This window comes from Aulonocara sp. 'chitande type north' Nkhata Bay, linkage group LG9, assembly GCF_057382095.1.
Source record: "Aulonocara sp. 'chitande type north' Nkhata Bay isolate Kocher_YH1m ecotype deep benthic linkage group LG9, A_spYH_male_GT1.1, whole genome shotgun sequence".
Lineage (NCBI taxonomy): Eukaryota > Metazoa > Chordata > Actinopteri > Cichliformes > Cichlidae > Aulonocara > Aulonocara sp. 'chitande type north' Nkhata Bay.
Genome location: NC_141352.1, coordinates 10,248,876 through 10,371,166, shown reverse-complemented (window position 1 = coordinate 10,371,166; position 122,291 = coordinate 10,248,876). Strand labels below are relative to the sequence as shown.

At 44.3% G+C, this 122,291-nt stretch overlaps 5 protein-coding genes and 5 non-coding genes across 18 annotated transcripts; 1 reads left to right on the top strand and 9 right to left on the bottom strand.

Moving 5' to 3' along the window:
• Window positions 1-1,099: 1,099 nt before the first annotated feature.
• cldn11b (claudin 11b) lies at window positions 1,100-8,557 on the top strand. The gene is made up of 3 exons (XM_086305739.1): window positions 1,100-1,752; window positions 3,611-3,775; window positions 6,604-8,557. The coding sequence occupies exons 1-3, from the start codon at window positions 1,527-1,529 to the stop codon at window positions 6,861-6,863; spliced, it is 651 nt and encodes a 216-aa protein (XP_086161865.1). The 5' UTR covers window positions 1,100-1,526; the 3' UTR covers window positions 6,864-8,557.
• A 100-nt stretch (window positions 8,558-8,657) lies between these two features.
• On the bottom strand, window positions 8,658-16,891 carry slc7a14b (solute carrier family 7 member 14b). Its single transcript, XM_086305663.1, has 7 exons — window positions 16,591-16,891; window positions 16,271-16,507; window positions 15,872-16,089; window positions 14,937-15,083; window positions 11,654-11,862; window positions 10,817-11,580; window positions 8,658-10,394 (listed from the first exon to the last, which is right to left on the bottom strand). Exons 1-7 carry the CDS (start codon window positions 16,889-16,891, stop codon window positions 10,003-10,005), a joined length of 2,268 nt encoding a protein of 755 aa, XP_086161789.1. The 3' UTR covers window positions 8,658-10,002.
• Window positions 13,432-13,503, bottom strand: trnaa-ugc (transfer RNA alanine (anticodon UGC)). The gene has a single exon. It is a non-coding gene; the product is annotated as a tRNA-Ala (tRNA).
• Window positions 14,383-14,454, bottom strand: trnaa-cgc (transfer RNA alanine (anticodon CGC)). Its single transcript has one exon. It is a non-coding gene; the product is annotated as a tRNA-Ala (tRNA).
• On the bottom strand, window positions 14,702-14,773 carry trnaa-cgc (transfer RNA alanine (anticodon CGC)). Its single transcript has one exon. It is a non-coding gene; the product is annotated as a tRNA-Ala (tRNA).
• A 1,482-nt stretch (window positions 16,892-18,373) lies between the features above and the next one.
• trnaa-cgc (transfer RNA alanine (anticodon CGC)) lies at window positions 18,374-18,445 on the bottom strand. Its single transcript has one exon. It is a non-coding gene; the product is annotated as a tRNA-Ala (tRNA).
• Window positions 18,446-21,698: 3,253 nt separating this feature from the next.
• trnaa-ugc (transfer RNA alanine (anticodon UGC)) lies at window positions 21,699-21,770 on the bottom strand. The gene has a single exon. It is a non-coding gene; the product is annotated as a tRNA-Ala (tRNA).
• A 3,547-nt stretch (window positions 21,771-25,317) lies between these two features.
• Window positions 25,318-27,367, bottom strand: rpl22l1 (ribosomal protein L22-like 1). Its single transcript, XM_086305745.1, has 4 exons — window positions 27,230-27,367; window positions 25,917-26,027; window positions 25,592-25,713; window positions 25,318-25,518 (listed from the first exon to the last, which is right to left on the bottom strand). Exons 1-4 carry the CDS (start codon window positions 27,236-27,238, stop codon window positions 25,374-25,376), a joined length of 387 nt encoding a protein of 128 aa, XP_086161871.1. The 5' UTR covers window positions 27,239-27,367; the 3' UTR covers window positions 25,318-25,373.
• Window positions 27,368-35,509: 8,142 nt separating this feature from the next.
• On the bottom strand, window positions 35,510-43,292 carry eif5a (eukaryotic translation initiation factor 5A). The gene is made up of 5 exons (XM_086305742.1): window positions 43,272-43,292; window positions 41,113-41,300; window positions 39,061-39,165; window positions 37,165-37,296; window positions 35,510-36,695 (listed from the first exon to the last, which is right to left on the bottom strand). Exons 2-5 carry the CDS (start codon window positions 41,278-41,280, stop codon window positions 36,630-36,632), a joined length of 471 nt encoding a protein of 156 aa, XP_086161868.1. The 5' UTR covers window positions 41,281-41,300; window positions 43,272-43,292; the 3' UTR covers window positions 35,510-36,629.
• A 3,242-nt stretch (window positions 43,293-46,534) lies between these two features.
• tnikb (TRAF2 and NCK interacting kinase b) lies at window positions 46,535-114,772 on the bottom strand. Of its 9 annotated transcripts, XM_086305640.1 has the most exons (34): window positions 114,307-114,769; window positions 110,007-110,072; window positions 83,968-84,024; window positions 83,740-83,865; window positions 83,450-83,560; window positions 82,924-83,014; window positions 82,630-82,760; window positions 80,998-81,052; window positions 80,442-80,520; window positions 80,104-80,279; window positions 79,937-80,003; window positions 79,037-79,235; window positions 78,645-78,761; window positions 76,578-76,664; window positions 72,248-72,442; window positions 70,800-71,099; window positions 67,529-67,645; window positions 65,436-65,675; window positions 64,615-64,721; window positions 64,405-64,520; window positions 63,306-63,382; window positions 63,109-63,132; window positions 60,039-60,220; window positions 58,793-58,907; window positions 58,049-58,189; window positions 57,093-57,201; window positions 56,365-56,541; window positions 56,127-56,270; window positions 55,842-55,976; window positions 55,596-55,696; window positions 55,264-55,413; window positions 53,566-53,725; window positions 49,903-50,042; window positions 46,535-49,818 (listed from the first exon to the last, which is right to left on the bottom strand). In XM_086305640.1, exons 1-34 carry the CDS (start codon window positions 114,412-114,414, stop codon window positions 49,735-49,737), a joined length of 4,284 nt encoding a protein of 1,427 aa, XP_086161766.1. In that variant the 5' UTR covers window positions 114,415-114,769; the 3' UTR covers window positions 46,535-49,734. The 9 variants fall into 9 exon arrangements, with proteins under 9 accessions (XP_086161766.1, XP_086161771.1, XP_086161768.1 ...); XM_086305645.1 differs by lacking the exon at window positions 53,566-53,725 and having other exon boundaries at window positions 114,307-114,772; XM_086305642.1 differs by lacking the exon at window positions 76,578-76,664.
• Window positions 114,773-122,291: the final 7,519 nt, after the last annotated feature.

Below are 122,291 nucleotides of genomic sequence, written 5' to 3'. Positions count from 1 at the left end.
GCTATGGCTCCCCACAGCCTCCAGCAGATCGTTACATGGAGAAACCTTTTGAACTCAGGCGCGTTCACGCACACGGATGATCACAGACAAACTATATCTTCCTCGGCTTCTACCTTGAAGCATATCGTGCGCTGTCGGTCTTGTGTGCTGCTCAATAGCATTCAGTATTCAGTAGTTACTGTTACTTACACGTATCTAGGTCGTTGCTTTGATCTCTGTATTCTGTTCTATTGTTTGTTTTCTTTCTTCTTTTAACAGCTGATTCAACAGATTCTCTCAGAGTCTTTCTTTCTGTTCAATTTGTAATAACTTAAAGTAAAATAAAATAAATAACAATAGTAATAGAGATCAATCAAGTGCTGTATTATATTGGACAGAAAAACACACAGTGGAACCATCAGTCATGGATTGGCCTCCCCAGAGTCCAGACCTCAACATTACTGAAGGATGGTGGCGCCGCGTTGGCTGAGAACAGAACAAACACAGAAATCGTTTTCAGTCAGATGTTAAGGTTTTAAATGATTTTGAGGTTTGGAAACTTTAATATTTTATATATTTTATATATTTCATTCTTTACTGGGAAACCGTCCTGTCATCCAGGAAATGCAAACCCAGGCTGAAAATCACCTTCATCAAATGATTGGTTTAAAATGATAATAAAAAAGTTTTTTTTTCTAATATTTAGTTGTGAATCCTTATTTTTAATCAACTGGTGTGAATAACGACAACTTTTTTGTTTAGATTTGAAATATTAATATTAATATTTTTAATGTTTTTAATAAAGCACCTGAGAACTTCCATATACTTTAAGCTGTACTTTAAGACGTCTTATTCACTGAACATTTCTGCTGATGTCCCAAACTGAGTGGACCTGAGCAGATTTCGGCAGAAGTGCTGCTGATGGGATGGCGGGACCACCAGCAGAGGGCAACAGAGGTGCAGGTGAGTGACACATGAGGACAACTCTGGACTTTATGAGCTAAACTGATTTAGCTTCATCAGGAAGGCTTTAGGTGATGCTTGTTTTTCTGCCTGAGCCTGCCTTTCTCCCCGTATCTGGTTTAGGTTAGGATCTCACATGTGCTCCCATTGGCTTTGGAGAGGAGTACGGTTTCCACCACACCCTGTGATAAATCTTATTCTGGGCATTTTTCTCGTGGATCAGCTTCAGGCGCACTGACGGAACAGGACTGCTTTTAAATTTAGACTTTTAAGCTTTTTAAACGTTGTTTAAAGCTCCAACTCAGAGAAAAACTGTCTGCAGTTATTTCTGAATATATATCAGTTTTTGCTTTATTCCAGTGGTTTTTGTTTTCCGGTGTTTTTTGTTGCTTATTAGACAATAACACAGTCATTTATCCGCTTTTAAACTCTTTTTGAGTCTTTGGCCTATAAAATTTTTCATTTTTAAACTTTTTAAACTCCCGCAGACGTTAAAAAAAGAGGAAAGCTCTCAAGAAGCTGCCACGTTTCTGAATTTAAAAACAGGCTGAATTTCTTTATCTTTCTCTTTTGGGGCGCTCACCATGTCACAGATGCGCAGGCAACTCCTTGGCACCGCGGCCAGCGGAGTGGGCTGGGTGGGGGTGATCGTGGCCACGGCCACCAACGACTGGGTCCGGACCTGCGACTACACCAAGGCCACCTGCGTCCGCATGGACGAGCTGAGCTCCCGAGGCCTGTGGGCAGAGTGCGTCATCTCCCCGTCCCTTCACCACTGCGTGGGCCTCACCCAGATCCTCACACTGCCCGGTGAGATGCGCCAATAAATGCTCTAATACATGATGTGCGTGACGAGATCTTTCAAGTGTGTTTAGCTCACGTTTGCTGCGTGGGTCTGCGGGAGGCAGCGAGTGAGCAGAGTGGCTGCGTGTCAACAAAACAGTTTACGCTTTATATTTAGAGTTGAATTTATTACAGTTAAATATTAATGGTTATTTCACGTTATTAACATTAAGTTATCGACACATGTATTTAAACCGGCATTGTTGTTCACCAACAAAATATATTCGTAACGAGATTTTTTCTTTTTACAGTTTATTCACTATGTTTATCGAACAGTCTCGTTCATCAGAATACAAATAAAAAATGAACAAATACAGTTTTTCACAGCGTTTGTGAGAAACTTTGCTGTTTTTGTTTGAGCATCAGAACATTTAGGTACTTACTTACTTTATAGCAGAGTTTATTTAATGAGGAGAGACAGAATTTCCTTTTAAATTGTGAAGATGTTGTAAATAAGTCTTACCTTTTATAAGAACATCAGTCAAATATCATTTTAATATGAATTTAATTTTTTATATTTATATTTATTTTGAAGCTATAATCGATCATAAACTGCTTTGACACACCTCTACAGACCACTTTGATATACAGCAATCACACAATTTATGCTCGTACTCAATAACTTTTGTTGTGAAAGGAAGGATGGGAAGTGTAGAACAAACACTTGTGGAAACTATGGTAACTTATAAGCTTTATTTAAAGAAACAAATATAACTGGTTATTTAAACTCTTTAAATTAAACTGCTTTATGGTGTAAAACATTGTTCATCATATTTCAATAATGTTTACTCAGTCCTCTGTTTATAGGAGTATAGTTCTATTCTCGTGCTCAGTATTATAAATACTGACTATTAATTTCACACGTTTCATATCAAACTATAAACAACAATGTAAAAGCCAATTTTTCCACTTTTTGAGCTTTTAATTTGTTTACTACCAAACAAACCTTCTGCACGTTTACCAAACAGTGCATAACATAATTAAAGGAATTTATCAGCCTTTTGTTCACTACTCAAAAACATAGGACGACACTCGGCCGTCAGAATATAACACAGTCAGTTAAACTTCGGGGATTTTGATCTATGTTGTTAGGAAGCATAAAGCACTGGGCATCCATCTCACCCACTTAGTGCAAAAGTAAAGTGCAGCAGGTGGAGAGACAACAAACCCGAAATAGGAATGGTTTAGCAGGTGGTGGCCACAGACTATTTCTCCTCCTTGTCCCCGCTGACTGATTTTTATCTAGATGTGCACTTTGGGCCAGTCATCGTTTAGCCTGGATTAACAAAGAAAGCTGATACCAGTCATCTCTGACAGGTGGTTCCAGTTAACAGACCCAGCCAACACAGAGAAGCCTGCCAAAGGTTGAGCTTTCTTCTGGTGGTCTTTTGCACAGTTGTTGAGATTTCTGTAGATCTTAACAGCTTGACAGAAAAATGACTGGGCTTCTTTGCGTGCTTTAAGCAGCCTCTTCAGTTCTAAACCAGAAGCCTGAGAGTCCCAGGTGTTTAAAACCTAGTGGGGTTTGTCTCTCATGAGCTTTTGGAGAAATCATTAACACCAATGTTTTATTACGTTGGATTTATTCTCTGTGTGTTCAGTGAAGACATGAAGAGTGACGTCAGACTGTGTTTGACTGTAACTCAGAGCAAGATTAGACATTACTTTCTGAGTAAAGTAATCTGGCTTTTTCTTGCATCTTTTTCTTGTCTTCAGTGCATGCAACACGTGTGCACATTCCTAATGTGAGCAGCGCCTTGTTGAGTGCCAGAGGTGAGCTGTGCTGAGAACGTTAAACCAAACAGATGCTCTCTCTGCCTCTCAGCCTACGTCCAGACAGCTCGTGCTCTGATGATCTGCGCCTGTTTGCTGGGTCTCCCCGCCACGCTCCTGATCCTCATGTCCATGGCCTGCGTGCGGCTGCAGAACGACACCTCAGCTGTGAAGAAGCGCCGCGCCCGAGTGGGAGGCGTCCTCTTCATCTTTATGGGTGAGGAGGCCGCGCACACACACACACACACACACACACACACACACACACACACACACACACACACACACACGCACACACAGTTGTGTTTATATCAGTTTGATTATAACTACTACTTTACTAACACTTACCAAAAACACTAGTTGAGTTTAATGTTTTAGCTTTTGTCAGTGAAGTAAAGAGAAATTTCACTTACACTGACTTTCAGTGTTTGCAGTTTATTAGTCCAAAAGATCTTTTCCTCGTCACTTTTCCTTGACATCATGAAGGAACGTGTGGAGGAGATTCAGGGAAAAGACTGTCAGAGAATCTGATTACTTAAAGGAGTGGCTGATGACTGAAAAATGCAAATCTCAGACACTTTGTTTCATGTGTTCTGACCATTTTGTTTTATAAAAGCTGGATAGATGAGAACCAAAATCCAGAATAAGGAGGTAGTAAAGGACCCAATGAAGGTGCTCTCTTTGGTATTCAAAGAATTCAACCAGCTCTTATTAATGAAATGTTGCTTTAATAGCAGTGCCATTGATAAATCTGAGGAATGAGTTTGATTTGACAGACTGCAGATTTGATTTGTTATGTTTTTGATTTCAGATAAGAGTGTAGAGGTCAGCACACTGTGAGTACACAGTACTGAGTGTGCAGTTTGTTGAGGACATGTGTTACATATTTTGTAGTTTTAATTTTAGAGGGATGTACAGTGGGGCAAAAAAGTATTTAGTCAGCCACCGATTGTGCAAGTTCCCCCACCTAAAATGATGACAGAGGTCAGTAATTTGCACCAGAGGTACACTTCAACTGTGAGAGACAGAATGTGAAAAAAAAAATCCATGAATTCACATGGTAGGATTTGTAAAGAATTCATTCGTAAATCAGGGTGGAAAATAAGTATTTGGTCAATAACAAAAATACAACTCAATACTTTGTAACATAACCTTTGTTGGCAATAACAGAGGTCAAACGTTTACTATAGGTCTTTACCAGGTTTGCACACACAGTAGCTGGTATTTTGGCCCATTCCTCCATGCAGATCTTCTCGAGAGCAGTGATGTTTTGGGGCTGTCGCCGAGCAACACGGACTTTCAACTCCCGCCACAGATTTTCTATGGGGTTGAGGTCTGGAGACTGGCTAGGCCACTCCAGGACTTTCAAATGCTTCTTACGGAGCCACTCCTTTGTTGCCCGGGCGGTGTGTTTTGGATCATTGTCATGTTGGAAGACCCAGCCTCGTTTCATCTTCAAAGTTCTCACTGATGGAAGGAGGTTTTGGCTCAAAATCTCACGATACATGGCCCCATTCATTCTGTCCTTAACACGGATCAGTCGTCCTGTCCCCTTGGCAGAAAAACAGCCCCATAGCATGATGTTTCCACCCCCATGCTTCACAGTAGGTATGGTGTTCTTGGGATGCAACTCAGTATTCTTCTTCCTCCAAACACGACGAGTTGAGTTTATACCAAAAAGTTCTACTTTGGTTTCATCTGACCACATGACATTCTCCCAATCCTCTGCTGTATCATCCATGTGCTCTCTGGCAAACTTCAGACGGGCCTGGACATGCACTGGCTTCAGCAGCGGAACACGTCTGGCACTGCGGGATTTGATTCCCTGCTGTTGTAGTGTGTTACTGATGGTGACCTTTGTTACTTTGGTCCCAGCTCTCTGCAGGTCATTCACCAGGTCCCCCCGTGTGGTTCTGGGATCTTTGCTCACCGTTCTCATGATCATTTTGACCCCACGGGATGAGATCTTGCGTGGAGCCCCAGATCGAGGGAGATTATCAGTGGTCTTGTATGTCTTCCATTTTCTGATGATTGCTCCCACAGTTGATTTTTTCACACCAAGCTGCTTGCCTATTGTAGATTCACTCTTCCCAGTCTGGTGCAGGTCTACAATACTTTTCCTGGTGTCCTTCGAAAGCTCTTTGGTCTTGGCCATGGCGGAGTTTGGAGTCTGACTGTTTGAGGCTGTGGACAGGTGTCTTTTATACAGATGATGAGTTCAAACAGGTGCCATTCATACAGGTAACGAGTGGGGGACAGAAAAGCTTCTTACAGAAGACGTTACAGGTCTGTGAGAGCCAGAGATTTTCCTTGTTTGAGGTGACCAAATACTTATTTTCCACCCTAATTTACGAATAAATTCTTTACAAATCCTACCATGTGAATTCATGGATTTCTTTTTCACATTCTGTCTCTCACAGTTGAAGTGTACCTCTGGTGCAAATTACTGACCTCTGTCATCATTTTAAGTGGGGGAACTTGCACAATCGGTGGCTGACTAAATACTTTTTTGCCCCACTGTATTTGTGTGCTCAAATAACCTTTTTGGGACAGTTTCAGAGGACAGATTTGATTTCTGAGGGCAGTTTCTCGTTTTAAGAGACTTTCTCTTACTGCAGTGAACTTCGTGTGGCTGTAGCTCAGGACGTAGCGCTGGTCACCTACTGATCGGGAGGTCGGAGGTTCAATCCCTGCCTCCTCCAGTCTGCATGGCAAGTATCCTTGGGCAAGATACTAACCCTAAGTTACTCTCCGACGCATCTGTCGCAGTATGAATTTGGTTAGACAGCATTCAGTTTAGAGTGGGTGAATGTGGCATGTTGTATAGAGCGCTGGTCTTCCCCGAGTCATTCCCAGCTGTTGCAGGAAGGAGGATGATGGGTCAGGATCTGTCAGGCTGTTTTGCTTCCTGTGAGATAAGACAGGTAGTTCCTGTCCACAAACTCAGGGATGACAGCCAGACAGATGGAGGCACCGAGCACAAAATTATAACCTCTTCTTTTCCCTGTTTTTCACCTTTTGTGTTTAAATATGTCTGAAACCCAGCTGTGTGCAGCATCATATCTACCGTCTGGTTCCCCATCGGCACTAATAAAGAGGAAGATCTGATGTCATTCGGCTTCTCTCTGTACTCCGGCTGGGTCGGCTCCGCCCTCTGCCTCCTAGGTGGCATCATCATCTTGTGCTGCCAGGGCATCGACCCCGGGACCCCGAGTAGGGACGACAGCTTCTACTACTCTGGGAACAGGGGGACGGCCACGCTCCTCGACCCCCCCGCCAACCACGCCAAGAGCGCCCGGGTGTGAAGGAACCAGGCGCTCTATTTTTAACCAAGTTTTCTTTGAGTTTAAAGTCATATTCACCATCGATGAGACATGCCATTATCTGTTTACTGCTTCAAGACTAAAATCCACCATGAAAATGAATGTTAGCAGGAAATGGAGGGATTAATAATAAGCTCACATTCAGAAAATCTTTTGGCCTCAATCTAGGGAAGTCTGGAGAATCTGTGTATGTCCCAAAAATATCTCAGAATAGCAACAAAAAAAAAGACAAAGTTTTATTATACTGAATGAAAAAACAAGAACGGGATAGAAAGCCAGGAAGACGAGCAAAACAAGTAGCATCAAAACACAACAATGTAAGACAAACACTCAGGGCAGACCCACACTGAGGACTAACTGGAGACTGAGAAAAGCTGGTAAACACGACACAGGTTAAAGCAATCAAGACATATTCAAAAGGTGGGAAAGTAAAACTCAAACCAAGGCACAAAGTACAAAAGGAAATAAAAAAACTCTCACTGAATGATACAAAGTAACACGATGGAAGAAAGAACAATCAGTCAAAACAGGAATACACAAATCCAATTTACACAAAACAATCTCAACTTCAAACTCTGGCATTACAGGAAAAAACTAAACAAACTCAAATATACTGTTTCTAAACCAATCACATGACCAGCCCCCGAGGTCATGACTGTGATTGGTCTGTCAGTAGAATTAACCACACGAACATGGTTCGGACGTCCAGTTCAGGGACTCCCATGAGCCGAGGTGAAGCCTAGCAGAAAGCTTGCAGCTGTTTGTAATTTCATTTGCTGTACATGTATAAATACATATTTCACATCTTCAGCTACTCAGTCAGGAAGGACAGTCCCCCTGTTTGACCGGCTGTGACCATCTAAGTTAATCGTTGTCAGCGGCTCTTTGTTTTCACATTATAAATAGCAAACTGTTGTTTTCATGGTCGCTTTAGTGTTTATGATACTTTTAAATTGCAGCTCATATTTAATCCCCCACAGTCGGCTGTCACTTTTTTTATCATTTCTTTTTACTTTTATGTTAACAGCATAATCAAAATAAATCATCTGCATACCCACATGGTTAAATTCTTGTCTGTGTTTAGAAAAAAGGCTTTAAAATCTCTTGGGCTCTCTGAAAACACCCATACACATTTAAATTAAGATTCATGCTTTCTTAAATTTATGTTTTACTGAATATTATTTCTGTATGTTTTCCATTTGATATGAATCCATTTCAAATACGATTTTTTGTTTGTCTTCTTCTACAGTAGGTATCAGATCATCAGAGTTGAGCCTCTTCTGGCTAAAATGAGCCAAAGCTAGCACAGATTAACCGCAAACTACGTACATCAGAGCACGACAGGCTTTGTCTCGTCACTAGTGCTGTGTGATACTGTAAAGTTTGGTATTGATCCGATACCAAGTAAATACAGAGCCAGTACTGATACTTTTGACCTATAAAGGCAGCTTATGTGGGGCAGAGAGGTTTATATGACTCACTGTTAATTTGCAAATTCTGAACACATTTCAATGACCACTTAACACTATGGATATTTGGATTGATCCACTCACCTCTACTTATCCTAGCCTTTGGCTGATGCTAGGAACACAATAATTACCGCAGTTGCCATTGACGGCTCACACAGCTCCTTTAAATTTGGAATGATAACACTTCAGCGTCTTCTATCTGTGAGAGAAGCCGCAATAAAACCCCGATTAGACAAACTGCTGCTTCAAATTCTCTTTATTTCTGCACTTTCCACAACAGACACTGAATAACACCATTCACCCCAAAACAATTAAAGAGCGTAAACAAAGAACTCAAACAAAACCAGAGGAAAAGCTAAACCAGCGTGTGCTGTTCACTGTCTCTGAACAGACTTGTGTGAACGGCTATGGGAAGCAGAAAAGAAGACAACGAAGACCTGAATGTGCAAAAGGAAGCAGTGATACTGAGTCTGCAAAGAACCACGTGCAAGTGGCCTGAGTGACCTTTAGGCACAAAAAGTATAAACATTTAATATGAGCTTGGTTCAGAGCAAATGCTGTATGGTAATTAGTCCAAATTCTTTGGGACTAATTGAGACATGATGATGTACTAACTGGTGGCTATCTACAAAGCTATGGTTAGGTTAATATAAACACATCAGCACTGGGAAGATGGACAATAAGGGTTAAACTGTTCTCAGTAAAAGTTCATGTTGGCCTGATTGGCAGAGAAAATGCCTTCATACAGCTCGAAGAAGATGCTAAAAAAAGACCAAACTTCAGTTAAGAGAACATCTAAGATGATCCATCATCACACGAGGTTAGTCATTAACATGTTTGGGTATGGTTGGGATTAGTCACTATGGAAAGGTCCTGATCTTAAGGTCATAAGCCTTTTGGTGTCTAAAACGTTAGCCTGAAGACATGCAGCACATGAGTAGTGCTAATAAAAATGCTTTATATAGTATCGGTGCTTGTGCCTGTTAAAAATAACAGGAAATTAACTTTAAAAAGATAAGCATCTCACTCAAGCATGCTCAGTTCGTCTTGATTTAAACAACAGATGGGCGTCTACACAGTCTGGATTCTTTTGAACCTCGGCTGAGCACTACTTTAGTAGCTTGCCATCACCAGTGTGTGAATGGGTGGATGACTGGATGTGTAAAGCGCTTTGGGGTCCTTAGGGACTAGTAAAGCACTATATAAATACAGGCCATTTACCATTTTATTTATTTAAAGAATAGAAAAAGAATAAAGTAAGATTAAGGCAGGTTTGTTTTGTAACAACACTTCTTCTCACACAAGTCCAACTTGTTTCATTAACGGTTGCTGTCACTGTCAGGTTGTCAGAGGCAGGTGGGTGTTTGTGTACATTCGTGCTCATACAGGTAGATCTTCAAAGGCAGCTGGACTTCTTTTAAGTTCTCAAACACATTTCACTTCTCGTCCAAAAGGTTGCAGAAGCTGGAGTAAAGAAGTCCAGTTGCTTTCGACCCAAACAGGTTAGACTGTTTTGAAGCTTCTGCATCTGCTGTTGGCTTCTCTCAGTGCCCTCCTTCCTCTGCTGATATCTGATCCCAGTTTTCATAAAAGCTTCCACAAACATTAAAATATTGCCTCATACGTACGTTTTATTCACTCTTTCATATTACTCAGTTCTCCTCTTCATCATTAAACCCATAATTGGTCCTTCCCTTGGACCTACTGCCTGTCTCCATATACTGGCCTCCTGCTCCAGACTGGTATCCACACTGGTCCCCATTATCTTCATACTGGCTCTGCTCCTGCTCTCCGCTCTCTTGGTCCTCGTATTGGATCTCGTGTTGATTTCCCTGCTGGTAGTGGTATCCTCTCTCCTCGGGTGCAGACCACCCCTGATACGGTCTCTCGTCCTGCTCCTGGGTGTAAAGGTCGTCACCGGGGGAGACGGTGTCATCCAAGTGGTCGTCATAGCGCTGGTAGGAACTGGCATGTGCCTGCTGCTCCCGAGCATTCAGCTCCAGCGTGCTGTGCCACACTCCATAACAAATGTAGATCAACAGACCTGAGGATGGATATGCAGTAGAGGGTGGGTCAGTAGGTACAGAGATCAGTTTGTGTAGGATTGTCAACCTTTATGAATTCCATATGAAGAGAATTACAAAGCTCTTACAAAATCCTGGATACCTCACATGTAAAGCATTTTCTCTCTCCTTTGTCGGGCTTATTGCATCTTAAAAACGTTTGTACCAAGCATCAGAGCAACCAAAGTACCCAACCAGCGAATCAAAAAGCTAGCCAACCAAGCAACCAGATAACAAAACGACTGCTTTATCACCTATCTGACCGAGCAGGCAACTGCAGAACTGGTGTTTTCTCCTTTTAATATATAACTCGATATTTAAATAAACTGATTGTCATTGAATTACTGATTAATGCTCCATTTCAAATCTACAACACTCTATTATCAAGATTGTTTCAGCTCACCTATGAGGCACCAGATGGTGAACCTTGCCCAGGTGAGTGGAGACAGTTTAAGCATGAGGTAACTGTTGACCAATATGGCTGCTGCAGGGACAAAGGGGACACATGGTGCCATGTAGGGCAGGCTCCTGGTGCTCTCTGGTTGCTGTATGATCATAATCAAAAGCTTTGCTAATGACCCTGCCATCATTGTTGCCATCAGTCCAGAAATCACTGCCCCAGCACCTGTGCCCTGCTCAACCCCAAATATGATGGTAGACCAGAGGAGGAAGGACATGAAGAAGAGGGAGAGAGTGCATCTGGTCACTATGCGGCCGGTGGCTGGGGTTGGTCGAACTGACGCATCAGGCATTCCCAAACGCAGCCGCAGGGTGTAGTAATGACCTCCCAGAAGCCTTTTCAGCAGTGAGGGGTGGCCTGTATGAAAATCAGAGTCATCTCCCTCCCCCTCCATCCTGCCGGTGTGGTAAGAAGATGACCCGTCATTCTCGCTCAAGATCTGATCGTCTTTGGCATCTTCGTGCTTCAGGCCGTCCATGTCCTGAACTTCAGACTCAAACTGATGTGTGTCGGTCTGTTCGTCAGGCTGATAGCGAAGTAGCAGCACGCACACGCTGACCAGAGTGTAAGCCAGCAGGGTGCCAATGGACATCATCTCAATCAGGTCCCTGAGGCTCACCAGCAGAGCGAGGACGGCCGCCAGGCTCCCCGACACCACACACGCCACCGTGGGAGTGTGTGTGAGTGCAGTCACGTGAGACAGAAACCTTAAAACACAGACACAGAAACATTTCTTATTAAAACTCCTTAAGCTGGCTGTGTTTTCATGTACCTCCTCACCTGAACAGCAGTCCGTCCCGTGCCATAGCATAGATGACCCTGGGCATCGGAAACAGGGAGCCAAGCAGAGAGACGGTGAGTCCAGCTATAGAGCCCACAGCCACAGTGTACTTCCCCCACATGAAGCCATGCACAGCAAACATCTCCATGAGAGGAGCCGAGACATCGATCAGGTTATAGGGAACCATGAGAGTTAGGATCACACTCACCTGTGAAATAAAAAAATGCAGAGGTGTGAGAGACTCTATTATCATATATCTATTATTACAATCACCGTTTTATCAGGAATGAACACTTAGATAAAGGTGATTAAGAGGTCACATGTGATGCAGATATTCTTACAGTATATCTTTCAACTGGCTGATACTGTCTTACATCAGGAGATGTGGCTGTTAGAGTCACTGCACCAACGCTCTCAACAGTGTCTGTGACATTTGGAACATTTGCAATCGAATCATTTCACAAATACAAACTCGTGGAAATACACATGCCACGGGGTCAGATCTCTGAGTCTTGTCATTGCACTCTTATTGTAAATACCAGCAGTACTTTTTTTACAATTTGCATAATGACTGAAACCCATGACCTCCCAGCCCATTGTTCCTTCGGTGGGCTGGTCACTTGGATGAGTGACAAAACGTTTGTCCCACTGAAAACATTACGTCCAGATGAACAGAGTCATCTTTCGGAGATTTACTTACCTGGATGATTGAGAACGCATCAATACGTTGAAGTTCAGAAGCTTGATGGTATAAAAGCGGTCATGGTGGGGATTGAACCCAGGACATCACAAATGCAAAGCTTGCGCTCTACCACTGAGCTACATCCCCTTAAGTGTGTGTTTCCTAAGTGTTGCTACATGACACTATCAGTGTAGGTCATAGGTCAGTCATCTAGATCATTTTAGTATAAGGAGCTGGGGGGAAAATAAAACCACTGTACTTCATGAAGTTTTGTAAAGATGCGTCACTTCTCATCCAAGAAGCTTTCTCAGTTCTAAAACAAAATGGTGAAGAGTCCTGGGTATTTAAACCCTAGTGAGATTGTCCCTTAAGGAGGTCGTTGACCCACTATTAATCATGTGCCTCATCACATGAGCCAAGGTGTGGAAAAGGCGTGGGTCATCATCAGAGGTTTAGGGTGAAACCACTTTTTCAAGGACTTAGGCTACGTCCACACTAGCCCGGATAGATTTGAAAACGGCGTTTTCGTCTGAAAGCGCTCCGCGTCCACACTATCGTTTTCAGTCGTTTTCACAGAGATGTGCGTCCACATTGAAACGGATGAAAACGCTCACGTTCCAGTACTGCGCACACATGAAACGCAAGAACATTCGGCCTGCCTCATTTCTGTGTGCCGTGTATTTACTTTCCAGCTCTTTGAAACGTCGCGGCAGAATGTCGAGGAAAAGCACACGATGCGCTTTCAAACAAAAACGCATTAGTGTGGACGTAGCCTTAATCAGATTCTCCACTCAACTTTTCACTAAGAACAACCTCACCCCTGAAACATTGCCTCACCGTATCATGTCACCGACTGAGGCCACCCAAAACATAATTTCTACATCCAAAAGATAGAAGTCACTCTTTTGAGGATGTCAGTGGTTATTTGAAGGTTTTGTGGTGATTTGGAATCTTTATGTGGTCGTCTTGATGCATGCGATGTATAGACTGACCTATGATCAACCTTCTGGGATGATGAGGAAAATCCCAAAAGGCTGGTTCTTTTCATTAACCGAATCAATGTAAGCTTGATGGCCTGGACATCGAGAAAAACTCTGGAGATGCTGGGGATTGAACCCAGGACCTCATACATGCAAAGCATGCGCTCTACCACTGAGCTACATCCCCCTGTGGATGTGTTGCTAACAATTTTATAGCCCATCAGAAGCTCTGGTCTGGTAGGTTTTCGGTGGTTATCTAATGCACATCTGAGTCTCTTTGTGGCCACTTGTGTCTCTGCGTTTTGTTTTGTTCTTTGAGTCTCTTTGTTGTCATAAGTCGCTTGTAGTCATATTAAGTGTATTTTTGACCATTTTATCTCGTGGACATTTTGAATGTCTGAATCAAGGAGGGGTTCTTAGGACACTTTTTTCACCATCTTACAATGCTGTGACTGAGCCATTCCCCAGCTCTCTCTGGATGGTACTCATGGCCATTCATCAGTGGTCATGATAATTTGCATTTTAATGTTAATGAAACTGACCTCAGGCCCCATTGTTAGTCAGTGGTGCTAGTTTTGGTCATTATGCAGATATGCTGTTTATAAGTTGGGGAAATCTGCAGTCAGCAGAGACTGAAGAAGTCACTTGGATGTTTCTCCCGCTGAAAACTCAACGTCCAGATGAACAGAATACACTTTCTGGATTTCTTTACCTGGATTTTTGCGCATGCATCAAGATCATTTTCTAAGTATATTGGGGTTTTTTTTTAGTTACCTTATATTTCCTAACCACCGAAACATTTGGGACTTATTTATTTACTGATGTTTGACTGTCTTATAGTTCTGATATGCATCTTGTAGTGATTTTGAGCCTCTTTGTGGCCACTTACGTCTCTGTGTTTTGAGTCTTATTTTGTTGTCCTAATCTCTTCTACCTATATTAAGTGTATTTGTGATCCTTAGAGCTCACCTCACAAAAGCAAATTATAGACTGACCTTAATGAAATGAAAAACTTCCCTATGCATGTGCAAGACGTGAGAGCTCAAAAGCTTGATGGCATAAAATCTGGAGATGCTGGGGATTGAACCCAGGACCTCGTACATGCGAAGCACACGCTCTACCACTGAGCTACATCCCCTTGTTGGGAAAACAGACTTCATCTGTTTCACACATTTTTATGCCTCATCAGAAGGTTTTGGTTTGTAGTAATTTAAGGGCCCTCTGTGATTTAGTATTTATTTGTATCTTAGTTATCCTAATAGTTTTTTGATGATGAAGCACCCAAAGATTCAGGACTTCTCACACATTTGGTGCCATAAAGCCTTGACACATGTCTGCTGTAGTCAAGTCCAGAAGCTTGATTGCCTAGAGACAGAGGTAAAAACTGGAGATGCTGGGGATTGAACCCAGGACCTCATACATGCGAAGCACACGCTCTACCACTGAGCTACATCCCCATCAGAGCCTCTCCAAGCACATATGTGCTGCATTACACTGTGTAGTTTTCTCACAACTGACATCAGGCTTGAACATATCAGGACTAAAAAGGCAGAAGAAATAATCTGATGGGGAAATTAATTTGGCTGAGTTAAAAACAAACATGCTGGACTCTGTACAGACCGACACATAGGCAGTGAGGCAGGTGACCAGCGAGACAGTGATGGCGTAAGGGATGGAGGTGTTGGGGTTTTTGGCCTCCTCTCCTGTCGTTGCAATGATGTCGAAGCCAATGAAGGCGTAAAAACAGGTCGCTGCACCTTGCATCACCTGAACAGAAAGAACGGGTTACTAACAGATCTCACAGTTTACATCTTAAAAAAGTGCACCTATTCTGCTTTTGTTTGGTCTCTGTAATATAAAGATTATGCTGTTCTAATGCTAGATTCCCATGTTAAACATGGATAATTGTTTAAAATAATGAAGTCAATGCATTCACAAAAAATTCTAGTCAGTTCAGGCTTCTGACGGTTTTTTTTCCTTTCTTTTATCTTTCTGATGTTATAGCGTCTGTGGGTTAGCTTTTTGGGAAGTGCATGTCCCCTTTACAACTGATCAAAATGTAAAGTCTTGAACTGCTCGTTTGTTTGCTTTGATGCTTTTGCTTTTCTGACTAGGTGATCTCTAAACCCAAACTTTAGATCTGAGCAGTTTAAAAATGCCTCAGACCTCAGATCAACAGATATTTGCTCAGTGGGTAAAGCTAACGCTAAGCTAACTCATGCAAGATGACTTTAAGCCTTTGTAATTGCACAAAAGTTGACTCTTTAACTTTCACTTTTCAATCTATTTATAAAATTCAATTTAAATTTGCCTGAATTCACAACACAGTCATCTCAAGATGCTTTATATAGGAAAGAATATTTGACAGGGAATCCCAGCAATCATACAGTTTCCTGTGACCAAGCAATTGGTGACACTGGGGAGAAAGAACTCCATTTTGACAGGTACAGAAGCACATTCAGAGAAAGGCACCCATCTTCCAAAAAAGAATGTAACCTCTTGATTGGAAGCTGGAAATTAGTTGATAGAGCCCCTTTAGCAAAACAGTTTCTCACCCCCGACCAGCCATACGGGAGGAACTTGCCACCCTCCCAGTTGCTGCTAGAGATGAAGAAGAGTCCGGCGATAATCATGAAGACCCAGACCACCAGGTTGACCACATTCAGGACATTGTTGAAGCCCACAGTGTTACGCACTCCAAGAGCGATTACAGCAGTGACCACCAGGGCAATGAACAAAGCCAGAACGTCAAGATACGTGTCCTCGCCTTTACCTGAGACAGAAGGACAAAGAGTTTAAGCATCAGGTATTAACTATTGTTTTTATTATTCAACATAACATAAATGAGCTTAGAGGTAAATCTTCTTTGACATAACTGTTTATCCTCTCTAACAGATAAGTAAATAAACTGTAAATGGTAAACAAATCACAAAAGCAGTTTTGGAGGCACTGACCGAGGCCTCTGACCGTGCCCAGGTGTGTTATCATGAAGTCACTGATGCTGTGATTGGCCAGCGAGTCGAACATGTTGCTGAGAGCTGAAGCCCCTGCCGCTGTGCCGATCAGGTACTCCAGGATCAGGTTCCAGCCAATGAAGAACGCCACAAATTCTCCAACAGTCACATAACTGTAGGTGTACGCCGAACCGGTCGTTTTGGGGACCCGCACACCGAACTCTGCGTAGCACACACCTTCACGCAAAAGACACACATGTGGCCAGATTGTTCTAAATCTTTTGTTTGGTTGGTTAGAATGCTTAAAGACTTTTGCTTACCTGACAGTATGGATGCCACCGCTGCAATTATGAAGGACAGAATGACCCCAGGCCCAGCCATCGCGTTAGCAACCAGCCCCGCAACGACATACATCCCTGTGCCAACACAGCTTCCCACACCGAGGGAGACCAGGTCCACAGTGGTGAGGACTTTGGCCAGCCCGACCGCCGACCCCTCCGCGAGCTCGGTGAGGTCGTCTGAGCTGTGGGCCATGGAGCCCACAGGTTTGGTCCTCAGCAAGCGAGAGTACATGTTGTACCAGGCATCCCCCAGTGATACCCGACCCAGCCACGCCGCCATCGCTAACCCTGGTTAATACCTGTTAATGTTGGTGAGTTGTGCACTCCTTCCAGCTTCCTCCTGTCACTGTCTCATACTTTCACATCATCATCAGTCTCCATGAAACAGAAGTCTAAAGAGGGTGCAGAAACTCTGTGAAAAGAAAAGGAACAGACTGCAGCACTTCATGGATTACAGTGGAGGGTTTGATAGATAACATGACTGGATCTCTTGATTGTGTTCATTTCAGTTTTCTTTGAGGCTCTTTACGATCATTTAAGTCTGTTGACAGCAGTTTGAATCTTTTTTGATTCTTTGAGTCATTTTTTAGTCTATCTGTGGTCATTTGACGAAGCAAAAGATTGCTTGTTTGATTCTACCCCCTGTAGGGTAACATAAGGAAGGGCATCTGCATATAAACTCTGCCAAAACAAAGACACAGAGTTAGCCACTACAGTGCCCTGTTATGACAAGGGGGTAGACGAAAGTAGTTTAAACAAGTCTCTGTGCAGTGATTCTGAGTGCATTTCTGGTCATTTGTTTGTTTTTGTGATTGCGTGGAGTCTCTTTGTGGTTAGGAAGTTCCTCGGATGGTATTTGTTGTTGTTGTTTCGAATCTCTTAGCAGTTACTTTAAATCTCTTACTTTGAGTATCATAGTAGTCACTTAGTGTCTAATCATTTCTGTATTCAAGCTTTCCAAAAGAAACGTTCACAGCCATCTGAAACTTTGAAGCCTCTGGTCCTGCTGGTGTGTTTTAAAATCGTTCCATGCTAATGAAGCTGGGATACCATCAGCAGTTCTCCTCACTCACTAGAGCGAGACTCCCTCTCTGAAACTTTAATGATGTCCAAGGAGGATCCTGTTTCATGATGGAAAGGTTCGGACGTGGAGTCTAAAACTTAATCACGCACAGGCGAACTTCTACACCTACACGTCCAAAGCTCTCATCTGTTTTAGAGCTTCATACTCAAACATACAAGTTCAGTCAACACCTAAACTGAAATCAGCCCTACAAAAACAGCCTAGGTTCAAAAGAGCAAAGAGACAGTCTGAGGCTTAAAAACTGATAAAAACACAAATCACGCAGTCTGAACGTGCACACCAGAGCACACAGGCAACACACTCACTTGCTGTTCAGTTTCCCTCCTGAGGCAGATTCCTCCGTCCAACGCAGAGCTGGTGGATATGTGACGAGAGGAGATGGCCGTGTTTAATCATTCAGAGCTGAAACCATGTGACCATTTTGATAAAATATTCAACATCTGAGGCTGAGCATGGGCGTGTGCATGTAGCTGTCATTGGTCACTCAAAGAAGGGACGAAAGAGGTGCTGTGAGAGTGTGTTTGAGTTGAGCTGATGTTTGTTTCTGTTAGTGTGCAGGGCTGGGAACTCAACAGGTGTGTGTGTGTGTGGAAAAGCATCTGTTTTCAAAGCTTGCAGGAGCAAACTGATGGCAGCTTTACAAAGGTTCAATATATTGGAATTTGATGGTATAAAACCTGGAGATGCTGGGGATCGAACCCAGGACATCATACATGCGAAGCACGCGCTCTACCACTGAGCTACATCCCCTTTACACAGCTGGGGTATTTGTTTAGTATTGATATCTCTGAACTTTGATCAAGAAAAATCAAGAAGCTCCAGAAGCTTGATGGAAAAAACTTGGTCAGGCAACCAAGTTCAAGGCAACTCTCAGCAGCTTTGGGGGGGAAAGTAACTGGACTTCATGAAGTTTTGTAAAGATGTTTCACTTCTTAAGAGGCTTTTTCAGTCTTAAAACAATTTGGTAAAGAGTCCTGGTGAGGGTTGTTCCTGAAGGAGGTCGTTGACCCACAATTAATCATGTGCATTATCGCAGGAGCCAAGGTGTGGAAACAGGAGTTGGTCATCACCAAAGGTTATGAGTGAAATCACTCTGAGACCTAACCTCAACCTGTCGTGCGAGGCCGTGTGTGAGGTTGCCGAACAAATGTCTTGCTGACATCAGGAGTCTCTTTGTAATTGTCACATGTATGTTGTTGACATTTATGTGACGGACATTTTGACTGCGTGGTTATTTGTACAGTGTAGATATCTTTGAAAGTGTCTCTCAGCACACAAACGCAATTTGCTAATAGTAACCAAACTTCATGAATCACCTGACAAACGCACAGCGTAGACGTGATGGTCCTTGAGTCTTGTGGACATTTTTTGTCTTACTTTTCCTAATAGTTTCCTGAAAGCCAGAAAGATTTAGGACTTATCATGTTTAGTGCTATAAACCTTGTCACATGTCATTTTAACCTCAGGTCAAAACGTCGATCAACTTCAGAAGCATAAAACCTGGAGCTGCTGGCTGCTCTTCTTGGGTCTTGTGGACATTTTGTGTTGATTTATTGCCGTCTGAGTCTGTTAGACTTTTCTTGTGATTATAGTGCTATGCAGATTCTTTCCCCACATTTTTATAGACCATCAAAGGTTTTCGGCCTGGCGGGTTTCTGTGGTAATTTAAGGAGATGTGTTTTTTTTTGTTTTTGACCTCATGGTTGTTTGTTCAGTATGATCATCTCTGAACTTTGATCAACTCCTGATGGTATAAAACCTGGAGATGCTGGGGATTGAACCCAGGACCTCATACATGCGAAGCACGCGCTCTACCACTGAAGAATCGATAGAATAGAATAGAATAGAATAATCCTTTAATTGTCCCACAAGGGGAAATTTGGGTGTAACAGCAGCAAGAAAGACACATATACAAACAAACAGTACACAAGACACAGAACAGAAACACACAATTTTTACATATTTACATCAAGGACAATAGTTACCAAAAACAGAGTACTGTACCGTTACTAAAATTAAATACAGATAAGAGGCAAACCCAGGTTGTAGTGCGAATCAGTTGATAAAATAGTGCAGTTACAGCGCTGATGTAAACATCTATGTTTGTTGGGAGCAGTGTTGATTGTACAGTCTGACACTGCAGGGAGGAAGGACCTGCAGAAACACTCCTTCATGCATCGAGGATGCAGCAGTCTGTCACTGAAGCAGCTCTGCAGTTCAGCAACATTTACATGCATGGGCTGGGAGACTCTGTCCATCAGAGATGTTATTTTGGCCAGAGTCCTTCTGTCTCCACCACCTGCACTGGGTCCAGAGTGCATCCCAGAACAGAGCTGGCCTTCCTGATGAGTTTATCCAACCTCTTCCTCTCATCTGCCGATAAACTGCTGCTCCAACATACCTCACTGTAAAAAATGACAGATGCCACCACAGAGTCATAGAAGGTCTTTAGAAGCGCTCCCTGGACTCCAAATGACCTCAGCTGCCTCAGCAGGTAGCGTCTGCGCTGACCCTTCCTGTACAGAGCATCAGTGTTGTGGCTCCAGTCCAGTTTATTCAGGTGAACACCCAGGTACCTATAAGAGTCCACTATCTCAATGTCCACTCCCTGGATGTTCACCGCTGTTAGTGTGGTGGGTCTGCGTCTCTGGAAGTCCACCACCAACTCCTTGGTTTTTCCGGCACCAGTCCACAAAGTCCAGAGTCCACTGTCTGTACTCTGAGTCGTCTTCACCTGTGATGAAGCCGACTATGGCAGAGTCGTCAGAGAACTTCTGTAGGTGGCAGCGTGGGGAGTTGATGGAGAAGTCTGCAGTGTAGAGGGTGAAGAGGAACGGTGCTAGCACAGCAGACCAGCGACACAGCCCTGTGACCTCACAGGCATCCTAAGATGCCACACAGTTCATCTGCGCAGCATCTCAGGAGCCTGGAGCTGACGCCATCTGGACCTGCAGCCTTCTGCACCTTGATCTTGCGAAGCTCATTCCTCACTTGAAGTGCTGAGATGGAGAGAGGGGGTTTCGGGGGAGGGCGGTGTATGTTGGAGTCCACAGAAGCCGGGGGTGGGTGTGATGGCTGGGAGCTGGGTTGTGAAGTCCTGATATGAAAGACAGGCAGCGCCTGAAGATGAGGGAGATTGCAGCAGGGGGGACGATCCTGGGGGGAGGGGTGGGTGGTTGATCAAACCTATTAAAATATTTATTGAGGTCATTCACCCACCCCAAGTCTCCTGCAGCCTGGTGCAGAGGTTTCCCACACAGTGGAACGGAAACAGTTCCTCAGGGCCTCTTCAGTCTCTGCCGACCATTTCCTCACTGTGCGTTTAACAACTGGTTCTCTGTGTACCAGAGGTTTATACACAGGCTGGAGACGAACCAGGTTGTGATCTGAGCCCCCCAGGGGAGGGAGAGGTGATGAGCTGCCTCCTTGGTGTTAGCATACAATAAGTCCAATGTTTTATTGTCTCTGGTGTGGCAGGTGACATACTGGGTGAAGGTGGGGAGACTGGAGGACAGGGAGATGTGATTAAAGATCAGGAAAAGGGCCTGAGGGTGCTGTGTTTGGAGTCTGCTGGTTACAGAGTCCCGGACCCAACGCTGCTGCAGCGCTAGCAGCCTGTGAGATTTCAGTTTCAGAATACTTTATTGATGGAAATTATGTAGGAATTCAGGAGGTTTAGTAACATGCTCCTCTGAACATTTACTTGGACAAAAGCAACTGTTGGAAGTGGGATTTGAACCCACACCTCCAGGGGAGACGGCAGCCTAAACTCAGCACCTTAGACCGCTCGGCCATCCTGACTATTTGCTTCAACTATAGCTTATCTATGATAACATGCATCATAAATGATGCATTTTGGTGTGTGCGTTCTGCAGTATTGTGCTTTAAAACCAGGGTATACCTTTTGTAACCTGTAGTTGTTTCACGTGACATTTTGACCTCAGTTTTATTTGTTTTGTGTGGATGTCTTTGAGTAAGTGCAGAAGCTCGATGGTATAAAACCTGGAGATGCTGGGGATCGAACCCAGGACCTCATACATGCAAAGCATGTGCTCTACCACTGAGCTACATCCCCACTGCGAGTCAGTGTGAGTCTGTGTGGTCTGTTTGGTGCTGCAGTACACTAACACCAGGCTTAAAACTTACCAGGACTTCTTAAACTGAAATGTAACTTTGAGAACATGTATCAGAACCCGGAGGTGGTTTTCAAACTGCTGCATCTGCTGAAGAAATAATCTGTTTGGAAACCCTGTACAGACTGACACACAGGCACTGAGGAAAGGGACCGAAGAAGCAGTCAGGGATTCCCCCTCCCACCAGGAGCAGCACCCAGCTGGCCCTCTGAAATAAAACCATCAGTCTACACTCTGTCTGTGCAGCTGTATATATGTGCTGTTGCTCGTCACCTGATCCACAGAGTCCGATTACAGCGTTACCTGCATACACAGTTGCATGATGGTATAAAGCAGCCGAAACAGGACACTCCACCACTGTCGGCACAGGACAGTCTGTGGGAAACACGGCTGAGCTCAGAGATGTTCACAACTTCAGGAGCGAAACTGAGCCCAATCAAGAGACTCGCTCAGTTAAAAACAAACAAAATTTTATGCATAATTTTAATGCTTTATTTATCAAGAACATAGGCTCAAGTCTCAATTTCAGGATTTACTGACAAGCTGCCAACCACTGAACCGACATTTATCAGCGTTTTCATTTTCTGCTGCTCCCCGTACTATTTTGAGGCAAATATTTGAGTTATTGCCAGTGTCAATTACTAGTTTCTATGCAGATTCAAATTTACTGTAAACGGTTTTTCCAGAGAACTGTTTCTGTAATAAACACCCATCGTATAAATGTGAGATGACACCAGCCGCTGACTGCAGAGCAGATGAGGTGGATTCCTGAGGTTCACGCTTTATATGCAACAGATGAGCAGATGGGAGTGAATCCAGACACGCTGCCAGAGAAAGCAGCAGCAAAATAAAACATCCTTTTCTGTTTACGGGAATAAAGCAGTTATCCCAGGCGCTTCTTACAGGAGCACAGAGCTGACCCGAGGGGATGGACTCTGCTGGCACGTCCCCCTGAAGCCAGAGTGCAAATTTATTCACTGCTGCTCAAGGTGAAAGAAAACAATAGTGCCTGATTAGGACAACTACAGCTCCCGTGAGGCTTTGTTTCAGTGTAATTTACTTTTTTGCCCTTGTTTTACTGAGACTTTATGAGAAGATATCGGAATTGAAAAAGAGTCTAAACATCTCTCTATTGTAACTTTTTCATAATCCTGGAGGCATTTTTACTGACCTTTGCAGCTCCTTTCTGCTTCTGCTGCAGTTCCTCTAGTGTCCACTTGAGCCTCCAAAACGCTTCACTCCTCATAGACTCCCGTGTTAATGTTGTTTCAAGAGTTTCAGACTTTCCTTTTTGGTAAAGCTTATATTTGTTATGGCTGTCGTTCTTTTTGAATCTTCATGCAGTACGGTACCTTAAATATGTATGTTACTGTTTTTAAAAATCTTGTTCTGTCTCTTTCATCGCTCTTGGCTTTTGTTTCGTAGTTAGTTTGTACACTATATTACCAAAATCGCTCGTCTGCTATCACATGCATGTGAACCTGAGGGACATCCTGACTTAATCTATAGGGTGCAATTGGATTTTGACCCAGTCTTTGCAGCCATAACAGCCTCAACTCTTCTGGAAAGACTTTTCAGGGGTGTGTTTATGGCAATTTTTGACCTTCCTTCCAGAAGTGCATTTGTGAGGCCAAGCGCAGGTGTTGGATGAGTAGGCCTGGGTCAGAGGCTTCTAATTCATCCCAAAGGTGTTCTGTCAGGTTAAGGTCAGGAGTCTGTGCAGGCCTGTCAAGTTCTTCCACACTAAACTCGCTTATCTTTGTCTTTGTGGACCTTCCTTTGTTCACTGATGCACATTCATGTATGAAGAGTTGGCAGCATGAAATGATCTAAAATGTCTTGGTTGGGCTAAAGGTTGAGGCCATCTCATGAATATAACCTCACCCTGCACCAAACTTTACAGTTAGCACAGTGTAGTCAGACATGTACCATTCTTCCTGGCACCCACCAAACGCAGACTCACCCATCAGATTGAGACAGAGATCAGACAGAGAAGTGTGATTCATCCTCTAAGAGAACAAGTGTCCACTGTAGAAAGTTGGTGACCTCTGTTTACCACGTGCCTGAGCGTCCACCGACCCCGCTCTGTGATTTTTACATGGCCTACTGGTTCACGGCTGAGCTGCTGTCGTTCCCAATCATTTCCACTTGACGATAACACCACTGACACACGACTGTGGAATATTTAGTAGTGAGGAATCTTTAAGACTGGACTTGTTGCACAGGTTGCATCCTATCACGGTACCACGCTGGAATTCCCTGAGCTCCTGAGAGCGACACACAAATGTTTGTGGAAACAATCTGCATGCTGATGCTTGATTTCAGTGACTTGCATGGCTGAGTGAATACTTTGGGTAATATAGGGCATCATTTCTTAAAGCAATTTTACATCTTTTGGTGCATCTTCAGTTCTTTTTGTGTCAAGTTTTATGTCTCGTTTTGCAGGCGTTTGTGTCTCTGAGAATTTGTGCGACACTTTTTTGCGCTCAAGCAATATCATTAAGCTGTATCCCATTATATCACACTGATGCTGCTCATAAACTAAACATGCCAGTGCACCACCTGGTGGTTGCTTGGCCACCTCCTATACACCAGCCTGTCCTGTTTTTCCAGCTGCTCCCTCCAGGGGTGCACAGAGCGGGTCATCTGCCCAGATCTCAACCTATCGCTGTCACACCAACACTCTCGACTGCATCCATGAACTTCCTGTGGTTTCCATCTTTGTCCAAAATATTCATGATCCGTCCTCTACACGTCCAAACCAGCTGAGTCTCCCCTTTCTTTGTTTTTAATACAGCTTTCCAAATTTGACAATCTTATATTCATTCAGAGGATGATGGTTTATAATCCTTACAGAGGTGCCTGCTACATCTGACGTCACCTGTATTTATCATTGTGAGGGAAGCCAAGCCTGCGACGGTGTGAGGACAGCAGAGCAGGAACTGAAAACTGAGCCCATCTCTGGATGAATGAAAACAGCAGTGCATCACTTCCTGTACCTACATGCAGGCTGTGCTTTAAGGACCCCGAAACTAGGAGTATATGAACAGTGCAGCCCTGCTGTGTGTTTACTCTGCTGATGCATGAAGTAGAACTAGCTACACCTGGAAGATTATTACAGTTAACCAGTTTGTCACTTTAACAGCAGTTAACTGGAATAACAGACTAAACTGGTTCTGTGTAAATACTGGAAATGTCTTTGGCTTCTCATTTTATTTGCTTCTGTTTTCTGATCCTAATAAAATGTTATTTTATTCATATTTTCACTTCTTTACTCCTTTGACAACTGATAATAGAGTACACATTACATAATGTATGCTGACATGTTTTCTGCTTCTTCCTCACCAATTTTAAAATTTCTCACATTTTTTTGGGAATGTTTGATAAAATCTACTCGCTCCATAAAACTGATAAACATGATTTCATACACCAGCTAAGCAGGACGCTGCAGGACTGACTTTGTCAGACAAAAACACGACACAGACGAGATTTCTTTCCCACATTTATTCTCCCGCTGACGCACACACAGATGTGGCTGCAGCTGTTTACTCGTCTGCCTCGGACTCCTCGTCGTCCTGGCTGATCTGGAAGTATCGCAGCTCGTACGTCTCCTTGTCAGAGGCCACCACCCTCAGCCAGTCGCGGAGGTTGTTCTTCTTCAGGTACTTCTTTGTCAGGTACTTCAGATACCTGTGGAAGAACATTGACCATCAGAACCGTTTCCAGGAAGGTTCTCTGGTTCTTGTGACACTTCTCGTTTTACCTTTTGGAGAACTGCTTCTCAGACGTCACGTTGATCTTGTTCTTCATGCGGCCGACCTGGACGATGTCACCCAGATTCCCCGTCTTCCCGTTCACCTTGATCTTCTCTTTAAGGAAGGTCTCCTATTGGATAGAGCATAGTAATGCACTAGGGAAGAGAACCCTAGTAAATCTGGAGCTAGGGAAGGGCGCCCTAGTCCACAGATTGGGTCAGCTGCTTGCAAAAACCACCAAATTTACCCTTTAATGAATTAATTTGTCGCTTTTGGGGGACACGATTTGAACTGGATTTCTGCTAAAGTAGTGACGACTGCAAGAAGACTTACAAAGCTTGCAGAGTCCAGGATCCCATCCTCCACAGGGTGGGTCAGGTCCAGGGTGAACTTCCATGCAGCCCCCTTCTTGGACTTCTTACCAGCTGGCCTCTTCATTCTGATCTGTGATCATGTTTCACATGTTAACTTTACTAGAACACGCGTAAACTAACATAGTGAGCAAAGCTTATTGCTATAGCTGGTTTCCAAGGTAACAGTGGTGAAGTGACGTCGCCACATGGTTCTTGAGTTATGCAAAGTCTGTTTCTTCAAATGACATTAGATAAATCTCTGGGTACCGGATGGTTAAAGAAAAAAGATGACGAGGAGACCTAAAGCTAAAAATAAGCCAGAGTCGGAGCCGCTCGGTCAAACATAAACCCTTCAGTGCTAATGTTTAGTTTCAGTGTGTGAGGAGTTTCCTGATGCTTTTGGTTGATGTTTGAATACAGTCATAAAAAAAATAATAAAAAATTTGAGGTCACTCGTTTTAAAAGACGCATCAGGCTCTGTTTATTGGCTCGTGCTCTGTTGTGTTTCCAGTGAGGCTTTGAACAAGTCCCTACTGTCATTTATTTTCTCAAAACGAATGTCTTGCATTAAATATCTGATATTATGTCTGTCTGGATATGGACTCAAGTCCTGGAAGAAAAAAAAAAAGGGACATTCAATCTCTGCCAGATTCAGTCTTGTAGAAACCAGTTTTGCAGGTATGGGACTGACATTTTATTTAAAGCCTGTCATGTACAATGGATGTAATATGTGTGCTTTCAATTAAGACAAGTATTTTTCCTTTGGATTGGCAGGAGGTTTTTTTTTTAAGTTATCATTATTTTACTCATGAGATTTGGCGTCTATTTTAGTTCCATGATTAGTGATCCCAAACACCAGTAATAGCACCAAAGCTCAAGAACAAAATAGTTAATATGATAGACAATGTTCCTTATTTAGTGACAATAGACCAGGGAACATGACTTTAAGTTATGCCGAATTCACCTGTGTATCCTAAAATACACAGATACTAGCCACAAACCCAAACCCGGTAGACTTCCAGGTATTAAAACTGTTTAAAGAAACAAATACGCGTTTTTCCCTGTGGAGTCTGGTCTGCAATCAGAATGAGACACGTGTGACCAAGTGCTACGAGCTAATGCTAACGCGGCTAACTTGTTAGTTTTCTGGATGTAAATAAAGTTTTCTCGGTAGAGCCACCCGTCATTAACGATGGGTGCTTTTATGGGACTTGATCAAAGTGCCAGAGAAACAAAAAGGCGAAGAAACTCAGAACAAATTAAGCAAAAACCGGACGAGCTGCCAGGACTTACCGGCGCCATGTTGAGAGCTCGGACGAGAAAGAAGGCAGCGGAGGTGACGCAGCTGTGACGTCATGCGCGGCGCCCTACCAAATATGGTGAACGGGCTGTAAAAGCACATGGATCAGGAAAATGGGTCGACTTAACGAGCGCAGAGCTCCAGCTGGAGTGAAAACCGTTTAATCTGCGTTTGGTTTACGTTTGTAAGATGAAACAGCAACAGTTACATTCAAGTGTCACCCGCGTTTACCCTGAAAACAAACAGTTTCACACTTTTTGACAGCTGTTGTTGCTGTCTGTGAGCGAGGATGCAAGTCCAAAGGTCAACCGCAGCCCAAAAACACCCTGATAATAAACCTGCTGAGTCCGGTCAATCATTCACTGCCTCTTCACACACTCGGCCCTCTTCATTGAGCCACATTTCCACCACACACACACACACACACACACAGGGAAAAACTTCCTCCCGATGAGTCAGAGAACCCATAACTGGTTCGATGGATCCCATTTTTTCAGCCTTTGTGGTTTGAAGTCTGGCTCACTGTGCAGATATGCAGGCAAGTGAGTGATTCATCTTCACATGAGGCACTGAGGCAGGGCGTGCCCGCCGCTGCTGCCACTTCAGCACAACAAAAGATGCTCAGCACTAAAGTAGAAGCTGCAGCGTTCCACAGGACGGGGCGTGATCAGGTGTTTTGATTCATTAAATAGTATTTAAATCCCCACCGTGCAGCTACAGTCATGTGTGCTCCCTCATGCCACCAACTAAAATGTGATTTGTGGTTTATAATCATTTACATGCAAAACAAAGTTGTTAAAGCTTTTTCTTTTACAATCCTCATCTGTTCATTCCTACATTTCAACTTCTCTGTATTTCAGTAACAGTAGGAAATATGAGAAACATTACATTTTACAGTGGGTGTGCAGCCCAGGCTCTGAGGCGTGTTACAGAGGAGCAGGCGTCTGCAGCAAATCTCACAGTTCATGATGTGCTGGTTAGAAATGTGACATTACAATCAAACCCTCCACACATATACCTGAAATCAAAGCCTGTAACATTAGAAAGATACATATTTCCCATTACATTCCTTAACATGCTCCAAATGTCCTCCCCCACTAAAGCACTCTGTTACAAACACTCTGATTCGTTTACACGTCCCAAACGCTTGGTACACGTTACTCTGTGTGAAATGCATTCTGGGTCGATGATGTAAACCGATTGCACCCCAGAGATATTTTTAGCAGTTCTAGTGGTCAAAAAGTGTGTGTTTCAGGGGGGGATCTCTCACACACACAACCTCTTTTTGGTTGTAATTTCCAGTAAAAGGAAACCAGTGAAGGGCATTAGTCCTCACTGCTGTGCTCGTCTCTCCTGATGCATTTTAGTCACGTTCCAGCATAAGAGACTTTCAGACGCTCCCTTATCCACGACGGGCCACCGCAGCAGGTAGCGCCACATGTTTGTTTTGTCAGGTTTTCATGTCGGATGCCCTTCATGACACAATCCCAGGGCATCTGTGTCTCCTCCTGGAAGTGAGGAAGAGATAATATGTAAACCACAACACTGTCTGATAGGAAGTAGAAATGTCTTTAGAAAACGTGAAAGAGCCAGAAACATTAGATCCTCTCCTGCTGGGAAGGAAACCGTCTACTCTGAAAGTGAGCCAACAGTCAGGATCCCCACATGGAGGAAGCGCCGTGTGGTGGCCAGGAGAACCGTGTTTAGCCGTGTGAGCAGGAAACAGACGTAGATTTGAAAAAGAAAGGTGGTGTACATGATGGTGTTCTTCAGTATTACTCATAAACTGATTGATCCACACGCTGACCTCGGAGCAAACGGCCTCTTTGCTTATGTGATCATCTTTGATGAGCATTTTCTCCTCAGTGAACTTCAGCTCCACAGATTAGGACCTGGGCAGCGGTGGCCTACATATGAAAGATCTGCAGTGCTTTTCATTTCAAATTTAAATTCTTGTTTTTAAATCTGTGCACGTCTGCAAAGTCAGGCTTCCTGCCTGTGTTTTTGGCTCCTCCCACCTCGTGTCTGCAGGTCTTCTTACATCTGAGTCGTCTTTTTGCCACGGCTGACCTATAAAGCTGTTTTATAAATAAACGTTACCTACTTACAGCCCATCTGATGGACTTGAGCCCCCGTGACTGCTGCTTGTGCAGTGCAGTGTTTGCACTGTGCGGGTTTGTGTGTTTGCAGGCAGAAGCTGCAGACATTCATCCATTTCTTCCAGCTCTCTCTGTTCAGACCCGCTCTCAGCCGCTCATGCAGGTTCTTATCTGCTTAAACAATGTGCTGCAGGTTGCATACATATGGTTCCATCACCCAACACGAGTATTACTAAACTGAACCATAAAAACTACTTTCCCTGCACCCATTTTACCAGAGCACGCCTGACAGGATCACCTCAGCTGTGAGCCAGGAGATCATGAACAGCCCATCGATGGTCGAGTTAGGACTACAGGAGTTGGTTTCAACTCACAGGAAAATCTTCCATGTGAAAGGCAGCGTCTTCTAGTTTATGACAACCTGCTCATTTAACATGTGCCATCACCAAACCCAACCCTAAACCCTGAAAGTTCGTTAATTGCAAATGTGCAACATTTTAATCAATTTATATTCCAGTTTTCTAATTATTTCACTGGACTCTGAATATGTTTACAGCCTGTTAGAAACACTGTTTTGGTCTGCGTGGATACATTCATTAAAACAATGCAGGTGTTGATCTTCTTTTAATAACTCACCCATCTGGATGCTGTAAAGCCGTGATGGTAGGGGGCGTGGTCTGCAAGGCCTCACCTCAGCTAATCATAACTAAACTTCTCAACTGTTTTCACCGTTTTAGAGCATTTTTAATGCTGATATATAAGAAGTAATATGCTGTGGGTCTAAGCAGGTACTGGAAAATATATTTTCTTAAAACTAGTAATTACACTGTTGAAATAATGGATCCCGAGACCAGAAAACGCGTGTAGGTGGATGCATCCATCCTTCACATACAGTCTTAAATCTATAACTCCTTTAGGGCAGATCGCACCATTATTCGCCTGCTAGGTCCGATGTTTTGTGCATGTCCAACTTCAAAGAGACTCCAGGACAGGACCAGGACACACTGGGGTCTCAGCTGGCTCGGGAACACCTCAGCGACCCACTAGAAGAGCAGGAGGAGGTGGAGAGGAACCCAGAGCCAGACGGGTCAGGAAATGGATGACTCGGATGTCTTTGATCTGAAGAGTTTATCTATGAACTGCAGCAAGGAAAAACCGAGGACACACATTCCAACTCGTACATGTGAACACTTTCAGAACAGCTCGTCTTTATACTAAAAGGAAAACAAGATTCATATTTTCAGTGGTCGCAGAGGTCAGTGTGCAGCTTCTGATCTAAGATAAGATAAGCTGTACTTCAGCTGTAAGAGAATGAAACCACCTGGAGTTTTCTGTTAAACTCAGTAAGAGTTGTGTATTCATGCATCAGTGAACAGCAGTTGCACATCCTTCCACCCAGAAGCAGCATCACTACAGAACACCAGGATCAGCATTACTCAAAGGTAATGGTATAGTTCTTGCTGCTGTTCTACCTGTTGGGTGTGGCAGCCAATCAGAAGAAAGCACATTCAGGGAAGTTTGCAATTTGAGGTCAGTGACATAAGTACAGCTGAGTGTCTGCACAGAGACAGATTTCAGGAAGTTAAACTGCTGCTTCCCTGTAAAGGTGCAACAAATGGAAACCGTTGTAACACTGCTCACTCACATGCCTGATTAAAATGCAGCCAGAAGGGAAGATAAAATGAAGAAGTTCGTATTTTGTGTCTGAATTCTTCACACTGCTCAACATGTTTGAGTTTGTATCAACCGCAGCTTTAAAAACGTGTCTCCATCCTGTCAGGCGGGAGTTTTAACAGTCGCGCAAGCTCGTCATAGACGCCACTGCTAGGAAGCAGGGTTTGGGCTCGTCGAGGTAAACCAACGGTTAACCTCGACTGCTCACTTTGTACCAGGATGCATCACTATGGTAACTAATGCTGCAGACCTAACCTGGTCTGGAACAGGTTATGCACCACAATAGAGATTAACCAGTACGACGGCATCACCTACAACCAGTTGTTAAGTCTTACTAACCAAAACTCGTAACACACACGCACAGTTTTATCTGCAGCAGCTGTAACCAGTGTTCCCTCTAATGTTTCATGTGTCTGAGCGAACACACAAACTCCCTGAGCGTCCCCTGGACCACTGTGAGCAACATCAGACGTGTGCACTGTGGTCACGCCAGCATCCAATCATCCAAGTTACATGTTTATTAAAATAATCTAATTACAGCATTTATGTTAGACTACTTTTAATTAACTACTTTAGCCCACTTACAATGAGAAGAAATCTTGTTCATGACCTGTGTAGCATGTTAACACTGTTGGAAGGAAAAATAACTTAAACCAATTTTGAAAACACAACTTTCTTTCTTTCTTTTTTCTTTTTTATAAAGCTCTGACTTGTATTATGAGTCTGTGGTCTGGGACAGAGTCTGTAACTGTCTGCAAAATACAGTAAATAATGACCAATGTTGGGCAATTAATTACATAGTTACTTCTTCAAAAAAGTTACTGAGTTTTGCAAACAAAGTTTTTTGCAGCTGTTTACCTAAAAATGCAGCCAAGGTGTTTTTAAATAAACATTTCAAACTATTTACAGAACAATCAGCTGTTCTGCATCAAATCTGATGCCACACAAATTATTTGTGCCACTCCAAAAAATAATTTGTGTCCACTATGAGATGAAGGAGAACAACAACCTGATACCTGCAGGCCTGACAGCAGCAGATGTGTCACTGCTGTAACACCTGTAACACTCAGCAGGCGCCTCATTGTTCTGACACACAACAACACTATTGACTACACTACACGCTAACTACACACTAACTACACACTAACTACACACTAACTACACAAGATTTGTGCTAAACGTGGCAAATCTCTCACATCTCAAAACCCCCATCACCCCTAAAACTTCCCCCTCCCTAAACATTTAAATGCCATGTTGCCATATCATTTTTTTGATTGGTCAACATGGTAAATTTTTTCACCAATAGGAAAGGGCGGGGTTTTGGTTTTCTTTTTGCTCGCAGGCTTTCCAGCGTTTTCCTTATAAAACGACGTTTTTACAGTTTCTTCCTGTAATAAATATAAAAACCAAATATTGCAGATATTTTATCATAACTCTGGTTTTCGTGGCCGATCAACACAATTTAAAAACTGGTATAAAGTCCACACTTTGTCCGTCAGTTGCTCCGTCTGTCCTGCTCACGTCTCCAATGGTTGTACACGTTGTCATTAACGTGGCTTCACTCCACATCAGCCGCTTTGCTAAAACACCGGCACATAAGGACGCTGTCACAGCCTGTCAGCGACGTTGATTAGCTGCGTATATACAAATGTGAATCGCATCATTGGCTGGACTTTGGGATAATGTGGCATCGTTCTGATCCCATACAGGAGCAGCCAGTCACTGACTCACACTGCAGAACAGAATTGTTAACATATTTACTTTAATTTCAATCCAGGTTAGATTTTTTTGTGCGCAGAGATCGTGCCAGCAGTGCGCAATTGCGCACGCGCAGCTTAGAGGGAACGCTGGCTGTGACTAAACTTCATATTCAGTCAGCACTGATCAGATGCAGCAAAGTCTCTTTCATGTTTCATGCCCGGTCCGGCCCTGTATGCTTCAGGAGAAACTGAACAGGATGGAGGTGGACCCCTGCCTGGTGGCTTGGATCTCCGACTACCTCACCGACAGACCACAGTACGTCAGGCTGAAGGACATCACGTCTGACACTGTGGTCAGCAGCACAGGAGCACCACAGGGAACTGTGCTGTCCCCTCTTCTCTTCACCCTGTACACCTCTGACTTCTGCTACAACTCTGAATTATGCCACATTCAGAAGTTTGCAGACGACACAGCCATCATGGGGTGTATCTGGGATGATCAGGAAGAGGAGTACAGAAGTCTGGTGAGGAACTTTGTCGCATGGAGTCACACAAACCACCTGCAACTCAACACCTCAAAGACTAAGGAACTGGTTGTGGACTTCGGGAGGTCCAGAGAAGGTCCACTGCCGGTTCAGATAGAGGGGGAGGAGGTGGAGGTGGTCAACAAGTACAAGTACCTCGGGCTGTGGGTGGACAATAAACTGGACTGGTCATGCAACACAGAGCACCTGTATAAAAAAGCCCAAAGCCGACTGTACTTCCTCAGGAGGCTGAGGTCTTTTAACATCTGCAGGAAGCTCCTGAGGATGTTTTACCAGTCGGTGGTTGCTGGAGTACTTTTCTATGCTGTGGTGTGCTGGGGGAGCAGCACAGCAAAGAAGGACTCATCCAGGCTGGAGAAACTGATCAGGAAGGCTGGCTCTGTGGTCGGCATGAAGCTGGACACTCTGGTGACAGTGGCAGAGAAAAGGACATTAAAGAAACTGATGGACATTATGGACAATGCTGGGCATCCTCTGCACACGGCCATAAACAATCAGAAGAGTCTGTTCAGTGACAGGTTGCTTCTCCCCAAGACAAGAACTAACAGACTTAAAAACTCCTTTGTCCCACACGCCATCAGACTGTTTAACTCCTCCCTGGAGGGGAGAGGGAGGGGAAACAGGAGGACAAAGGAGGGGGGAACAACTAAGCTGTAGGTGCTTTTCTACACGGTGCAATATATATGTTTTGTTTTGTCTTCTTTTCTTATATTCGACTGTGCAATAATCACTGTGCAATAAACTCACTCAAATGAGCAATCCTATTAATCCATTTTGTATATTCTATATCTATCTATCTATCTATATATATATATCTATATATCTATATGGTGTATTTATGCTTATATCCTGACTCTCATTTCCCTTATCGTATCTGCAACATGCAACTTCTTCGGTGCTTTGCTACTGGAAACTGAATTTCCTGGAGGAACCCACCCGAGGGGTTAATAAAGTTTCATCTAATCTAATGTGCTTATCAGTCTGAGTAACTCTGGGGTAGCTTATTGAGGAGTTTGGGGTAAGAAAAGCCAAACAAAAGATAACTCCGGTATTTCAAACTACTGTTGCTTCCGATCACTCGTCACATGTATAACAGGAGCCGTGAAGCAGAACATCCAGGATGTTCGAAAACGACCATTTTGTGGTGCTTTGCTGCTCCCTGATACGGCGCAGCTACACTACACCCTGCAGGAAAGTATCTTCCTCCAACTTCAGTAGGGTCATGGGATTTACTGCCGAGGATCTGCAGGCTTCATGAACATCCCTGCTACTGTTTTCACTTCAACTCTTTCCCAAACATCGTTATAGGGAGACAGCTGCGATGTTTCAGACTGAACGAATCAGCTGGTGGAGAGAAAGGATTCTGCTGACGCACATTTGTCCAAGTTCAAAAAGAACAACAGTGCTCCATTGTAAATATGGTCAACTCACTGAATCTTACAGACAAACCTTAAAAAGAAGCCCCACCCACCTCCTGCTCAGTCAGTTCTGCTTACAATGGGCAGCCAATCAGGAATCAATTCATATTTGTTTACTCCTAGAGGCCTTCAGGACCACACCCCCGCTCAGAAATACCTACCCAAGAGCCTCAGGAAGCAGTCTTCAGTTGGCTTCAGGGACCCAGCTGGACCTCGAGGGTCTGGAACAGCCTGCTGGATGGAAGGAGGATGGAGGCGCTCGTTTCCTTCAAGTCGCATCTTTAAATTCTTAGGACTTTTCAGAGTTTTTCTGCAACATTTCTCACTATAGTTTGATTCTGCTGCTCCTGTGAAGCCGTTTGAAAGGTGGATTTTGTGGAGCGCTGTATGAAAAGTACTACTGCGATTATCATAGAATAAAGCTGCCTCAATGAGGTCAAGTCACAGAGCTAAAAGTTCCCAAAGCATTTCTCCGCAGTTGAACTAATTTTTCTCTGATTAAATCAAACAGAGCTTCGTCTTAGCTCAGCATTAACTAAACCCACGAGGGAGTTTGTAGTTCCACAGAAGAGTAAAACGGCACCAACAAAGGACGAGTCAGTGAGAACACTTATTTTCATATCTGTGCGAGGTGATCATTTAGATTGACAGCAGTGATAAAGGCGACTCTAGCAGGGTCCAGAAATAAAAACAAGGAGCTGGAATTGAGCCGTGAGCAGTGTTTAGTATTTTTAAGCATATAAATGACAAAATAAGGACTTTGAAATACATGATACAGCAGCCCGCTCACCCACCTTTGAGACCATAAAATACTTGAGACAGAAAACCACACATCGGTTGCAGTTTTTCTCCATTTGTTTCATCGTTTTTATTTTGCCATCTCCAGTCAGGTGACAAAGGCCTCGAGTGAACAAAAAACGTTTGCAACTCTACCACCCTCCCCAACCCGATCGAGCCCCTCAAAAAAAGAAACACACACCTCACTGCAAACCGCCTCCCACATTTCGGAGGCCCACACTGCCACACACTCACGCCCTCTTAAAAACGAAACAACACTCCTCTTTTTTTGTATTTGGGGGATGGCCCCGATGGACGAGAGGTGCGAGTGCACGGGACCCTCACGCCCCCTCAAACTTCTACACAGACAAGAGACTGGCATCACGAGGGTTAATCACTGAAGTTTCTGTTCTTTTTCTTTTTTCTCTTTAAGGGAGGGGGGAAAGGGAGAAAAGAAATCTTGGTTTTAGAGCTTTGACATGCTGGGGGGGACCTCGAGTGCTCTTTACGTGCCGGCCACCACGATCCCCCGATCAGGGGAGGGGAAATAAAAATAAAAGGGACCTAGTCGCACTCAAAGGCCATGCTGGAAAGCGGTATGGCTGCTAGAGGGGCGACCTAATCCAGAATTCAGTATCTACAGGGGCAACCCTCCCTCCCTCCCACGGCTTTAACTCAAAACCAGCCCCTCCCCGACCCCTGATCCCCTTCCCTCTAAAAGGCTTTAAACCTGCTGTATTCAATCTAAAGAATATAAAAAAATAATCATACAAAAGCTGAATCCCGCTGTTATTTCAACATTCAGGAATGTGAGTGGCAAAACCAACACGTCTGAAGGCAAACAGAATACGCAGGAATTGAGCGACTGATCGTGTTTTTGTTTTGAAGTCGTTTTATATAAAGTTGCCAAACAAAACCTCAGTGATCAGGCAGAGGACCACGCAGCGAGCTGCGGCGGAACAATCCCAACAGCAAATGGAAAGGAGAAACCAAAAGGAGGAGGAGCAGAGGGGGGGGGGAGAAATAAAAGATCAATGATGAGAGAGAGAGAGAGAGAGATCACAACAGAATGATTGAGGTTGTCTGTGAAGGCCGACGCTTTGGTGACAGAACCAATGAGAATGCAAGAGACTGGTTGTGGGTGGTGCTTGTTGTCCGGGCAGCAAAGTCTATCAACTCCTTATTTGCTGGCCAAGACCTTGGTAGCGACAGCACATTCCTCCCCCATGGCAGCAATCACGGTGACCTGCGGAGAGCGCACAGACACACAAACAACGTGTTCAAGTCAATCATCTGAAACGTTACACGTGCAGCTCTCGCCCTCCTCGCCATCTCCACCCTCTGCTCCCGGGTCAGGACTCCCAACCCCGAAGCCTCCAGCTACATGGAAGCTTGTCTGTGAAGCTTCTCAGTCATCCAGGTCCTCCTAGTCTAGAAGCTTCTTCAGTTCTGAACTGAAGAAGCTTCTCGGATGAGAGGTGGAACGTCTTCAAGCGACTCAAAGTCCAGACGCTTTTCTTTCCAAGACTACACGGAAGTTTAATCAATTTATGACCCAAAAACAAGGTTGTTTTTTAATACTGATGACAAACTGTTTCACAGCCCAGGAATTAGCCCACACCATTGTGCTTTAGACAGATTCACCACTGTGACAGCTACAACGGGGCTTCAGGTCGGGCTGACAAATATGAATTATATGAAAAGACTAAACTCACCATGAATTCTTCACCCGCCTCGAACTTTGACTCGATTTCCTTGCCGACTTCATTGTCGGGGACGCGCAGGTCCTCTCTGATGTCGCCGTTGTCGCTCATCAGGGACATATAGTTCTCATTGATGTTAACCAACTGCAGAAAAACAAAAAGACTTCACTGATCACATCTGCACAGACCTCAAGCTGGTCACAATAAAAACATGCGATCCACATTCTCCAGTCTGTCCACAGTTCAAAGTTTCTGAGTCCCAAATGAAGCTATTCCAGCTGTATAGCACCAGAGTCACTCCTGCACATGTATCACAAAGGAAAACTTTCCACAACATAATAAACATTTTAATGACTTTCAGCACAACTTTAATGTTAGTTTGGTTTTTTTCAGCCAGAAAATGATACGAAGTCAATTTCTAGCCATGTCTGAATCTCAGAAATCTGTCAACTCCAAGTAGCCTTTTATTTATTCAAGGGTAAAGTGCTCATCAAATTTCCAGGACTGTGGGAAATATGACCTGTTTAAAAAAGAAAAACGAGTTTTGTTAACAATCAAATTATACCAAGCCTCCATCCTGACACTAAATGTCGTGGATGGTCACGTGTAATCACCTCTGAGACCAGGAAACCCCAGCAGTGCCCAAAAATCCTTACTGAGAGGATTTGGCCATTTCCAAGCCACAGATGAAGGAAAGTTAAACTAGAGATTTTCTTTAATGATGCAAGTTATTAATGTGAAGCGTACAGGAGACAGAACCTTTACTTTTTATTTAGGTTAACCACCTAAGCAGCTGTGCTCAGTTTGGTTTTGCTGTCATATGCAAAAGTATCACAGCACAAAGTAAAGACCGGCACTTCACTGAAAAATAAAACAAAGTCCATCCTGATACAGACAACTGTAGAATGAAGCCGACGAACACTTAAACGATCCCGTGTTTGTTTCTGACAGAACTTTACGTGAGCAGACTGCAGCTGAGCCTCAGCACCTCTCACACTTTAACACACAGAGTGAAAACACACCTGTACACACATCTGCAGTCAGTCACCTGGAGCATAAATGCTAATTATACACCATCGGATTAAAGCAGCTGTGGTAGCACATCTGTAACATGACAGTTTAGCTGTTTGCTCTGCATGAGAAATGTATCCATGCAAAGTGCACTAATGTACATTAATTATTCGGACTCTTTGTGCCGTTTCCATAGAAACGTGTTCATTTGCAAACTCAGCATGTTTAGGTATTGGATGCTGGGCCGACTATCCCACAGCGTGATAAAAATGTAAAGGTAGTGAGCAAAAGAAGGACAGTACAGAAACTTTCACTGGCTCAGAAACACACAAGACCACAACCAGTTACACTTTATTTCAAATTCTATCTGCACTGTGGTAAAGGCCTGGAACCAGCTGCGTGCAGCAGCCAGAGGTTACTCAGGGTTCATCTCAGCTGCACCGCTTCACCGATGAACCCGACCTTTGAAACCCGAGTGGTCACATCTTTATTTTAGCAGATATCTGAGCCGTTCATGTAAAGACGCCCATTTCTTAAAGCTTACGTCTCATTTTCTCCAACATGAATGTTAGTGACTGGATTATTTGCAGGCTTATTTAGCGTGAGTGGGATGAGTGAGTGGAAATGTTTCCTTCCATTCTAACATTAAAACATCCACAGGGACGATGAGGTTCAGCAGCACGTGTTCTGCTCTTATCCCAAACATTTCTCCGACTATAAAACAAACTTCAAGTCAGGTTTCTGGACTGACTGATTCACACAACAGAAAGACGCCCTGTGAATATTTCCACCTGCTGACTCACTGTTGGGAGGCAACGACTGGGAACCCAAACACCAGATGATGTATCCGCTCAACCACCATGTAGCCTTTTCAAACAGTCAGCTGACAGGAAGTACCTGATAGTCTATCCTCTTGATGGAGGGAACATCCATGTTGTGGGTGGAGGGGCACATATCTTCATACTTCTTGTTGGTGAAGATGTCGATGCCAACCAGGTTAACCTGAAGGGAAGATGAGGAATTCACAAGTGTTTAAACAAAGAAAACAGGAGCCACTGAAAGCAGCACAACAGCAACTGATCAACCTGCCAGTGTCATGCATCACACCAGCCCGGGGTCAAACTTCAATAAATGCCTAAACAGAAACCTTAGCCTACTGTCCGACGGCCTGCGTTACGGTTTCAGCTTAACCACATATTCGTTTTTATGAGGGGCTATTTTGGTTTACTTAAAGCTCGATTCTGAAGTTACACCAATTCAAAATCTGCATGAAAAGTCATCTTTGGTCCCAAGTGTTCTTCCTTCCATCAGTCTGAAAGTTTGCACTTAACTAAAAAATGCAATTAAATCTGCTGCTCCTGCAATCAGCTGCAAAATCAAACTTTTTTTAAAACCCAAATTGAATGAGCAGAAATTTTCCAGATTTTTTTGCCCTCACTGAATTGATTCAAAGTGACATTAAATACGGTGCAGGCTACAGGTACCCAGCTTCATCACTACCAGCCTTTATTTGGCTCAATGAGATCTTTTGTTTCAGGTCTGCTTAGTTTTAACGTGCATTTCATGTCGAGTGATGCTTATTGTGCATTTTCACTGTGTCACTGCTCTATGCAACAATCGACTGTGCTGCCATCTATCTTTAGACTTTTAGAGTCACATCATCCTGATGGAAGTAAACGTTTAATTAGATTTAAGATCTGAATCTTTCCAAGCTGAAATGGAACATTCAATAAAACGTGACATAAAAAGGTTGTTCAATTTTGTCAACTCTGGATTTTCCCTGCAAACACTTTGGCACAAAAACTGATTTTAGGTCATTGTCTGAAAGAAGAACAGACTGATTTAAAAACAGAACTTTTAAGAGTGAGGCTTAGTTTAATCTAGCATCCGAGGCCCAACCCCCGGGCCTCGGACCGGTCCGTGAGTCGTTTGGTACCGGGCCGCGAGAGTTGAGGCTCAGGTGTGAAATGTATCGGTTTTCAGCGTTATTTTGTCATCGTTTTTATCGTTAACTCGGTTTTCCTGGGTCTTTTCACGTGTGTTATGAATAAATTTTCTTTTTTTCGGTACCGGTACTAGTTTTATTTTGTTGCATTTATCCGCGACACCTTAAAGGCCGGTCCATGGTGCAAAAAAGGTTGGGGACGGCTGTTATAAGGCACAAAGTGATGAAAAATAAAAATTTCACACATTAAAATATCCGAGTTTGGTAAACCACAAAATCTTGGGAAATTCAGACAAACATCCACTGCAGCTTTACTCTCTATTCATTTTCAATTACTCAACACTTGTTTCAAATTTTGGATTTCTCCCTAAAGCTTGTGACAGGCAGATTTAAGTATTTAACCAGGTTTACAAAGCTGGGCTGTAGTAAGTCTTTGCTATAACTGAAACCTGGCTGCACAGAAGGCCGCTTCAGTCAGAAAAGCCCAGATAATTATTGGATTTCATTTTGTTAGTACTAAGATGGAGATTACCATCATGTTAATATAAATCAACCAATAAAAAGGTCAGAAGGCATCTTCAATGGGACTCAAATCTAAGGACTACATTTGTCCCATTTTGTGGTCGTGGAACACTAAACTGAAAAACCCCCCATTTTTATCATGACGGAGTCCCATGTGAGGGCAAAGTACACACAGGAACACTGTGAGTAAAGATAAGAAGGCCTTGTTTTAGTAAAGGCACACATCATGCAGTTTGGATCAGACAGGTTTGAAACCTGAGAATCCAGGCCGAGCCTCAGGTACTGCTCCAAAACTTTATGTTAAACTTTGCAGCTTTCAGCAGTCCTCCACCTGAAAGCTCTCAGCCTGTCTGGTCTTTACTCTGCGCGTTGTCCTGTTTCATGTTCATGGTCCCCCTTTTCTGTCCTGACCAATGCTCTTTACCATGCGGTACAAAATGATCTGAAATAAAAGAAGAGGACTAAACAGCTTCTGAGTTTACCTTAGCATGTCCGTGCTTGCCGGTCTTGGAGGTTGACATCTCCACAATTTTGCAGGGACGACCCTTCAGCACCACGTAGCCGTTCTTACGCAGAGCAGAGCACTGCATGGGGTAGGTGGCGGAGGCGCCAGACTCACCAGTCTGGAAATCGAGATCGGGATCTGCCATGGTGCGATGGGTCTGGGGCGCTGGTGGAGACAGTTACACATCACTAACCCCGAAATCAAGCACAGAAATTTATATCGACAGACTTCCACACTAAGCAGTCACAGGGTTAGGTTCTCGTGGAGAAAGACATGGCATTAACACGACAGCGAGCAAAAATCAGAAGGTAACCTGACCTAGTCAAGTGTACACTTGAAACAGATGACCACGTTCAATACACCTCTTACATCTGTCCAATAGCATCCTGATTTCAAAGCTTCTGATGTCAAGTGTTACGGGGAAAAACCCCGTAAAATGACCCAGTAATTATTCCACTTTCATACATTTGCCAAATTGTGGTTAAATTACAACAGTTTTGGCATCCCTGACCCTGGTCAAATATAATAGTTGTTCTGTACATAACAGAGGACTTAAAGTGTCGGCGTTGGTGTTTTCACAGTAGTTAATGAGGGAAAACATGAATCTCATGACAGTTGTCAACAGCAGCCTGATGTAGATAGAGTCCTGTGAATTAAATGTTTGCAATGTTTGTCAGAGTTTAATGCTTGCTGGAAAAACATTGATTCTACTTCAACTCAGCTAAAGCTTAAGGAGTTTCATGATATTTAAACATGCCTGATTGTGGCTTTGATTTTGACCCAATGTAAACCACAGCCCCCGACTGCTTCCCCATTTTTAAAGGGTTGAAACACTACCTCGGGCATACATTGATTAAAAAAAAGCAATTCAATACAGCCTTGTTTAATATATTAACATTAATACCAAAGAAAAAGGAAATTAGGGGATTTTGCTGTAAACATTGCAATTTTTAAAAATTATGTTAAAAAAAAAAAAGTGTTTCTACTTTAATAAATCTGCTATGCTCGGCTGAGTTTTGAGCCACTTTAACAGTTTTCTTTCCTGCTTTGATTTAGACTACCGCAGCCTTTTCCTGGGCCCCACAGAGCTCTCTGCTACTTTTAGGTAGATATCGCGAGATTTCTATTGTAAAATAAATAAATAAATGAATAAAGGTGCAGTCCTCTTGATCTGCTGGGAAATTAATTTGAGTGTGATCCGAGTTATACATTTTGAATATCCAATTTGAAAAAGAAAAAAACAAATCCCTAAGCTCCGCCGAAACGTGGACGTCGCCAACCCGGCTCGACACGAGGCTGGACGGCTGCGCCACTTCTCAATCTGCCGCAGCAGTTTTATCGCAAATGTTAGCAAGCCCAGTGGACGCATGAAGTTCAAAGTCAAAATTCACTCGCAGCCACTTCTTCGCCCCATCGGTGCCACATAAATAAATTAAAGGTTAATCTTTTAATGATCAGAAGTTAAGCTGGCTCAGAGTTTACAAATGTAACATAGCGCTGTGAAGACAGCAGAGAATAGTGCATCAAACGCTAAAATTAGCACGTTTTATTCTGGATGTTTTGGTTTATAACCATTTATTGTAACGCTATCGGGACAGGATTTCGATGCCGCGAGATTTGCGGCTGGCCAACGTGCGCTGCTGTTTCACAAACACCAAGTCCCGTTATCCGAGCTAACGCGCTGCTAGCGGCGGCTAACCGAGCTAGCCGTCCATTCAGCTCGGTCCAAATAAAGGCGCGGATTAATCTCGGATCGACAGCGGACCGGGTACAAACCATCAGTCTGTTTTTTCCTGATCGGCCCGCCGGGTCGTCGGTTAACAGTGCGGATTTTAACCGCGAACCGAAGACAAGAGCGTTAGCGCGGAGAATGACAAGCAGCTTCCACGGAGCGCGCCGCCGAAGGCCGCATGTCCCTTTGATTCAGCATGCTAGCGCTAGTCGGAACATGGACACCCACACCCTACCCTGCCACCGACTACATCCACCGGGAAACCGACTAACTACTCCCTCGGCATCTCAAACCAGTACATGACTACTTTAATATCTCTGAAATCGTTAATGGGTCACCTAAAAACCGCTAAAGTCCACCGTTTATCCCCCCCAAGGCAGCAACACGCGCCATGCCACACTTACCTTCCAAGAAAAAGAGGACCTAAAGTGCGCATGCGCGGCCAACTTGACTGCAGCATCCGTAGAGGAAGAAAGGAGGGGAGGGGCGTTTATGTGTTCCGGTAGCAGCCTGGCAGAAAGGGATGCCAAGTCTGAGGGAAACATGGCAACCCGGCCAAGAGAATACAAAAATACTACTTTTTAAAAAAAATAAATCCTGGTAATGTACTTACACAATGGTATGGATTAGATTTAGGTTGGCTAATATTTTGTTAAACACGAGGTATTTATTTCTAATACTTAATATTGGGCATGAGGTCTTTTTATTACAACAAATGTGATGTACAGAGCTTTACTAGGTACAGAGGGATAAAGTTGATGAGTCATACCATGACGATATGGGAGAGTTACTGAAGCTAGGTTAAGAAAAAAGGTAACGATCAGATCAGCAGAATAGCTTCATGCATGTCTGAGGGTGGTGCAGGGCACTGAGACAGTGGGGAGGTGTGCTGTAGAAGTGACAGGCCTGGTTTGAGTCCCTACATGTTTGCAGTGATGGTGCACAGACTGACAGATAAGGTCTGTCAGGATGCTCTGTGGACTATGGTATTGCAGATGATATTGTGAGCTGTAGTGACAGCAGGGAGCACGTGGCAGAGAGGTAGAGGTATGCACTGGTGAGAAAAGGGATGAAAATCAGAAGAAAAAAGACATTTATGAATGACAGGGAGATCGGTGTAGCAGTGAGGCTGCAAGGAGCAGAGGTAGTGAAGATAGATGAGTTTAAATACCTGAGGTCAACCAGCCAAAGCAATGGACAGTGAATAAGAGAGTGCAGGCAGAGTCGAGTGGGTGCAGATGTTTATTTGTGACAGAAGGATAGCAGCAAGACTGAAAGGGAAGGTTTTCAAGATGGTAGCAATGCCTGCTGTGATGTATGAATTGGACACGGTGGTACTGACAACAAAAACAGGAGGAAGAGCTGAAGATGTTAATTAAAACATCAGAGGAACAGCTCAGGTTGAGAAGCAAGGCTGTGATGGTTTGGACATGTGCAGAGGAAGGACTGGGGTTATAATGGACAAAGGATGATGAAGATGAAACTAGCGGAAAGGAGGAAGACCTCACCTCAGAGAAGGTTCATGGATGTAGTGGAGGAAGACATGCAGAACGTTGGTGAGGTGTTTTGTTGAACCTTAATAAACTGCTCCTAGATATTTACATGACCTAGTGGCAAGAATAAATCGCCATTAGGCGATCATATACATGACATTCGTATTCATGTATAACATAGAATCAGTGAATTTTCTCTAACGCCTCCTAGTGGCAAAACTCCTTCCATCTTCTTAGGACACTCCTCACTCCTTCAGTACATTTAATACTAATTTAAAGTACTGATAAATATGTAAAGATCCTTTTACTCTGTAGATGCTATGAAGTTTAAGGTCTCCATCCATTAGTTTGGCTTTAACCATATGTTGCTTCAACATAACACATTCAGCATTAATGTTAGCCGAGAAACGTGTACTAATGCCCCTGATCCCATCAGGGGTACTGGCTGTGTGATGTCCTCTTTAATTCTTTGTGTGCGGTACGTTTCTGAAACTTGTTATTTTGGTTTTTCGTAGTCACTTGGATGAGTGGCAGAACGTTTCTCCCGCTGAAAACGTTACATCCTGATGAACAGAATCAACGTTTTGGGATTTCCTTACCTGGATCGAGCATGCATTAAGACGTTACATGGTAGAGTGTGAACATAATGTGCAGATGCACTGAGCTTTGGTCACTCTTGGTGGTTCTCTGTAGTTTCCCTGAAGCCCATGCAGTGACCAGCTCAGTGTTTGATGGATAAAGGAACATGCATGTGTCTACAGTTAAAAAGGATTTGGCTACTTCCTGATTTATTTATTTGAATCTATTTTGCACATTTGTCACACTTAAACATTTCTGATAAAACAAATTTTAATGTTAGTCAGAGAGGTGCAGTCCTCCTGATCTGCTGCCCAGTTGCCTCTTAAACTAGTTGTGCCTCCCTCACCAGTAAAAACTGCAAACAAGTGTTTGTGATAATGGACAACAAGTGTTTCACATCACTGTGGAGGAACTTTGGCCCACTCTTCTTTGAAGAAATGTTTTAATTCAGCCACACTGGAGGATATTCCAGGATGAATGGGATGTTTAAGGTCATCCCAAAGGACCTCAGTCAGCTTTAAGTCTGGCAGCTTTTTTCCCAACTAGGTGTTCCGATGTTTTCAGATGACACGCTCTGGTTCTTTAAACGTTCCTTTTAGCTCTACTTCCATTTCTTCAAGATGCTTTACTTTTTTGTCAGTGGAAATAAAAACGTGTTCTTTATAACTTGCCTTGTTAAATAAAGCTTACACTGAATAACAACACCATCTGGTACAAATTGGTATTACCCTAAAGTACAGCCTTGCCACATTCAGTTATCTTTTTAACAACATACATGGATGTTTTGTACATAAAGTCAATTTTTCCAGACCGCTTTGAATATATAGGAAGGCAACAATAACTTAATTAACGAGTTGTTACAACCAGGGTGTGCAGAGGAGCACAAAGCTTGCAGCAGATGTGCAACAGCAGCAGAAGACCACGCCCGTTGAGCCTCCTGAGGTTACAGACCACACAGGCTCACTAAAAGTTAGCCACAGAAGAGTGCAAAAATGTTGCCTGGTCTGCAACATTCAGATGGAAGAAAGGTAATTTAACTGACTTTGAATGTGGCATGGTTGTGGCGTCAGAATTTGTGAATGTGAAGCCAACAAACCTGCAGCAACTGTGCGATGCTTTCATCTCAATATGGAACAAAATCTCTGAGGAGTGTTTCCGGGACTGTTTGTGAATCTGTGCTGCAGCCTGTAGAAACTCTGGGACTAAAACAAATGAGTGTTTTTCCTATTAGGTCTTTATCTCACTCAGAACACAGAAGCTGCCGTGTGACTCGGGTATGAATAAAGAGAGCGGGTCAGGTGTGGTTGCTGTACAAGGAGAGGACATTTATTGTAGAATTCCCAACACCACAGATGCGTGTTACCAGGTCGAGGTTGTCTTTTGATTGATTCCAGTGATTCAGACGGGGTGAAAACTCACATGCATGTCACACACCTGTGCACACACCTGCTCACCTCCACGCACGCGCACACACACACACTCACGCACACTCACGCACACTCAGAGGCTAACAATCGTACATATGTTCACAGTCTTGATACGTACAAAAATTGAAATACAAATACAAATAATACCACAATAAAAACATTGTACTGTTTGATTTTTTTTTTAGAAATTCTTATAGCTATGTTCTCTATTCTGTAGAAAGACAACTATGCTTTAATAAGTGAACATTATTTTTTTGTCTTTCTCTAAAATGATCAGTAGGATATCATCATCATAACGAAAATTCTTACAGTATATATCTCTTTTTTTAATCTATGGTTTCTCAAGCTGACCCTGCCTCCTGACCTTTATTCACAGGGTGCTGCTAACATCCTGCACATGTAAAAGGCTTCAGCTGGCCTTAACGCGCCATCACTCGCCCCCTCCACCATCTCTTTTAAAAACAGCAAAAGAAGATCAAGTAAAGGATGGAGCAGCTTCCTCCTATAAACACAAACGCGTACAGTCAGCAAAGGCTCAGCTCCAGCCTTTAAGAAGACGCTCCTGCTCGCTCTTTACCAGCTGCACTCTGGAAATGATCGTGAACATAAAAACTTTAATGGTAAACGTGTGATCCTCCAGTGTGCAGTTCAGCAGATAAAAGCCCAGCTGTTGTTTTCAGCTCAGAGATGTAGGGTACACAGTCAGACGTCCCCCGCCCCACCGCGTATTGCCTCAAATTTACAACTCATAACAAGTAACGGCGGGTAAAAAAACATGAATGCCATCATGCAAAAACGAAATAAAGGCAAATGAATTATGGAGAGAAAAATCCAAACTAAACTTTTGAGCTTAGTCCCCCTAAAGCATCGACAGATTCACAAAGGGATGAGCCAGAAAAGAAAGGATAAAAAGCTAGACTGTCATTATTTTCTTTGTCTGTCCTTAACATCAAAGTGAGTATTTACACGAGTGCACACAGCAGCGTGGACAGACGAGAGTAAAAACCTCCAGAAGGTGGCGCCTACTCTACAGCTGAGTTCTTCCTGTGAGAAAATGACGGGAATACTTTTGTTGTTGTGTTGCTGTTGCAGCAATGGTACAATATCTACAACCTCCCTCCCCCTGCTGGGAACAAACCGGGACAAAGCAGCCGGCTGTGCAGCAGCTCCGCGACACTCGCTGCTCGTCTGAACTGTTGTAGCCTCCGACGGGGAAGAACAGCAGCAGCATCAGTGTTCACACTGTGAGAAACGCCGTCTGCACGGCCTCGTGGTTTCCTGCTGGAACAAAGAGCTACATCGGTCTGAGACAAAACATTTAACCGCCATCGTTATCGGCGTGACAACAAGCAGCTTATCCACACTAAGCCTGGGTGTTTTAGAATTTCAACACACACATTTGTTGGTTTTTGGAAGCACCGATTCAGCTTCTTCCAGTTCACATATAAGACACAGCTTTGGCTCTGCAGGTTTGGATATCTGCAGATAGATTCCAGTGTTAAATTCATAACGTGTATTAGCCACTGTGAGGAAGAGCCTTCATGTTTGAGTCTTTCCTCCATAAAGATGACATCTGACGTCCTCCCCCGTATCCTTAACGGGTTCTGACACCTCAATAATACCAATAAACATGTGGTTTGATCACCATTGAAAAGGTTCTTTGCTTTTCAACCCAGAAGCTGCCTATACTGCCGATACAGCTCTAGTAAGGCCACAGTGATGCACACCCAGTGGTTTTGCTCTCGACGCAGGCCTGAAATATCACAGAAGCTGCTCACATAACAGAAAACATGCATCCGAGGGGGACGGCGTCAGGGCTCGACTCAGACTTTGCTCTCTTCGGTTCGTAGAACGTGTACTGAACGGGTATGGATTACTAAAAAAGTAAAAATTATTACTGATAAGCTCAGCGTGAGCGTCTATTTTGCACTCGGCCATCATTTCTCATGTCAGCACAGTCTCATAACAAAACATGAAAGTCGTGACAAGGCAAACTGTTTTTGTCATGTTCATGGACACAAACTGTCAGGTTATTTTTATGAGCCCAGACTGATTAAAGTAAGGGTTAAAAACGGGGTTAGACTTGTCACCACAAAACTGTAGCTAGATTTGTCACTGATTAATAGAAAGCTTTGAGACTGTGTTAGTCATTTAACCTCCTCAGACCTGAACTCTTCCACGGCAGCATGTTTAATTTCTCTTTGATATTTGGGCTGATTGGGGCCTGATGATTATTTAAACACAGAATTACCAGATTTTTTTTTTTTACCTGATTTTTGTTTCTAAGAAACATCAGAGCCACATATGAGGATATTTGTTTAAAATTTCGATACAACAGTGGCAGTAAAACGTCCTCGTAAGTGGATATCAGGCCCTTGTAGAGCAAAATTGAGTATTTTGGTCTAAATAAGCCACATCTGTGGACGCCAGGTCCTGGGAGGTTAAGGTCACACTAACTCTCTTTCCACTGCGTCATTCACATCTCTTCCTCTGCTTTTGAGAAACTAACAAAACAATTTCTCTCTGAGGATTTTTTAACTTCTTCTAAAGCCTGAAATTCTTTATTTGAAAGATTCTGCAAAGCGAGTCGCTTTTGGCTATAAATAAGTCTTTGCCATGATCTCTATTCTTTTAACACTACCTTAAATAGAGCCATCTGTGCGCACCCCTCTCACTTCTTACTGAGTCAAATGTGCATCAAGACAAAGGAAGGCGATTATTTCGAGGGACTAGTTTGTCTCAGCAGAAACTTAAAGGCAGCCAGAAACCACGTTGTGTGCAGGTGACAAAACATCCTCACGATCGTCAACGTTCATTTGGTGGCGCTCAAATCCACAAAACTGTCAGATCCAGCAGGCTTAGTGTGGACGCTCATGCTTCTAACCTAATTTAATCACAGTATAAGAAGCAGTACCAGCTTTCACTGTGACACGCCAAACCACCTGCCGCTGTGCCCGCAGTGTGAACACTGCTGTGATGTAAAGTCACTGATGTGCTACACTCTGCAGCTCCTCACTCAATCGAACGGGGAGGTCGAAGGCTACTCGGCATGTCCACAGCAGCCGTTGGCCTGCAGGGGAGGAGGAGGCGTCGTCCGCCGACAGCACGAGGAGTCGCCTTTGCTCAGCAGGCAGTGGCACCGTCCGCGGGGGCCCTGTAGTGCCCCCTGCAGCTGGAGGGGGGGTGTGTGTGGGGTGGGCACACTCCTGCAGTTTTCTCCTGATGCTCAATTGTCCGTTTATCCACAAACACACGCACGCGCACACATTTACACACACATACACCGTCCTCCTGTCATCCCTCCATCCCTCAGTGGCCAATGTTCGGGGTGAAGAAAACAAGGGTTGCGGGTCCAAGAGGTGGAAGGGTTACCAGTTCATCATGGAGCTTCTGTTGAGGGTCATGAAGAAGACTTGACTGCTGCCTCCAGAACGCACCGAGGCGAAGAAGACCTGCAGGGAGAGGGCAGCACGTCATACAGGTGTGTTTCAGGTGTGGCGCCTTCGCTCGTGTGCGCTGTGTGTGCACAGACTCACCTTGTCGTTCCTCTCCGTCAGGAACTTCAGTCGCTGAGCTCGCTTGTGCATGAAAACTCCGTCGAGGTGTCCCGTCTCCACGGACCGGATCTCAATGGCCTTCTCTCCCCAGCCCATGATCTGATTGGAGTGGATGTAGGCTGCAGGGGAGGAAAGGGTGCACACGCACACACACACAAACACACACACACAAACACACACACACACACACACACAGAAGGGGGTTGGACAGGAGAAGACTCAGCACCAGTCTCACACCCAGGCCAGTCACACCTCGAGGCCTCCTCCGCCTCACTTCCGGGAGATTATTGCAGCAGTTTCTGACGGATGTGAACGACCAGCGTTGGGAGAGACGCGTCGCAGGCCTGCTGTCTGGCAAACCTCGTCGCTTTGATGTAAAGCAGTTATCTGAGCTGCCACATTGCACCGGGCTGTCCAGCAGCAGTGTCATTACAGCGTTTAAGGGCAAAGTCAGCCTGTGAAACACTGTGAAACGTGAGTCCGCAGGGTGGAGGCCAGTAAATGATGACAGCTCGCCCAGCTGTGCACAGCCGTGGCCTTTTAAAATGAACACTCCCCTAAAATGATGGTGAAGTCTCAAGAAGGTTTAGCGGGAAATGTTTGTTTGTGATGTGCACTACAGTGGGAAAGTTCAGGATCTCCTTATTTCTGCTGTGTGAGGTTTCTCTGCTTTATTCTGTTAATGCTGCCTCTCTCAGACCAGCGCGCTCTCAGAGGAAATGAACCTTAATCTCAAGAGTTTCACTTGCTGGTTGAATGAGGGTTAAAAAAGATAAAGAGATAAATATTTAAGCCCCAGAAGTTTCAGCTTCTTTTTTAAATCATAAGAAGAAGTTTGATTTTATACATTTTATTGTGTTGCTTAATTTCTGATAAAAGTGAGAAATTGTAAATGGCCTGTATTTGTATTTGTATAGCACTTTACTCAGTCCCTAAGGACCCCAAAGTGCTTTACACATCCACACATCCACACACTGGTGATGGCAGCTACATTGTAGCCACAGCCACCCTGGGGCGCACTGACAGAGGCGAGGCTGCCGGACACTGGCGCCACCGGGCCCTCCGACCACCACCAGTAGGCAACGGGTGAAGTGTCTTGCCCAAGGACACAACGACCGAGACTGTCGGAGCCGGAGCTCAAACCAGCAACCTTCCGATTACAAGCTGAACTGCCAACTCTTGAGCCACGATCGCCCCAGAAGATCATAATTATAAATCTATATATACCTTTTTACCAGTTTATTTGTTTTACATTTATTTCCCCCTCATAGTGGATGTGTGTAACACTGTATGAGGAAAAACTTAAATTATCACTCAGATGTATCCTCTTCCTGTTCACGCCCCAAATGACCTGTATAAATATACAGGATGGAGCTGATTGGGTGTAAATTTTTTCTCTCTACTCCAGGGGTCCCCAGTCCTAGGCCTCGAGGGCCGGTGTCCCTGCAGGTCTTAGATGTGTCCTTGATCCATCACAGCTGATTTAAATGGATAAATGACCTCCTCAACATGTCCTGAAGTTCTGCAGAGGCTGGTAATGAACTAATCATGTGATACAGGTGTGTTGACCCAGGGTGAGATCTAAAACCTGCAGGACACCGGCCCTCGAGGCCTGGGATTGGGGACCCCTGCTCTACTCTATTACATATGTTACTTGCATGCTGTGTGCAGTATAGTTCTTGATCAGGCTGATGAAGGTTAATTAATAAATGTTGCTGGAGCTTTGACCTCTTTAGATCTTTGTTCTCTTTCATGCACTTTCACAGTGCAGTGAAGTTGTGCCAGAAGCTTCCATTTCATTTATATTAATGCGTCACCAGAATACTGGAGGGAAAGTCTCTAAACTACAAGCTCAGGAAAAGTGGCACTAATAGATTTTTTGATATCTTTTCTTTTATCAGAAGTTATTAAAACCGTGTTCAGGCCGGTCCACCTGGTCACCCAGGGTCAGTGCAGCTTCTTGGTGCTTCTTTTTATTCTCATGTGGGAGAAAAGACAAAAAGGGTCCCACATACGGAGGATCGGGATCGGTTGGGTGTTTATAAGCGCAGCGGAGAGTTAAATAAGTCAGGCGTTTAAGTTTTTATGGGGTGGGGGAGGGGTCGAAGCCGGGCTTGGCTGTGAGACAATCTGGTCTGACAGTTAAATACACAAAAACATGTTAACAGGAGACGATGCCCACACAGAAAATGTGACACGTCAGCAACAGTGCTCCAGGACAGAGACACAGTCACACACGTGTTTTTGTCATTCAGGGTTAAGCACAGAGAAATCTGTAAGAGTGAGGATGGGCGGAGACACACCAGCTTTGACTGACTTGGATCGTAAGATTCAAGATCCACCCCTCATGCTCGGCTGCGCTCTGATGCACTCACGCTACTTCTAAATAATAGATGAATTTAGATGTGCTGCCCCTGCATTGATCTGTTGCAGAGCTTTCATCTCGTTGCTTTGCTGCTGGATCTCACAAACGTTTTGTCTGGACCGGGTTACTGCAGAGCTCGAGCAATCAAGGATGAAAGGAAGAGCGGATGAGAAAGTGCCTTTTGAAATGTTTCACGGTCAACAACGAGACACAACAAGAGGACAGAAGTTAACACAGCAGACACACGACACAAACTCAACTCACAAAGAAGAACGAGCAGACAGTAAACGACTTGTGAGAGCTGGGAGTGAGGAAGGCAAAGATCCGCCGCTATCAGCTCATGCAGCCGCTGGATGTTCAACACTTAACGTTAAAGGGATACGTCGAGGTTTTGGGATGTCATACATTTGGTCAACTTACCCCTCGTGTGATGAGAGCACTGACACTAAACTCTCCATGATCCTGGCGTGTGCGTGTTGCTAAAGCTTGCCTGGTTTTAAGGATTTGCAGACACATCGAGTTTGTTGCAATTCCCCCAGGTCAATGCTGGATGTGTGAGAATGTGACCACTGAATCATTTTGTCTACATTTAACTAAACATTTTACTTTTAGTCCTGATCAGTTGCTCGGGTTGCAAAGAGAAGTCAAAATGCAATGAAGTCGTTGAGAAAATGGCCCTCACTCTCCCCTAATCTCAGTCCTGGTTTCATGTCTTGCTGAATTAAACCTGGTGTTCATTTAGTGAAGTTTGGACCTTACATAAGAAAATAAACCAGGTGTGCTTCAGGGTGGCCACACTATGTGTTGACTAAAGTGTATGCAGAGTATATTTGTAATATAAAGAGTTTAATTATGATTACTTTTTGTAAAAGTTCAAATCAATAAAGTCACTCCCTCTGAGCCAGCACGGTTACTTTTTCTAAATCTTGTGCTGATTTTAAAATAAACTGACTTAAATTTTCTCACACGGTAAAGACGTAGAAAGAGGTAACGGAGGCGATGGAGACAGTTTGTTCTCATCAGCTCACTGCTCTGAGTTGACCAAGTGCCCAAACCTGCTGTATCCCTTTAAGCAGGTAATGAAACAGGTGAGTGAGACGACAGTCTGGGCTTCTTGTTTACAGGCGAAAGCAAAAGGCAAGAAAAGGCAAGCGTGTTGCTCTGAGCGGAGAAGGGGTGTGGTAGATAGTGAGGGTGAAAGATGATCTGCTGAGACCGCTTATCAGAGGTCAGAGGTCAGTGGGGTCAGGGAAAAGCGAGCTGATTGGTTGACGTACCGACGGAGGTGGGCATCTCGCCCCACTGCAGCACCACGTCTTTGGTGATGCGTCCGTAGGTGTTGACGTAGACGCCCTCGTCCTCGTAGCACAGCAGCATCTCCATGCCGTCCGTCTTGGGCAGAACCACGATGGCGTGCGGGGTCACCTGACCCTGAATCTGCCAGGACGACAGACGGGAGGGGGGGTGTTGAATGGGGTGGGGGCAGGGGTGTTAGGAGCTGGACCCCTCTAACATCCCCCCTTCCCCACCCTGAGAGAGAAGAAACTGCTGCAACAATAAAGCCTCCCGCTCCTCAGCCACGCAATTGCCATGGAAACAGACACGAGCACAGCGTGATTCATGACTGCCAAAAGCAATGAGAGGCGGTTGCTGTGGTTACCGTCTCCTTGGCCCGTCCATCTCTGACTGTAACCAAAGCGGGGTTAAAGGAGGACAGCGATTCACCCTCTGCCTCTGGATTCAAACACCAGTTCATTCACTAACAAACATTCACTCATTCATCTGCTAATTCACTCACTCGCTGAAACATTTCCATCTGTGACTTACAGCCTCTCCTCCTCACACATTCCTTTGTTCTCTTCATCACTTCTGTTCTGGGGCTGTCACACATTCACCATTTCATTTGTTCTGCTATTAGCTCATTCATCCTCTCACATTTCCTCACACGTTCACTCCTTAAATCACACTCATATTAAACATGCAGTCAAACACAGTTACATATAAAGTACACATATGCAGTCATGTTTACAGCACATTGATTCATTCGGTGTGATCTACTGTAACCACAGCTGCTATCTGTCTGACCTCGGCCTAACTGGAACATCTGAATGAATTATGGGGGCGTGTCCCCACAGAGCCTCGCACCAGCTTCAACAACAACAGCCAAACTTAACCTTAATGTTACCTAAAATAAACTTTTAATACTTTTTGGGGTAAAGTCAGAAAACTTTTAAAACATTTGTTATGGAATTACCAGTTTAATTCCCTGTAACCACTGAAATTGAAGTTATGGCTCTCTCCTAATTCTTTTACATTGGGCTTTATTATATTATGGGGACATGTTCCCCGAAGGAAGGCAGGTCCCTGTACGTGCACAATAGAGGTTCACAGCTGTTTTCAGAGGACGTACTGTTGTGAAACCACGTACATCCATAGTAGGAGTATTGCTTTTGTGGTGGGAAAGATTTACACCAAGAGTGGGCAACTCCAGGGCCGATGTCCTGCAGGTTTTAGATGTGTCCTTGATCCATCACAGCTGATTTAAATGGCTGAGTTACCTCCTCACCAGAGGCTGGTAATGACCTAATCATGTGATTCAGGTGAGCTGACCCAGGGTGAGATCTAAACCCTGCAGGACACCGGCCCTCGAGGCCTGGAGTTGGACACCCCTGCCTTACAAAGTGATTCACATTGTGAAGAATTGTCCCTGAAGACAAGCAGCAGTGTATTAATACCAGCACACACACACACACACACACACACACACACACACACACACACACACACACACACACTGCCTCAGAAAAAACCTAACCCAAGCCTAACTTTACCCTGAGCTAAAACCAAGTCTTTACTTTAGAAATTACTGATTTACTTTGTGGAGGCCTGTCCTAGTAACACACACACACACACACACACGCACGCACGCACGCGCACGCACGCACGCACACACACACACACACACACACACTTACATGTGAGGGGATGTAGATGTCGTAGGGATTTCCAGAATCCACATCAATTACATGGAAGCCAACACTAGAGCCGTAGATGACCTTTAACCTCTGCCCTTCCTCTACAGTCAGGTCCACCAGCTGGGGGCGATGCTGCAGGTCAGTGAAAGACTGGCAGACAGAGAAAAGAAGATTGACTGAGGTTCAGTCATGCACTAAAGCAGCTGGATATAACTTTGTGAATCAGGCGTGTGATATTTCCTCTCTAGTTGCAGAAGACAAATAAAATAAAGAAATACAAAGAAATCAGTATCATGTACTTTTCCAAATATCACAAGTCTTAGCTTGATTACCTTGAAAGCCATAAACTTGTGGTAAGGTTTAGGTGCCCAGGCATAGATCTCAACTGAGTTCTTCAGAGCAATCACCAAGAATTTAATCCTCTCGTACTTCACTGCAGAAATAAAGACACATTTTAATGTGAAATCTCAGGATTTCAGCTAAAAAAGATTTTAATTCAACATAAGATATGATAGATATTAATTTCTAGTTTGTTAGTGAACAGGTCCGCACGTCTCCCATAAACGATCTGAACGTACCGACTTTGTAATGCACGCAGCCCTCCAGGTCCCCGACTGTAATCCAACCCTGTTTCTTCTCCACTTCAGGGTCATTGTGTAATATCCTGTTCCTCAGCCAGGACAGGTAGTAAACCCGCAGCTTGTTCTTCTTCCCTATTTTGGAGGAAAATTCAGAATTCAAATGAAATGATAATTCATTTCCTGTATGGAACAAACATAAATTAAATGGTGTCTGCGTCTTTGTGAGTTTAACCCATCAACTGTGGATCTGTGATGTGGCATTTGGTGAAATCAGCTGCCAACCTGAGATGGTGACCAGGACGTTGAGTCCCTCCAGGACGTCCATCTGTTGGAAGCGCCTTCGATTGATCAGGTTGTAAACTTTGCCTTGACCGCTTCGATCCAGCAGCATCAGGCCGTTCTCCGTTCCCACCAGCAGGTTCACTCCTGCCCAAAACACACACACGCTTCCTTTTTAGCGCCTCTGTATCTGCACAGGATTCAAATTATCACGAGGCTGTTGCTGACGTGACAGTTTTACCCCAGAGAGCCGCACAGAGGATCTCCGAGTTGAAGCGTTTCTTGTATTTACGGATCTCGGGCGTGTCGCTGTGCGGCCTGATGTTAGTGGGGTTGACGTTGACCACGGAGATCTTGCGGGCCTCATTGAGCCTCGCCTGCTCCTGCTCCTGCTTCAGCAACTCATCAGCAAACAGCGCTGCAGCACAAAGTACAACAAAATGCAACATCATCTCATCTGCAGCTGCCCCATCCCTGAGACAATAATACAATATTTTACACTATTTTTTCATTTTACGCTACTAATATATTGGATTCTATTATTTTCATAATTATAAATTAGACTACATATATATATATATATATATATATATATATATCTATCTATCTATCTATCTATCTATATATATATATATATATATATATATATATATATATATATCTATCTATCTATCTATCTATCTATCTATATATATATATATATATAAAAATACTGGCAATCAATAACAACAGATACAAACATGATTAAGTCAGGCTGTCAGGATGTGGGTTGCAAAGCAGCTTGCAGATGCATGGCTACTATAGGGGGGGCTAAAGAAACTTTAACCTGAGATTTTCGGGTTAGAAGCATCAGCAGCACTAACACTATATTTGACCTTTCAGAGGGTAAAAACAGTTTGCTGCCAGGCTGCGTTTACTGTACGCCACCTGCTCATGTGACTGATGCTTTAAATTAGAAGAGAAGCCTACCTGAGGCTGAGGTTTTATCATCTTCGTCGGTCGGGGAGGTCCCGTACACCCTCGGATCAACAAATGGCGTGAAGGAGGACTTGGAGCCTCCGCTGCCTCCCATGCCAAACTGCAAGCCACAGAAACACAGACTTTACAGTCCAACACGTGTTTGTCAAACACTTACCATGAACAGCAAAAAATCTGTATAAAAAAACTGGGATCAAAATATAGGAAACACAAAGATTTTCTATGAAGTGTCACAAAATATAAACCGGTCCTCATCAGTGTTTCCTGTATTTTGTCAGAGACCTGTATCAGGTGCTCAGAAAAAGGAAAGGGGTTACTTCCTGGATCAGAGGCTGGAAAACTGAGCGAGGGAGGAACAAACGCAGAAGGATCAAACGAGTAGAGCAAGGCAGGTTGAGTCAAACAGGACAGGGCAGGAAATTAAAGGTGCCACTTTTATCTGTTAACATATAAAACTTTTCGGGGGCATCTCACCGTGTTAGATTTGACATTGAGTTTTCTCTTCTTTGAAATCAATTCAGTTTCCTTCCTGTAGCTCCAATTCACAACAACGGCCACCTTAAGGACCCTTTCCTACAGCGTGACTGGCAAAGGATCGAAGCAAAGGATCACTGAGATCCGCTCATCGGAAGTATAAGGAGACAAAACTGAGCGGCCTAAATATATGAGCAGTGTTGAAATCGTTCCAGATGTGCACAAGAAGATGATCTTGTACAAGCACTCGGTTTTGTGGCCAATCCTCTGAAACTACATATGCACCTTTTATTCATTTAGTCCACAAGCTTCAATAATGTCAGCCTTAAATGTGGCTGCTGGTAATTTCCCACCCTGATAAAGCAGCAGTGTGGGCAGGTGTCGGGGCGAGCAGGGTTGAGGTTTGTCAGGATGCGGGGAGGTTTAGGGTGGAGAGGATTTCAGGGCCGATATCTGGGTGCTGCTCCACCTACTTGGACCCCAGAGGCATCCCCTGGAGAGACCAGGGGGGAGGTGCTTTGCTGCACCAAATCGGGGAGATTGGCGCTGCCATAGAACAGTTTGCCGGGGAAACCGTTGCTGGCGGTTGAGCTCCGCCTCCGTTCCCTGTGTTTCTGGAAAAAGAGAGAGAGGGGCGGGCTACTGTGCAGCGAGGCTGTTTGACAGGTCAGGTGATGGAGGGAGGCGGGACCCATGCAGGTGTGCTTGTTTCAGTGTTATTTTTAAACTGGGGAGGGTGGGCACATGTGCTATCAGGTCTGTGTTTCTACCACGCTTGGCCTTTAACACACACTTACACTGTGGTGAGTCTCTTAGATTGTTTTCTCCAAAACCTTCAGCGGAGTTCAAAGATTATTTGAATAATAAACAGAAATGGATGTGCAATAGTTCTGTTACCTCTAAACTATGCTTTCAGCTCCAGCTCACTGGCCTAGTGCAGAGGCACAGGTTCAGCTTCGCTTTGGGCCATTTTCTGTGCGTTTTCCCCTTACACTGTCCTTTCACAATAAAAGCCCCAAAGCATATTCTAAACAAACTGTTTAAATCAGTTTGTTTTGTAAAGCTGATTTTGAATCATATCTGAGATTTGAGGGCAAGCTGTGTAAACAGACCGCGATCACTGCCCTCTACTCAGTAAAAAAGCAACAAATCTGGTGCAGAGATGATGAGTGTCGGTTTCTGTGCAGTCAAGGTCAAAGGTTAAAACGGAGACTCACCTCACGCATCACCAGGGTGCTGTCCTGGGAGCTGTTTGCATACGTGTCCTCGTTGGTGTCGTTGTGCTCTCCCGCTGTGCCGAAGGACTCGTTGGTGCTCTGACTCGCAGCGGGCCTGAAAAACAGATTTTTATCATCTTTTAATAACTTTTTTAAAATGTTTTTTTTAAACAGACGCATCTGACTTTAAAATAAGAGCTTAACAATTTGAACAGATCCATCTCCTGGGTTATATATGTGATAATGGCGTGTGGAGAAACAAGTAAGAAGTACAAAAAACCCACTCAGTACTGCATAAATACTGCATATATATCATCTTGTGCAAGAGGGGCTTGAAGCCTCTTCTTAACGCCCTTAGCTGTTGTTTCACAGTGAAACATAGAAAAGGAAGGTTTGCCAGATGAATGATGAGTGTAGCACAGAGCTGCAGACTTTGGGAAAACAAGGGAAAAACACAAAAGTCGCCTCTTAACTGCAAAACAAGTATCGGCCAAATGTTTGTGAAAGCAAACCGTCCTCCGAGCTGCACTAATAGCGCTGTGCATCATCAGCCGATGTGCATCCTCCTGCATAACCCTCATAATGACCAAAATTTACAAAATGGACTTAATGGTTTGCTCAATATGACCTGAAATGGGACTGAGCCCATAAGCACACCTGGAAAATGTTGTTTTTCTTTTTTTGCATTCAGAAGAGTCGCCTCCTGGTGGCTATTATTAGAAAGAATCCAGACTTAAGGCACTTCCTGTTGGGTTTCTGTCGTTTCCTGTTTTATTTTGTAAAATCTTACAAATCTTACTGCTGTTAGTGTTCCCTCCTCTGTGATTAAAAGCCTCGCCCTAACTGGCATCATCTTTGTTGTGTTTCACAGCTGCTTCCTATTAGCCAATCACAGCCTGCCTCTAACCATTTGCTCCATCGTTGTCCTTTTTAGCTGCAATTTTTCCTGCGTGTTTGAATTCTTGATGTACTTTTGTCTGCGCCTTATTTTATGGCACACTGACTGATTGCCGTTGACCTCACCCAAAGATTAAACCTTTGTGCTTCCTGCAGTTGGATCCTCAGCGCCTGAGCTGCATCCATCCTTTACAAAATCCATTTTATTAAAAAATGATTAAGAAACATTTCTTACAGGTGTTTCTTTCAGTCTCCGTGCTCAGACCTAAACGTTAGCTGGTACGGTCTGTGGTCGTGCTCTTCGTTGGTTTGGATGCAAAGCTATTCCTGAATTATCACCATCACTCACATGATGCGTGGGATATCACTGACGGCCACAGATCCATCGTTAGCCCCGCCCTCTCCCTCCTCATCCTCGCTGCTGTGGGACTCCTCACTGGACGACGAGTAGTCAGTCACTTTGACCGGCGGGCGGCTGGTTTCCTCGCCCTGCCGCAGCTCTCTAAGCTCTTTGGCCAGAGCCGTCAGATCCTGCAGGAAGACAAATTCAAAAGTGACTCAACACTTATTTATTTTCTTCATTTCTGTAAGTCAGTAGTGTGCAGGTCCAAAATGATCATGCAATAACTATTTTTGTCTTTAATAAGTTTATCTTCTTATATATCCGGCGTGTGGCTTCTTGGAGGTTTAAATATCATAACTGAAAGGAATTCGGTCCATCTATGAAAGTCTTTTGTAGCCTAACTATCACGTCTAAAAAGCTCTGCTAAGCTGTTCCAACACCACAAAAGCACAACTCTCAGGTGTGAAGACAGATTTGCATTTCATTAAATTTTAGATTAATATCACACTGAAAATAAAGTGTTTAATTAGCCGAGTAAGAGCGTTGATGATGGAAAAGTAATTTGGCAGCAAAAGCAATTTTAATTTTAAACGATATTTCAGAATTCACTTGCTCGACACCAGAGACCAGACGAACTATACAAGTTGTCTGAGAGAAAGATTCACAACAAATTCAAGGCAGGAAACATTTTTACAATAAGAAAATCACAGTAATATAAAAACACAGCGATCAAAGAGATGAAACAAAGCTGACCTGAGGCGACGTTTCCTTAAATCAATCATTTAAGGAAAATTCATTTTTACACAAAAATCTCACAGTCTGTGCTGCAAAGTTTGAGGTGGAACAAAGTGAAACATGCTATCACAAACATCTCTCATCATCCTGGATTATGCCCCCCCCCCCACAATAAAAAAAGCTGCATGTCTGATATTCCTTATTTTTGCAATCCTGGAACGCTTCAGTGACTCTCGCAGCTCTCCTGCCTCTTTGCGGCGCTGCAGCGGCTCAGAAGCAAAGAGCAGGAAGCAAATGTGTTTTTGGTTTTTGTGCCACCATGCAAGCCGTTAGCGAGTCTGTCGAGAGGAGGACGGTGAAGTGAGAGAAGGAGGATGCACCATGCCTCAAAGTGGGAGGTCAAAGTTCAGCAGACTTGAGCCTCTGTGATATTTTACAGCGAGCAGCCAGGTACATGCACCCTGACGCCTCATCCAGCTTCTGTGCACTGCCTCTGCTGCAAACACGTCACAGCAGCACCAGTTTAAACAAGTTAGAAATGTTTGGCGATGGTTTGAAAAGCAGCCGATATCCTGTCTTTACAGCTGAGATGCTCTTTGCAACATTTTCCTGTTGTGAAGTTTAATACGACAGTAAATGTTTCTCTCTGGATCACAAGAATAACCAAAAGCTTCTCCTGTAAGACCTCCTTAATGCATTAAACCTTCACACGAGAACTCTGTGCAGCACTGTGGTTTCACTGTGAGCCTCACAAACCACGTACGCAGCGTAAAGGAGGAAAATGTATTATTGGAAATTTAAAACACCCCATAAAACATAAAAAAATAATACACTCATAAATATACAGATAATATATTTATCATCTGTATATTAAATATATATTAAATAATGAATAATTTTATAAATTAGGATGATTATAAAATCCATAATAATTTACTACAAAATAATAAAGTTGCTACAAAAATTAAGTAATAAAGTAATCATATAAATACAGTAAACAAAAAATACAATTAATCTAAAAATCTGAAGTAATTTTACACATAAAAATAAGGACTATAAAATATAAACAGCATTCAAAAAAATACTATAAATATAAAATATTAATATAAATAAATGTTGAAATGAAGAAAATGTAAAAACAGACAAAACAAACTAAAATATCAGACATCATCAATACAAATATAATAAATATAGGATGTCTTTGGCTATTATTAGAAATGTAATAAGGTGAATATAAACATTTCATTTAAATTACTAGGAACTAAATTCAAAGGATTAAAAGACCAAAAGTATTTCACTCTGCACTCTGTCAGTAAGAAAGATTTGAGTTGTGATTATTTGAACTTTGAATCATCGTCCAATCCTGATCCTGCGAATGAATCAGAGACTCAGCAAAACAACTACATGTAAACATCTTCAGTTCACAGCAGGAAAACGTGCACGTGAGCAGTGGGTAGGAAGTGGGGCTTTGGTGGGGCACGGGGGGGAGGGGGGTCTTACCAACTCCTGGAGAGAAATGATAACAAGGAAGAAAAGGGGGGGGGGGGGGGCACATGTGGAAATGACACAAGTTATAATTATTATTCATAATTATAACTTATTAAATCCAGACCGAGTCTCTTTGACAGGAAACAGAAGGGAATGTTTTCAGACACATTTTCCAAAAGTAAGAAGATTTTTATTGGAAAACAGTAACTTTGGTTTAAAATCAGGATTTTTTAAGACCTTATATTTTGAAACTGATTGAGAATAATTTCAGAAAGAGAAGTTTGGATGATTTTGATAAAGCTTTAAATCTTTTTTGAAATAGGAGAGACGTTTTCTTCTTTTAAAGTTTCAGGAAGTGAAGGAAATTTGGAAAATAAGATATTTCTTGAGAACTTTCTTTGAAAACAAAGACCTTAAATACAAATATAACTTATTCGGTATGAAAACCTGATAATGAATTTAAAAAAGCAGCATGAATCGATGATACATACATGAGAACAAGTGGAAAGTTGGTGAAAATTAAAGTCTATTCTAAGAAACTTCAAAGCATTTGGAGACAGTTTTCCAAACTGTGTTTTTTATTCATTCAAAGTGAAAATTCACAGCAAGAAACTAAAAATCAAAGGCTTTGCTGGAGGGCTTCTCAGCGAGGAGCATTTACGGCTTTTCAACTTTTCCAGCTCTCATTATTATCTGGGCCGAAGCCTGTGTTAATGTGAGTGAAAAAAATATCACAAGCCGAGCATGATTTTATTCTGAAAGAATCGCACAGGGTAACATCGGGAGTTTAATTCAGAACGTATGTGAGGGTGCCAGTGCGGTGAGGTGATGAAGGAGGAGAAACATCACTAACCTCGTCTACAGCTTTCTTATAGCTCTGACGGACGATGGAGGAGGGATGGAGGACAGGAAGAGGTTAGTTCAGAGAGAAGAGTCACCGCATGTTTATTTAATGAGTATTCTTAATCTTACGGGGGTTTGTGGCACTGCCACACACAGGAGAGCTGCAGGAGTGTGTGTGTGTTTGTGTTATACACAGTGTGTACTCACTGCAGGCCTGCTGGGTCGGGTTATCTCTCTGTTGTCGTCTTTGGCGTCGTGGCCTTCAGTCTTAGAGGCTGAATTACCTAAAACCCAAACACAAGAGGATGTTTTTCATAAAACAGCAGAGCTTGCACAAATTGGGGAAGACAGAACGCTAAGAAAGAATTCTAAGAAGCAATTTAAAGGCACTTTTTGTAATTACCCTTTACAAATATCTCCACTAGGGGGCAGCATTTCATCAGTGGGTTTGGTGAGCCTTCCAAAATCCAAAATTATCAACTGAGCGTAAAAAAATCAACTGCTATGACTTTACGTCCAAAACGTCTGTGCATAGGGAAATATAAGGTGAGGTTAGACTTTAACGCAATACCAATTTGAACCACAAGGTGGTGCAGCAAGTCAGTGTGACCTTTATTTAATCAGGTTGGCCATTACGAACACAAAGTACCTGTTACCAGGTACTTTTTAGTACCTACTCGGTCGAGGTTCCAAGTGATCCAAGGCAAAAATGTGACGTCAAAAGACTGCAAGCCACCGATTGCTGGTCAGTGGCGTCACTCGATGAGTCATGAGAGAGTGTGTGACGAAATCAAAACGGACATTTCTGAAACCTGGCAATGAGTGAAAAGGCCACAAAAACCAACGCTGTGATCCTTGAGTGTGACTAAAAGCTTCAGGCCGAGCAGCAGGTATGTCATTGTTTTAGCGTTCATGTCACATACTAATTATCACAACCTCGGACACGGTACTATAACCAGGACCACGCACACTGAGAAAATGAGGCGAGGCGAGCTGTACCACCTTGAGTCGCGTTGAGCGATGTCGAGTACTAATGGAAAAAATTTAAACTTGTTAAGGAAACAAGTTCAACAAGCATGAAATATTAACGAAAATGAGACATCAAAATATCTAAAAACATCTCAACACCTGGTAAAACGCTGCCCCCTGGTGGTGGTGAGAGTTTAAGCAAAAAAGTTTCAGAGGGTAATTACAAACAGTACCTTTACACTGAGAGAGACCTTCAAAGGCCTGCTTGGGCGCTCAGACTGGGTTTCGTGGGTTCAGGTCAGGTTTTTGTGAGTTCACAGACAAACAGGTGACTCACCGCGCTCGTTGGAGCCTCCCTGAGAGCTGGGGGTGCTGGAGCTGGAGGAGCTGCCGCTGCTTGTTCTCTTCAGGGGAGTGTCCAAGTACATGTCGGGCCTCCGCAGGTCAGGGTTGCTACAGTAACACAAACACAGCGTTGCCTCAGACATGACTGTGAACAAATACCCACACCCACATTTCCACCGGTCGACATCGGAGCTGCACATACCTGGCCCGTATGAGGTGAGCGCCGGCCCGCGGGCCGAGGCCTGGCCCGTTTCCAGGAGAGTTCTTCCTGACCAAAGCCGGAGAGATGGAGGTCGTCCTCTGAGGAACCTGGAAACACAAAACAGCAGCAGGTTTTAACATCTGTCCGGAAGCAACAGGCTAAAAGCTGACATTTTAAAACATCAGAGAGTTTAAGTACAAAACTGAGAGCTGCAAAGGCATTCTTTAATTCACAAAATTAACTCAAAAAGGAAGCAAAAATGAGCAGAATTTTAGTCTGTGCATTACAATTTTAATCAGGGTGATGGGGATAGACTGTCCTTTATCCATTACAAAGTCTGTTTGTCTTAGTCTTTTAGTTTTAGAGCAGTTACTGACATCATTTGGGTGTTTATATAAGAAAAACGTTTGACAGAATTATGCCTCGCTGAGCAGCTTTAACTAAAGCTCATTTCACTGGGATGAAGGATATTTGCAGCACATAACACAAGACTAAAGAGCAGTGCTCTGAAACCCAGCTTTGCATTTAATCTGAACACAATTAATGTGAAGCTAAATACACAACACAATCATTTTAAATTTCTACCAGAAATCACAAATTTCTGGTAGAAATTTGTGATTTCTACCAGAGTAAGTCCTTTTTTCAAATAGATCATGTTTAACTAACGATAAACTAAATGATAAATACAATCAGAAAACACTCAAAAAATCAAAAAGTAAAGAGAAACTCAGAAAAAGACAGAAAAAGGTAAAAACAGACTTTAAAGAAAAGCAAACTCAGCACACGTGGATAAAAACACACTGGCGGTGGCATGCAGAGACCTTAGGGGGCATGTCGTCGTCCTGCCGCAGCCAGGAGCTGCGGTCCAGTTTGTCGAGGGGGGGCGCCAGGCGGGACAGGGGCGGGGGAGGAGGGGTGTCAGAGGTGGGGTCAGAGTTCTGCCGGGGCATGGGAGGCCGGGAGGGGGAGGGCAACGCCGAGGAGGAGGACACGCCGTGGGGGTCGTACAGGGACTGGGAGCCTGACAAGCCATGACTCTTCACCTGCACCAGGTGGGCCATCTGAACACACACACACACACACACACACACACACACACACACATGCGCGCAGGCAGGAAACAGGCAAAGTGGAGGGGAGAGAGCAGGATCAGGACAGAGTGATTAGGAGGCAAGTCAAGAGGAAACAATACAGGAGGAGTGATGCAGAGGAAGGAAGATGAGGTCACGGAGGAGGGAAAACACTCCTCGCAGTGCACTGTGTGAGTGTGTGAGAGTGTGTGTGTGTGTGTGTGTGTGAGAGTGTGTGTGTGTGTGTGAGAGTGTGTGAGTGTGTGAGAGTGTGTGTGTGTGTGAGTATTTTCTCCAACAGCCCAGCAGACAAACAGCGCCTCCTGCTGGTGACGTGCAGCAGCGTTCGGTCCGTGTCTCCTGATGTCATACAAACAGGTGCATCACACCTGCAGGACTCAGCTCCTACCAGAGTTTTACTGAAACTACTCCCCACAGACCGGCTTTACTTGAGCACAGACGGAGAGATGTCAAGGAAAAGTCTGGCATGTTTCCATCTTGCTTATTTCCATTACCATCCACTGTTCCCATAACATAAACAGACCCCACCCAGTTTGAGGGGGTGACACCTATAAACTGCTGAAAACTCCTCAGACAAGCTGAGACCCAGAACCAAACTTACTGTTACTGATAAGTAACCCTGCCGACTGGATGCCTGTCATTTTGCATCTGTACTCCATCACAGTGGATTTGAAATCAAACCGTGATTCCAGTGCAGGCTTTCACGACGCTTTTATTATTACAACATTTCATGCACCAGTTTTCTTCACTGTATTTATTTCTGATCAAACACTCTCATTCCTCCGGGCCCCTTATTTTAATCTTGATACCTGCTGCCAGCTGGAGGGTCAGTCCAACCAGAGCCCAGAGGGTGGAGAGCCACTACGCCGAGCTCACTCCTGCTGCAGATCAGAAAAGACTACAGACGGTGCAGCTGGACCTCCACCACAGCATGAGAGACTCGCTGCAGGGATGGCTGGTGATACTGCAAAGATACATAACTTTCAACTCAAATACTCACAAAGGAGAAACTCGCAATAACTGCTCATCCTGATCCTCCTCCTGCTCTTCATCTATACGATCAAAAGCCGTCACAAAGCTTTGCGCACTTTCTAGCACAATGCTGCGTCACCGCCTGCCGACACCGCTCCATCACACCCGACAATCTCCTTATTAATCTTTGTCTCACTCTAGCTCCTCTCAGACACTTAATCCCATTCACATAAGCCTCTCCTGCACTAATGAGGCCACTCTGCTGATGTTCAAAAGAGCTCAGAGTTTCATTTCAGCTGCTTCGCCTTTGATGAAACCAAAACCCACGTGTGTCCGTGACGATCGGACGCATCGACGACACGGAGCGACCTCGCTGGCTCCAACACTCGCCGATCTTTGAATTCATCACGTTAAAATGCACTCGTGGGCATCTGTGACGGTTCCACAGAAGTGTGGAGGGTTTGTATCTGCATGTGCGTGCATGTCCAGGACACGCACACGCTTCATTCTCTGCAAATATTTTATGTACAAATTTCTTTGTGTCCAATAACTGAGAGACATTATTGAGGGGCCTGAACGCTGATCACGAAAGGAGCTCTTCTCACTGATTGATTAAAAAAGAAAAAGCTAAAGCGAGTTAAACTAAACTAAACTGACATCCTGTGGACACGATACTGAAGCTAGCAGAGAGGACAACCTCATAACCACAACATCCACAGTCCTGAGTCTAATCCTCTCTTCCTGTTTCAGAGACGGGCCAGTTGGTGAGTCCCAGAGAACCAGTGAATTCCACTGCACCGTACCAACGTACATATCACACTCAGACAAACACACAAACACAGGTCACACACCTGTGGCTCCATGGAGCGGTGCATGGGCGGAGTCCGGGCCTGCTGGATGCCCCCGCTGCTGAAGGACTCGGAGCGAGGCGGCAGGGTTGGGTCTGAGATCCGGTTGGAGACTTTATGCTGCAATGCAGGAGAAGAGGTTCAGCTTGTAATGTTCCCACACACACACACACACACACACACACACACACACACACACCATGATGAAAGTGTCCTCTAAGCTGTGTGTGTCTGTTCACATCTTTTGGTTTTAAAGCTGATTTGACTGATTTCTTCTTCTGGGAGTTTTCCTGTAGCTCGTTACCAAGTCTGAGACATTTTGTTCCTCAGGTAGAAACGAATAATTGTTTCGGGAGGTTAAACTGTGCTTCTGCTGAAATCAGAGGAAACAGCTCGTTCTGTGCAGAGCTAAATGGATTCGTTTAAAAATGACGTCTATTTACTGCTTTTAATGCTCGAAAGATGCAGAAAATGAAGCTGGCTTCACCACAACAATTTAAAACTATAACACAGGAGCAACAGCAGAAGCAGCACATCAGACACATGACAGTGAATGAATCTCTTTGCTGCACAGGTTTATTAACCTGCTAAAGAAGCAGAGTTACTGTTTACAGCTCAATATTGTTTATTATTTAGATGAACTTCGGTGAAGACTTTTTCTGCAGTACGTGATACACACTTATTCATATTTACATAGATATCACGTTGTTCTGCTCCCAACAGGAAGATGTTTTAGTTCATGTCAAACTGTAAATGAAAACTGGAAGTATCGGACTTAATGAAGCGTTTGATGGATACGAAATAAAAACAGGCGTCATTAAAAGATAACGGCTGTTCTCACATGTGGCTAAACCAACATCTGGAGGTCTGATCTCCAGCCAGCGGTGGTGCCGTTAATTCTCCCAATGACTTGATTTATTTGAGCTTCTGTGGAAATGTTTGTGGAAATGTTTTAAAAATGTAATTATTAGTTGGAGCTGAAGTGTGTAGATGGAAAATTGACTCTTTGTATTTGGATTTTTTAAACAAACACATTGATTCATCTAGAAAATCAGTACGTTGGCCTTTACTGAACTTATTACATTTATTATATACTTAACTATTAACAACATGAAACACTGATTGGGGCATTATTACACATTAAGTATGTCTACTTTTACCTTCTTTGCTATCTTTACATAATTAGATACAAATCCTGTATGAATTTGACCTGAAATGTGTTTTACAGTGCAGTAAAGTGAAGTCTGTCTCAGGGCCTTTTCTCCTCCATTAGTTAAATAAAGAGCTCACATCTGATCTCTTTCCCTCAGTTTCATATTCTGCTGCTGGTTACTGTGGCTGATGATTTCAGCTTGTAAATCTACAGGAGAACTTATTTGTCTTCAGGTCAGACAAAAGTGACTTTTTAAAAGAAGTTGTTTTCTGTGTGAATTCAGCTGCTTCTCATTAAATTGTAAAACACTGTAAGTCTGCTCTTCGTTCCTCTACTGTCAGCTTAACAAACTATCACGTCTGATGGTTTTGAGCTGGCTGCACACGTCACCTGCGGCCCCCGATGAGGTGCACCTCCACAGGGTCGGTTCTCTCTAAACGGCGGTCATGTGTTTTTAGAGGGGAACATTGTGATGGAAACATTTGCTCTTCTGAAGCTCGAAGGGAAATCCTGGGAGATGAGGGTAGACCTATCTGCACACAGTGTGCTTTCCATGTTCAGCGTCCGCAGGGAGAAACACCGATATAGCTGCAGCTGTCCTACATCTGTCCACCAGCTGCCACCAGGGGGCAGACCTGGAGCTCTGCCCTAAATGTGTGTCTGTCATGAGTTTAAAGTGGCCCTAATTTATGGTTTGGACAAAATCAGCAGAGTTCACACATGAAACACAGATTTTATGAGCTCGTACCTTCTGTGTAAGAGTGTAAAAGGCAAATAAAACCAATGTTACAGAACAAATAACGACTTCAACAACCTGGAATTTAACATGAAGTTAACATGAAGCCTCGAAGAGGAAATCTGATTAAGTACATGTTAGAGATAAAATCACAGCATGCAATAACAGAGCAGCTCTCAGTCTGGGTGGCTTTAAACTCTTACCCGCTTTTATCCTCTTTATTGCTCTAAATCACCAGATAAACTCAAATGACCTGTAAATATTATACAACAGCATGCACAGCATAGGTTTGAGAAGCACCAGAGTGAGAGCTGCTCTGGGTAGAGATCACCCTGCAGCACCAGCACAGTCAGTAGCCTGTAAAATGGAAAGCGATGGTTAAAGTTAAGAGTTAGAAAGAAAAGTAAGAGGGCAGGTGTTACAGCGACCAAGTGTTCTTACATACATCCCCAAAACAACAAAATATGTCATGTCAGCGATGCTGTTTGTGGAATCCAAATTTTAACTTGCATAAAAAACATTTGAAGGGTCTCTGCTGGAGTCACTGACCACCATGTAGTTGGAGCCCCGGAGCAAAACATGGGTTTACTTGTGTTTCAGTGACATACACCTCTTCAGTATTCCAGATAATTAACAGGAATAGAAGGAAAAATGAGATTTGCAGGTTCAAATTTTAGGATAAATATGCTTTTTTTTAAAGAAATACACACTAGTAAAACTCTGGGCTCATCTGGTATCAACTAATGTCCTTGTTTTGCAGCAGAACTGCTTCAGCTGTATCGTCGTCTTTTCTTTGTTAGAGAGATTTAATACTTATCTCTGCACAAAACGTTTGTGCTGAACGTGAGAATGTTAGTGCAGTAAAGGCCATCGTGGGGCAGCTCTGAGGTACATCATAGACATGCAGGTACACAGGTAAGCTGCAGGTTTGCTACAGCATAGATGTGTAGGAGCTACTCTGTAGGCTCGCTGTAGGCGTGCCATACATTTTGGCTAGGTTACCTAGGTTATTCCTTCGTCTACACCTATATATGCTGTAGATATGCCATAAGAATACATCAGTATGCTATATGTGACATCACTGCGCGCCCTGTAAATGAGTGTGTCTGCAAACAGCATGGTGTCCGTGGAAACTCAACATTTTGAGCTAAAGTGGTTGAAAGTGCAGAGGTAGCCAATCAAAGAGGAGCTTAACCAACAGATCCAAGTGGTGAGAGGAGGTGAGAAAGGGAGGAGTCCACATCATCCCAGAGTTACAGTTAGACAGTTCACCTGGTTAGAGGAGCTCTTATTAGAGATTAAAGGGAAATCATCCCAGCAGGAGGTTAATTAGGAAGCTGGACAGACGGCAAGATGAGGAAGCATCTGTTCCTCCTCCGACTAACCAAGCGGCTGGGGCTGCGGCCCCTGGAGTCAGCGCTCCTGTCGGGACTCGTGTCAGGACTCCTCCGGGACCCCACAGGCTCAGAGTAGGCGGGCTCGGGGACGCAGGTGATGCGGATTCGAGGTGTGTGAATGTGATGTCTGGTGGGGCTGACGTGGACAGGGTAGGAGGGGGGACGGGGCCGAGGTTTGTACCCAGGGAGCTTGAGGAGCTCTTCAAAGTTGATGTCTTGCTTCTCTGTGAAGGAGTTATAGTTCTTTGGGGCGATGCGGGGGGAGTTGCTCTGAGCTCGATGCATCACCTGGAAGGCAAGGTGGGTGTTTAACGAGGAGAAGACGCACATGAGGACAGGAGGAGGACAGGAGGAGGACACTCGCTGGTTTTGGTGTCCAGAGAGTGAGATCTGTGATCTGCATTCACATTTGTTTGATGGGAGGAACGTAAGCCCTCTTTACAGAAACACTCCAAAAGGCAGAAAAACATCTCACTACGACTCAGTTTGACCTTTAACACGCTGAGCTCATCACCCTGTTAGTGACGAACACGGACGACTCAAGTCACTACACATCAAGCCTTTTTAAAATGAAACTCTTATTTTGGTAGTTTCTCCGCCTGTTTGTTGCCGCTCTGCTGTTTCACCTGGAAAATGAAAGAAATCAGAAAGTTGTCACTTTTATTTATCGCAGACTCTTCTGCAGATCAGCTCCGATGATACCTGCAGGGTGGGAAACTCGAAGCGCGTCCTGAACAAACAGAGCGCGCTGGCCTTTGATTCACACGACTCCAGCTCAGTTAGTGCTGCTATAAATGGAAACATCTGTTTGTGTGAGTCTGAGTGGAACCACAAGCTGCTCAGTGGGTAGAGTCTTGTTCCTGCTCCCACATATAAACCAGCCTTTTGTCTTTGCAGCAGAGCTTCACCTGAGTGTATGTGTGCACATTTGGATGCTAGCAGCACCTGTTTGCACAGCAGCGTCACATCCTCAGAGCGGTAAAAGCTCTTTTCTTGAAACATGTTGGAAGGTGTTGGTGCTTAACCACTTTTCCAATAGTCACAAAGGGAAAACAAACAATAGTCTGACTTTTAGTGCGATCGAATGTTTCTCATAACATGTGGCAAAAAACTTGTTTAAATGTAGCTGTATTCTTCATTTTGTCTTTATTTTATGCAAAGATTTGTTTGTAGTAATCGATCAAAAGCATCAAAAAATCAACAATCAGTTTCAGGCTCTGTGTGATGTCAGCGGGGACAGGGTGTCACTAATATGGCCACCTCTGCTGCGAGGGGCAGCCAATCAGAGCAAAGCCGCCTTGAAACAGCTTCTTCCACACTCATCAACATAAATGATGTTGCCGGTTAAATGACTTGTGCCCCCCCAGAAGCATGCACCGGCACTAAAATGAAAGAAAGTAAGGCTCGTCGTGTGAAACTGCGTGCCTGCAGGCTACCTCTTTGGCCCAGGTGGGCTTGTCGTTGCTGCTGGGCGCCTGATCCTTGTAGTGGTACAGCTGCTTCTTGTCCTGCGGCGGTCGCGCCGGCTCCTGCTGCTGCTGCAGCGACACCAGGTACGCCCGCTCCTGCTGCAGCTGCCTCTGCAGCCGCTCGGCCTGCCGCTGCTCCTCGATCTGCTTCCTCTTGTACTCCTGCACACAGAACAGAGAGACGTCAGCTGAGCGCAGGTCGAGCTGCAGAGATAAAAACAACAAGGATCACATTTCCTCAAACAAACAGGCTCGTGTGCTCAGCTCAACATGGCCTGTGTGCACGAGTGCAAAGAGAAACCTTTATGCTACTTTAATTATCCTGCACGTCTTGAGACCAGCTTGCATTTGATCTGCATGTAGACACCAGAGCACTGGTCCTGTGGTGTGTTTAGACCAAATGCAAAACCCACCCGCTGAGATTCTCCCACAGACTGCGAAGCCCGCTGACACTGCTGACTATCAGGATGAGAGAGAGCTGAAAAAGTGGAGCTCTTTGATTGAACTTTTAGATACATGCAGAAAGAATCGCACGACTTCCTCAGAAGCTCTTGTTAATTCCAGCTATCAGCTGTAGTTTGGAAGGAAGTAGCTCTGCCACTGGCTGTTAGGAGTAGACATTTGTGGGTGGAGAAATGATCCAAGAGCACTCCAGTGACTGCAACACAATTACAAAACATTTGATGGCTCAAAAATCTAATTGCCATGCTGGCTAACTCTGCTGCTGCCTCTGAGTAGAATAAGCGTGAGGTCCGTCTCTGCTGCTTCCATCCTGCACGTTAGGCCTGACACGTCAGACGCTGTCGAACCTTTGAGGTGCTTTTTGGTTATTTTAATGAATGATGCACCAAAACTAAGCAGCATGGAGCGACACTGCACTGGGGAGGAGTTGTTTTATGATATCACGAACACGTTTAATTTGATGTATCTTGATAACGACCTCCGAGCCACCTGAGCTCTGGGTGTCTTTGTTTGCTTTGCTGCAGGTGCTAATTAGTTCTATGAGCTCCACCTTTTTCTTACCCCCAAGTTCTTCTCACAGTCTTTGAGCTGATCTGTGACATGAAATGAAAGTAATGGCTACTAAAGGTAAAGATGCTGGGAATGACACTGGTCTGCGTAAAGGAACGTCAGTGTGTAGCAGAGCTGCAGCCACAGGAACATGCAGAGCTGCACGCCGTCTGCAGATCTTGGTTCAAGGCAAACTTTGATGGTGCTGCACAATTTTAATATTCATTTAAAGCATCAGATTATAGAACTATTACAGTCACTATCAATGTAAAATGAGCTTTTGGAAACGCATCCCGCACTTTATACTTTACTTCTTTTTTCCCCATTTGTTTCTCTATTAATTGACTGAAAGAGGAAAATTCTTAAATATAAAAAGAAATCTTAGAGAAGCGTGTGTTCTTACGTCGAGGGTTATAAGTGACGAGCTGAATGCCATCGGCTGACATTTCTCCTCACACTGTAACGTCCGTTTAGAGGTCTGGCATTTATCTGAGCCACGTGTGAAAGACTGCAGCAGACCTTTTAGGCGTGTGTGTGTGTGAGTGACTGTGTTTACGTATCTTTGTGGGGACCAAAACGTGAACGTTTACTGTGCTTGTGGGGACCAACGGCCCTTCTGGGGACAAAATCCCAATTCCTACGAGTTTGAAGACGTTTCAGAGTCACAATGTGGGTTTAGTGTCAGGGTTAGGATTAGGCACTCATTTTGATGGTTAGGGAAGCATTGTGTCAATTAGAAAGATATGGAAACACGGTGTGTGTGTGTGTGTGTGTGTGTGTGTGTGTGTGTGTGTGTGTGTGTGTGTGTGTGTGTGTGTGTGTGTGTGCGTGCGCACTGATCAGTTTGCACCCCTGACTGTTCTGATGTCACTGACTGAGGAAGACGCATCATCACAAACAGTGAAGCTGAATAAAGTCTTCCCAGCGCCGGCGGCCATCGACTGACACGCCCACTGCTGCGTGTGCTGATTGATTTGATGTTTGTTAACTTTTTCTGTGAAAAAAAGAAAAGCCCGACGCGTGAGTCATCTCGGCTTGGTTGGTATTGATCGATTATTGACTGGCCTCACCTTCGCGTCACACTTTATTTATTTGAGTAAACAATAAACAGGCAGACTTCCTGGAAACCGTGCTGCTTTGATTTTTAGGAACCAATGAGAGCCGACTCTGGAAGTGACTTCCTGCAGACCTGGACCTCGCTCTTTGCACCTGAACATGCCATCGCTCAGACAATAATCTTAGTGATTTGGTTTCGATTGGGACCTTTTAAAACTGACTTCTGAGGACAGAGTGTGTGCGTCATGAGCTGTTATTGTAATTATAAGAATTTAAACGTTTAAAGGGACATAAATAAGTCCCCAGCTTTGGGGCGACCGTGGACCTGGTCGTTGTGTCCTTGGGCAAGACACTTTACCCTACCGCCTACTGGTGTTGGCCAGAGGGGCCGATGGCGCAATATGGCAGCCTCGCTTCTGTCAGTCTGCCCCAGGGCAGCTGTGGCTGCAACTGTAGCCTCCACCAGTGTGTGAATGTGAGAGTGAATGAATAGTGGCATTGTAAAGCGCTTTGGGTGCCTTGAAAAGCGCTATATAAATCCAATCCATTATTATTATAAAATATTCAGTGAGTGTTATTTCAGTTGCTTTCTGAGAGATGAGCGTAAAGCTGGGGTCTCATAGCCTCGAACGATTATCATCTAGTCTCTCGTGTACCTGGGGAAACCTGACCAATCGTGCCCGGACATCTTACATTTTGGGGCCAGTGGTGGCTTTTACTGAACTGAAGTTTTAGGAACGCAGCCCACTCCTTTATGGGTGAATGCTCCCTGCTCAGTACGAGGTCTTCCTTTACTTTGGGGTTTAGTAGCTGCTTGTTAGGTTGAAAGGTAATCAGTCCATCTGTTTCTCCCTTGATTCAGAGCTATTATAAATCAACTGATTTATCAGTGTGTGAAACAGAAACGTGCTGTTTGAACTCCGGACAGATTCAGGAGATTATTTTTTCTGTAGTTGTTCTTCTGACTCAAAGCGCTCAGCAGGAAATAGTTGTTTCAGGAATTCTTTAAGTGCTGCAAACACTCTTTGTGGTTTAGTTGAGGAAGTTGCTTGGATAGAGGATACAAAGAAGGCAACCATGATGCCCACTCAGCAGGAGAAAAAGCCCCACACTGTTAACTGTTAATGCACATCAAACTGACTTTAGATTAGGAGGCTGTAAAGCACTGGGTGATGGTAGAGGAAGCAAACTTGGAGCTAGCATTCTTCACCAGGTATAATGTAGCATCCTTAGCGCTTATCAGACAAACGAGGCATTTCCAGGTGCTTCTGGGTGGGAAAACCTCCTAAAACTTATTGCAGAACATAACGAAGCTTAGAAATCAAGCAAACCTAAAGCTGCTCCCAAGCTAGCCTGCACATCAGCCTTCCATTGAACTCACCCGGGAGCATCAATCCCAGGCCTGGAGACCTGAGGCCCTTCCTATGTGAATGAATCATGTAGCGTTTTAACAATTAACACAAACAAATTCAAATGATCACCACTGTGTGACAACACACAGTGAAGCCTTCCCCGAGTTCCAGGTTAGCTCACCGGAGACCACGACAAGGCCAAAATGCAGCAGCCCAGGTTTGAGTGTGACTGCTGTGCTTTCCCCTGCTCTCTCCTTCCTGTTTAGTCGTCACGGCTGCTGCATTAAAAAATGCCCAAATAATAAATATTGTTTTTTTAAACCAACATGACCTCTGGGTCTAAGCCAACATGCTACTGCCTGAAATCTGATTTCTTTTTCTACCTGCCAGCAGGGGGCGACTGCTCTGGTTGAAAGCAAAAAAGATTTGTGGTTCTATAAATGTCCATGAAAAAAGGACTTCAATAACAAACGAGTTATCGTGGCAGCTGCACCCATCTGTGGTTTGAATGACCAAGCTCGCTACATTTGTAGAATCCAGGGTTGGAATAGGATTAACAAATCTGCTTCTAGTTCATGCTTCTGTTCTTTCACTTCTCTTTCTCGTCTTCCCCCAACCGATCACAGCAGATGTCAACACGTCTCTGAGTCTGGTTCTGTTGGAAGTCCCTTCCTGTTAACAGGGAGTTCTTCCTCCCCGCTGTCGCCAAAAAACAGTCATCTGATTGTTGAAGCTTTCACTGTAATATTTCAGATTGTGTATCTTAGAGTTTAAGGCACTTTGAGTTTTATGTGAATAAAAAATCAAAGCAGGGTACTTTGAGCCCGGCGTTAGGCTCTGCCCTTCATCAGTCTGTGTGTGTTTGTGTGTTGTGTTACCAGCAGTAGGGCCTGCTCCTGCAGGAGCTGCTGCTGCAGGATCTCCAGCTGCCTCTGCTCCTCCTCCAGCTGTCTACGGATATACTCCTAACCAATCAGCAGCCCCAGCCAGCACCACAGGCAGCCAATCAGAGAGCGACCAGGAGAAATGGAAGCGAATCGGAGCCCAGGCAACCAGTGACATCACCCGAGGAGGAAATAGAAGAAAAGGAAAAAGGAAAGAGGAGGAGGACAGCCAAAAGTAGGAGATTTGTTGAAGAGGTGTGAAAGTAGGGATTTAGTCAGGAACAGGCGAGGAGAGAAAAAAGAGGAACAGCAGGAGGCCGTAATTAGTAGAACAGAAAGACAACATGCTTATTATTAAGATGGCAGTGTTAAAGATCAGTGTGAAATCAGCTGTGCAAGAGGAAGAAATCTCTGTCTGAGAGAGCGTTAAGGAAGCGCTGCTGAGAAGTTAACTACGAGTCATTTATAAGTCTCGTGTGTTACAGTATCAGGCTGGAGGTGTGGCGACCCTGCAGCTGAAAATCAGCAACCCGAACCACAACGAGCACACGGCCCACATCTGTGTGTAAAACCTTCACGTAGCGCAGGTTTACACGTTAAAACGAGTTTTCTCTGTCTGTCAGACATGCTCCTCATCATCCGGTGAAACCTTAAAGCCTCATCATGTAGCATGTTTCCCCTCAGTCACATCACAGATTTTTCTGGACTAGAAAATGTTCTGTTGTCACATTTCACGAGTGACCGGCTCCATAAAACGATCGATACCACGTTAAAGGCTGCAGAGGGATTATATCTGCAAGCGGCTGCTTTCTGTTGCTTAAAGTTTTGGGACAAAAAGAGTAAAGAGTAATCTATAATCGCAGAATTGTTTGATATTAATTATAAACCTCTGAAATTAGAGGTTTGAGTAAATGTATTTTTAGGCTGAAGCAACATGACTGAATTTCCATTTTGGTCCAGAAACACAAAAAGCTAACTAATTACAAGCTTCTTTGATTAAATCCAATTTAAATGCCAAATTTAAAATGCATTAAAGCCACAAACTTGAAAAACGTACAATCTGAATATTTTAAATGTGGAAAACGTCATGAACTGTAGTCACACAGTTAGAACAGAAGCTCCGTGTAGACCACGACTGTTTTAAGTGATCTGTTTACCATTTTACACACATCACACATCAAAGGTTGTAGACGGATTAAAGGAGGATTATTTGTGTTGGTGCTTAAAATATTAGCACAGCCTTTTACTGCACAATAATACATTTTTGCATAAATGTTTGAGATAAAATGAAGTTTTACAGTCATGTAGTTTTAAGCTGAGTCATGCTGACTTTTAATCTCCACTGTAGGATAAGCTCTAGAGACATTAGAAACCTTCATTTCCCATAATGCAGCTTGGAAATTTCTTTAATTCAGGTCTCATTTAAACCCTGCATGAATAATGCAGGAGTGATGCAGCACGAGAGTTCTCACAGGCTGTGAAGCAGAAGTAAAATGAGGAAAAATGCTCCTTTAGCTTTCAGCTAACTGAGTGTGTAAAGCAATAAAACACAGAGCTGAGCTCAGAGTGAGGGACGGAGCGCACAGTCATCAATGATTTGGTCGGAACACCAAACCATCTGGTTTATTATGAATGTGTTGCTACAACAGTAGAGCTAATTAATTTGTGTTTATTTAACAATTGGTTCAAATTTGCTCGTGTAACAGCTGCGAGTTGTTTCCTAAGACATTAATAATAATTCTCAAAGATTAGTGAGAGCTTATTTAAGTCTCTTATTCTCTGTAAGAAGTTTATGTTCCTGTTCCCTGTTCTAGTTGTTGTAAAGCTCATTTATTTATGATTAATGTACAAATTAACTACCATAAATTCTTTCTACAGCGCCCCCTGGTGTCTGGAGGCCAGCATCTACAATATGTGAAATTCTCCTTTTACATCATCTCTGTAGCGTCTTCTCTGATTTGACATTTCCATGTTTCAGTCGCTCATCAGAGTAACTGACAGGAGATGTGCTGAGAAGCCACACCCCCCCGCATGACACCTGTCAGTCAGGTGTTTCCGTACCTGCTCTCTCTCGGCGTGCCTCCTCTCCTCCTCGCGGCGGAGCTGCTCCATCTCTTCATACCTCCTCCTCTGCTCTCGCTCCTGTTGCTTCCTCAGCTCTCGCTCGCGACGCTGTTGCTGTAGGTGGAAACCGTTTTACACAACAACACCTCAGCTGTCTGCATGTCCGTGTGTGTCTGTGTGTGCGCGTCAGGCATGTTTTCCTGGCATTTGGATGAGCTGAGGTGCTAACAAACAGGTGTGATGTGTTTCACATGCAGGAAAAGTGACTTTATAATCATTCTGATCTGTTTCTCACAGATTCAAACAGCCGAAGGACAAATCGACTTCCTGTGTGTAACGTAACAATCTATCGTTGTCATTATTATTATTATCTGCGGTCTTAAATCTACCTCCTCCAGCCGTCGCCGCTGCTCTTTCTGCTCTTCTATACGTTTTTGTCTCTCGGCCAGTAGCTGGCGCTTGTGCTCCTCGTTCTGCTGCTGCTCCAGCTGCTGACGCCGGATCAGCTCCGACCGCTCCTTATTGGCCAGCTGCAGACGCAGGAAGTCTCGCCTCAGCGTGGACTCGCCCGGAATATTGATGATGGAGCTGGAACAGGATTAAGACTTGTTTGAGTTTTAGCGAATCTGCAAACCTATGGATGAGCAGCAGTAATAATGGGAGCATATAGCAGGTCTTTGCTAAATAAAAGAGAAGTTTAGCCACCATAATGTTTTTGTTTGTGAACTCTCTTTCTGAACACCCATCATGTTTTTTGGAGCTAAGAGTGAGCATCGTCAGATGACAGGGTGGAGTTACAGAACGTGAACTGCCTGCATTCGTAAACTGTTAAAGTGTCACATCTGTAAGTAAGTCCATGGTTGTTATATGAAGCGGTAAATTCTGAGACTGCAAGTGAAGCTACAGCTGAAGTTCCAAGAAGCTGCAGTTCCTGTAGTGGCCACTTGAGGCTGGTGTCAGCGTTGAGTCAGCTGAAAGGATGTTTAATAGACAGCTGTAGCATAGAGCAGCCAGACCTCTAACTTTAAGCCCTAAATAAATTTAAACACGTGAGTTATTTTGTTTTAAACACTTGTGAAGGTGGAAGGTATCTACAAAGACCAAATCATTGTGTTTTAACAGGCTGTAAACCGTTCATTTCTGTTGCAAAGCTGTGGGAGTCGATGGGGAGTGTCTCACTGTCGCTGCCACTCCGGCAACTGGATTTGTGGTGCTTCAGTTTTGGATTCTAGATTTCTGCCTGTTAACACCAGCAGCTACAGTGGAGGCTACGGCATGAGTAAACATACCTGGGCTCTCCTATGTCCCTCTCTTCATCCTCTTCCTCACTCCCACTGTACTCGTACTCCGTCTCATCTGAGGGGAAAACAAACAGAGATTTCAGGTCAGTGTTTACATCTGTTGACAGCGGAGGCTTCAGGCAGCTGTGAGCTGAGGTGAGTTAGTGCCTGCTCACCTCGCTCGCCCCTCCTCTTCTTGGTGCGGTCGATGTGGTCCTTCAGCTGGATGCGGACCTGCCGCTCGTTGGGGAGGTCTCTGATGAAGGGGTGCTTGAGGAGCTGCTCGGTGCTCGGCCTCTGGCTGTGACTCTTCACCAGGCAGCTCTCTATGAACGACTGGAACTTCTTCGACCTGACCGCGAGCACACACACCAGTTAATCGCTGATAGCTCTCTCTCTTAAAACAGCAGCTTCATTAAAGGGAGAGCTGCAGCTTTACCCTCTTACAGGCCACTGTCACATCGTGTTTGTGTAGAGATGTCTGACAGCATGTGTGTGCGTTTAAGTGACTCACCACTTCTTTGATTTGAGTCTCGGGGCAGGATTTCTGGGGATGAGGAAGAGCGCCCTCATTGGATGCATGTCACACAGAGCTGAGGAGGCAAAAGGAAGGAAAGGAGAGAGAGGAAAGGAAAGAAAGCAAAAAGATAGGAATTAAAAAAATTAAAAAGGAAAAATGGGAGAGAGGAGATGAGATTAGGAAAGGTGCCAAAATGTGGATAAAGGAAAGGAGAGGAGATGAGAGAAAGGAAATGATGCAAAGGTGGAGCAAGAGCAGGAAATAAGACAAAAGGGAAGGACAAGAGACAAGAAATGATGAGACATGAAATGGGAGAAGAAGACAGGAGAATAGGAAAGGAAAGGAGAGCAAAGGAAAGGAAAGGAAAGGAAGGGAGAGGAAAGGAAGTATTTAAAGTTGCAGGATAAAAGAAGGGGAGGGAAGGAGACAGGAAGAAGAAGAAGAGGTGCAAAGCAGAAAGAGAAAAAAGAAAAAGACATCGATTTAGTCGTTTAGCTCGCAGACAAACTGTGCTGTGAGTGTCAGCTGATAACGGTGTAATCACACTTACGTGGCGCTCCCTCTGCCATCTCTATGGCTGTGATACCGAGCGACCACAGATCACTCTGCAGAGAGAGAAACACGAAACGTTCACATCCTCCCAACGTGTTACCGACTCAACACTTTCAGGAGATCGGCGCGCCAATCGGTGTACTTGTTAAGCGATAAAAATACAGTCAGCTCCCCATCTGTGCCTGTGCTGGAGATGCCCGTCTTTAACATTTCAACCATATTATTATTATTATGTTTCTGTTTTTAGGTGCAGATCTGAGCTGTTCGTGCTGTCAGACGGACTCAGGCTTTCTCGTCACGTAAAGCCCCGGAGGGTTGGAGTTAATGGTGTAGGCCCACATCCTCCACCAGCTCGCCACAGGGGTTCGTCCTGTCCCCATTACAGCGCGCTCCTCTTACAGTAACCGCTGCAGACCCACTGATTTCAGCTCTCTGAAGGAACGATACTCGTTTCTGTTGGTGCGCTCGGGTAGCAATAATCAGAGATTACACAACTCCAAAAAACAACAGATATGATGTGAGAGGGATTGTTTTTAAAGGTCAGTGCGCGCTGTTTGTTCACAGCTACAAGCAGTTTGACTCGGACGAGAAATTGAACTACAGGAGGGCAATTTAATAAAAAAGAAAAGCAGGAAAAACTTTACCTTTTCCTTCGTTTTAAAGTGTACTTATTTAGGTTTGTTTGACCAGTGTGGAAAATCACGCGTGCACTGTTAAACTGGATCTGTACTCGTGAGATCTTATCCCAGCTTATTAAGTGCAGATTTAAATGCTCCTTCAGTTCAGATCAAAGAAACACGGAGACGTCACTGAGCTCCAACAGCCTGATCAGATCAGCTGTTACGCTAATGTTTAGCATCCAGGCAAAAACACGATTTATGAAGCGTAGCTGAGCTGGAAATCCGCCCATAAACTGTACAGCACTGCTGTAACTTTGTAATTAAAACAAGACGCAAAACTAAATATGAGCAATTTGAAGGGATACATACAGACACATTAGCACAGAGATGGAGGATGAGAGCTGTTATAGGAAAACCTCAGAGACAAATGCTGTCCTATGGCAGGATGAAGACAGCGAAAATCGACCAACACGAGAGAGCGTCTCAGGTCATCCCATACGACTCCTGCTCAAGCTTAAAGCTGGTGCTAACATGAAGCTGGGGAGGCTGAGAATGACTGGTTCATTTTGTTTGCTCGGGGCCCAACAGAGGAGACACTTTTAGCAGGAAAAACAAGCTCTATAAATCATCACTTATCTTATATGATCCTGTGCTAATGACTTCACCCGAGTCTCCTTTCGTTTATCAGGTAAACTGGCGTCTGTGCAACACCAGCTGTGCTGTTTAACCTCACAGAATCAATATGAACTAAACCCTAATCCATTACCAACGATAGGATCAATACAAAACCAGCACGACTGTGTGAAATGGCTCCACACGTCACTAATACAAGCGCCCGTGGACGATGTTCTCGGGTTCCACAAACCGAGGGCTGAACGATCTTCTGTTTTCAGGAAACTCAGTGGTGGTTTAGTGCAGCATAGGTTACCATGACGATGTATCCTAGTACAAAGTTAAGCCTAAAGTTAGCTCACCAAGTCCTGAGGCGACTGTTAGTTAGAATAAATTACCTTGAAGTCATACGTGGCATCAGGATTCTCGTCACAGGCGATGACCTCCGGGGCCATCCAGTACGGGGTCCCAATAAACGTGTTCCTCCGTCCCACCGTACGGTCCAGCTGAGCACTCACACCAAAGTCCACTGCACACAAAACACTGTTCATAGCGCTGCGGTGCAGTGCCGAGCTGTACATGTTATGTTTTTGACAGCACGCATCCAGAGCGGCCCCTCAGGAGCCTTCTAACTATAACACAAGTCACCATAATTAGGATGAAACTTAGAATAAATGCTGCTGCTTCCTCACCGAGTTTGACCTCCGCGTTCTCCGTCAGCAGCACGTTCTGGCCTTTGATATCTCTGTGGATGACCTTGTGCTGGTGGAGGTGGGTCAGACCCTGGAGACAAGGGGAAACAAGTGGCAAAGGTCGTCTTACGATCCAAAACAGAACAGCAGGAGGCAGAGGAGAGGCTCGCTAATCCGTGAGCTTCATCGCTTCATTATTTCAGTTCAGCTCTTTGAGGCCAAAATATGCAGATACACAAAACCAGGTGTACATGTTAGATTTGTATTGTTGATTGTCATTTATAATTAACCAATCTGCATTTTTCCTTACAAATCTGTCATTTATATTTATATAAATGTTATAAATTTGATTTCATTTATTTTAGATGCATTTACAAATTTCCTTTCTTGTCAGTTTTGTCCACACACATGTGGCAGACTTTTTCTTTTTTGCAAAGACTCTGACGGTGTTCCTCTGGGAAACAACTGGGTGTTTCTTCTTTGTGGGAAAACATGTAAACATAGGCGACAGCGTTTTGGTTCTTACCCTGAGGATCTCTCTGCAGATGTAGGCGATCCACTCCTCCTTCAGGGAGTTCCCTTTGGTGTTTTTGATCAGATCTGTCACCGAGCCGGCCCCGCAGAACTCCATCACCAGCTGCACAAACATACGTGCAGTTTTTGGGTTTATTATTAACTGTTCACTTCACTGCAAACCTCTATCAGTCATCTCATCCTTTGATCTCTATATACAGGACGTGTTGTCGTTGTGGGTCAGGGGAGCTTTCAGTCAGACTGATTTAAGCTCAGCTAACAAAACGTGTTCGTGTGACTAACCCAGAGCTGGTCGTCCACTCCTGGAGGATTTTTCTTGATGAAGGCTCCATAATAGGTTGCTATGTTCCTGTGGTGGCTGTACTTCTTCAGCATGTTGATCTCGGCTTTAATCTCCTCCTCCTCATCCTAAAGCACATAAACGCAGAGACAGATGCAGCACAATGCCAATAACACACACGGTCCCAGTATAACAGAAAGGCTGGATTAAAGACGGTGTGTGTCACTCACGCCTGTGACATCCATGACCTTGATGGCAGCGAGCTGGCCAGTTTTGACATGGCGACCCTGAAGAACACAGGTGGAGAGGCGATCAAAGACATGAGTCACGGATTTGGATCTAGGACACATTTACTCAACATTTCCGTCCCTTAATCTCTTAAGAACAGAGCAAACCCAGTTTGCTTCCTCTAATTCCTTGTTTTGGAGCGATTTCTGATGGGAATCCAGATGAGCAGGCCTTAGCCCTCTGCAGAGCAGGTTTCTGGGGACATATTTATGTTTTGCACTGTCCATCTGTCCAGAATTTGTGGACAAACAAAAGTGTACAATATACAGTCAGAGACTCTTTTGCAAATATGGTCTCAGTAAAGGTTGACATATTATGGATCCAAGTTCCAAATACTGTTCGAAAATACAACAACAGCCCTTATTCTCAGTATTTTCAGCTGGAAAAAAAACACCTTTACCATGAAACTTCAAAGAAAGAATGATGATGATGATACAGAATCCATCTAACCCAATGTCAACTCCTTCAATAGGCTTCCTCAACGACTAAAATAGAAGCCGGTAGATCCAGATGGAAGACGTTTGATTTTTAACATGTCTTTAATGTATGAAAGTGTGCATGTAAACCCAAACTGTGGTCCTGTGTGCATGCTAACTGGACTGTAAGGAGCCCGGCTGAGATTGGAGAGGAAACTATACAGCTGACAGAGAACCAGCGTTCGAAACCTGACAAGCTGTTTTTGTGGCTGCTTGAGACTTGGGGAAGTCGATGTCTCATTGCCATATGAAGCATCATATTATGCCTCATTATTATGGGGTCTCCTACTAACCTGCTACGCCAATCGGCATGTTGAAGTGTCCTCGGGCGAGATACTGAACCCTGGGCTGCTCCCAGTGCATTCACAGTTATGTGAATGTGTGCATAAATGTTGGGTACAGAGAAAATGAACGCATGTATGTGATTGGGTGAATGAAGCTTTTAGTAAAAATGAATTAATTAGAGTAGAAAAGCACCGGAAGTGCTGCACACCTGTATTTCTTCTGATGGCCAGCAGGGGGCAAAAACAAGTCTGACTGTAGAGAACTCTGTGAGAGGAAAGGTTTGGTTCGCTCTTAGTGAACACTTTCCTGATCTATTCACAGTCTCAGTTGCTCGTTTCAAGGTTTTGTAAATACAATATTATATTTATTAAATATTAACACTCAACAGAGTCTAAAAGGATAACTGCCACATGAGTGTGCAGCATCCCTCTTTGGTTTGTCTAGCCGATGACTTCACACTAACTATGATTGCATTCTTTCCTTTTACATACTTTTTGCCACATGTCTTACTACGTGATCCCGTCTGACAACACACTGTTCTGATCACAAGAGATCGTGTGCCCACGAGAGATGTGTCTGTCTGCAGCTTCCTCCAGCGATAAAAGCACGCCGCTTGCTTGTTTATCGTCGCTGTTACACTTCACAGACGTGTGCAGCCAGATAATCGTCACAGAAGTGAAAAATGAATCACCAGAAAGTACCCTTCACATGTAGCAGAACACTGTGCTTTGCAAACACCTGAGAGCTCCTCTGCTTTTGAATTCAAGTGGGATGCTTTTACATATTCATGCTGTACTATTTATTCATTTTATGCTCATTAATTCACCTTTAAGTTTGGCCTGGTCTAGAGTTCAGCCACGTGTAGCTTGTCAGGTAGATGAAAACGACAAAGAGCCAAACAGAAGTAAGAATCGATACTTTACGTTACATTGAGCATCGAGCAGCAGCTCTCTGGGAACAAAATTCCTTATTGGTGTTATAGATTAGATTAGTTCGCCTTGTAATCGGAAGGTTGCCGGTTCGAGCCTCGGCTCCGACAGTCTCGGTCGTTGTGTCCTTGGGCAAGACACTTCACCCGTTGCCTACTGTGGTGGTGGTCGGAGGGCCCGGTGGCGCCAGTGTCCGGCAGCCTTGCCTCGGTGGCTGTGGCTACAATGTAGCTGCCATCACCAGTGTGTGAATGTGTGGATGACTGGATGTGTAAAGCGCTATACAAATACAGGCCATTTAGTTCATTTACCAGAATAGCTGATAGGCTGCTGGAACGATAACAGTAACTCAAACAGCTACTTGTAACAAACAAGGAATACAGACGTGCACAACACAACATGTTGAACCTTGAAACTGATGTTCCACAGCAGCAGAAGAACACAACAAGTGTCCTTCCTGTTAGCTAAGAGGACGAAACTGAGGCTACAATTCACAGGTTCACCAAAACTGGACAGCAGAGGATTGCAAAACGTCGTCTTGTCTGTGTTTACTTCTCCTGCAACATTCCGATGCTAGGGCCAGACTTTGGGGAAATCAGCAGTTCAGGCTGCGGGTGGTGTAATGGTGTAGTACCAGCTGAGCGTCATTTAAACACCAACCTATCTGAGTATTGCTGCTGACCATGTCCATTTCTTTATAACCAGCGTACCCAACTTTATGTTGTGCAACATAACACAACATGTCGCACAGTTTAAGTCACCTCAGTGAGTTCACTGTACTCACATGACCTCAGCAGTCACCACATCTTAATCCAGCAGAGCACCAGATTTACATTATGGATGCTATCATGTCAGGTCTGGCTGTACCTAACAAAGTGCAAACAACTGTCCCATTAATAAAATAATTCATTCATGGTCAGCGCCCCTCGCCAAGGACTCGCTGATATTTATACTCCCAGACGCTGCAGATATAACGCAGAATAACCATGCGTTCAACTCTGCATTTAAAATATAAACTATAACAGGAAACTGTTCAACTCATGGCTTCAATCTCCGGTTTGTCTTTCCAAAGGTAAAGGCCCCGCGCTCACTGCAGGGCACATCGCCGCAGCCTGTTAGCTCCCATTTTTTCAGCACTGTGACGACTTTGAGTTTAAATAATTTACAGTGAAGCTGAACTAAAATCCAACACTGAGTCTAACGTCTCCTCCTCCTCCTTCAAAGCGAAGCCGGTATCACAGCAGCTGTTAAAGCGAGAAAGTGGAAATTCATCCACCTCACTACACACACACACACACACACACACACACACACACACACACACACACACACACACACACACACACACACACACACACACACACACACACCATTTCCTAACGGTAACCTAGCAACAGGCCTGGCAGTGAGGGCAATGAATGAATGTGGGGTTGGAGGAGGCAAAGCGATGGCAGTTTGTGTGTGTGTGTACATGTGTGTGTGTTAGAGGCCATGATATTTCACACACTGGGTCACTTGCACATGTGAGTCCCTCAGATTCAGACACACACGCTGAAATAGACAAGCTCACACACACACACTCACGCAGACGGCGTCTCGGTTACTCAGCGTTGCATCAGACACTGAATATATCTGACAGGCTGAAATCACCTCGGAGTGCTGAAAGTCTCTTGTTCTCTCCCCGTCTCTCTTGTGCGTCTCACATCTTTTGTTTCCTGTTTCATCGCGCCGACTCCCTCGATTTCTTTCACCTGTGCCAAGTGTTCGATAATTCAGCCTTTGGAATCGTCAATAACTTTAGGAAAATGTCAGTTTTTTGCTTTAAAGCTGATCTAAAAACCAGCCTGATGATTCACAGCGTGCTAACAATGCCAGTCACATTTTACCGAAAGCTGACCTTGGATCTGTCGTTAACGATCCAATCGAAACCTTTCTAGTCAGATGCCATTTTAGTAGATGTGCTGTGAACCGACTCCAACCTTCACCCACCAGCTGCCATTAAAAGCTCAAGTGTACACCAGCCTCCCTTTAAAATATGATAATTAGTTTAGTCTCCACTGTCTCCCAGTCAGTTCTATGACAGACAGGCAGGAGTGGAAACCACAAAGCAAAACTGTCCATTAATGTCGGTGTAAAGCTTGATTCACGCTCGCTCTGATCGGTCTCAATAACAAACAATGCGTTCGTACCTCCGCACGAGAAAATGTGCACAGCTCTAAACTCTGAGCTGGCCTAACAGTCGGGGAAAAACCTGACGAATGAACACAAAACACACGCACCTTTCCTGCTGTCTCTGTTTATTTACGCGGCGAGAATAAAACTGATTAATTACACCGAAGCATCTTTTACAGCAGGTGTCTAAATCATTTTAGCTCGGGGGCCGCAAACAAACAATTTGATCACAAGTGGGCTAGACCACCACAACTGCTGCATAATAACATACAGTACTGTGCAAAAGTCTTGAGCCACCACTAATTCCTTTATATTCTGCAGGAGAATGGGAAAAGATGCAGTAATGCATGGAAACATGGAAAGTCATTTGGTATGACCGCCTTTACCCTTCAACACGGGCTGAACTCAGCTTTTTGTCATCAGGAATAATTCTCAGACATCAAAGTTCTTCTCTGGGAGTTTGTTCTGTTAACATCGTCCCACACTGCTTCAATAATGAGGCTCTGTGCTTTTCTATTCATGTGTGTTTTTAGTGCATTGTCTCTTTGGGGTCATTGTTTCCAGATGGTATTGTATCCGATCGCACTTTTATATGGAGAAGATCTGCAACACCATTGGATGAAATGCAGCCTGAGACCATGACAGACCCCCACTGTGTTTTCTAGATGGCTGTGGACTGTAACTGTTGGACCTCTCTCCTGATGAGGCCTCAGTAAACAGTGCAAACACTGAATGTCCAGATACATCGCTCAGGTTCTGTGTCAGATCTTTGCTGGATTTTTTAACCATTTCTTAATGACTTCCAGCTTGTTTATTCACTGTAGATCATTTTCAGGCCTTCTCTGTTCTACACGTGTCCGGTTTCCTCACGCTTTTAAGGACACACTTTACATCATGCTTAGATGTGCCATGTTTTTAACTAATAGCTCTTTGGGAATCACCTTGATGGCGCAAAAATACTATTATATGTCTGACAATTATTTTTGGCATCTTTCATAGTTTCAGCTAAGAAATGTGAACAATCAATGTGATACAAGGTTATTTACTAAGCTGTGTAGACACAACACTGATTTATTGCTTCAGTTAGTTCCTGTTTTATGCTTTAATGAGGTCACACTCATAGGTCAGTGTAAAGTGGACTGAAAAACTGCCAGTGCTCAAAGAAAAGTTTTGAAAATCCTTTAGAAATCTGGAGAACTGCTGCAATAATGATCAGCAGGCAACAAACATTTAAGGGGGAAAATAAGTAAATAAACAAACGTCAACATACGAGGAATGTTGGAAAGCCCGAGTGTAAGTGAGGCAGGAGGTACATGATACACTGACGTAGGCGATTAACTGACAGGTGTAGCACAAAGAAGGCAGGAAGTATAAAACAATATGCTCTAATATAATAAAATAAAACAGGAAGTGCCTAACGATGGTGATCATCCTTCTCTCTGTATGTAAGGTTTGTTCATTAAAGCCTGAACTGTCCAGCCCTGCGATTTAAATACTGCCCATGGAAACGCTCCACACCAGCCATGAACTCGTCATATTTAGGATTCAGTACATTCTCTTCCACTGGTCCAATTCAAGTTCACGGGGGGGCTGGAGCCTCTTCCAGCTACCTCGATAACTGCATGTCTGTAGAGCGTGGGAGGAAGAACATGCAGACCCCACACAGGAAGATGGTGGATTTAAACACAGAATCTTCTTGCTGTGAGGCAACAGTGCTAACCACTGCACCATGAGAAGATCAAGATCAAGATAAAGCTGAAACGTATGACTTGGCCTGTTTCGCAATGGAAAATAATCTTTTCAAAAATTCCTGGATCCAGATCTCCAGATGTTACTCATGCCCAGCCGGGACCAAGCTCCACCTTGGATCAAGTTCTCATACAAATCAATCAACAACTTTCTGACTAATTATTTTAAACATAACAGCACCTTTACAGTCTGACAAAGTAGCAGCCTGTCTCACTCTTCCTGTTGATGGTACACGGCTAAGTCACTAGTAGGCAGCAGCTTTGTGCAGCTGAAGCTAAGTTATAATTCGAAAAGTCAGTAAACCTGCTCCCTGGACCTCGGGTTAAGTGTGTGAAGTGCTGCTGTGACTGCAGGACAAACGGCAGCGATCCAGCACGATGGGGCAATAAAAGGCGAGGCAGATAACGGCGGCGAGATGAGAGGAAGAGATAGCATCTCACAGAGGCTCTTTGTTTTGCTATCTCTCTTCCTCCGACACCGACGGCCGGCCAGACGAATCTCCCAAAGGTGACACAGAGCTCCCAGCGTGTGTTCACGTGTGTGCGCGTGCTCGAGCCAGATTATGGAGGCCGGGCGGCATGAGGAAGCTGCATTAAAATATCACCCGAATCCGCACATATGCAGGGAGAGAGATAAAGATAGCAGCAGAGGGAGAACAGAGGGAGGTGGCAGGTGAGGAGGAGGCGGAGGAGGAGGATGACTGGAGGTAGAAAAGGGCAGAATATCCTTTTGAGGCTGCCTCAGGCGTAAAAACACACCTCAGGTCCCGCGTTCAGACAAGCCTCGCATTCCTAACCTGAACACAAGCCCCGACACATTACGACAGAAACAGACTGACAGACACAAATTAGCGTTTCTCTCTCTGCGCTCTAATGTAACAACACGTCCTCTGGAAACGGCGAGCTTGTGCAACCAGCGTGGGCTTTTGTCTGCGTCCTATTGTCGCAGAAATACACAAATTCACCACGTTTGGCATTTTAGAAGTGACTGCAAAAGGACAACTGAAAATATGAAAACCACAGTTTCAAAGAAGCATTATTCTCTGTTTTAAAGGAGCTTAAAAGCAAACACTGGAGGCCAAAATACACCAAACAGCAGGCTGTTATTTTGTTTTCAAACCCCCATACTGACAGCAGCTAGACTAGCTTATCATCATTCCCAAGGCATGAAATACTGCCATGCTGTCAAAGACAATTTAGTTTCAGAGAAACTCAGATCTGCTTTTGTGTCGGTGCCACGGCGCATCAGCGGCAACGAAAGTGAAAATGATGTCATTCCTAACTCGACAGGTATGGATGTCAGCAGTCCTTGGGGTCACACTTTAAAGCAATACTGACTCTTGACTGCCATTTTTTAATGCAGGGGTCAGCAACCCTGGGCACGAAGGGTTAACTGATGGCACAACTATAGTTGGACTGGCCATTGGTATGCCCGATGTGATTTTTCGTTTTTATGGGTCAATGATTTTTGTTCATTCGTTTGTTTGTTTGTTGTTTTGTTTTTTGTAACGGTATAAACAATGAAAGGTGGTGGATTGGCCAGATGCTGGCAGATGTGTAAAAATAACTCAATTGTTTAGTCGTGTCTGTGGCGGAGCTCCCACTGAGGCCAGCAGGTGGATGAGGGAAAGGGGAGGCAGGAGGAGAGACCCGAGGCGGCCGCCGGTCCGAGCATCAGGTGAACTGAACTTCAGGTAAGAAATTATGACCTGCAGTCCATCTGGGTCAGATATAAACCAAGTTTAGGTGGAGTTTATTTTCGTTATGCTGACTTTTTCGTACTGCGTGCTAGCTAGCATGACGGAGTTTCTATACAGCTGTTCGGTTGCTATGATGTTACTGATGGTGAACTTTATTTTATTCATGAGGTTCGTTAGTAGAGTTGCCAACGGCTCCTTAAAAATGGAATGGTCCCTCATTCAGAGAAAATATTACGCGTTTCGTTTTGAGCTGAAAAGGAACACAGTTTGTCCCGGACTTCAGCTACAATGGAAAAAGACACAAAGCTGGATTTATGGATAAAAGTGTTTGTTTTTTTGTTTCAAAATAGCTGATAACTATTCGCAGACAGCTGCCAACATCTGCGAACAAATATCATTCTGTAAAGTTGTTTTATAAAGCGTGTAACTGTTCGTGTAGAGTGTTATTAAATTTATTGCTAATGCAGTCATATGGCACATTGATTTCTGAGGAAATTTTAGATGGCACTCATCTTCAGAAATGTTGCCAACCCTTGTTTTAATGTCAAAGAGGCTGTAGATGTCTAACGCCTAAACTTAAACGTGACACCCAAATGCATGTTTGGCCCACACCTGGGCCACATCTGGCCCTGACTGAGGCTGTCTGGTTGCCACAACTAAGCCGCTGCTGCACCTTAAATTCGCCAGGTGTGCTGTGACACCTGGAGCAAAGCTGTCCCATACAACCATTCAGAGCCACATCCTGCACACAAGTAAGTGGCAAAATAAGACAGTGTTACCCCATAGTTGACTGCAAACGTGGCTGAAATATGAATGTTTAATTTAAATGGGTATTTCTGTTGCCGACTAACGAAGGCAGCAAGTCAATTGCAGACTCCTGTTTGACATTCATCACCCAAACTGCACTGCTGTCATTACTGTCCTATTTCCAGTCCTGAAACACTACATTAATTTCTACCGGCTCCCTGCTTGCACATCTCAGCTCCGGTTTCTTCTCTGTGCCAGTGGGAGCTCCCTCTCCTCACCTTGTGCTCTCACAGTCTCTTGTGTGTTAAAAATAAAGAATGAGAGGTTGGTACAGAAACATATCTGAGCTTTGCTATCTGACTGTATATAAAAAATAATTGCAGACCCCACAAGTGAAGTGGGGTAATGCCTTAAACCTGCATTCTCTCTAACAGCCAACAGGTTTGCCCGGGTGGATCACTTGGTGTTTTACCTTTTTGCCTTTCAAATTAGCAGGATGTACGCTACGGGTCAGGTCAGTCAGCCAGGAGGAAGCAAAACAATCTGCGGGAGAAAGGCTGTTGACAGCTGTGCCAGCGTTACAGTCCTGGATGCTAATGCTACTAGCTTGGGTTCTCAGGACGACTGTGGCTATAAGACGAGTGATAGCAGTAGACCCGAAGAGCTAGCACTACCTCAATCAGATCTCCTGTGGAGGAGAAAAGTGCAGGAGTCGTGATTTTAGTCAACATTTTTGCAACACATTGCTTTGGCTGTATGTTTTGGGTCATTGTCCATCTGTATTATGGAACGCCGCCCAATCGGTTTGACTGCATTTAGCTGGATTTGAGCAGACAGTCTGTCTCTGAACACATCAGCATTCATTCAGCTTCTTCTGTCCTGTGTCACATCATCAGTAAACACTAGTATTCTGGTAGAGGTTGATCTTTCATCTGTCCAAAGAATGTTTTTCCATTTTGTGCTGGATTTTGAGATGTTTTAGTCCAATCTAGCCTTAATATTGTTGAGGCTTACGAGCGGCTTGCACCTTGCTATGTGGCACATGTTAAGGGGCTGAAACTCTTCATCCAGTGTGAATGTGGATACCCTCAAATGAAAGCTGAGAGTCTACAGATTACACCCATGTCCATTATATAACTAGGATTGGAATATCTTCCTATATGGAAGTCTATGAGGAAATGACCTGACTTCTCACTTTACGACGCCAACAAAAACTGACCTTAAATCTTTATGGTCTTAATCACCAAAAAAGTTTTATTTCACACAACACAACAATCTTTATTTTGTAAATTACAGTTCCATTTAGGGCAAAATAGCTGATAAACAGGGCATGACCGAGGCTACCCTGTGGAAAGCTGACTTTTGCTTCCACTTTTCCAGATGAACTATCCCAGAAATTCAAACGTATGTGTGCTTGTAAACCTGGAGACACGGCTGAAACAAAGATTGTCCGTTTATGATTCTTTTCTTGGAGGTCTGCTTTCAAATCCAAGCCAATTATTTATGGCAACACATATCAGCTTTTCTGTCATGACTCACCTTCTGGTTTCCTACTGAAATGACTTATCTGCCATAACAAAGGTCATTTTCTGATTAATCTCTGCTGATCATTTCTAAAAAAGGAACGATTAGTAACACTTACACGTACAATGCAGCCTGTGATGTACTGCACACTGTTATTTCACTGCATGAATCATGTACCAGTGTCTGCACTAATCTCTGGGGTTTGATGCCAGGAAGTGAGATGCCAGTGTTCCCAGGAACTCTCTTCATGGAACGAGCTCTTCTTTCCAGCTAAATGCAGAATAACCTGGAACCTGCTGCAAACTGAAGACTGCTGAAGCACATGCAGCAGTTTTCATGCTAAAATGCCGCTTTGCAGCTTAGACAGCTAACGTCCGGATGAGCTCGAAATAAACTGCTGTGTAAAAGGTGTCTGAAGGCCAAAGTGTGTCCAGCTGCAGAGAGCGGCCAGACTCAAGGTCAGGCTGAAAATCCTGCCGTCACACAGAGATGTGACTCAACAGAGCACATTTTTAGACAGAGACTCCTGGAAGACACTCACAGTGTTGCATTTGTTCAGAGTGGCTACTTTCTCAGCTCCACATGAGGCCAACTGCTGTGCGAAGTGGGCACAAGAGTTTCCGAATCCGTTTCAGGAAGTTACAAAGAAGTGTCAGATGCAGAAACTCCAACTTACTCAACAAGCATGCAGGCACTCATCAGCAAACCAGACAAACATTGAACAAGTTTCGCTTTGCAGAAAGACAAGAAACAACAAAAGAGGAAGGTAACCACGCAGGCTGGTATGTTTCCCCAGGCTGTCACATGAAGTGACTAACGTGATGTCATAATGCTGCAACGTGTGCAACAGAAAAAGTTTGCCTTCGAGGCTTTCTGCCAGCAGTTTATGCTAGCAGAAACATGAAAAAAAAATACTATTTAATCCTATTGTTTTTACTGCAGCCTTACTAACATGAACAAGTAACTCCATATGTAACATAAACCTCTTGTGTCTGATCCTTTTTAAGGCAACATAGTCTAATCTTTATGTGGACTTTAGTCCTCTACACTACAGAAGGGATTACAGACAGTATACAAAATATAAAGAGTCACCGTTACTTTACCAAGTACTTTGTTTGCTCCACATTTTGAAGACGGTCACACATTAAAGAAGTGCCAGAATAGAAACAATAAAAATTTGATATTAGAAGCAACTTTTAACCTTATTTCTACCATTTACTGCTATTCTCGTTCAATGTATGCTTAACAGTTAAGTAAAGCCGTATCCTGTTTTTGTCCAGTAAAACTCGCCACCTGTAGGGGGAGCAGTTCTGTTGCCAACCAGGCTACTTAATGGTGGGGCAGCTTCTGAGCATGACTGAGCGTCTGTAGAGATCTTGGTTTCTATGCATTTGGTTTGCACGCGTCTGAACAGCGTCCCGCAGAAACTTTATGACGTTTGGCCAATATTTTATTTTATTTATTGCAGATTCAGACAGTTAAGAAGCTGTGACTTCACAAAATAAGTTGCACTGATGGTCCTAGAGCAACATTACTATGACACTGTAGCAACAACACCCACAGGAAGCCACACCGTAGGCCAACCTGTTACAATTATTCTTGTATGCATATGCTTTCATTAATCTTCTATTTCCTCCAAAATGCCCATTTGTTCCCTACAGTCTTGTTTTCTTCTGCTGTGCCTTCATTTAAGTCGCAGCAGGAGCCAGCCAGTGTTGTTATTGGTTCTTTCCTCATACAATGAAATCTCCTGTAAATTGCAGACTGCTGTATAAAGTGTTTCTGAATGCTGCATTCAGAGGAAGAAACCAAAATACATGGCAAACAAAAGCCGGTGACATCAGCACCTCCGACAGGCAGCTCCTGTCTTCAGACCTCCTTTTATAGAACAGCGACTTCACTTTCTGAGCTAAAATCAAACACTTCCATTTATGCCGCGTCTCTGCAGCTGAATAAAGCTTTCCAGCTGTCAGGAATCTGATGGAGATGAATGAGTGTGAAGGCTTTGCTGGAGATATTATAAACCGGATCCAGCACCAGAGCCAGTCTTTTACTTTTGCACTTCTGTAGACACGTGTGTTATTGTTGCATATCTGTGCATGAAAAGCATGCACGTTTCCTGCATCTCAGCTATGTGGCTGCGCGAGATTCCTTATTTAACCTGCTAAGCGAATAAAGACTCTACTCTATTATCAATGAGGCCTGCACAGTGAGACGAAATGAGAGGGAGATATTCCGAGAGAGAAAAAGCTTGAAGGCTGGAGGAGCCTCTCTGTGCTTAAATCGATACAACAGATTGAATAAACTCCACTCTGCGAGAGCTCATTCACTGATTAATCAAATCCAGTAAAAACCAAAGCGGCCTCCTCAGTGGTCAAACCCTCCAGTGTGAGCTTTGAAAACTCCCAACAAGCGCAATCAAAAGGTCAGCAACGCACCAAATCTGCTGAACAGTCTCGGCGATGTCAGCGAAACGCCTGCAGTGAAATGTAAACTTAAAGCGTATCTTTCATGCTTTAACGCCCTCCACGAGCAGCCTTTCAGCATCATTCAGATATTTCTCCTTCATTGCTCGCTCACAGCCTGTAACTGTGAAAGATTGCTAAAAACCGGGAGCCGGGAGGGGAGGCGTCAGCAGCCCCGAGGGTGGAAAAAAGATTTGAAAGCTGCTTGAAAATGTTGGCAAGGAGGATGAATGAAAAAAAGGATTCTGCTTTAGTTCAATAAATGCCACAAAACTGGACAGAAACTAAGTGTTTTCATTACAGCATTCGACTTCCCCTTTCAAATGTTTTCACTCATATCTAACGTTTGATGCCTCACTGTAATTTCCTTCAAAGCATCAGCCACGTAATTGCAATTTCTTATGAAGTTTAGAGGATAATTTGGTGCTAATTATAGTGGAAATTGAGACGCGTCACATTAATTAATCTGAATTAATTTCCAGCATAGCCTAGAGAGTCTACTGAGCAATTTGCTTCCGGTATAAAAATAAAATCTTACTTTGCAAAGTGACAAAGTGACAGCTATCACGTCAGGGCTGCAGTCGTTTAGCCTACAGTCATGTGAAAAGAAAGAGCTCTACCACGCAATACCATCTTATAAGTAAGTAAGTAAGTATACCCTCACTACTTCCACAGAAAGAAGCAGTCCGGTATTGCTGATCAAACCCTTCTTATTACCTGATCATCAGCATGTGTGAGCGTAGGCCTGCGCGATGTGACCAAATCCCGATATAAGACATTTATCTCCCCGACAACGCATGTCAGGACGATAAATGCATGAAGCTATACGTTTTTAGGCACGAGTTGTAATGGCCGCCATTTTCTTTGAGAGTATTTATTACACGGCGTACTGCGGGGTAAAGCCTGTCCTAACGTTTGAGTCTGAGGTTTATTTTGAGCACCTGACGGCTTGCTTTTGCTCCTCATCCATAAACTCTCTCCGTACTCTTTCACATGACTCTTGGGTAGGCGGTACAAGAGGCTTGCCGTGTTTAGTCTGTGGTGGGGAAAGGTTTCCTGCATAATTTGCATTAGTACAGTTTTCTGGTCCGTGTCAGACTTTTTAATAACCAAACCATGTTCATGCTACATGTATAGATAGAGAGTACAGAGGCCCCTTGTTTAGGAATAAGGTCCTCGATTTGTTTTGACTCGTCCTTCTGTTTGTCACCATTTCAGTTAATTTTGAAAAAATCTCAGGATCTTCAGCTTTACTGCGAAAGATTAATGTGGAAAATAAACAAGTGGACGGTGGAGCCACATGCTGGGTTTACTGTCGTTGTTGTCGGCGCTTGTCTGTCCATAGTGTAGATATTTTAAATATAAGAGAAAGAGAGAACTTTAAGAAATTAATAAAGCCACTACAGTGACCATCAAAACCATGAAAAAATATTGCCGTAAACAGTTTCTTTTGCGACACTGCGAAACAAACGATAGCGTGATAGGAAACGACAGACGTCGCCATGTGATACATATCGTTGTAGCGAACAGCCTTATGTGAGCACCTCTATGAAAGCAAACGTCAGACAGTTTGCTACTGTGAAGTATTCAGGTGTGTGTTGAAGACATCAGCAACAATCTTAGAGAAGCAAAAACATTTGAAGTCCATCATTCTGCACAGAGAAAGATTATTCCCAAGTGGAAAACATTCCTGACAGCTGCCAGTCCTTCCAGAGGGGACGTCCCCGCAAATTCACCCAAAGGTCAGACTGTGCAATGCTCAGAGGAACTGCAAAAACCCAGGAGCTTCATCTCAGACTCGGTGGGCCTCCGTTAATATGTCAAATGTTGAAGTTCATAACAGCACAAACACCTCATCCCATCTGTCAGGACAGGGGTGAGTCGACCGTGAACTCCTCTGTACACCAAAGTATCCTTGAGTCGAATGTGAGGCATCTGTGCTGTATCGTTAAAGGTGGTTCATTACAAGTAACGCGTTACTGTAATCCTATTACTTTTTTTCAAGTAACGAGTAATGTAAGGCAGTGGTCCCCTGGGCCACCGACCGGTACCGGTCCGTGAGTCGTTTGGTGCCGGGCCACGACAGCTGAGGCTTGTGTGTGAAATGTTTATTTTTGTATCATTAACTCGGTTTCGCTGGGTCTGTTCTAGGGGCGGGTTTGGATTATCGATTTATCGATTAAAATCAATTCTGGCTTTGATAACGTGATATCGATTCATTAAAATCCTGAATCGATTTTTAAATATAAATTTATTTTGCCCAAAACGTTATACACAGCGCGGACCCGCGGATCAGAATCAGTGAGATGTCGCCTTTCTCACCCGACGGCACGGACACGGTCGGGGCTGAAAGCCGACAGCTCGCTGACTCTGATCCGTCGGCGGGTCCGCGCTTTGTGTTCACGCCCTTTTTGCGCTGATTCAGCAGGTTTTATCTCTCTCCAAACAATATTGAGCGAACCAGCAGCAAAAGAAGATCCAAACTACGCTTCACATAAACATCGTCATGAATTCACTCTGACTTTTGCTGTTTTGTTTCCACCACAATAAAATCACACTTCATGCACAGCTCTCTCTCTGTACTTCAAGAACAGTTTCCAGTCTAAAAATCTGTTTTCTGCATTATTCGCTTGCTTGTTACGCACACGTCTACCGTTGTTTACAGGCTGTCGGCCGCTGTTTTTTTTTCCTTTTACTTACTTCCGAAAAGTAAGTAAAAGGAAAAAAAAATCTTTTCTGCCATTCAACAGGCTTCTGAACAAATTTAAACTTTTTAAAATTATGCAAAATTGCAAAATGCTCAGCTGTGTCTGTAATCAAACCTCTGTAACTTTGCTCTGCTTCACGTCAGCAGCATCAGGTAATGTTCATGTGTTCATTAATGGTTTTCTTTTGTTTTTGATGTACTGCAGAATATTTTTATAAAATCCCAGAACAGGAAAACCTTCATGTTTTTCTGTTTTATCTTCAGCTACTTTGACACAAAGGCCTCTGCTGTGATGGTCACAGCTTTGATAAAGTCTCGCAGGTGTCAGCTTTCTTTTTATATCTATAAAAATATGGAAATGTACTGATGCATGATCTGAATTATAATATTTCTGACTGTCTGAGGCAAAATTTCCCCGATTCAAATTGAATCGTGGATCGAATCAATTCTAGAAATCGGTGACGATACCCAGCCCTGGTCTTTTCCTGTGTGGTTTTTTTTTTTGGGTACTGGTTTTATTTTGTTGTATTTATCTGTGACACCTTAAAGGCCGGCCCCTGAAAACATTGTCGGACATAAACAGCTCCTTGGCACAAAAAAGGTTGGGGACCGCTGTAAGGGATTACTATTGCAAAAAAGTAATTAGATTACTGCTACTTTCTCGTAAGCACACTGCGTTACTGCGTTACTAAACCGTCATGAGTTTGTTTGTGAGAGTGTCTCATGACAATGATGGTAACAGACGTGTGCAGATGGATAATATGGAGAGAGTACGACCGTGCAGCGTACTGCGTACTTTGAGTTTGACAAAAACAGCGTCCGCCAGGACTGGACTGGGACAAAAACTCGGCCCGGGCATTTTGACTAGAGACCGGCCCCCCAGGTATTAAAGCCATAAAGCCTTTGAATGAAAACAAACGCTGTGGTGACAGTGATGTACAGTCTTGTTGGTATATGTATGATTTCTATACATTTTACATCAGATAAAAACTTTGGTTGTAAGATTCAGATAATTATTTAATAACAGCCAGACATTTTAAATGAGAATAAGAAAGAAAAGTATTTCTTTGTGCCCCCTCTCCCTGTTAATGCCCTACCTGCCCCCCCTGGCAACACTTTGCTAGATCCACCCCTGCACAGTTACCAGCTGTCAGGTACTTAGAAAAGGATCCTGGTGTTATTTGTCTCTCAGAAACAGTTCATAACTTCAACTCATTCATGTCACCTAAAAGGTAAACCTGTTTCTCCATCACCTGTTCAGCTCTGATGATCCAGTAAGGACATCTCCTGGTTTCATCTTCATGTTTCCCTCTCACCACATATCCAAACCATATCATGACCAGCAGGTTTACAGCTGTGGCTCCAGCAAACATCAGCTGATACTAGAAATTAATATTAAATACATTCTAACAACAGCTGATCAAGCTTAAACGTGCTGCTGTTGCTTAATGTGACCGCTGCTGGTTTCCTGTTTCTGGCACAAAGTGGGAGATAAACAAGCAAGAGAGAAAAGCTGATCAGCTGATCATTGATCAGTTTCATAGCAGCAGGAGAGGGAGGGGGGAGAATGAGAGAAGAGGCAGCTGTGCAGCGTAACGGCAGAATAACTTCAGCTTTGTGTCTTTGTTCAGAAGGGTTAAAGAAATCTGAGCTGGCAGCAATCACTTCAGAGTGTCGGGTCAGGACACTTGCAAATGTTCAGATGTGAGAGGAACAAACAGGCAGAGTCCAGGAATAAAGTTGTCATTCTTTGTATTTTCAATTGAGAATGTGCCCGCAGCTGGGCGAGATAGAGTGTGTGTGTGGTTTCTGCAGACAAAGCATAATGATACAAATCAATTAGGAATCAAATTACATAATAAACATAAAGATATAACTGAGGTGTACTCAAGTACAGCATATAGCTAAATAAGCTGACATTATACTTCAACCTGGTTACATAAACTTAAAGTCAGACATTATGCATCAACACACCGCATACAACTATGCACTGAAGGCAACTTTACATCGGTTTATCATCTGTTACACAGAGCACAGAATCAACAACACGATAACAACGAATCTCTCTGCTAGAAGCTAATTAGCAAACAAATCTGTTATGCTAGCGAACTGCCACTTGTACATAACGTCACTTAAACAGAAGCAGAAACTGCTGGTAAGTCATCAAATACACTCATGGCTGAACACCAACATAACTGAGTGAAGTAAAACATTAACTTACGGTCTTATGAACGCACACACTGTCCGTTGTTCAGCTGCCGTTTGTCTCTGAACTAAAGTTGCGGACATGCACCCCGATGGTGCATTCAGGGGGCATAGGAAATCCCATACACAAACCTAACCCTTTTGTACAGCCGCCCCCAAATTTGGTGTACAAATTTGACCTCGATGGAATGTCCTCTGCACCTAAGCAGAATCCTGGGGTAGAACAGGCAACCTGATGAGCCGTGCCACCGGGCGAGTGTAAGTTAGGTCCTTTACTTGAACGACTGCAGCTCTGACACGATCATCGGCCCCCGGTAAGATAGTTTTCACGGTTCCTACTTGCCAGAGCGCTCGTGGGGTCTGCTGATCAACAATGAGAACCACAGATCCAACTGCAATGTTGTCTGTGTCCTTGTGCCATTTCTGCCGTGGTTGCAAGGTGGGCATAAAATGCCGTATGAAGTGCTTCCAGAATTGGTCAGCCAGGACTTGAGTGTGTCTCCATCTCTTACGACTGAGCAGCTCGGATTCTGGATAGAACACTTGGGGTAGAGAGCAATCTGGCCGCCCCATCAACAAAGAGTAGGGCGTGATGGGATCTGGGTCTGCGATGTCTGAAGAAACATAACCCAAAGGCCTGGAGTTGAGTATACTCTCCACCTCAAGCAGGACAGTCCTCAGCACTTCCTCTGACACTATCTGCGCTCCCAACGTGGTGCACAGAGCGGTTTTCACAGATCGCACCTCTCTCTCCCAAGACCCTCCAAAGTGTGGAGCACTAGGGGGATTGAAACAGAATCGGATCTGTTCTGCTGCCAGTTGCTGTCTAAGATCTGGCGTTAGGGCGATGAATGCTTCTTGTAGTTCCTTACTTGCACCTCGAAAGTTAGTACCCTGGTCCGAACGGAGTTCAAACGGCTTCCCTCTACGGGCTATGAACCGTCTGAGTGACATCAAGAAGGAGTCAACATCCATGTTTACCAGCAGATCCAGGTGAACTGCTCGAGTAGTAAGACACTTGAAAAGGATGCCCCACCTCTTTTCTGTGCGCCGACCCACTTTAATGAGCATAGGGCCGAAGCAGTCCATTCCAGTCGAATAGAAAGCAGGTCGGAAGAGCCTCAAACTTGAGGGTGGCAAATCTGCCATTTTCGGGACCTCTGGTTGACCTCTCCACTTCTTGCATTCGGGACAGTAATGCTGATGTCTTCTGACTGCTTCTCTCCCCCTTAAGATCCAGTATTTCCAGCGCAACTCAGCGAAAACACGTTCAGCTCCCGGGTGGTTGAGCTTATTGTCACATCGCTGGATTAGAAGCTTCGTAACTGGGTGAGCAGGCTCTAGAAGTACAGGGTGTAGTACCTCAGGGCTCAGGCCTTCGCATCTGCGGAGTCGACCTCCAACTCTAATCAAGTCAGAAGCCTTGTCATACTCAGGAGCGAGGGTAATTAGCCTGCTACTGGATGGAATCAGCTTCTCTGATTTAAGTAATGTGAATTCTCTCGGGAAGCTCTCCATCTGAGAATGTCTAAGCAGGGCCAGCTCTGCCCTTTTAAAGTCATCAGCATCAGGGTGACTGGTGTCATTAGCCGCCCCGTGCATCAATCGAGCAGTGGCTTTCAGGAGTTCCTCATATGTGCTGAACTGTTTGATGTCAGGTATCGCTGGACTAGCGGATCCAGTAAGCAGACCACAGAACACTGGCTTCTTCAGCCCCTCCACTTCCTCCTTAGCTTCTCCCACCGGTGCTTGTGGCCAAAGGCTGGGTGGCAGCTGAAGAAATGGTGGCCCCCGGCTCCAGCGATTCGCACCAGCAAGCTGAGCCACAGTTTTCCCTCTTGTGATATCGTCTGCTGGATTGGTTCCTGAGTCCACGTACCGCCAAGATGCTGCAGCAGAGAGTTCTTGTACCTCTGCAACTCTGGTTCCCACAAAGACTTTATATCTGCATGAATCTGAATGGAGCCAGTTAAGCACTGTGGTCGAGTCTGTCCAGAACACCACATCTTGGATGTCAAGGGTCAGTTCTTTCTTCAGAACAGAAGCCAGCTGTGCTCCTGTAAGGGCTCCACACAACTCTAGCCTTGGAATTGAGAGTTGCTTCTTGGGTGCAACTCTCGACCTCGCAGCCAAGAAAGCCACCTGGACCTTTCCTTCTCCTTGGTCGGTCCGTAGATATGCCACAGACCCATAGGCACGCTCAGAGGCATCACAGAACACATGAAGGCTTCGATGGCTGTGACTACAATCCGAGCGTGAGTCAGTGTAGCATCTCGGCAGCGTTATCTGTGAGAGCTGGCTGAGTTCACTTTCCCACAAACGTCAGGCGTGGAGCAGATTCTCAGGTAAGTGAGGATCATCCCATCCTCTTTTCTTGTCCCAGAGGTGTTGCACGATGACCTTTGCCCTGGTTGTATATGGCATAAGAAACCCGAGAGGATCATACTGCTGGGCGAGCAGCCGATAAATGTTGCGCATTGTTGGCTCTGAACTGACGCTCTGCTGATGCTTGTACCGGAGTGCATCAGTCTTACAGTGCCATACGAGTCCTAGAGTGCGCTCTTGCGGATCAGCTGACTCCTGGGAGAGCCAGAGAACGCTACCCTCTGACTGGGATTCAACTGGTAGGTGGCTGATGACCGTGTGGACATTGCTAGCCCATTGTCGTAGTTCAAATCCACCCTCCAAGAGAAGAGACTGCAGGCGATCCACCAACTCCTTGGCTTGGCCTTCTGATGGGAGGCTCTGCAAACAGTTGTCAACATAGAAATTACGTTCTATGGACAGACGAGCTTCCTCTCCTGGCTCAGTGTGTTTCTGGACATGATCTTGAAGTGCAAAGGTAGCGCAGCACGGACTGCATGTAGTCCCAAAGGGAAGCACCTGCCATTGGTAGATGGTGGGTTTTTCGTCTACCTTCATGTCTCGCCACAGGAAACAGAGAAAGGGTTTGTCCTCATCTAGCAGACGGACCTGATGGAACATCCCTTTTATGTCACTGCTGAAGGCGACTGGGTGTTCCCTGAACCTGAGAAGGACTCCCAACAGGCTAGCTCCCAGTGTAGGCCCTGGAAGAAGGCAGTCGTTCAGGCTCTGACCCTTGTAGGTGAAGGAACAGTTGAACACTATCCTGTCCTTCCCGTTGTGGTGCACCATGTGATGGGGGATAAACCACGAACAGTTACTCACTGCGGCCTCTTCCGGTGCAACAGCTGTGACGAAGCCAGCCTGCAGCAGTTTTTGGATTTCCCGAGAGTAGGCAGCTGCCTTCTGTGGTTCTCTGGCAAGTCGTTTCTCTGTACCACGAAGCTGGGCCAAAACTGCCTCTGGTGTAGCACGAAGAGGGGGAAGATTCTTCTTCCACAGTAGTGGAGTGGCGTAGCGATTTACTCCATCAATTGTTACTCGAATTGTCCTTTCCTCAAGTCTCTGAATGGCCTCAGCGTCTTGTCGGGACCTAGTAATGAGCCGCTCACTCCGGTATGGCAAGGTATCCATCTTCCAGAGTCTCTCCACATGGCTGAAGAGCTCAGCTTCTGGTGAGGCCCCAGAGGTGAAGAGACACTGCTGTGGGGTTAGCCGCTGACGTAGGAATCTCGATGGACCCTGTAAAGTCCATCCAAGTCGGGTGTGCACAGCTGCAGGTCCACCTGGAGGACCTAGACGTACTGGCTCCACAGGAGTGAGAAGATGTGGATTATCTGACCCAATAAGCAGAAGGGGCTGTACTTCCTTTATGTCTGGCAGTGGCAGGTGCTTAAGGTGACGGTACCGCTCCTGTAATGCTCTTATCGGGTAACTATGGCGTGCTAGGCCAAGTTCCTTTGCTGTGAAGGCTCGGTGGATCTGGAAGGACTTGTTCGGCTGTGAGGCAGGAGAAATGGAGAATGACACAGCAGCACCATGGATGGTACAGCTATCTTGACGGACAGTGCGGAGTGCTAGGTCCTCAGCTTCCCCGTGCAGCCCCAAGCAATCAGCCGCTTCGTGCAGAAGTATGGTACGCTCTGATCCATCATCCAGTATAGCATAGGTTTCAACCATCTTTGTACTGCTCCTAATGATGACACGACTTAGCTTGAGTAACACCTGACTGCTATTGGTTTGCCGGTCTACGTACAGTGTCTCAGAGGTGGAACTTACTAAGCATGTGCTTTCCTCTGGTGCACTGGTTGAATCAGAGGCTGTAGCATCTGGGCTGGTATTGACATCATGAAGAACTTCAAGATGTCGGCGCCCACATGGTTTACACTTGGCTTTGAGGTTACACTTAGCTGCTTGATGATCACGGGCGCATCGCCAGCACCTCTTATTCACCTTGATCCACTCTGTCTTCTGCTCCTTCGACAAGAGTTTGAAGTTACTGCACTGATTCAGGTAATGCTGCACTGTATTACAGAATGGACAGTACTTCTTGGGCCTTTCTTGTGCCGCTGACATGTCACCTTCCATCTTTCTCCTGGGCTCACTACCACGGAGAATGGTGGCAACCTTCTGAAACTTATGCTCAGGACGTCTTTCCTTTCGTGAAACTTGCCTCTCCCTGTCAGAGTGGCCACAATATTGGTCTCCAATTACCTGGACACGCACCTCATACTCAAGCCATTCAGCAAGATGAAGCAGTGTTGGTATAGGAGTGTTGATGGGATTGACAAATCTCTGGAAATTTGCTCTTAGGTCATAAGGTAGCTTAGCTAAGAGGTGAGATACGTGTGAGCCACACCTCAACTCTGTCCGACCTTGTTCTCCCAACTGGTGTAACATACCGACTAGCGCACGGACTTGTAGTGCAAAAGACTTGAAGGCTCTGATGTCACCACTCCTAATGTTGGGTCCATCCATCAGTTTGGTAATCCTTTTTAAGGCCAGATGTTGAGGTTGCCCATACATTTCTGTAAGTGCTCTCATGGTGTCAGCAAATGGGAATGGACTGTTACTGTATGAGTCAGCTACAAGTAGTGCATCTTCACACTTAAGGTGATCTGTCAAGATTTGGAACTTGAAGTGTTCAGGAGCATCAAGTGGAAGTATGTTATCTAGAGCTAGCTTTAATCTTGCAAACTCACGTGGGTCCTCGTGCACAAGGTCGGGGATCGTTGGTTGAGGTCCACGATAAGTCTCTATCGGTTGGGCTCTGCTGAGAGAGAGTGGTGTCTGAGGGCACCCACCTGGTTGCAGGCGATCGGTTGGACACTGTCGGCGGTCATCTGGATAGTTACCACAGCGCCTGTACGGATAACTCGAATCCTGATACCCATATCCATAAGGAGAACGATAGTGACTGTCAGGGCAGCTTGGGTGACCAGGGGTAGGATGCCTGTCATCTTGTCTGTAGTATGGATCATCTTCATAGCAGGCCCCTAGCCTTGGCAATCTAGGAGGAGTGGCAGGCTGACTGCAGTTCCTGTGGCGACGAGCATACACCTCGTCAACCCTTCTTTGGCCTGCATGATACGGTGACCGTCCCCTTGCTGCTGACACTTGAAGTGGAGAGGGCCTCTCATCTGGTGTCATTGGTGAAAGAAAATCTTGAGATTCAGGGCATGAGTCGACTGAAGGTGATGGTGACTGTGCGCTGCGCTCCCTGTCAAGATCTGCGTCATTTAGACTGTGGGTGAGCTCCTCAATCAGGCCATGCTGGCTGTCCTTTGGATGTTGAGACTCATCCCCAAATGGCACCTGTGGAGCACTTTCAGGCTGATGTGGGCTCTTCTGACCTTTGATTGGCACCAGCTTACTAGTGTGGGCAGGTGTGGTTGACGTCCCATCCTCAGACCGTGATGTGGCATGCTGTGGAGCTAGTACAGGTGAGCTAGAGATCAATTCTGTCAGGCGTTGCACATCTAGTCGGAGTTGATTGTGTTCCTCTTTCATATGATGAATATATTGGAGAATTTCAGGATGAGTAGAATGCTTGCCCTGATCATCATGTGAGAGATGCTGGTAAGTCATCAAATACACTCATGGCTGAACACCAACATAACTGAGTGAAGTAAAACATTAACTTACGGTCTTATGAACGCACACACTGTCCGTTGTTCAGCTGCCGTTTGTCTCTGAACTAAAGTTGCGGACATGCACCCCGATGGTGCATTCAGGGGGCATAGGAAATCCCATACACAAACCTAACCCTTTTGTACAGTCTTTTTCCAAACTGTTTTCCTTTTCAGCTCAAAACGAAACGTGTAATATTTTCTCTGAATGAGGGACCATTCCATTTTTTAAGGAGCCGTTGGCAATTCTACTAACGAACCTTATTAATAAAATAAAGCTCACTATCAGTAACATCATAGCACCACCCAGCTGTATAGAAACTCCGTCATGCTAGCTAGCACGCAGTACGAGTTATTGTAACTGACTGTAAAAAGCACAACGAAAATAAACTCCACCTAAACTTCAAATCTGAGCAAGCACCGAGCACGCTGCCACGAGAATGTGACATTCACAGAGAAACCACCGGCTCCCCCCACGGACATGACCGCTGTGGCACCGGGCAAACCTCCACCCGCCCCACTCCTGCTAAACAGGTGAAAAAAGAATTAAGAACGACCGGAGTCAGTGCTGCTGAGTCTTTGATTTTATTTTTTGGCTTATTCTTTTATATGAAAAAGCTTTTTTTTTGTTTTATTGGCAAATACAGGACATTGGGCTGTGATCAAATTCAGCGTGCAATACATCAATGAATTACCCAGATTATTTAGCTCGTAACACTTGTTAAAGTAGTCATTCCTACCTGTCTGTATTTGTATAAACAGTTTCTAGTAGTTTTCCTTTCATTATTTCTGGTGGGAATGTTTAAATATGCATTTGTCATCATCTTCAGCATTGTTGTCACTGTTCGTCTGCAAAGTTATGACTCACTGATTAGACGTCTGAAGGTTTTCCAACAGAAACTTGGCTGTGGGATTGAGGAGGAAGTGCAGCCTCGCTTGCATGACTCCAGCATGACAGAGATATGACGCCAAAGCCCAGGTGTTCCTTTACTGAACACCAAGCGCACACTCACCAACACATATGACGTAGCTAACTGTAACCCAGAGTAATTTCCTGCACTAATTTCCTGCCATTGAACGCATCACAAATAAATGACTCCAACCACATGACTTTGCTTCTTTTTTTAATTTTATTTTTTTCTCTGTGTTTTACTTGCATCTATTTGAAAGAGTGAGAGTAAACACAAAGCATTAATTTTATATACTGGAATATGCAGAACATACGTTTAAATGCTAAACAATTTCTTCAAGTCAGAGACTGTTGCATATAATTTCATTTTTGCTTAATGCGATGTGTACTATTTTAATAGATTAAAACTAATAAAATGATTTTTAGATTTTATATGATGGATTATGCAGAAAAAATAGAATTGGGCTGAAAGGCCTATTGCTTTATTACGTATTCATTTTGTTTTTCAAAAGTAACTAAGTAACTAATTACTTTTTAAAATACGTAATCAGTAAAGGAACAGGATTACTTTTTTGGAGAAGTAATCAGTAAGTAGTAAGTAATTACTTTTTAAACCTGAGCAACACTGCTCCCAATCCCCGCTGTGCACCGCGCTGCCTGCACACGTTTGGCTGATCTTCATTACCTTTTATAAGTTTTCAAATAGGAATGCTACAGCTGTGCAGCATGTGCAATAGACGCTGTTATAACAGTAGGATGGCATGCATTGGACTCCTTGCTGCTACTGGTGTTCCAGTTGTGTGGTTTCTCCAGTTAAAATATATGAAGGGTAATAAGAACATAAAACTTCATCTTTGAACCATTATTAAAGTTTGCTCAGATGTTTTTTTAGTGTAACCTCTGCTCTGTGCCGCTGCTGAAACAAGCAGGGTGTCTCCTGCTTTACACAAGGTCTTAATTTACCCACGATGCCTTGAGAACGAGCACAGGTTAATTTCGTTCTATCAATCATTTCCACACAGGAGGCGTCACCTCGTTGAAACGATCAATACAGAACATCCAGCAGACGGAACGAGTTTGTTGCAGCTCTGTGTGCAATTAACACACTCAGACGTGTCGTCTGAGTGTGTTAATTGCTTTCAAAGTGAGACTACACGCACGCAGACACACACACACGCACACACACAGCCTCTCTGCTTTTACAGCCAGCGTGGGCGTCTTAAGAGAAAGTCAGTAGTAACTTCAGTTTTAGTCAAAAATGAGACGGGATGACATTTGTGAGAGCTTGTTTTAGAGACAACGGAGGAGCTAACGGCGTGACTTCTTACTCAGTCTCTCAAAGCTCACATCACAATAAAAAAAGACAACATTTACAAACAAGGCGAGCAGCAGCAACAGTAAAAAAGTAGGGCAGCTTTTTGCCTTCAGTGGTTCTCAGAGTTACGGGACAAAATGTAATTAATCTAACACCACGTTCAGCAGAACAAATCACTGACACATGAAAACATTTTATTATATTCTGTGAAACACTCTGAGGTTAGTGGTTGACCATTACGAGGAAACAAACTGGTAGGAAACAGCAGCAGCTTCCTGCTTTTAAAGTCAAATTTTTACTGACCCCTCCTTCCGCCCTCGTCGACTTGTGAATACAAAACAGCCGCAGAATTGTTAATATCAGGAAAACGATTCTTGCTATTGGTATTTACATTAAAAGCGAACAATTATCTGTTTCCTTATTGCATACATGATGATGTAATTTCAGATATACGGGTAAACAAATCTAAAGCTTCAAGATTTTAAGTTCCTTTTTCAATAGTAGTCAACGTGAGCAGGGTAGCAGATCAGAAATCACTGGGTGCTGCCCCTCTGGAGGTTTCCAGAAGCTGGCCAATCAGAAGAAAACCTCCCCGGGGGTTGCTTAAAAAGAAAGGAGCTAAAAAGTCTTTTCAGTTTTAGAGATGACTTGAGGGGCAACACAAAGGGCCCGTACAAGTTGAGACTAAGGGTTTCTTTTTAGAGCTGTGACTGATGAAAAATGCCATTGCTACTGCCTCTCATCATGGATTTAATTCCACACAATCAAGGAAAAGGAAAAAGCCTGTTTTTGCACACTGCCTTACCTTGTAGACCTGCCCATAGGTGCCATTCCCAACCAGTTCGACCAGCTCAAAGATACCAGCTGGGTCCTGGGTGTGAAAGAGAGACAAGAGAGTGGGAGGTAGAGGTTAAAGAGGGAAGAGAAGGAACAAAAAGCACAACGTTATTCAGGAGAACTTAACTGTGGTTCACAGCTGAGCAGGACAGAAGAAGGATGAAGCCATTCAAAGTGGAATCTGACCTTCATGCATGCACTCATTAAAAGGGTGACTGAGCAATGCATACCTGTGGTATTACCCTGTAAAAAGCCTCCCACTGTCACCACACTGTTATTAGTCCTTCAGTAGATAACCTCTGCATTGCTCTTACAGACTCGATTCATTCGACAGAGCCAGATATGCCTCTTATTCACCAGAATCTCACTTTGCGATCTCTCATCTTGCCACAGAAAAGTTAGATTATAGTTTCGGGTGGACTGTGTGGAAAAAGCACACATTATTCAGATCTATTCCTGTTAATGTCACGTTTTACTGCTTCCTGAATACTGGAAACCTAACATTGCCACTGAACACCTTAATCAATTCATTCAGTACACCACACTGATGGTTAAATCTACCATTAATGGGAAACGTACGTTGATAAAGAACTTCAAAATACCTGACCAAGATGGCAGCCAAGTGGAAGGACTTGCTCCTAGAAGTGTAATAGTTTGAAAGAGCTTCGTGATGGAAACATTAAGGGGAGCACCCCCAGCTGAGCTGTTCACTCAAAACTATTTCCTTTCTATGGAACTAAAAGAAGCACACAGCTGACTAACACCATGGTTCAGGCAAAGGCAAGACAAACCTCTCACCACTTCCTTCTGCACAGTGATCCGACTGTCAGGTGGAGTTCTGAAGAAAAAGTAGTTCCTGCGGACATTTTGAAAAAAGAGATTCTTTGGGTGCCACAGGAGCCGTTTCCACTGCAGTCAGGAGACAGAGAGCGTCTCCAAAACTGGGCACACCAAATCAATGCAGACGGGTCAAATCAGCCCAGAGAAAACCGTGCATTTGGTTTTAAATCTTCCCTTGAAATGTAAAAAAATGTGTTTATTTCTTATTATAACGCAACTACTAACACATGGTACACATACAGGTACAACCCACACAGGTCAAATCCCACCCACATATAAACACACACACAAGATAATCTTATATTCAGGTTTATTCAAATTCAGCAAACCTCCCAAAACACACACGTCGATCTTTAAGCATACCTGAGTGGTGCGTGTTTGGTATTAGCACACCTGCGTGTGCGTGCATGCGTGTCTGTGTGTGTTGGTGTACAGTAGGCCACAGGAGAGCGTTGGGACTGTTACAGCAGAGCCTCCTGAAGGGGATTAGCTTAAAAAGCAGTGTTCCTTTTCAGTCAAGGTCAAACAGAAGCACATCTAATCCTGGAGGAACGAGCCTAGCGTGCATCCACACACACCTGTGCACAGCTTTTACCAGCCGTGAGACCACACATGTATGACAAACACCTGACGTGAAGAAGAAATTTGGATGGCAAATGAGGGGAAAAGCTACAGAAACAAAGGTCTGCATTTAACCTGAGGGGCGGCTAATGAGATTTCACACTGACATGTAAAACACAAGTTTGCATCCACAAGCAGTCTGCAGCTGGGGACCAGCATTTTCCACAACAGAGTCATCGCTACACCTCCTGCACATATTTGAGGAAACTCATGAGCTGTGCACCAGAAATATTCCTTTTACCTCTAATTAATCCTCTCAGGATTCGAGGTTTTCCTTCGCTAACCCCTTCTTTAAACTGTAGCCTGTTACACTGGAGCACTGCGTACACGAGCTGAGTGCCGCTGCAGCTCTGTGAACGCAAAACGATGCAGCAGGGCCGAGACCATTGTCTGCCACAGGTATCATCTCCACTTCTGCAAATTCAACAGTGCAGCAAAACCACAGTGGAAACCCAAAAGAACAACGTGAATAAGCTGTCATTGTTCTCATTCCTTTGTAAGACATCACTCTGCTCACTCATTGGCTGAGAAAAACATCTTTGGAACATATAGACGCTCACGCTGGGTGTAAACAAACCTCTAGCTAAGACAAACCGGTTCAGCCTCAAGCTACAGGTTTTTCTGCATAAATCGAGTCATTTTGACGAACATTTCTAGGGATCTCAGGTTAATCCAAACTACTGGATTAAACAGCGTCAGTGTTCCACGTCTACTTTTGGGCATAACCACTGAACTTTGGGACTTCTTCTCAAAAGCTGAGCGGCTAAGCGGATACTGCTGAGACACCAGAGGAGACGGCACTGACTGTCTTATAAAGAATGAGTGGATTACTAAATGATTCAACTGGGCTCAAGACTCAAGGGGTCAGGAGGCCTGTGGGCTTCAGCTGCAAAATGTCAAACACACTCAGTACAACAAAGAAACACAAAACAACCAGGAAGAGACTCAAAGGGATCATAAACAGACAAAAACAACCAAAGAGAGACACAAAACGACCACAAAGCTTCTCAAGAATACCAAGAAGAATAAAAAAAACACCAAGAAATTTAAAATAACCACGAGGAGACTCAAAATGATCACAAAGAAACACAAAATAGCCACAGAAACCCACAGAGACGATGGAGATAAAAAGCAGCGCTGTGCGTTTTGTGTCTCCTTCCATCTGCAGGATGATTTTTGGACCTTTGCTGCCTGATCTCAGGGGCTGTGGTCTCTGAAACATCCACGACTGCACTGTTTCATGAACACCACGATGCTGCCTGCAGCCGATGCACAGCTGTGATTTTGACCGCGCTCCTTTCGGTTGACACGATCCCCTTTCGTTCAAATGTCCCCGACCGTCTCACCTGTCCTGTTTCCGCCAGCCGGCGTCAAATCTACAAAGCCACCCTCCACCTCACCCTCCTGACTCAGCCCCATTTCAGGCAGGCGACTGTAAAATAATGGAATGTGACAGACGCCAAGGTTACGTCCCCATGTGAGCCTCAAACAGCTATTAATACAACATCTGACCGGAGCTATCAGAGGAGCTTAACCCCAGCCTGAGCATCCAGGAGGAGGAAGCAGGTTTGCCTATAGGAGGAGGGGATCACACAAGATCATTTGGGACTCTGCAGAAACAGGAAGTGTGCTAGTGTGAGTGTGCTTGCGACAGGCTTTGCGTCACGCAACCCCCCCCCACAGCTCTATCTGCTGCGTCCTGGGTGACCTAATTTCAGCTACTCATGGAGGCTGCAAAGGATTTTTACAAGAAAACACACACAGACTCCTCTGTCTTTATTTATCCCAGCGATGTGTGTGTCTGTGTGTGTCTGTGTGTGTCTGTGCGTGCGCCTTTTAGAGATACAAAGACACACAGGCTTGCAGTCCCACCCGGTCGATCATGTCCAGACTTGATCGTTACTCTGCAGGTACATCTGTGTTGCATAAGCAGCAAAGAAAGGGGAGCTGTGCCTCACACACACACACGCACACACACACACACACACACACACACACTGAATTAAAAAATAAGAAAGTTTATACAAATGTGATTCTATCATTAGTTTTCCTCTCACACACACACTCTCACATTCCTGCACTGTCTCCTTCTGCACATCTCACATCCTGGCGGGGGCGCGCGCACGTGCACGCACATAACCCCTTGCATACAGTGCACGCTGCTGCTGCTGCTGTCGCCACAACATCGCGAAATGGCGGAACTCGCTCCTGTTGCGGTTATCGTCGCTATTATTCACGGTGTGTGTGTGAGTGTGTGTGTGTTAGAGTGAGAAACCTAGAGCAAAACGCGCGTGCACGAGTGAGGCAAGTGAGCGCGTGCACCACAAGCCTCCGTATCTGTGTGTGCTGTGAAAGTGTCAATGAGCAGGCAGCTTAACATCTGCCCCACATACCACAGACACAGCAGCCTCTACTTGCTGCCGTGCGCACGCGCAGGTGTGTGTGCGTACGGGGTTGGTGCACGCGCACAGCTCGGAGCGTCGTTACATCGCGTCCCAATTGTTTAGAATAAATAAAAAAGGAACAAACAACAACAGGAGGCTGCCTGAGCCCACACTCTGATATCCGATGTGATTTCCTCAATCACGAGCAGCACAGCCCCCCCGCATACAGCACAGTGTAACTCGTGTGCACGCGCAAGCACAGCAGAAGCAAGAAAGGAGAGGAAGGCACAGAGACGCATCCATCACCGGTGAGGATGGAGAGGAGAAGAAGGAGAAAAGGAGGAGGGGGGACAGGTGTTCGGCAAACTCACACGCACGCGCACAGGCACAGACAGCTCATCACACACGCAGGGACACATTTACCCGTAGTGCAGACAGGTCTATCTCGTCCAGACTCCGTGCCGGGGAGTCGCTCGCCATGGTTCTCTCGGTAGACACGGGACTCAAGATGGAAGCTTCCCCAACGACCATCGACCGAGAGGTGCAGAGCGGCGGGGAGGAACACGCTCACACTCCCGTGCAGTAAACAAACCCCCCACCCACCCCTACAGAAAAAAAATCCTCGGAAAGATCCCGGTGCAGGCGATGCTTCAGCCCGAGAGGAGCAACGAGCGCTCCGGCAGGGCAGAGGAGCCGGAGGAGGAGGGAGGCGGGCGATGTTCGCGGAGCTCCAGGTGCTGCTACATGCTGCTCGCTCTGCGCCGTGAATCCTCTGCTACATGCCTCCACCTCGACACCCCCGCCCCCCCTAGATCCGGACAGTAGAAAGAGGAGAAGACGCGCGCGGACGGAGAAGAGCGCACAGCAGCCGAGGCGCGCGAGGACAGCGTCCGTGCGTCCGTGTGCGAGGCGGAGCAGCAGTGCGCTTCCCGGGAGTGGCCTGACGAGAGAAGGCTGCGCTACTCACAGAGACGCCCACAATGACACACACACACACACACACACACACACACACACACACACACACACACACACACACACACACACCTTCAGTGCAAAGGTGAAAAGAAGACACATTGACACAGCTGACTGTTCCTGTATTATTTTAGCGCTAATCAGCTCAGACACAAGAAAAACCCTCAAGCGTTAAATGTCAGCACACACAGGAGGGGCCCTGCCCTTTTGTGTGTCCGCTGCCAGAGCGGCTTTCATAGAGCCCACATGGGACTTTTCCAAGACCCATTTCTGCCCTAATGTCACATCAAAGGGACACTTAAGTGGGGACATTAGCGGCCTCTCTGCTTAGGCTGGTCCCAGTTTGTGCCTCCGGACCAGCAGCAGAGGAAAGCTTCAGATCGTTCAGAAGATGTCAAACAGAAGCTTCTCAGGGTATATCCTGAAGACTCTCTAACCATCTGGGTGAAAAGTATTTCTTTTTTAAATAAAACTGCTTTATTTTGTAGAAAAATGCACAACACGCGCAACAAACTCCATAAATCACGCTTCGTGTTGTGTCGCTTGATCTGTATTTTTAAAAACAGTTTTAAAAATTGTTAAAACTTCAATACTTTTTATTTATTTTTCAGCATAAAAACAAAGACTGAAGGAATGAATACAGAAAGAAATAGTAAGGAGCAGTTCTGGGTGTATTTATCAAAAACAGTAGAAGAAACAAAGGGTGTGTGGTAACTGTCTGCCTTCGTTTTACTTTTTGCTACCTGGAGTGGCAGAATCGTCTGCCTCGTCAATAACTCCCACAGACTGTATATAAAAGATGCACATGGAGCCACCCTGGTGCTCATAATCAACCATTTTGAAGCTCCATTCCCGTTTTGTGGCTGCCCCCATCGCCTGGGGCTAGAAAAAGAGCAGAGTAGACTTTACTGGCCTCATTCAGTACACACCACACACAAAACACACAATCTATGACATTATATGATTACTGTGCATCTGGAACTGAACATGTTGATGCTAAGGGTCCTGAATCTTAGTCTGTGCCTGTGTGCCCACACAGATCCTGAATAGTGTTAGTGATGACACCAGAAATCTCCACACCAGAGACTGGAGTGCTAAATAATCAGCTGCTAAGCTAGCTGGTCATTGCACAGACGCACCTCGCTGCAGTTTCCTTCCCATAGTTTTGCTTTGGCCCGATGCTCAGGTGATTTAAGATTTTAGCGTTTCTGAATTTTTGTTGCTTCATTTTGGAGAGAATCATCCGTCACTGTCTCCTCACTCAGTGCACTCACTGCCTGCTGGCTAACCCCAGCGCTTGTCTCTCATGTTTCCTCACAGCTGACTCTCTAACCGTGTCCTCGGTATCACTCAGTGTTAGGATGCCTGGGTCGTTATGATATTATTTATATTTTCTAGTTTTTGGTTTCTTTGAGTTCTGTCTTATGGTTTATGTCTCTGTCTTCTTTAGTTGCTCTGTCTCCCCTATCACCTGCATCCCCTTGTCTAGTTCGCGTCTCTGTGTATCCTTAGTTCCTATATCCCCGTGTTCAGTCAGTGTTTGTGTCTGCCCTGGTCCCACGTCTCTGTTCCCTCTGTAGTGCCTACATGTGAGGCTGTGTCTTTGTTCAGTCTGTGTTATGTGTTTCCTGTTTTACTTTGAAGGTCTCTGTCTTTTCTCAGTGTGTTCAGTTTACGCTTCTTTGGTCTCGTCAGTTCTGATTTGTCCCAGCTGTGTTTCCCTCCTGTTACTCATTCCCTGATTGCTCCCTCTGTGTATTTAAGCCCTGTGTTTCTCTGTGTCCATGTCGCGATCTACTGTTTTCTTAGCTGTGTGTTTTGTCATTTCTCTAGTTTAAGTTTGTTTTGAGTTTTTTTAGTTTTGTTATATTTTGAGTATTAAATTAAAGCCTTTTTTTGAGTTCACGTCTGTCTCTGGAGTCTGCACCTTGGGTCCTATTCCTGCCTGCACACAGCCACACCTAACACTCAGCGTCTGAATCATTCACCCAAATGTCTGAACTGACTCCACCAGCACCATCTTGGCTGCTGCTGGTATCTCATTCAGCCGCCAGCTGAAGGTCACTTCAAAGGAGATTTTTGTAACTAATTTAGTAGCAGTTTTCACCCCCAGGTGTGTCATGATGTTTCTGTTTACCCCGACTTCCTTCACCTTTGCCACAGTTGCAAATAAAAACATTTGTTTAACGACTTAACTGATTAAATAAAGATTCCACTGCTCCATCTTTTGGGACATCTTGGTATTATACCAGCCCCGCCCTGGTTTACTCCACTTTAACAGCTGCTTCTTCACATTCTGTTGATAGTTTTAGTTCATTTTGGAAGATTTTAAACTATTTTTAAAACCCACAATTTTTTGAGGATGTTGTTGTATTTACTTTATTGAAGCCTGGCTCGGAGACTTTTCCTAACAACAACACAAATCTCCTCCTTGCGTTTTCACTCCTGGTGTTCTTTGACCTGTCGGGTTCCGGGGAATCTTTCGTGTTTCAGCCTGTGTAGCTCCACCCACTCCACCCACCCACTCCAACCCCAGGCTGCAGTGACCCCACCCTCCCACCCCCGAAGCTGTCTCCAGGTCGAATGCTTAAACGCATGCCTGAAAAGCTCAGCCGTGATTTCACATGCCCTGCTGTCACTACTCTCTGCAGCCACTGACAGATTGTCAGGTAGAGTTCTGCAGGACACGCCCTCCGAACCATGAGTGAGCTGTTGTGCAAGCAGTGAAACACTCTACTGCAAGGTTTTCTGCTGTGTCCTTTAATAGTTTGCACCAAATTTATGTTCCTATGCATGATAAAAAATCTTCATCATGTGCGAGTTTATTGCTCAAACATTTTCTGTTAGTGCAACTTCTCTTTTGTCTTCTTGTTGCATTTCCTCCCTTTTTCCTGTCTGGAGTCTAAAGCAGTGATTCTGTTACCCACAGACAGATATCCTGGTCTAAGAACATTTTAAACTGTCCATGAGAGCAGTGCTTGAGTTTTGGATTGGTAACAAAAAGGGGGGGTGTGTAACGGGCCACTTTCCCCTCCTGTAAAGAAGAGTCTCTTTGTGTTGTTCGACATCACTCTGGAGTCATTTTGGTTCTCTTCATGTTTCCTTCCTTTAATTTTATGTGTTTTTGTGTCTCTTTGTTATAGTTTTGTTCTACACAGCACCGTCAACTTCATGTTTTAGGGGTTTTTATTCCCAGTTTACTTATTTATTGGACATTTTGAGCATCTTTTCTTTACCATTTTCCACTTTTTTGCTGTGGCTTTGTCATCTGCTTGGATTGGTGGACTTCGTTGTCCTTTAACATTTCTTTTTGATCAATTTGAGTCTTTTTGTTGGACTTTTGGCAATTGGCTGTTGGAATTTGTTTGTTGTCTCTGCTTCTGTGTGTTTTTGCAGTTGTGTCTTTCATGTCATTTTCCTTTTTGAAGCTCGTTGCCATTGTGAGCCACTTTTAGTTGTTAGTGTCCTTTCAGTTTCTTCATGGTTGACTTTTTAGAGCTTTTTGTGATTGTGTTCTTTTTTCTCTTTGTGGTTGCTTTGTGTTTCAGTTTCTTTGTGGGGGTTTTTTGTCTCATGATCTTTCCACATTTCTTTTTGGTCTTGTTGTATGTTTATTGCCTCTCATCTTCTTGCAACTGCTCTCTGCAGTCAGTTTGTGTCTCCGTGGACATTGTTACTTTATGTTTAGTTTGTGGCAGTCTTGCTATCGTCTTGCTTTGTGGTTGTGTTGCAATATTTCTGTTGTTGTTTTGTGTCTGGCGTCTTTGCTCATATTTAGCAAACCATATTTTTGTGTTTAGTTTTTCTTGTGTGTATTTTTAGAGCTGTAATTTCTTCTTTGCCACCTGTTCAGATTTCTTCAGTATTGGAACTTGTGACTGATCTTTCTGTGGTTGTTCTTTGCAGACAGTTTGTGTCTCTTTGTGGCTGCTTTGTCTGAGTCATCGTGGCACTTCTTTTTGCACAGTTTCTTTTTCTTTTTGGTGTCTCTTCTGCCATTTTGCGCCTTTTATAATTGTTTTCTGTCTCTTTTTGGTTGCTTCCCATACTGCTCTTCATTTTGTCTGTAGTCATTTTTCGTCTTTCTTTTACGATGTCTGTGTCTCGTTGTGGTTGGTTTGCGTCTCATTTTTCTGATACGTCTGATTTTTCAACAGTAAATGTTAATTTCCCTCCCAAACCCTGCAACAGGTCTCTTCTAAAATCGTAAGACGACTGTTTGAACCCAGTTTTTCCTCATTTCCACCACTGCATCTGTGACAATGTGACAATTTTGAGAACCAAAGTTCACAGAAGTTGGAGTTTTTTACTAGGCAGGTTTGGATTAGTGAGTTTTTTGCATTCCCCCCTCATATAGCCACTGACAGTTGTGATTCAAACTTTGGGAATAGCAAGTTTTGTGGTGCTATGCCAGCGGTTTTTGTGGGAAAATGTGTGGAACCGGTTCTAGATTCAGCACCTGAACTACGCTGGTGAGACAAGTTGGGGCAGGATCATCCTGGCAGTCCAGTTAAATGGAAAACAGATAAGAGCATAATATTAAGAAAGGTCAACTGAACAAACAATGACCAGTTTTAAAGCTTTTATTTTGAAAATTGTAGCTTTTACACATTGTGATGTTTGTTTCGCAGAGACAGCTGCTGATTTGTGAGATACTTTCCAAAAGATACAATATGTTTGTGATTTTGTAAGAAAGCATTTTCTTTATTGAAGAATATTTAAATATTAAACTCGTTAAGTTGGACTTAATGGGACTAAGCTTTCCTCTCACACTTACAGATCTGCCCCGGCTTGCTCTCAGACTCAGGAACACTGCAGCGTGCCTGCTTATGGTCACAAATCGACAACCAATTATTGAGAACAAAATAAAAATAATAACTGTAGTAATACTAGTAATAAAGTAAGTGGGCTGATGTTCCCAGGACACGCCTCATTCAGTGATGTCAATCAAGGCAGGTATTTCCCGCACACTCCCATACACACAAAAGCGCGTTGTCTGGCAACGCTCTGAAGTTTCATGGTGGTCGTGTTTATTTTTCATGGACTGGATTTGGCTTTACTGAGGTTCACATGGGTGGCAGGTTGCAGTGCTGTGGTTACCATGGTCACCTATCAGCCAAAAGGTTCCTGGTATGAGCCCTGCCCTCAAAGGGCTGGTCTTTAGTGTGCGTTCCCTCTGGGTATTCCCACAGAACAGGAAAAACATGCATGCTGATCACAGGTGAGAGGCAGATAACATGCTCCACATGTGTGCTGACGAAGACCAGAGGGCGGGCCCACATTACACCGGTTTTAGAATCGCTGCACTGGCTCCCCGTGTGTTTCAGGATCGATTGTAAAGTTCTTTTACTGGTTTTTAAATGTCTTAATGGTCTCGGGCCTTCTTATCTCTCAGATCTGCTTTTACCATATGAGCCCTCGCGGACCCTGAGGTCCTCTGGTACTGGCCTTTTGATTGTCCCTAAAGTCAGGACACATACTCACGGAGAGGCAGCTTTTCAGTGGTATGGTCCTCGTCTGTGGAACAGCCTGCCGGAGGAGCTCAGGGCCGCAGAGAACGTACATGTTTTTAAGAACAGGCTCAAGACCCACCTTTTTAATTTAGCTTTTACTTAGCGTTTATTTATTTTATGCTTATTTATTCTATCCGGTTATTCTATTGATATTATTAATTTAGGCTTTACCTAATATTTATTGATTTTATTCTTATTCATTTTTTATCTTCTTACTCTATTTATATTTATATTTATATTGTATCCCGTTCTTATTTATTATATCTTTTTATCCTGTATATATCCTATTGTGTCATATCTCCAGTGTTTCCTCGGAGGGCGCTCTCTGCACCGGGGCTGTGATCGACCGTGGCTGCTGGGTCTCTGGGGGTCCTCTCAGCCTGGCTGGGGGGCTCCTTTGCCTCCCTCCTGCTGTGTGCCCAGCCTGGAGGCTGCGGTCTGTGAGCGGCTCCCGGTGCAGACGGCTCCCTGTGATAGTGTTTCCTCACCGGGCTCATGTGTGTCCAGCCCAATTTATGTATCCATGATTGTTTATGTTAATGAGAGTGTTGGGAGTGAGTTGGAGGGTGGGGTGGGCTGCTTTTAACCATGTAAAGCACTTTGTGCTACATTGCTGTATAAAAAGTGCTTTATAAATAAAGATTGATTGATGTTTAAAAAAAAAACACGTGCTTTCAGTAAAACTAGAAAAAGTCTAGATAAGTACCGTTACACAGAGCTGTACTGATACACCCAGCCTTCCCTGAGAGTGTAAATATGCTTGAATGAACCAAATCAAAAACTGAGATCAGGCAACAAAACCAGAGTTGAACCTGCTGCAGGTTTTTACTCCAGAGTTAAAGTCGGGATTCAAATCCTGATTTTTCTCATAAACTTGGACAAACATTTGTTTGTTGAGCTGAAACATGAAAAGGGTCAAACACAGCATACCTTTGGCATCACCGCATGTAAAGCATGGGTGTGTGGCGCCATCAAGTGGAAGAAGTGAGACCTACAAGCAGAGAGATCTGGGTACAGTGGAAGGTTTTCTGAGGTAATGCTAATAAATAGCCCTGATAAAAACCGAGCGCTCACGTGTGATGAAGGCACACACAGTGAGACTGTTCACTGCTTCATTACTCGGCCACATCTGGCAGATGTTATGAGATGTGGTGGCTTTTACCCTATTCTGGATCCAAAGCCTTTGTAAAACACAGAAATGCAGTTTGGTTTAATTTCAGTCTTCTCTAATGGCTGCAGAGCTCCAAATACATTACATTAGTGTGGCCCGTGAAGATCTTTTGTCTCTGTGCGCTCTCTTTATCACACTCATGTGCAGTTGAGTTGCTTCTTTAGAAGAAACTACCTGCAAGGCTAAAGTGAGGTAGAATGGTTCCCATATAAAGATTGTTCAGTTTATTTGGACTTAAAGTTCAAAACGAGCCCAGAAATTCATTTTTAAAAGATGTGAATGCTTTTTTGACTAAAGCAAAACCTCTTTATCCATTAATAAAATTAATAACATTATTATTAATAATAAATGTATTTATATAGTACAGCATCACAGGTTGAATCAAAGCCACATATTAAGGTTATGTATACATGTTTGAGCAACCATGTGGTCACACATTCATTCCAACATGCACACTTCCATGGTCCAAAATAAAAGGGGAAAATCAGGGGAAAGCTAACCTGCAAAACCGAGTTTTCAGGTGTCACTTAAAACAGCTGACCTGAGGACTTCAAAAACATGATCGCCTCTGGTTTTAAAACCAGAGGGAGGGTCAGAGGAGACCCTGGTTTGAGCAGTGATAAGGTCTCAGAAGCTCCGCTATAGAAACACGGGTCTGTGCGTTTTTATTTCTCAGTAACGCCTTTGTTACTATTACTATTATTACTATTATTACTTCATTTACCTTCAGCTGCATCTTTTAGCTGTTC

Bases quoted from the DNA above. Each gene is read 5' to 3' on its own strand.
- rpl22l1 (XM_086305745.1), bottom strand. The intron at 25,714-25,916 runs GTAAGTCTTCTT...TCTATCCAATAG, and splicing joins TCCTGGACTCTGCAAGCTTT to GAGACCTTCCTTAAAGAGAA. The intron at 25,519-25,591 runs GTAAAACGAGAA...GTTCTTCCACAG, and splicing joins GAGAAGCAGTTCTCCAAAAG to GTATCTGAAGTACCTGACAA.
- tnikb (XM_086305640.1), bottom strand. From the start codon at position 114,414: ATGGTCGTTGGGGAAGCTTCCATCTTGAGTCCCGTGTCTACCGAGAGA. The intron at 83,015-83,449 runs GTAAGAACCAAA...CCTTGTCTCCAG, and splicing joins TCTGCAGAGAGATCCTCAGG to GGTCTGACCCACCTCCACCA. The intron at 55,977-56,126 runs GTTGGCAGCTGA...CCTCCAAAATAG, and splicing joins CGTCCTGGTCACCATCTCAG to GGAAGAAGAACAAGCTGCGG.
- eif5a (XM_086305742.1), bottom strand. From the start codon at position 41,280: ATGGCAGATCCCGATCTCGATTTCCAGACTGGTGAGTCTGGCGCCTCC. The intron at 37,297-39,060 runs GTACTTCCTGTC...GTTTTTCTGCAG, and splicing joins TCAAGAGGATAGACTATCAG to TTGGTTAACATCAATGAGAA. The intron at 36,696-37,164 runs GTGAGTTTAGTC...CGCTCTCCGCAG, and splicing joins AGGCGGGTGAAGAATTCATG to GTCACCGTGATTGCTGCCAT.
- slc7a14b (XM_086305663.1), bottom strand. From the start codon at position 16,891: ATGGCGGCGTGGCTGGGTCGGGTATCACTGGGGGATGCCTGGTACAAC. The intron at 16,508-16,590 runs GTAAGCAAAAGT...TTTTGCGTGAAG, and splicing joins GGTGGCATCCATACTGTCAG to GTGTGTGCTACGCAGAGTTC. The intron at 11,581-11,653 runs GTGAGGAGGTAC...CTGTGTTTTAAG, and splicing joins CGGGACGGACTGCTGTTCAG to GTTTCTGTCTCACGTGACTG.
- cldn11b (XM_086305739.1), top strand. From the start codon at position 1,527: ATGTCACAGATGCGCAGGCAACTCCTTGGCACCGCGGCCAGCGGAGTG. The intron at 1,753-3,610 runs GTGAGATGCGCC...TCTGCCTCTCAG, and splicing joins CCAGATCCTCACACTGCCCG to CCTACGTCCAGACAGCTCGT. The intron at 3,776-6,603 runs GTGAGGAGGCCG...TCTGAAACCCAG, and splicing joins CGTCCTCTTCATCTTTATGG to CTGTGTGCAGCATCATATCT.